The 144,179-nt window shown below is 45.3% G+C and overlaps 2 protein-coding genes, 1 long non-coding RNA gene and 1 pseudogene across 13 annotated transcripts; 2 read left to right on the top strand and 2 right to left on the bottom strand.

Annotated features, from left to right (window-relative positions):
- Positions 1-28,184: 28,184 nt before the first annotated feature.
- On the bottom strand, positions 28,185-80,423 carry LOC142854551 (uncharacterized). Of its 7 annotated transcripts, XR_012911349.1 has the most exons (8): positions 78,536-78,689; positions 65,268-65,417; positions 51,433-51,591; positions 49,754-49,853; positions 31,611-33,010; positions 31,181-31,382; positions 29,677-30,088; positions 28,185-28,697 (listed from the first exon to the last, which is right to left on the bottom strand). It is a non-coding gene; the product is annotated as an uncharacterized LOC142854551 (long non-coding RNA). The 7 variants fall into 7 exon arrangements; XR_012911345.1 differs by lacking the exon at positions 49,754-49,853 and having other exon boundaries at positions 28,187-28,697; positions 78,536-78,688; XR_012911346.1 differs by lacking the exons at positions 28,185-28,697; positions 29,677-30,088 and adding an exon at positions 44,249-44,519 and having other exon boundaries at positions 31,027-31,788; positions 32,197-33,010; positions 78,536-78,682.
- Positions 80,424-80,549: 126 nt separating this feature from the next.
- Positions 80,550-85,825, top strand: Pou3f3 (POU class 3 homeobox 3). 5 transcript variants are annotated; one of them, XM_075980281.1, is made up of 4 exons: positions 80,550-80,738; positions 80,934-80,993; positions 81,682-81,731; positions 81,871-85,825. In XM_075980281.1, exon 4 carries the CDS (start codon positions 82,740-82,742, stop codon positions 84,228-84,230), a length of 1,491 nt encoding a protein of 496 aa, XP_075836396.1. In that variant the 5' UTR covers positions 80,550-80,738; positions 80,934-80,993; positions 81,682-81,731; positions 81,871-82,739; the 3' UTR covers positions 84,231-85,825. The 5 variants fall into 5 exon arrangements, with proteins under 5 accessions (XP_075836396.1, XP_075836392.1, XP_075836397.1 ...); XM_075980277.1 differs by having other exon boundaries at positions 81,810-85,825; XM_075980282.1 differs by lacking the exon at positions 80,934-80,993.
- Positions 85,826-92,506: 6,681 nt separating this feature from the next.
- On the bottom strand, positions 92,507-100,643 carry LOC142853982 (uncharacterized). The gene is made up of 6 exons (XM_075979132.1): positions 100,527-100,643; positions 98,956-99,347; positions 97,949-98,025; positions 94,976-95,077; positions 93,757-93,837; positions 92,507-92,662 (listed from the first exon to the last, which is right to left on the bottom strand). Exons 1-5 carry the CDS (start codon positions 100,641-100,643, stop codon positions 93,758-93,760), a joined length of 768 nt encoding a protein of 255 aa, XP_075835247.1. The 3' UTR covers positions 92,507-92,662; position 93,757.
- A 17,449-nt stretch (positions 100,644-118,092) lies between these two features.
- On the top strand, positions 118,093-118,692 carry LOC142853981 (ran guanine nucleotide release factor pseudogene; annotated as a pseudogene).
- Positions 118,693-144,179: the final 25,487 nt, after the last annotated feature.

Here is a 144,179-nt window from a genome sequence, read left to right as displayed (position 1 = left end):
CACCCTGTGCTCCAGCAGAAGACAGATGGGATAGATATTGGGGTGGTCTGGGCCTGGGTAGTTGCAGGGTTAGTCAGACCACCAGAGCTCCCCTGTCTTCACCACCAGGGTGGGCTCTCCAGCATTGCCCTAGCTTGTTCACCCCAGCAGCTATGAGCAAGGGGCGGGTATGGCCCAGTTACTTATTAAAGTAAGAGCTAGTTAGTAATAAGCCTGAGCAATATACCAACCAGTTTATAATTAATATAAGCCTCTGTGTATTTATTTAGGACTGAATGGCTGTGGCACCGGGTGGGACAGAAACTTCCGTCTATAGAGAAGAGATTTAAAAAGGCAAATAACAACAACAAAAAAAAAGATAAAGGGGAAAAGTTTTGTTAAAGAAAGGCTAGGTGATTATAAAAGAACAGAACTGTAGTCTCTTGAGGCTTATGATCGTGAACGAGACAACAACCAAATGGCTTTGAAAATTATTATATCACAACTTGTAACATATTGATTAAAGAAGACCTAGCCTACAGTTTTACTGGAGGCTGAAGGTATTTTCAAGGAGATGAATTCCAGGGATTTTTAATGGGATCCAAAAATGATAAAACAACCGGCAGAACATTATCAGAGTGAGGGGCTAGAGGAATACCCGATTCCTCATTTTTTCAAGACATAAAGTTCTCAACAAATAAAAATAGATGCAAACTATGCCCCCCATCATAAAGAATATAAAGTCCCACAACCAACATGATACTCAATGAGAAAATGTAGAAACATCTTCTACTAAGATAGGGAAGACAGCTCTGGCCATCTTTATATAAGACCCTGCTGCACCTCCAGCCAATGCGATTAAGCAAGTAAGTACATTAAAGCATTCAAGTTAAAAACAAGAAATGGAAAATGTTGGTGTTTGTAGGTGACATTATCTTACATAAAGAAGTAACCTAAATTTCCATCACGTTCCTGTACAGTATAGCAATAAACAACCCTAAAACAGAAATGAAAAAGTTAGTCCTGTTTGCAATGATATCAAAAGATAAAATACTTTGGAATAATCAAAGCACAGAAATTTCTGTATACTGATCTGCATAAGCCATCAGTGAAGGACACTGGACAAAAATAATTGGAAAGACATTTTATATTCACAGCTTGGAGAACTCAACATGTCAATAACATGCAGCTAAATCTACAGATTCAGTATAATGTCTATAAAAACCCAAGTGTAATTTTTAAGAAATAGAAAAATAATCAACCTAAGATTCATATAGATTGACAATGGACCCCCAAATAAACAAAATGCTTCTAGGAAAGGAAGAACAAAATTGGTTCATGTTACCTTATATCAAGACATACTGTCAAAATACAAAAATTAAAACAATGTGGCACTTTTATGAAGATACAGACCAATGAAATAAGACATAAAGCACAGAGACAGCCCTTCATCAGTAATATTAAATGACCTTCTATATGAATAGGTGAATTCAATGAGAAAAAGACTTTCTGTTCATCAGATGGTAGTAAGAAGACTGAGTATTTACCATATATATATATATATATATTAACTTATGTTTATATATGGGGGGGAATAACTAAAATATACACAAACACACACCTGCTGGCACATACCCCAACACACACACAGAGAGAGAGAGAGAAAGAGAGAGAGAGAGAAAGAAGATGCTAATGATCACTTCATCACTACATATAAATCAAAACCACAAGGAGCTATAACTTCACACCTACTAAGATGGCCATACCAAAACTCACAGAATGACAGTAAGGTTGAAATCACCTGTGTTGACAAGGATTCCTGGAGGACTCTTATTGAGATTGTAAAACAGAACCTCCACCATGGAAAACCATATGTCAGTTCCTCGTAGAAAAAGAATTTCCATATGACACACAATCCCATTTCTGGGTACACCTCCAGACTTCAGAGTGGGGTTCACTAGACAGCTGTGCATAACAGCCAAAAGAACGGAGGTGTCATCTCTAAATATCCATCCAAAGATGTGAGAACAGAGACAATGTGGTTCATTCACACAATGAAACATTGCGTGCTATTTAAAAAATGTGTGAATCTTTAAGTCAGGCCACTAAGTGAAATAAGAAGTCGCCAAAAGACACTACCATACGATTCCACTTAGTCAAGGGTTGTCAAACCCTTAGGAACACAATATACAATGGAGGCTATTAGAGGCTGGGGAAGGAAAGAGAGGGAGAGCATCAGATGTTTGACCTGAAAAATTCTGGAGGACTTCCCCGACACTGTTGGATTATCATTCATAGTCCAAAATGGTTTCAGTTTTATGCTGTGTGTGTGTAATCACAACAATACATTAATCTTTGAATTTTCTTTTTTATGTTTTATTTAGAGTGTGTGTGTATGTGTGTGTGCATGTGTATATGTGTATGTATCTGTGTGTGTATGTGTGTATCTATGTATGTGTGTGTGTGTATGTGTGTGTGTGTGTGCGTGCATGTGTGTGGAGGCCAGAGGACAATTTGTGGAGCTGGTTCTCTCTTTCCATCTTTACACAGATCCTAGGGATTGAACTCAAGTCAAGGGACTGGCATGACAAGTATCTTCACTCACTGAGCCATCTCCCCAGTTCCACATTCCCTCTTCTTAAGAGGGGAAAAAATCAAAGCATGGGAAAGTTCCGTTGTGGTAGAAAAAGGGGGACTGGGGATAAAAGAGATTTAGAGGTTATGAGAAAAACAATCAAGAAGAAGCGTGTCTGGCAACGAAAACGCACAAAGATCAAGCTGGATCTCAAGAAAACAAGTCCTGACTTGGGATATAGGCCAGTGGAACAATACTTTCTTAGTGCATAAAGGCCCTAGCCTTAGTCCCTAGCACCAGGATTAGCAGGGCCCCAAGCCCATCTTGGAAGAAACTGCTGGAGATGACATAAGCTTGTCTCTTGTCCAGTAGTCCAGCTTTAAACCAAGTCAAGTAATGAGTTTTCCCACAAAAACTGACCCTTGGCTTCCCTGGATGGTGTCCCACTTGGAAGGAAACCAACCCAGTGCTTGACCAGATCCCACACCAAAGCAAACCAAAGTGACATCTTGCCCAATCCACCCTAGGTCTTATGTCATTCATCCATTCAGTGGGCTGTCCCTCTGTGCTCACTGTTGTAGGAACCTCGCCTAAGGGACTTGGTACAAATTGACCCTGAGAAATTGGCATCTCCCAGACACCCACCAAGTGTGCTTTGTTCCTCGCGTGTTTTTAGTGTGTACATACATCCCAGCTTGTGATCCTCCAGTACCCTTGTTTTTCTGTGAGGAGTTAGTAAATGGCTTGGTATGCGGTTTTTCTTTCATTAGCAACAAGCAAGCAGTTTGCATATTTGTGGATAAGAAGACCAAACTAAAAATAACAGAGGATGCCATGGAGGCCATTCAGCACTTAGTCAGCCATGACTAAATTCTCACACACCAAGAAACATGGAGTACATAAGGGCAAACACAAGGGTAGACTGTGGCAAGAGAGAGGAGAAAGAGAAGAGGACAGAGCACAGAAGAAAAAGCAATAAAAAACCTGCTAAGGTATTCACAGCAATATCACACGCCCCAAGAACCCATGGAATATTTTAGGAACCCATGGAAACAGTTAGACTAGGGAAGATTACTCCAATAAAAACCTGGCTCTTGAGAAGAGACAAAGACCTTGAAGACCTTGATGTCCACCTCTAGTTTACTAGTCATGAGAAAGGACCCACACAAGGTACAGGAGAATCATAAGAACACAAAGCAAGCAGTAAGTTTTTGAGAGGGCTGGAAAGTGGCTGCAGCCTCAGCTGGTGTTAAGAGCTCCAGAAGCCTTAAACTATAGTTCACACACAGACATACAAACACATGCATACACACACACACACACACACACACACACACACACACACACACAATCAAGCACGGAGTATGATAACTTCAAGCCTAGTCCTATAACTATAGTATCTCCTGCTAGTAAAAATAAGCAAGTTTTTATTACTACTCAATTAATTAAATATCATTACCTCATTTCCATCATGAACTTTCCTCCCTGTAACCTTACCCATCACCCCATTCTCAGCTCTCTCTCTCTCAAATTCATGGCCTTTTTATAATTTTCATTATTACACATACGTAAATATATATATATACATGTATATATATATATATATATATATATATATATATATATGTGAAACCTGCTGAGTTCGTTTAGTGTTGCTCCTATGTGTATGCTTTAAGGATTGACTATTTGATATTGGACAACCATTTAGGGTTCTCATCCCTGTAGAACAATAATTCTTTCTTTCTCAGCAGTTGATAATTGCCCATAATTCTTCATCTAGGGATGGGGCCTCATGAGATTTCCCCCACCCACATTGGCATGTCAAACGGTGTTGTCATTGTTTGGGTCTTGTTTAAGCAGTCACATTGTTGGGGTTTCATAGTGTAACTTCTAGAAAACACAATCTGAAGCAAGCATTCTTTTTGTTTCTTTTTTAAATTCAAAATGGATTCTTTTCTCATACAATATAATCCAAATACAGTTTCCCCTCCCTCTACTCCTCCTAGTTCCTTCCCACCCCCTCTTCTCTCCAGATCCATTCCATTTCTGTCTCTCAGCAGAATAAAACAGGCTTATTAGAGATAGCAATCAAACATGACAAAATAGAATATAACTAGACAAGCAAAAACTACCAATCATATCGAAGTTGTGATGTGGAATGTCCTTTTGTATGTGTTGCTCTTATTGGTTAATGAATAAAGCTGCTTTGGCCTATGGTAGGGCAGAATATAGCCAAGGTCAAAGAGATATATAGAGAGAAAAGGAAGAGTCAAGGAGATGCCACGTAGCTGCCAAAGGAAAAGGACACGTTGGAAACTTACCAGATAGTCACAGCCTCATAGTGATACATAGCTTAATAGAAATGGGTTAAGATATGAGAGTTAGTTAATAAGAAGCCTGAGATAATAGGTCAAACAGTGTTGTAATTTATTTAGTTTCTGTGTGATTATTTGGGTTAGGGAAGCCAGGAAATGAAAGAGCAGTCTTTTTTGTAAGTTCACTTACAAAATGGTGCCCACTGTCTGGAAGCATGGATCCACATCAGACCTAAAAAAAATCTTAAAAAAAAAAAGAGGGCTTCTAGACCCACAAAAGAAAAACGGGAGCCAAGCACAGCTTGGTAGTCACATTTTTTTCAGATAGGTTCTGTTTGCTGACCACAAGTAGAGGTATGGCTTCTTTAAGAGAAGGCTTTCTGATTCAGCATTAGCGGCAAAAATTGTACTGCTTCTTGGAAAGACAGCTTCCTTTGTGTTGGGAGGTCCTGCACTTAAATGGAGCTTGTGAACAGTGTGCTACAAGTTGCTTAATGGCAACATAGACCCGCTGTATCCCTGGAGCTGGGGTGGTGAGTGTGGCTCACCAAGGTGGTGGAACATACCTCTGCCATGTTGGATGGTGTGGAGCCAACAGACAGGGCTGCAGAGTTGGTCCTAGCCACACCTGCTTAGCATAAAAAAGGCACTCCTGGTCAGAAAATTATTACAAGTATACATTAAAGACAGATTTAAACAAAAATAAACCTCTGAACGAGTCATAGTGTGTTTAAAAAATGTACATAGGCTTGGGGGAGAAAGGAAAAAGTTAAGAGACAATAAAAGTAACATTAAAAAGTACAGACAGTCATAAATAAAAGATAATAAAATAAATATTAAGAATTAACAAATTAAAAAATAAGTCATGTAAAGATGAAAAATATACAGAGAGTCTGGATTATGCATATTACTATATTTTCTTTGAATTTTTTTCACTGTGAATGAACTAACTACAGAGAAAATTTTCATTGTATAGGCTGTTAAACTAAACTAAAATATATATTTTAAAGGTAGCCTGGCTTCAAAACTTGAGTCTAAGGATATGTTACTCTGGAAAAGAAATTCTGATTTTGTTTCCACAGAAGATGAGAACGTGTAGGTTCCTTCCAGCCTAATGTGGTTTGATGGAACAAGACCCGTGAAAGGTCTCCGGGAACCCTAACAATACTTCATCCAACAAACAGCAGGAATTGGTCTCGAGAAAACAATGCCCAAATTCCCAAAACAATTGTTTATAAATGTTTGTTTTAATTTAAAGGGGGTTTATCATGAGTGATTAATGGTCACAGTCAATTTCAAAAACATAAGTAAGGGAGATATTATATATAAAAATGAATATATTGGTGTGGGCTTGATTTATTGATACAAATTTAAGGTCAATTTTGTTATACATATATTTCTACTCTTGTTTAAGGTATTATGTTTCTACAGCTCATTTAAAAATGTAATGTGTAATTAAGAAATGTAGGTTAATAGAGTCATCTGCATTAATCAAACTTTTAATCACTTTAGTTAGATTTTCTAACTACAAAAAGATATATTTTAGCTAGATAATCTTCAACACTTCAAAGACCTACAGTACATGGTATTTAAAATGTTTTAAGAACTTAGGTTTTTATCGACAGTAAGGCATGTCCGCTTCTGGCAACACCAATTATTTTAGAGAGATTGATGGGCATCGAAGAAACTCATTATAGAATTTGTCTTCAAATGTGACAAGGCTAGCCATTTGGGCATGAAAAGTGCTCTTGTCTGGACTTCTTGATGGCATGCTGTATGAACTTCTGCATATGCTGCAATCCAGAAGAAGCAGGCTCCAATGCCAGTGCAGGGATGGATGTGCTGCTGGCAAGGTGAGAGCAAGCAGAAGAATGAAAGGACCCTACCTTTTTCCATTGTTCTCATACAGACTTCCAGCAGGAGGTGTGACCTTCCCACCTTAAATGTGTGCCTTCCTGTCCCAGGATCTGAATTAAAGGCCTGGAGAAAGGGCTCGACAATAAAGAGCATGGGCTGCTCTTCCAGAAGTCCTGAGTTCAATTCCCAGCAACTACATGATGGCTCACAACCATCTGGAGTATGATCTGATGCCCTTTTCTGGTGTGCAGGTATACATGCAGATAGAGTACTCATAATGAAATAAATGAATTAAAGACATGTGTCTTCCAGTTTCAAGATCCGGATTACAAGTGTGCCCTCCATTTCTGGATTGTAGTTCATTTCAGATTCAGTCAAACTGACAGTCAAGAATATTCCTCACACGTGTGAAGTCTCTGTTTTACAAGCATCATGAAAAATTAAACAAATTAGCAAGCAAATACCAGGATGCATCAGTTAGAAGAGGCTAGATTGAGTAACAAAGGCCCCGGTTTTGAAGAATCCACACAAAGGAATTTGGTTCTTGTTCATCTTACAGTACTGCACAGGAATTCATATTTCAGGAAGCCAAATCTTTCCATTGGGAAACTAACTCCAACATCGCCTATTTCAAATTTTATGTTGAATATTTTTATAAAGGCATAACATTACTCAAAAGGTCTGCATGGGACCTGAGACTGTACATCTCTGACCAGAAGCATTCAGTATCAATGGCTTTGGTCTGAGGACAATTCCTTGAGTGACCAGCTAGCTAAGAAAGTATTAGGTACAGAAGAAGGCAAGGAGTAGGCACATCTGCTGCTCTTTGAAGCACAGCCTTGTGATACTGGCATTCCTTCTACATTCACTATGCCCATCTTCATGGTCTTCTTAATAGAAGAAAAATGGCTAAATGGCTCTACTATAGGAAGGAAGAACCAACTGGGGTACACAGTTAAAGTCTTTACTATATATATTCCAAATTCAGCTGCTACTCACCATTCAAGAGAAAGTTGATATCAGGATCACCACTTTCCTCTACAAATATAAAAACTCAAACTTGCTTTGGCCCCTTACATAAAAGGGAATGGCATGGAACCTCTATACATCCTCCTGAATACTTGAATCATTTCTAGATGACTTACGATGCTCAGTACAAATAAACATTGTGCAAATGATGGGTGAGACATGTTACCTAAGGGAAGGTGATGTGGGAAAGTCTGTTACCAAGGAAACAGTGATGTGGGAAAGACTACATGTGTTTTGCACTGACACAGTTTTTCTCAAATAATTTTACTTTTGGCTGTTGAATTGAAAGCCAGAGAGCCCATGTATGCAGAAGGCAGACCACACATTCAAAGATAACAGTGAGACAAGCAGGTTTTTTGGATATCCTATCAAAATATGACCTTTTCAGACTTACGAGATCCTAAAGAAGTGCAAATTAGACCTTTTACTATGCAAAAATATAAATAAAATTACATGGTGAAGCTACATATTATAATAAATGAAGGACTTTAGAATATTTTTGTTGCTTTGTTTGACTTGTTTATAAAAAAAATTGTTTAAGTAAGACAAGGCAAGTTGATCCATAGACAGTTTTTTTAAAGCAGGATTTCAAGGGAAGACCCAAAGATGAGGAAATAGCAACTGAGTACCATGTAAGAAACTGAAGAGAAATGGATCTAAGGATTCTGTGGGTGGAATCCAGAAGACACTAGCCAAAGGGGCTAGTGATCCATGGGAGGGTAAGGATGTTCCTTCAGCAACAAAGAAAATGAATTTTTGATTCAAACAAGAAGAGACCATGATCAGCAACGGTGTCAAGACCACACAATGGGAGCAAGGACAGCTTCATTCAAAGAAGGTGCCGCGGAAAGTAAACATCAAGATGCAACCATGTACAGACCTTTGCCTTCATGCATAAAATCTGACACAAAATGCATAAGAGGTCTAAACATGATACTCAGAACTAGGAAAATACAAGAGGAAATGTTGGGGAATTGAAATGAGCAACGATTTCTTGGCTATGGCCCCAAAAGCACAGACAATAAGAGCAAAAATAGCCAAGTGGGATCATACCATACAAAACTTCAGCACAACACAGAAAGTGGTCGAGAGAGCAAAGTGACAATATGTAGACTGGGGAAAAAAAGACCTTCTAGTCAGATATTTCATAAGAAGTCTTATCAAGAACATAAAAACTACAACTCAATAAATAACAAAGCTGAGAGGATAGCTCAGATTGCAGAGCGCTTTTCTTAAATTTCTGGAATTTCTCTGGGTTCAGTTCACAACACTACACAAATTCAAGCATGGTGGCACAAGCTACTTAGGAAGGAGAAATGGGGAATTCAGAAGTCCAAGGTTATCTTCAGCTACATAATAAATTTGAGGCCAGCCTGGGCTACATGATGCCATGTCTTTAAAAAATGATATTAACAATCTGAAATGATATTAACAATCTGATTGAGAAACAGGCCAAAATCTTGGGTTGATAGTTCTCTCTATGCAGATGCTTAACGAACACATGAAAAGATATTCACGTCAGTAGTCATCACAGACATGCAAATAGAAACCAGAGTTGCGTATACACAATGACCCCATAAAGAAAAAAGAAAGCAGGAACTATCCAGTATTGACAAGGATGTGAAGAAACGGGGGGGGGGGGGGGCTTGGACCATCAATATGACTGTAAAATAGTTGACACCTCTGTAAAACAGGACAACATCTACTAAAAAGATTCAAAACTGAATCTCACTTCCAGATATACGTGCAAGAGCTGGAAGCATGACCTAAAGGGAATAATTTCATTCCCAAGGTCACTGGGTATTATTTTCAAGAACTCAGAGACAGAAGCACCCAATGTCACTTAGAAGGTGAAAGACGAAAGAAGAGAGGCAGATACCTGCAATGACATATTGCACAGGCTCTAAACAGAAGATCTCAGAGCACGGTACAATATGAATTAACTGCAATGGTAGATGAGCTTAGAAATCCTTAAATCAGACACTGGGTGTAAAAGTTGGGGATATAAATAATTCCAAAGCTACCATAAGTGAGGCAGGAAAGTGACAGCCAAAAGTCCATAATTCCTAGCACCCCAGAAATTCAGAGAGGGTCCATTTCGAGAAGGCAAAGGCTGCTCAGTGATTGTCAAACACAGAGCAGGAGCCAAGGGCTCTGAGCCTAAGACAGCCATGATTGCCTGGTACCAGGGCTTAACGGGGCCCAATGTTGAGAAAACACTCTCAAGAGATGAGTCCTCACTCAAAGAAAATGGCCAGAGGTAAAGAAGAGGGCCCTCACCAATCACCCTGCTGTTGAATGGAGGGGTCCAGGGATCCTTATCTGTTTCTTGGAGAAGCAAGGCTGTTCCATGTAGAACGAATTCCAGGAGTCTGCCATGCCTCAAACTGCTGACGGGCAGGAGGAAGCACCCGGAGAACCTTCCTGGCCAGGGAACCAATGTTGTAATTTAAAAAACGCCAGGAAGGGAAATCATGCCATGCAACAGGACTCACGTGGGAGGTTTATTGAAAGAGGAGAGAGAAGGGGCAGAGAAGAAGGCAGAGAGAGGAACAGAGACTGGTTCCCTAGGGACAAAAGTGGCAAAAAAGAAAAGGAGAGAGAAAGAGAGAGGGAGGAAGGGAAGGGAGGGAGGGAGGGAGGGAGGGAGGGAGGGAGGGAGGGAGGGGGAGAGAGAGAGAGAGAGAGAGAGAGAGAGAGAGAGAGAGAGAGAGAGAGAGAGAGAGAGGAGAAGTAGACAAGGCTCACCTTTTTTTTTAATTTATTTATTTATTAAGGATTTCTGCCTCCTCCCCGCAACCGCTTCCCATTTCCCTCCCCCTCCCCCGATCAAGTCACCCTCCCTCATCTGCTCGAAGAGCAATCAGGGTTCCCTGACCTGTGGGAAGCCCAAGGACCGCCCACCTCTATCCAGGTCTCCTAAGGTGAGCATCCAAACTGCCTAGGCTCCCCCAAAGCCAGTACGTGCAGTAGGATCAAAAACCCACTGCGATTGTTCTTGAGTTCTCAGTATTCCTCATTGTCCTCTATGTTCAGCTAGAGGGAATGTCGCAAATGAGCAGGGGGCGGTGCTCTTAGTGGTTGCAGCTGGGGATGTATCCTGTCAGGCAGATCAGCACAGATGCCAGAATACTAACAGCTGTGGCTACCTCCGTTTTGACAAGTGTTGAAATAAAACTGGAAAAGAAAATAATAAAAAGGCTAGCCTAGTCAATGGTGCTGGCAAAACTGGACACCTATCTGTACAAGAATGAGAACAGATCCACATCTCTCACCCTGCATAAAAATCAACTCAACGTGGATCAAAGACCTTAATTTAAAACCTGAACTCCAGGAACTTCTAAATGAAGCCTATAGGGATACACTTCAAGACATAGATATGGCAAGAACTTTCTGGCAAGACACTGACAGCGCAGGACAAAGCCTGGAGAATTAACAAATGGGTTGACAAGAAATGAAAAGCTTTCTAAACATCAAAGAACACGCTCAGCAGTGCAAACAGACAGCCCACAAAAATGGGGAAAACTTTCGCCAGCAATACTTCAGGCAGGCAACTAATATTCACAATTTATACAATTCCAACAAAATTAAGCACAAAAGAAGCCAATGGTTTATTGAAATGCTGAAATGAATAAATAGTTCTCAAAACGAGAAGGATTGGCTTGGTAGCACATGCTTTTAGTCTCAAGAAGCAGAGACAAGTCAGTATTTGTGAGTTTGAGACCAGCCTGGTCTACTAAGTGATTTTTAGACTAGCCAGGACTATATAGTGAGACAATGTTTCAAAAGAGAATGAAAGAGAGAATAAAGAACAAGTAAATATTTTTACAAGTATCCAACCTCCTTAGCCATCAAGGAAACACAAATTAAAGAGACTTTGCATTCTATATTTTCCTAGGCAGAAAGGCTGTCATCAAGAGAACTGACAACAACAGACACTTTCTAGAATATCAGGAAAGAGGATCCCACTCTCAAAGTTAGTGGGAGGATAAACTGATACAGCCATTGTGGAAATCAGGATGAAGGTTTCTAATAAAATTAAAAAGAGAAATGACTGTAAGTCATAGCTGTCCAACTTCTGGGCAAATACCAAAAGACGCTATACTCTACCACAGGTAAAGATAATTGTATACACATGTTCATTGCCTAGATGCAACTTGGACACAGGGACTTTGGAAAACTTCCTGGGTGGCCCTAAGAGCTTCTGAGCCAAGCAATGTACCCTCACACATCCCTGAAATCAGAATTGCCTGGAGTCTTTTGTAGGAGAGAAAGTAAAAGAGAGAAAGAGAAGGGTTTGAGGAAATTGGTTCAGGTCCCAGACCCACTGACTCAGAAAAAAAAAAAAGCACAAGCGCTCCACACTGTGAGGCTATGGCTCCAAGCTTGACAGTTTCGTGTGGGGTGCTGGGAGTTGACAGGGGTATACCTTATTCTTATTAGTAAGGACTGGGAAACCCCACATTGAAAATATTTAGCAGAGAAAGCAAGCATTTCTGAGAGGGAGGAGGGGAAGAGGGGGCAGAGAGAACAAGAAGGACTCTGTTCATATAGCAAGAGTGGGCAGTAGAAAAGATGCTTAAGACCCAGCCTCCAGGCTCCAAGGTATAGCAAGGACAAACCTCAAGGTCATGGTGCAGAGAGTGTCTACCAAAAATTCACCCTCTCGTGATAGGCTGGGTGAATATTTCTTTTCCCTTCTTAAAAAAAATATTTGTATTCGCTCTTTGAAATCTTGAGTTTGATAATATTGACCCACACAACACTTGATCATATCCACCCACTCCCCTAACTCTTCCCTGATATCCCATCCCTTCCCTACCTGCCCAACTTTAAGTCATTTTGTTTGTTTGTTTTTTGTTTTGAATCCTTCAAGATCAATTTGTACTGCCCAAATATTCTTGGATGTGTAGCCGTCCGCTGGAGAGTGGTTGATTTGCCATGGGTATACTGTTAAATTAAAATGCCTCCCCTCTCCCAGTGGCTAACATTCCTAACTGGCTGGATTCAGAGCATTTGCCTGGCTGGCGTCCACTCCCCAAGTCCGTGCCAGGTAAGGGCCATGCACTGAGCTCTTCCAACAAGCTTGCAGGTCTGCAGCCATAGTCACATGGTAAGGACTCAAACTGGTATTTGCGCAGAATATTTTTTGTCAGTTGAAATGGACATCACTGAGAGACTTAGAGTGGCGGGTCTCAGCTTGGGCAGCCTGTACTCTAGGGACGGGGCAGGAGCTACCACCCAGGACCAGAGTAAACAGGACAAACTACCTACCTTGTGGCTTCCTAAATCTCTGGCTTAATATCCTTCTGTAACCCAGAGCCCCATGACGTGGTACAAGGGCAAGGTGCTTCTAGAAGCTTCTCATTTGAGTGTCCACAGGAGAGAGGATAAGAGTGAGAGCTGACCATGGGATATGTGGTGATCGCTGCTCTTCTCAGTGAGTAGCCTTGGCCACTTCAAACACAGCAGAGCTGTGCTCTCTGAATCAGGCTAGGCTCCAACCGCAGTGAACCAGAGACCAGCCTGGAATCTCTGTACTAACAGTTTGATGTTTTCTCACCCTCCTCTAAGCCTAGCTCCGTCACCTGAGTTCTGTTGCCCTGTCCAGACAGAGGGAGCCAGGGTATGCATGGTGACAGTCGACAGAGCTGCTCAGACACATGGGATTCGGATGAGCATTGTTGTGGGTGAATATCAGCAGGAACAACACAGACAGGGTGTGGGCACACTGTCGGCCTCACCATCTCTAAGATATTTCATGAGAAAGGGCGTAACTTTGGCTATTAGATCTCCCGGGCATCTTCGAGTCACTCTGTTCGCCTCTCTCATTCCACCCGTGATGAACACGAAGCCCAGGAAGAAAGTATGATAGTAACTAAGCCATTACTATCCAGCTGAATGTACCTGCTTCCTGCAAATATTCCTGCAGACCTCAAAGGGCTCCCGAAGACCAAGGAGGCTGAGTAGCAGCATCTGTAACAGAAAAATAAAACGACAAGAAAGAAGAGATTGTTTGACCATGCCATACATCTGCAGACTCAGAATGGGGGCTAGTCATTTCTAAAACCCATTCAAATTCAAACCAGTGTGTGTGTGTGTGTGTGTGTGTGTGTGTCCTTTAACTTCTCATCTTAAATGTGTGTGTTCTTAACCAAGTATGGTTTTACACATCTGAGTCACCACCAGGAATGGGAGGATTGAAAGGCTAAGGTCAGTCCTTTCTGGGACACAAACAGGAAGATGATTTAGGATACCCGAAAGAAAGAAAGGCCTATGATAAGGTTTGTTCCGTGGCTAGATCACTAATATCATGTGTGTGTGAGTGACAGCGTGGATAGTGGAGCGAAGCCACTCAACGGATCCTACCCACCATAAAACTATGTCTCAGCTACTGAACAAAGACTGTCAAGGAATCTGACAGTTCTTACCACCACCCCTCTACTTCTCTCGTTTTAAGAATTCTGCACTGGCCGTCTGCTTTAAAAATCCAAACCTAGATCAACTTGAAAGAGTCTTTTCCCAAACCAGCACATTTTATAACAAACTAGAGATTAAAACAGTTCTAATTCCATGCACCCGCAATACCTCAAGTAATGTCAGAAGACAGTTTCCTGGGCCCAGTCTGACAGATCTGGGCCCAGAATGCATGATGGGCCAGTTATTTCCTTCTCTTGTCACCTGGGTAAGAAATAATCAGTTTGAGAGTGTCGATAGAAAGAGTAAAAAGCCAGCATGATGCATGCATGAGGAGTTTTCTGAGGCTTCTTAAGAATTATGCCTTGGCTGTTTTATTTTTCCAATCATGTTAGAAGTGGCAGAGAATGCCCTCACTCTCAGGTGTGTGATTAAAAGGGCTGCACACGATTAGAACTGCCCCTCCCCCAAAAAAAATCACAGAGAAAAATGGCCTGACAGGTTAACAAAATTTTATATTGTTTCCAGTTGAGAGAGAGAATAGCCCAAGGCAGAAACATTTTGTTTCTGGTTAAATTCTCATAAAAAGAACCCTGCGAAATGTCTAACATGAACACAAAGCATCCTTTCTATTTTTTTTTAACCTTCCCTCAGATGTGGAAATTTTGGAATGACACTCCATTCCGTGCTTTACAGCCATGGTGACTTAAGTAGAAGTGTCTCTCAGCTCCATGAACTTCTGTTTCTCCTGAAGCAAAGGGATGAAGGATATGCTAGCTGGTCTAATGGCAATGACTTTTCGATAGACATGCCCAGAATCATTGATCACTGTGTCCTCTTCTTGCTTGCATTGGAACACTGTTCAATTTACACCAATTAAAGAATGCTTGGCTTGGATATTGAAGAATAATTAAGGCATGCAAATTCCCCAAAGGCTTCTAAAAGTGGCATCTGACTAGAATGTTGATCGCGGCATGAAGGCCGTATTCGTATTTAAATAGTCTGACTGATACACAAAATCATTACAACATCTCTCCAGGAAGAGTGACATTGGGTCAATGTAGGTACTTTGCCTGGCCGCCCTAAACAAATTTGACAAGTCTAATTTTAAGTAATTGCTCCGAGTTTAGTGGCAGGCTCCGTCCCCATAAGGGCAGCTGTCTAGACCACATCTTGTAATTGAGATGTATCTTTAGGCTCTATGAGTCAGCCCAGTGCGCCTGTGCACTCTCAGGAAAGGTCAAGGACTGGTGACATGATGTGTCCTCTTCAAATTTCATCGGGAGGGTTGCACTGTCTCTGCTGGACAACCTTGCTCCATCGCATCCACTCTAGGAAAATACTGAGTCATCCCGCCAGATGCGGCTCTAGAGTTCCCAGACAAAACAGCTCACAGTGTGCTTCTGCGCCCTCAGCGGTCATGCAGACTGGTTAGGTAGGCAGCGTCTCGGGTCCCTCTACCCAGTACGCCTGTATCGGCATCTTTGGGCTAAGACTGTGCAGTGAGGTTGAGAAAGTGCTTGCCATCACTCCGAGACCTTCCATGTCTAGCAGCCACTACGGTAAGCCCACAGACAGACCCACCTTCCCCGTGATAGTACTGGGGATACCTGACAGCCATTTGCCTAACTGAGGGCACAAAGCTCAGATGAGAGTGGACACTGAGGTTGATGGTTCATTTTTTTTTTAATTTTCTTAAAGTAGGTGTAACTTTAATCTGTGGTGTGTGTGTGTGTGTGTGTGTGTGTGTGTGTGTGTGTGTGTGTCACAAGCATGTAAGTGCGCCTGTGTGTATGCCAATATGCACACATATAGAGGCCCAAGCAGGATGTCTGGTGTCGCCTTCAGTCAGCATCTGCCTCTGAACCAGAAGCTCGCCATGCCTGACTTTTTAAGTGGGTGCTAGGCATCGAACTCAGGTACTCACGCTTGCCAACCAAGTGCTCTTTTTCACTGCGCCATCTCCCAGGTCCCCGCAGCTTAAAACCTTAAATGCTAACTTTAAATTCACAGTTTAGTGAAAATTCGGCCAACTCTGAGAGCTGGTGATGTTCTTCAGCTGGAGTTTCGAGCCCGTGTTGATCTCCAATTTGTCATTCTGCCTACTGCTTATCCATGGCAAGCAGATACGGCACAGGACCTGTGGTGGTGGCTGCTTCTTGTCCTCTCTGGGACATCAGAGCTGAGCATCTAAGTTCCAGGTAAGCGGGAAGCCACCGGAGCAGCTGTAAAGGAAATTGCATGACTAAGGGGAAAGCCCTCAGAGGCCCCTCTTCAGTTCAGAAGTTCCTTTGTCTGTCGTTCCTGCACGAGATGATGGACCGGACACCTGCAGCTCCTGGTCATGGGGGACAAAGGACAGATGTCATTAAACCACTGATTGGGGGATATTTGTGACCACCGGTATACCCTGGTATCTTTCAAGACCCCCAGATAGTCCCTCCCCATTTTCTTAAAAGTACTTGGCCTGGATGGAAGACAGGTGGAAGAGAAGAAACTTTTAGGATAAAATCAGATAGGATGAGGTTTCCAAGGAGATGGGAGGGTACGTACACAATCTGCGTACTAACCAAATGACAGGTTTGAGATTTAATTTTCCTTCTAATCTTTTTTCCTTTAAAATAATTATTGTATCTTTTACCGTTTGTTCCAGCCTGCCAATCCTCGAGCTACACATCGTCTGTACTCGTCTAACTATGAGTGGGTGGATAAAACCAAAGCGGAGAGATTAAGGGCACTATCCCATGAGGGCTAGGCCAGGATGCCCTGCCTCACTAGCCCCCCAGCTCAGCTGGGTAGCTCAAGCCCCTTCCCTGCCACCAGCCAACACTCCCATTTCCACCTTGGCTCCCCTCATAGACTGCTAGCCCTCTTTCTCCTGCTGAGCGCCCTCACCCCCAGGTAAGCCCCCGCAGCCTGCATCCCCAAGTGGCCCTCTTCCTTCCTTCTTTCTTTCCGAGTTGTTCTCAGCAGCAATGCAGACAGCCTAGGCCTCCTTATCCCTGCTCTGTGTGGGACGGGCAGTGAAAGGTGCCTCTGAATGGAGAGGAGTAGACAGGGTGAATTAATGGCAGAGGCAGAAGAGTAACACAGCCCAAGCAGAACAAAACGAGGGTGACCCGCACAAAACAAAGCGCCACAATAGATCATTTCTGAAAAGTCATCCGGCAGCTTTGAAACCATGGGCTGCGGGCTCCAGGGCAGCGTCTCATCCACGGCTTTCAGGAGGCATGAATGGACGGGAACAGTAACTCTTTTTCATGCCTCTTTCAGGGGGACTTGTCGGCCGAGAAGGATTTACCATTCAATTCCCATACTTTTATGTGGGAAATTAGGAATTTGTCCCTTTAAAAGAAATTGCCTTTTAAACTCTCATAAATTGTTGCGATTTTATAGATTCACCAAAACTTCTTCTTCCTTCCACTTATATATCATTTTTAAAAACACTCATAAATACACACTCAAATGCACACGCTCGCACGCGTGCACACACACCCAGATCCGTCTTCTCCTCTTTGCTCAGAGGTCTTCCATTCAAGACATGTCCAGCGACAGAAACATTTTGTCTTTCCGTTTCATGCCCTGTTGGATTTTGTCTCCCCTATAACGATGTTATTTTATCATTTTTTTGTCAAACTCTCAAATTCCTTTCTGAATAGAGAAGACTAAAAATAATAATAATAATAATAATAACACTGCCGAGCTGCGCAGGTGCCAAGTGCCAGGCAGAGCTGGCGAGATGCAAAACTGACCAGGGCATTCAATTCATTTTCAGCAACCATGTAGAGGTCTGTCTGACTCCCTCCACCAGCCCTGGGCACAGCACTTTCTGAACTGTGCAGTAAAAACAATCAAGTTTTACTAGGGGCCATCTCCAATCAGTGCTCCCAGCCACCACGGACTGACCGTTGGTCCAACACTGGGCCTTACTACCTGCCTGTTTGCTTCCCAGAAGTCCACTGTGTTTGGCCATATTAATCTCATTAACCTTCCCTATCAGTTTCAACAGCAGCGAAGACTTGAGAACGTGGAGTTCCTGGCAAAGGAGTCAAGCTTTGGCTCCCTGCCAGTACATTTGAACATTTGATCTGGCTCCCCAGGCCCCTTCCAGAGGCTGGCTTTTTTTTTCCTTAGGAAGAAAGCACAAACAAGGGAGCCTTGCCATACAAAATGCAGCCATGTGTGACTCCAGGCTACCTCCCCTCCCTCCTCTTGCCAGTGTTTCCCAGTCTCCAGTCCTTAGAGTAGAGGGAGCTGAGCTGATGATGCTTGCCTTTCTCTGGGGTCGGTCAAGCATGCGGCACCTTAGGCAGAGTAACCCCCCCCCCAGAAGGCTTTAGGCAAAGAGGGAGGACTGGGGGGAACAGAAGGCCTTCCTCCTCAGCAGGCCTATAAGGCCAGACTGGGGGCTTCTAAACACTTTCTTCTCTGGTGCAAATGCTGACACTAGACATAGATCGAGAGAGAGAGAGAGAGAGAGAGAGAGAGAGAGAGAGAGAGAGAGAGAGAGAGAGATTTCTTAGCAGGAAAAAATCTAACCCCATAGAAGTCTCTAATTCAGTGATTCTCAACCTGTGGGTCACAACCCCTTTGGGAGGGTCAACAACTCTTTCACAGGGGTAGCCTAAGACCATCAGAAAACACGGATATTTACCTCACGATTCATAACAGTAGCAAAATTACAGTTATGAAGTAGCAACAACAATAATTGTATGGTTAGGGGGCCAGCACAGCATGAGGAACTGTATTAAAAGGGTCGCAGCATCGGGGAGGTTGAGAAGCACTGCTTTAAACAGACTCAACTTGGATGGAGTCAGACCCTGATATCACTTTCTGTAGTTTTTTTTTTAATCAATTTGTTTTATTTCTGAAAGTGTTAAAAAAAAAACCTGAGAAAGAAAGTCCTAGCGCTGACTTTATCGAACTATGAGCCTGAACACTCAGCCCTTTTCTTTCTTGCTCGTAATCATGTCAAGAGATACACTGTTGCTTTTTAAATGCAATTTATATGTATGTGTGTGCACCTGTCTGGGTGAGTGTATGCACACATGTGTGTGAAGGTCCCCACAGATGCCAGAAGAGGCCATTGGATCCCTTAGAACTGTGGTTATACACGTTTGGAAGCTACTTGATGTGGCTGCAGGGATCTGAACTCTGTCTCCGTGATTTAGCAAGTGTTCATAATTCTGAGCCATATTTCCAACCCCAATACTGCCCTTTTAAGAGGGAAATATGCCTTAAAATTAATATTTGGGGTTGAAGATATAACTCAATGGTAAACTTCCTGACTACCATGAGTAAGACCTAGGTTCCATCCGTAGCATTGAAAAAAAACTTCAATTAATATTTGAAAAAAATGGGAGCTCTTAAATACAGGTATCATTTGCTTGTAAAAATAGGTAGCTTTAATGATCTGGGAAGATTTAATTTGTAATTTAAAGTATTTGTTTTGATTATGTTTAATTTAAATATATGTTGCCATTAGGTACATGTTGCAATATACTTAAGTATCTAATTTCAAATTACAATATTTATACTTCTTTACTGTCTTCTGAACCTGTAAAACTTCCAAAGTCCAGGCCTTTCTAATCCTCCTGGCAACAGCTCTCACATCCTTCAGAAACAGCAGCACTCAGCACCTCTGGGGAAGTCTTTTCATCAAACTCACCCACACCACTGAAGTAGGCACATTGACAAGCTGACATCACCACCCAGTTCCCAAGCAGCTACGCCAGCCATTTGGAATAGGACAGCATGCTGCTTAAGAAATCCTTCTTCCAATTTAACCCATGAGAAAAACAAAACCAGCTTCTGCTTATTTTTTAATTAAACTATATGGTTAGAAAACTTTTTCCATGATTTTGCCTACAACCCTTGCAGCCTGCAGCGCTCTATGAATTTCCTCTCCGTAGCTGTGACAAAGCAGTTTAAGGAAGAAAGGGTTTATGGGGGCTTCCAGTTCCAGAGAAGACACTAGTTCATCATGGCAGCCAGAGCTCGAGGTCATTGCCTCACAGTGCATTATCAGTCCAGCAACAGAGAACAAAAAAGAGGTGGGGACCTGTATTCAACCCTCACTCCACTTCTTGAATGTCCTCACCTTCCCAAACAGCACCACCAGATGAAGACCCAATTGTTCAAACTACAGGGGCCAACGCACCATGGTCAGTGCAACTGCAGACATGTAGCTTGCCATGATGCTTTGTCCACAAAGCAGTTAACACCGTAAGATATTCATGAAGTGACTTACCCTTCTTCCACCCCATGTCTTGCTTAAAACTTTTCAGTAGCTTCATATCTAGTGAAGAATAAATACTGTCTCCCGTACAGTGTCCCTCTACCTTCTTTCTTCTTGTTTTCCATTCCTTGTATCCAAGAATTTTTCCTTACCCCAGAGATTCTGCATGTATTGCTCTGGACTTGGAATGGCACGCCACCCCTTGCATACTTAGCTTCTTCTCTTTGTTTTAGACTCAACTAAAACATCCACTCCTCACAGTGACTTTATCTGATCATGCCATTGGAAGGTTAGGTCAAGTTTCTTTTGTTGGCATCATATGTAACATGTAACACATACCATGTAACAGCCACAGAATCTATAATCTAAATCTTTGGAATGATGGAAAGAAGAAAGAATTGAGGAAAACAAAATATTAACTTGAGGCCAACAGTAACTGAGTATCATTCAAACTACATATATTCAGTACAAGTAATTGAAGGCAATGTCAACTTGTCAGTCTAGGAATGATCTGCATTATTCAAGGTCAATTCTAAGGTCACATATTAACAAGGACTTGAAATTCATCAACTCATAGGATGAAATCAATTCTCCTTTTACACAGCAGTATGATATTATTGAACCGTCCAGGCTAGCAAGATGCTCTGTTTCAGGCGGTAATAATGAGATCTAGGCTCTGGGGCAGCTCCCAAAGGCACAGAACATTGTTTGGTCCAGTGGAGATGCCAGCATAGTGAGGGAGAAAGCAATAGTCTAGTACACAGTGACATCCATTGAAGTCGTGCAGAGTTGTTTGTACCACTTGGGCTCATGTTTCCCAGTTGAGAAGCTGATCTCATGTGATGTGTAGGAGGCTGGTAAAGATCATCTCCAGCTGTGTGACTGTATGCCCAGGAATAAAGGAAGGACAGATTGGACAGCTAATCTGCCACCTTTTCCTTTGGCTGGAAAAGAAAGATCTCAAACTCAGCCCTGCCACCACCCTATAAACCTAATGGCAATTGAGGAGGCAACTCAACATAAGGAAATACAAATAATCTCTACTTCCCTGTAAAGACTCCAATATACCCAATCCTCTCCCTCTCTTGCCTCTGAAGCTAACAATATAGCCAGATGTATTGCTATTTCAACAGCTACATTCTCCCACTCAGACTTTCTTTATTTGTTTAAGAAGGACTCGGGAAAGGCAATTGAGTGTCGTGAGGGAGACAGAAAGACAATATCCTTCCATGTTCCCAAGAGAGTCCCAAGAAAGAAGGCTTAAGAGCCTTCTTTCTATGAGTTCTTGACCAAAGTACTTAACATTCCTAAGACCCAATTTGATCACCTCCCAAGCAGAAGCTGCCATTCCTGTCTTAGGATTTCTATTCCTGGGAAGAGACATAGACACCATGACCATGGCTGCTCTTATAAAGGGAAGCATTTAATTGGGGTGGCACACTTGTAGTTTCAGAGGTTCAGTTTATCGCCATGGAGGGGAGCATGGGGGCATACAGGCGGATGTGGTGCTAACTGCATCTTGATCAGAAGGCAACAGGAAGTCAACTCAGACACTGGATGATATCTTGAGCATAGGAAACCTCAAAACCCACCACCACAGTGTCCACAAGACCAACAAAGCCACACCTAATAGTGTCACTTGCTATAAGCTTATGGGGACCAATTACATTCAAAGTACCACAATATCTAGTTATATTATAGATAGTCTAATTACATTCACAACTTCATGTGAAGTTCTAAGTTTGGGGGTTTGTTGGTTTTTTTTTTAAGATTTATTATGTATACAGTGTTCTGCCTACACACCAGAAGAAGGCATCAGATCTCATTATAGATGGTTGTGAGCCACCGTGTGGGTGCTGGGAATTGAATTCAGGAACTCTGAAAGAGCAGCCAGTGCTCTTAACCTCTAAGTCGTCTCTCCAGCCCTTTTGTTTGTTTCTTAGGAAAAAAACATTTAACCATATTCTCTAAATTATTTTTGTTTCACTCAATGCCCTTTTTGTGCTGAGCAATCCACCTATTTCCTCATCCTGAGGACTTGGTTCTCTGGACTATCTTCAACTCCATGGCTACCTACAGCCTTCTTCCAAACACATCCACAATCTGTCTCCATTCTTATCCTACACATGATTGTCTTTGTTTATGATGTTGTGTGGTTGTTCATGAGTGTTGGGAGCAGTGAGATCCCAGATTCTGAATTTCTTGTAATCCCCTAATCTGAGTGCCTACAGCTGCTCTGAGCACGAGACCTTCAGGAGTTCCTGATGGCAGGAGAGTGGTTTCTGGTGGGTTTGGCTGGGGCATGGCTATCTCTATATAATCTGCCCCTGAACACAACAAAGGGACATTCTTGGGGAATTCAAGGATGGCCTGTGTCGCTGTCTCTCTGTCCTTGTGTGTGTCTGTGTATTTTAACCTCCAGCCCCCTTGTCCGAAGCTCGCGAACTGGGTGCCAGCGCACAGAACACGTGAGCACTTTCCCTACTGATTAGACTACAAGCCCTTCCCATACATAGCAGATAGTTCTGGCAGCCGCAATGTCTCACACAATGGAACTTCACAATATCCACTCAACAAACACTCTGATTTATTGAAACGGATTAAAGTAAGCTCTACATGACCATAGAAGCACAAATAAATTCAGAAGACTAGTTCCAAACATTGGCGGATTCCACATTTTTTTTTTGCTAGTAAAATATTATGCTTACAGGTTTGTCATTCATGGCTCACTTGCCCCTCTCTGTAGAAAAAGCTGAAGTGTGGCTAAAATTATATAACACCCTGGAACTTCTGGTAACTCGGGCTATTTCCTTCTGGGCGGTGTTTATTCTATGCCGCAAACACCTGAATTACTGAAACTGGAGTCCTTCCAGGTTCCCTGGTTGGGGTTCTAGTACCTTGTGGATTGGCAAGTATGTCTGACCAAAAAGAAAAAAAAAATGTAGGGAATGCTTGGCCTTTCGTTCATCTGAGAATTACACCTTTTCCAAGAAAAGCTAAATGGCTCATTCATGCTTTCGTTTCTCTTCCTCCAGGCTGGTTTCCTGAGGATATTTCTTCTCTAGGCCGGCGTGTTTTCTTTCTTTCTTCTTTCTTTTTAAATAGGTTGCAGTAAGATGAGAATTTTAAACTTCAATTGGATGAATCTTGGTTTTGAGTCTGTTATGAAAACGGGCACTATTCCCATCATCTCGTCTGTTACAGAGGGAAAACAGCTTGCACATGAATAGCGTCCACTCAGTGGCCTCTGCTGACCAGCTCCCCCACGGTGGGACTCGGATCCACATGGGGTTCCTCAGCGCCGTCTCTGAGCAGGACTCACTAATAGGCACCATCCGGGAACTGAGCTGTTATTTTTTCCTTTCTTTCTGCATCACTTTTATCATCAAGAGAGGTGGAGACTTTCACATGTCAAGGGCTTTCTGCACAGGAAACTCTAGTACGGCCTTCACACACCCTGAATTCTCCAGAGGGGAAGTCATGGAGTGACCCGGAAAACTTGAGCAGAGGAACAAAGCTCCTTGGCCGGAAGGCATCCATCTGGGGCTTCCAGCGGGAAACTGGGAAATATATATATATACCACCCGCAAACCTGGGGCTTGCTCCAGACCACCTCCATCCTTGAAACCTATTTTCAAAATAGAAGATGTCATGAACTGCAGACCTCTGGTCTAAGATCTCCTGCCCTGAACCATGCAATAAAGTTAAACACAGGGAAGAAAAATACTTTGTTTGGCTCACCTGGAAGACTTAGGCCACGGAGAACTCGGCAGGCCAAAGTAAAAGTCTCTTAGAAAACCAAAGGGGCTCGTCAACAAAGGCAACCTTGCCGTGCAAGTAAATGTACCATTTCCAAAACGGCAACGAAATTGGTACCCGTTTTCTCAAATTGGTAAACCAGGCAGGGTTGCGGAAAGGGTATTTTGACCTTTATTCACAAAGGAATAAAAGTTCCTGGTGGGTGAGGAGCATGCAAGTGAAAGCCGTGTGGGATGTGGAGGGCCTCAGGAGGAACAGACTCCAGGCTGTCGGGAGCTTGTCGACCTGGGCTGTGGACAGGGAGGTCATTGTTCTCTAGGAGCCTCCATGCAGCTGAGGATTAGGCAATCTGCACAAACCATGGGCATCCTTTTACCAGAGTGTGTGGTAAAGGTTCCCTTACCTGAAAATATATGATGATGAACTACGTGACTTATCAAAGAGCCGTTAGTTGGTCCTAGTGTGTGGTACACACCTATAACCCCTCCTAGAGATGCTGAGGCAAGAAGACCATGAATTCAAGAGAGCCTAGGATATATGAGAATCTGTCTTTAAAAACAAACAAGACAAGTCATTGGAGAGCACAGTGGCTTGACGGCACATGAAAAGAGGTGTAGGGCTAGCAAGAACCATTACAAAAGCATCCAGTGGGTTACAGGATGGGAGGACGGGTTCTTTGCCTAGCATGGAATCCTCTGACCAACTGCTGCAGTCAGGGTCCCAGGGGGACACTGAGAGCCTACTCCAGAAAGTAACTAGGAGAAGTCAAGAATCAGTTTCTGGAAATAAAGTCAGCATTAAGAAAATCAAAACAGTGTTAAAGAGCTGTCAACACACACACACACACACACACACACCAAGACTGAGGCAGTACTAGGGAACTCTGAATCCTTCACTGGAAATGATGGGCTTCCTCCAGCTGATTCCTACCCCTAATGATGGTTACCTTTCCCAACTGAAAGGATTGATTCCCATCATTGAGAAGACATGACTCTTACCGTTGAGAAGACTGACCCCAGTCCCATTAGAAGAACTGACTTCCACCATTGGAAGGACTCCCTACACTGCAGACTGTGGATTCTTCCTTTGGGAGGGCTCTGAACCTACCTCATCCCCCCCCCAAATCCATAAAAGCAAGAGTGTCACGTTCTGGCCATCAGGAAAGCAGGGACTGGCCATCAGTATCTGGGACTCACCGTCTTGCTATCTATTCTTCTAACCCAGCTGAAGCTTGAAAACAAGAAAGTCATTGATGCCACAGAGTTCTCCACAAAAGCAGGAAGTGCAAATGGAAAGGGTCCAGTTCACAGCCTCCACACTCCCATCCAAACTTTCATTTCATTGCCTAAGCATAAGTTCCTGGAAAACCCCAGCCAACTCAGCCTTAATGGTGTCCCAAAGATCTCAGTCCCTGTACACTGTTTGCAAGAATAGATTTGTTAAGGATTGACCATGTTCATTAAAAATAAGGAACTGCATATTTAACAGCAACTGTGAAATAAAAGGCAACATTTTTTTTTACAATGTAAAACTATTCCTTAACAGGGTGTTTCCCTATGGTAGACTAATTCTTAATTTGTCCATCCTGCCTAAAGCCAGATAGCCAAGATACATACAAAATAAAACAGAGGCTGGGCAGTGGTGGTGCACATTTTTAATTCCAGTACTCAGGAAGCAGAGACAGGTGGATCTCTGTGAGTTCGAGGCCAGCCTGGTCTACGGAGTGAGTTCCAGGACAGGCTCCAAAGCTGCAGACAAACGCTGTCCCGAAACCACATATACACCCCAAAAAATAAAAATAAGAATATAAATAAATAGAAATAGAATAGGCTAAAACCAATGCACTGAGAGTCTATGTATGCTTAGCTGGAACGAAGAAAAGTCAGGGGACTACAGCATTTTGAATTGCCTTTAATGCAAGAATACACTAACTGCGGCATTCTCCAAACTTCCCAGACCCCAGAACTAAGAGAGTAAGGCAACTGTTGCCAGGATTGCTCAGCAAGCTGTGCTCAACCACGGAAAGATGGCAGCAGTGGAAAGATGTGAGCCTTTTTTACCATGGGAGCTTTTTGGAGACCAGTGCTGTCTGGATTTGATGACAGGTAATGACATTAACTAATTAGAAAACTAATCACATTTTGGAGCAGTGGAAGCTGAGATCATGATAAGCATAATCAAATCCCTGACTTCAGGGCTTCGGGAATTGGAGGATAAGTTTCCTCCCTGCACAAAGCTTGAACAGATGCCCTTCGGGGTCCTTTGTCTGGATTTTTAGGAGCTAGGGAGCAGCGTTCGAACCTGTTGTGAACAGCAGCACCCAGTGTCTGGATGTGAGCTCAGCAAGCCAACTGTGCTCCAGGGTCTTCCTAATGAGTCCCAACTGACGGAGGATGTACCTTGCCTTTCTGCTCTCAGGAGCCCCCGTCAAGGTAAGCTTGTGACTCTACAACCCCTATTTCTTCCTCTACGCCTCTGAAGACCTGTAACCCCGACCCCCACCTCTGGCCCAGCCGCACTGGATAATCTACAGCCCACTGGAGCCTCCCTTAATTGCTGTCCAATTCTTGCAAAGGTGAACACATCTATCCCATTTGCCTTGGCACATCGATGGGAGAATGCCGTGAATTCGTGTTTAATTGGTGTTGTAAACAGTCGTCAATATAAAGAGTATTGCTAGTATGGAGCCAAATTAAAGGCCCGTGTGTCTGACATATGAATATCAGTCGCTAGAAGGGAATTAGACACAATATTAAGATGAGAAGCTGGGTACTTTCCAGTGGTCTGGCAGCGGCCCCTCTGCCCATTCTGTATTTCCTTCTAAGGCCTCTGGCCTCCTGGGAAGAAAGGGGCCAGGCCTACTGCTTTCAGAGCCTCATCAGTCTTTATGGAGACAACAGAGCAGGGAGCTGTGCTGTAGAAATGCCCTGGTGGTTCTTCTCATCTGCTGATGTTTCCTAAGCACCAATGTAAGACTTAAAAGGAACTGAAATTCTGATGTAAACACTGTCCCTGTCCCCTGGAAAATGACGTACCTCCACTCTCGCACGCATGCCCATCCACTCGCCCTACAATTAAAGCTGTTCTATGAGTTTACCCTCACTGTTCAGAAACCGAGCCATCACTTACAAAAAAGAGAAGCATTCAGAGACGCGGGTTTCAATTAACTTTGCCATTGATTTTTGTGTAATTCTGGGGAGGCATGACTCTTTTGACAAAATGGGAACAGGGAACTCAACAGTTAATAGAGGTTCTGATGAGAGCAGCCAACCAGTGTTGAGACATTTGCAATCCTGACCCTGCAAACAAGGCAAAACCAGGAGGCAAGAGGATTGGAGGTGAGGCCTGTTGAACTGCCCCCAGCCTGAAAGTCTGTCATTCAGACAGAATGATATTGAAAAGTAAAGTGTGCCCGTGATTTATTTGTTTGTTTGGGTTGTTTAGTTTGGTTTGATTTGGCTTCATCTTTCTGCCTTTTGAGACAGGATTTTACAGTGTAGCCAGTGCTAGCTAGCCTCAAGCTCAAGATTTCCCTGCCTCTGTCTCCCCCGTGGTAGGATCACTGCTATGCACAGCCTTTTGTAGCTATACTTTTTCATCTTTAGGCAGTTCCTACTTTTGGTGATTTACATAACTGGGTTTTCTGGAAAACTGGTAAAGAAGATATATGCCCAACCTTGCTTTTCTAAACACTACAATTGTTTCATAATTGTGAAATATCTATTAGTCACATGAGGTAGTACACACATGCACACATGTGTGAGCACACACACACACACACCATGCCCAGAAGCACAGCAGAGGAAGTTTCGGATATGGATATAATGTTTAATGTGGTATGTCATGAGATGTCTACCAGAGGAAGAAGTCTCTATGAAATAGATTTAAACTAACAGTTTAATCAGATAAGTATGCAACATTCATCTCTATCCCCAGCAATATGATTGGGGGATAATGAATGAAGGGAAGGAGTTCTTTGGGATACATCTCTAAATGAGTAAATCCAGCTATCATCAGAGGTCTTTCCTCAGAGAGTGTTGTAGGACGTCTATTGCTGTGATAAAACACTATGACCAAAAACTTGTGGGGGAAAGACTTTATTTCATCTTACAGCATGCAGTCCATCATTCGGGGAGATCAGGGCAGAAAGTAAGGCAGGAACTAGGAGGCAGGAGTTGATACAGAGGCAAGTAAAGCTGGCCCACCAGGCCTTGATCTGCCTGCTTTCTTATAGTACCAAGGACCACCCATCCAGGGATGGCAGGCACAACCCACAAGGGGATGGACTCTCCCATGGTGATCATCTATCCAAAAAATGCAACACAGGCTTGTCCCCTCGGTGAGGGCATTTTCCTCAACTAAAATTTCTTCTTCCAAAATGACTCCAGCTTGTGTCTAGTTGACATAAAACTAGCCAGCACAGGGAGGCAGGGGTGGGGGATGGAACAGGACCCACCTCAGGCTTCATCTTCATAGACAGGTAAACCTTTAGAGACAAAAAAAGAAGGGGGAAATGTGGGACAAGGAACTATTCAAAGTTTACTGAACTTTCCAATGAGGAATTCTGCCCTGGCACACACTTATCAAGTTTTGGAAGACCTGATGGTGGAGCAGGGGTTCTCTTCTCTAGGGGAGGGAGAAAGGAGTGATAAATAACCTTTCAAAGAAGTATAAGGAGAAAGAGTTAGAACCAAGATCCTCCTCAAACACAAATGCAAAATGTGAATCCACTCAGTTTCAGGACTGCTCAAGTAAACCACACAAGGCAACCTGTTCCTAGCTGAATACCTTGAAATTATTCCTGGTAATGGAGCTCTGTCATGGGGATGCCGATATCACCTGTTGTCTCCAAGGAAACAGTAGGATTACTGAGGGGACTTCCTAGAAGTACCATTGCCCACAGTAGTACTTAGGAAACTGCTGTTTATACCTTTGTCTACTCATAAATCAGTCCTGATACAAGGGCTTTTTCCCTCACCACCATGTGGCATGGGTCCTGATTTTCCAGTCCTTCCAGAGAGGTATGGGAAGATATGAAGTGACTTTCCTAGGATCTCATGGTGACTAGGTGTGGTGATTTGAATGGTATGAACTATCATCTTTACTTTCTGTCCTTATAGAAACATAATGATTTAAATATGGAAAACAAAGACTTTTGCTATTTTCCTACTGTCATTCTTCAGCATGAGCCAAATTAGTTTATCTTTAGATTGCAATTTGGTAGAGTTTCATTAAAATCACTAAATGAGTGCAGGTTTAGGGACAGAATTTGCAACAATCTCTGAAATGACCCTACGTGTACTTCTTTCATTTTGTGCCACATATTTATGTTCTGCGGCATTCTGGGCATTGGCAATCATAAAATAAAAATATCAGTCAATATTGAGAAACACTGGGAGTGTAAAATTATATTTCTTTATGACCTATTGTCAGTAAATGTTTAGTTTCTACACAATATATAAATAGATAGAAAGATAGATGATAGAAAGATAGACTGACAGACAGACAGACAAGAAGCTGGATGCTTTCCTATGTCAGCAGAAAATGTGTTTTGACTCCATGCTACATCCAGGAAATCCAGCACAGTCTCAGGCTCCTTCCATCATATCTTCAAAGTCTATGCCCTATGGCATCAGTTCCTCTCATTCTAGGGGCCAGTGACAAATGATCCAGCAGCCAGTTACTGCTGAGGCTGAAGCTTAGTGGCCTCCAAAGGCTTATGTATTATAGGCTTGACTCTTAGGGTGGTACTATTGGAGACTTAGGAGATGGGCCTAGTAGAAGATCGGTAGGTCTTTAAGGATGTGACCTTGAAAGAGGTTGGGAGTTGTGAGACTCCAGCACCCTTCCTTTCTTCCCCTTGGCATCCTGGCTATGAGGCAAGGGCTCTGCTCTGCTGCACACTCCCACCATGCTCTGCTGGAATAAAATCATCACCCAACATGAATATTTTTCTCTTTTTAAGTTGATTATCACACATGTTTATTACAGTAACAGAAAACTAAGACAGTTATGCCCTGATGCCGGGTCAGGGCTACATCAATAAAACACCCTTTGTTTGCTTCTCTTCTTCCAGCCACAACCATTGTGCCCCAAACCCTTCCTACTCTGGGACCAACTTCTCCATCAGAGAGGCAGCACATGAGGTTTTCCTCAAGCTCTACTTTTTTGGCAAACTCAAACTAATATGTCTGAATCAGGAGGACCAGTGCACATGCTAACAATGGGTGTGATGATAAGAGCCATGATACAAGAATTCTCTGAGTTTACAGGGAGGAATTGTAAAAAGAGAGGCTGATACACCAAGAAAAATGTATGCCTTTTAAAAAACATGCATCTTCAGTAGTGGGATTTACACTGTGTCAAAACGTTTATTTCCATCCTGAAAAACATTTCCAATGGGGCAAAAATAGAATATCAAGGTGGACAAGATTAGGAAGTAAACAGAAAGTGTGGTAGTCTAAATGAGAATGACCTCTACAAGCTCCTAAGTTTGGATATTTGGTCACCAGTTGGTAGAATTGTTTTGAAGGGTTAGGAGTCATGGCTTCTTGGAACGTATGTCACTGGAGACAACTTTGGGGTTTCAAAAACCCACTCCACTCACAGTTAGCTCTCCCTGCCTGGTGCTTGAGGATCAGACTGAGCTCTCAGCTACTGCGGCAGCACCGTGCCTATGTGCCTGCTGCCACGCTCCTTGCCACAATGGTCATAGACTCTACTATCCTGTGGAACCATGAGTCCCAAATTAAATGCTTTCTAAGTTGCCTTTGGTCATGATATTTTACAACTGCAGTAAAGAAAGTAACCAAGACAGAAGGGAATTCACTCTGCTGAAAGGGACTTACGTGGGCTGATGAACATGCCCCAGTTCCCTGCGGAGGGGTGAGTGCTATCTGCCACAACACTGGGTGTGACTTTGCATATGCTCTCGATGTGTGAAGCAACCTGCATTCCTCCAATGGGCAACGTGTCTTATGTCCTGGGCGGGTCTAGGAAGCAATATAGCACATCAGCAAATCTGTGCAGGCTGTGGGGCTGTGCCTGCCTAACCTAGGTGGGGAGAAGAGCCAATGGAGGAGCAGGGTAGAACTTTCTACTACAGCCCTCAGAGGTGACACGCGTGCAATTTTTCCATCAGGCAATTTTGTTGGTTCCTTTGTTTCAGAGACTCATGTTCCTTTGTTTCAGAGACTCATGTAACTTTTAGGTTCTGCAAAGAACAGGCAGACAATCACACTGAACATGAGGGAAATCAAAGGATAAATACCAAAAACAGAAGCTATCAATTACACGCCTGTCTTCTACCAACACAAGGAAAGTATAAAGTACACACTTTAGTGGAGTTTTTTTTTTTTTGAGTACTCTACTACTGTCTCCAAACTGGCAAGACAGAGGCGTGTAACCGAATGTGTATAGCCGCACAGCTGGGAGCACCTACCTCTGGCACAGCCATATTTAACAGGTGTTTATTGAGCGGCACAGCTGGATCATTTCTCTCGGAAAGATTCCCCTGGGCCGTGTATATTCAACCTCCCAAGCCTATGTTGTCTCTATCCGTTCGTAGCTACAGTGATCAGCTCCCCACATTCCAGTGTTCTTTCTCTTTCCTCCTTTGGCTTGAGCACACACAAAAGGGTGAAGACACACACACAAAATGAACAAAGTGTCAGGACAACATTTTTCACAATGGCAATGCATTGGGCCAGCATTTGTTACTGTGGCAAAGCACTTGAGATGGTCAACTTTAAAAGAGGGAAGGAAGGTTTGTGGTTTGGGAGTTTTCAGTCTATGACTGGCCAATCCTGCTGCTTTGGGCCTGCAACCTTATCCCTCAGATGACAGAAAGGATAGCATGATTTTATCTTTATAGATAACGTCAACCACCAATACAATAGCTTAAGCTGGCCAACGGCTTGGTACCCTGGCACCTCAGCACCCGGAATGCTGGGGTTTCAGATGTACACCACCACACTCAGCAAGGATAGCTACTGCTTGGCCCAGAAGCATAGCCGTACAATACTGACCTTAGAGCACTGACATCTTGATAAAGATGCCACCCATCCACAAGTTCCTGTCATGTCCAGCTCTCCTTGGGTTGCAGACAGAGCAAATGTCTGGCGTTATCTGTGTCTGCCACTGGGCTGAATAACCATGGCAGGACCTTCTCTCTAAATTGACTTCTTGCCCTAAATTTTTGTTTCCTTTTTTCTCCATGTCACTTCTACTCATAAAATTACTGAGTCACCAAGGTTTGGGAGTATTTTTTTAGTGAATACCTTTATAAAAAAAAAGTACGTATAAGAAGCAGGTAGCACAGAAACAGAACATTGCTTAGCGTGTGCTCAGTCCAGAATACCATCTCCAGAAAAACAACAAAGGACAAAAAGACAAAAATCTTGACACATCTATTTCTTCAGCTGTGTTTAATAGATACTGAACTAAAATGACCGATATTAGGAGCCAAAACTTTTTCTGTAAAGAGCCACTAAGTTTCTTAGGCCATACAGTCTCTGCCACAGCCACTTGGTGCTGTGTGAACAAGCACCATAAACCATACAGAAAACAACGGGCAGGTCTAGATCCAACAGAACTTCATTAATTGGAATCAGCAATGGGAAAGACACATCCCAGGGACCCTTCTTGCCAACCCCTGGATGAGCACCAACTTGGAGGAAAAATCCTATCGGATGCATCATTTCTTCATCTGAGCGCTTCCTGTTGGAGAAGGGTCTTCATAAGGCTTGATGAAGGCTCATATCTAGGCACTCTGTCCCTCTCCCTCAACGTCCTTTGATACGTGCCAGTTGGCAAGGGGACCGTCCTTCCACGGCAGTTATTCTGAAAGACAAAGCAGGGGTAGAGATTAAAGCCAGGCCCAGGTCTTTGTGCCGTGCTCATCATATCAAGTGGTCCTCTTCAGATCGGACTGTGCTGGCTATACACCTTCAGAAAGAGACAGAACCATTCTTTCGCTCAATAGTCTTCCGTGTGGGTGTGGGAGGGAAGGTTGACGAAAAGGCCCTTCTGAAAGGCCGGCTGAAAGGAAACCATTCTCCCTGGCACCACGGACGACTCTTTCTCATGTGAAGCTGCGTGATCACTTTTCATTTCACTCCTCAAGCACCCCATGGCACCCATCCACGTATTAGGCTAATAACTGCATGAAGCTAGTTAAAAGGAACCCGAGCAATTATTTTAATTAGAGGAGAACAAAAATAACACTCCTGGCTTCTGTTTTAAGGGGGCAAGAAGGAAGTAGTCAGGGTTCAAAAAGATCCCACAAAATATTTTTTTGTGAAAGGAAAAATAATTAAGGCCAAATTTAGAATGTACTCGCAATAAATGGGCCAAATAAAATGAATGGCCTCACTGTGCAGCCAGGACCCATTCACAGAGAAGAGCTCCAGAAAGCTCATTTCTATGTGATACCATCTTGAGGACACAGCCAATTTTACACAGTGAAAGTGAATGTCTAGTAGACTTTAATGATCCTTGTGAATCCCTCACGCACCCTCTTAAAGAGTTTCTGTGTAAACTCTTTTATTAATAAGAGACAGGGGCAGGATCTGGCTCAATTTGCCTTTTAAGCAGGATTTTTTTTTTGTTTGAATTTTTAAATTGCTCTGGAGAAATCTACCTTCACAGAAGATCCCTGTTGCTAATCTGTTCCATACAAGGTGGCCTCCGTCACAAGAGGACTTTAATCGCTGGACTGTGCTCCACAACACAGGGAGAGCTCGGAGCCACAGATTTCCCCAGCCTTGGCCTCAAGCCTCAGTGGAGAGACTCTGCCGCTTTGACCTCTTCCTCACATCTGCCTCTTCTAAAAAGAAACAAAATGAAACTCAGAGCCGTCAGCTGGTTGCTATTGTTTGTGCTCTGTGGCTCTACAAATGCTAGCTGAGCACCTACCCACTCCCCCCCCACACACACACACACACATACACAGGCGCGAAGTTCCAGATTCCCACAGATCACCAGGGCCTGAGCTCTGCCGCACACAGCTCCCTAGCCATTTACTCCTACAGACAAAACCATGGGCAGAAACAAGAGCCAGCCACCCTGGCTCGATTGGGTCAGGGTTATCTAGCCTGAGCTTAATATTAAAGAGTGGATTACCCGAGAGAAACACATGGATGTTTCAGGCCGAAAGATCAGCGCAAGCAGAAGCTGAGACACTCAGAACCCTGGTGCGCAGACAGAGCTAGCCCCACTACAGTGAGTGAGTGAGCCGACAAAACGAGAGGAGCCGAGAAAACAAGCTGCAAAGAGAAGCCCCAGCCAGGTGCTGTAGTTTGAAGACTGGTACCTTCTCCGGTTCCCACGCTATCCTAGGACAGTCGGTCTATTGTCACTTAGGATAGCCTGGGCTATGAGTAGGATAGCCTGGGCTATGCGTGGGACATCTGAATGCTAATCCATCCTTTCTCAGGCAGTCAACTGCTCACCCTTAGAAGGAAAATGGACCACCTCTTGTTTACCTCTTGTTGAAAAGCACGAGGTGAATTTTGAAGTTTGCTTGCTGTTGCTATAATTAACACCACGATCAAAAGCAGCTAAGGGGAGGAGAGGTTTTTATCTCACCTCACACATACAGGTCACAGTCCATCGCTGAGGAAAGCCAGAGCAGGAACGGAAGCAGAAACTCCAGAAGAATGCTCCGCGCTGGCCTCACTCTCATGCTCATGTTTGGCTTGTTTATATAGCCAAGGTCCACCTGCCTAGGGATGGGGCAGGCCATGGTGCGCTGGTCCCTCCCACAGCCATCAATTGAAATAATCCCTCACAGATCTGGTCACAGGCCAATGGGATTGCAGCAAGACTTCAGTTAACATTCCCTCTTCCCAGGTCACTCTAGGTTGTGTGAGTTGGCAATGGAAATTAATTAGGCTACTGTTTTTGCCCATAGTGAGTGTGATGCTGTAAAGAGGTGTGGCCTTTGGGTGGTGATGACATCATGGGCCCTCTACCTTCACGAAGGAGAATAGTGCCCTCATTTTACAGCAAGGCACAAACTGGCTCCCTGCACCTTCCACCATGTAAGAATTCCACCACAAGACACCATTTCTACAGTCCAAATGGGACATTGTTACTGTTGGCACCTCAATCTTGGGCTTCCCCCTCTCCCAGAACTATGAGCAATACATTTCTTCTGTTTATTAATTATCTAGGCCAGGGCCAAGAGCGTAGCTTAGAGGCCAAACACTTGCCTGGCAGGCAGAAGATCCCGAGTTCCATCCTCATCAGCACAGAACAACAGATCATCCCATCTAAGGTCCGGGGTGGAGCAGCCCACACAGACGGCAATAACAGGTCACAGGTGAGCCTATGCCAAGCCTACATTTGCTCTGTGAAACGATACAAACCACCTCACAGCTGGCAGCAAGGGGCTGAGACGGTCAACTGTTCAGTTCAGAGGCCAGGCTGTCAGTGAAAACAGGGTTGGCCTAGGAAGAGAGGAGGTGAGAAAGGGGAGCTACGTGCCATAGGACTGGAGCAGGTTTTAAAAATAAGAAATCTCTCTCAGGAGCAATGCCTGATGGGGTCAAAAGCCAGAGTTAAAGCCAACTTTGAAGACTCACCCTGAGGACCACGGGCTTTAGCTGAGTGTCATCACTTGTCCCCGGAGGCTTTTTCTGTCATAGGTTTTCTTTTAAACCCAAATGGCCATTGATCGTGGCTTCCAAAATCAAAATGGAGTAACTAATTCCAACCTAGGCTACATGAATATACTGTTGAGTGCCATTCAGAAACTCAGCCAACAGTCCAATTCTATTTATTTTTTTTAAATGTATTCATTTTTATTTTGTGTGCATTGGTGTTTTACCTACAAGCATGTCTGTATGAGTGTGTCGGATCCCTTGGCAATGGTGTTACAGACAGTTGTGAGCCGCCATGTGGACGCTGGGACCGGAACCTGGGTCCTCTGGAAGAGCAGTCAATGCTCTTAACTGCTGAGCAGTCTCTCCAGCCCCCTATATACTTTTCTAAGCAAACCTTATGCAAAGCCAGAGCTTCCCGTTTCAAGTCTAAGCTAACACACACAGGAGATGAAAGGAGAGGAGGCTATGGTGAGTGTTCAGGCCACTGCAGACAAGTTTAATCGCTCTGTTAGATTATCAGCCTTCTCAGGGGGTTCCCTGTGAATGAAATCTGAGAGAAATCCATCTCGCGGTTTACGAGCTGAACCTGATGACACAGTGGAGGAGAACCTTACGGCAAATGGCAGGCACACTTCATTCACAAGCGTCGTAACAAAAGATCACATTGCACGAATGAGGAAAACACGTGCAACAGTATGTAAAGGAAAACGCCACAGCCAGGTTGGGTTCAGTCCAAAATACCAGGCGGGTTAGCATTCAAAAGTCCATTGGGAAAAAAAAGAATATGAGAGAGGCAGGGGCTGTGTTGAATACAAGATAAGATCTAGCAGGAGAGGGGCCGGAATAGGGCATAAAAATGACTACAAGTCATTGTCTCTGAGCATAAAATTGTCATGGAATTTAAAAATATGAGGGAAACCTACCGAATAATTTGTCACGCTGGTGGAAGGAAGAGAAAGGGGCATATCACTGCACACAAGAGAAGGGTTTCACTTAGGGTAAAGAGGTCGACATGAAGCGCTGGGGGAAAGGTCTTCCCAGTGAATGGAGCATAAGCGGATACTGATAACAGAAGTCAACTTGACTGGTGTCATGGGCCAGGAATACAGCTGTGTGGTATGGAACATTTTGGCAGTCACAGAACCCTTGGGTTCAATCTCGGTTATAAGAAGAAAAAAAAAAAGATGGGAGAACAAAAGGGAGAACGAAGAGGTAGGAAAGAATGGCGGCAGAGGGGGAAAATGAAGGTCATGTAGACTGTGGATTTATTTTTTTTTTAATTTATTTATTTATTAAGGATTTCTGCCTCCTCCCCGCCACCGCCTCCCATTTCCCTCCCCCTCCCCCGATGTGGATTTAAACATAAAACATGAAACAGCAAACTTACTGGAAATTACCATTAGGGTGTTTTCATGGCCTTGGGATAAGAAAAGCTCTCTCGAGATAACAAAAGTGCCAACCAGAAGGAAATTAACCATCCACAGGAACCACAAAGAAAATGATAAGTACAGAAGACTGGTTCCCAACACCTGAACACGTAAAAGATTCATATATAAAACGTATGCATATCTCCTACAAATCAGCAAGAAAAGATTATAAAAATAAGCAGTCTGGGTTGGAGCAGTGGCTCGGTAGGTGAGAGTGCTTGCCCCACAAGCATAAAAACCTGAATTTGAATCCCTAGCACCCACTAACATAAAAGCTGAGCACTATCTTCCATGTCTCAGTACAGCAGGGACTAAGGCAAGTTGTTCCTGGAGACATGACCACACAACCAAGCCAAAACAGTGAGCTTGGGGTTTGGTGAGACACCCTGTCTCAAGGGAACAAGGCAGACATGAATAGAAAGGGACACCCCATGTTCTCCTCTAGCTACCACATGCAGGTCCATGGGTACATGAACACGTGCACACACACACACACACACACGCCAAGCAGGCAACTCGAGAAGAATGTTCATAAAAGAAAATACTCAAATGCCCAGAACACCTAAAAATATGTCCAATTCTTTTAAGAATCCAGGATATTGCCTATCTGTGGTGGTGCCCACCTTTAGTCCCAGGACTCAGGAGGTAGAAGCAGGCTGATCTCTGTGAGTCGGTCTACAGAGCAAGTTCCAGTATAGCCAAGGCTACACAAAGAAACCCTGTCTGGAAGAAAGAATCAGGAAATTGAACTAAGCTCACAAGGCCAGTCGACTGCGTGCCAGCAGAATGCCTAGTAAGTATGAGCTGGGCTGTGGAGGGAGCAGTTACAGTCTCCTTGGAAAGGTACTCATATTCAGCATCATATATTAACATATCATATATTATCATATTCAGCATCATATATTAACATCGAGCAGTTCTGCCCTGCAATTTAGCGATTTCCCATCCGGTGTAAATACAGACTAAGCATAATGCGTGCGCACACTCAGCAAGACGCGCTCAGGAAAAACGCACAGCCGAGCTCCCTGAAACCATCTAAAACTCAAAACCGTCAAAATATTCATAAAGGGGAAGAAGGATACACTGTGCAGTATGTGATATTTTATGAAGAAAATATACTACAGTTATAGCCAAAGAAATATTGAGAGAAGAAAGCCAAACACAGATGAGGACCTATCCCGTGTTAAATTCTGTACCACAGCAAAATAACTTTAAAAGAAAAAAAACAAAACTATATATCTGCTGTGTGACTCCACTTATATGAAGTTCAAAAAAATGAATAAATAAAGCAAAATAAATCCCTGGGGTCAAAAAACAGGGTGTGGGTACCTTTGGGAAAGAAGATAGAATTGCATCATAGGAGCAATTGGGAATATCAGCCATGTGATCTTTCTTGTCCTGCCATGAGTGGGTGTGGCTATGGGATGTGTTAGATCCAGATCAATGCTCTGAGGCCCACATTCATGCTCTTCCCACCCTCCCCATGTGAACATGTGAAGCTCCAGCGAAACCCTCCCTTGAACATTCCAAATGTTCTTCTTGCTTCGTGATGTCACTCAACATGGGCGTGAAATAGGTGGGGAACAGGAAGAATGGATTCATGCCAGATGCAGAAGGAGAGGATGCTTTTCAGTGTGCTAAGAAGTAATACATTAAGAAGAAGGAGGGAGAGAGAAAGAAATATCCAATGTGAAAAGAGGACTATTAACAATAAGGACAATAGAGAGGAAGTGGACACAGAAACTCACAGCTGGCCAAAGTCAGTGGAGTGTCCAGCCACAGATGGAACCTCTTGCAAGGAGGGAAAGGAAGGCTTTAAGGGTTAGAGGTGAGAAAAGCCAACAGTGTTTGTGGACATGACAGGACCAGGGCCACTGCACACACAAACTCACAGCACCATGGTTGCCTGCCCAAGACCACGCTAATTTGCTTTTCAGCATGGAGCTATTGACTGCTGACAGCTGCTAGGGAAAGGAGAGTCAGTTTCTCTTAAGGGTGTGATCCAGGTAGGTGTACCATGCTCCAGTGGATGGCAACAAACCTAGGAATACATAAATAGCACGAATTGCAACCGGTGGTTATTAAAAACAAAAATTAAAAAGAGGACTTGAAGTTGGGAAGGGTGGGCCGAAGTGGGAGAAGTTGGGGCAAGAGTATGGGGCAAATACAATCAAAATATATTGTATGTATATATAAAATTATCAAAGAATTAATAAAAATTATTACACTTAAATACAAACTTGTGTACGCACGCGCATGCGCACGCAGGTGCATATGTGTATCTGTGTATAAAATAGAATGTTATACTTAAACAAAAATACAGAACTAGAGGCTCCTGTGTTTCAGTATGGAAAATGGGATTTTAAAAAGTAATAAATATATACTACATACAAAGCAGTTTCTTATTCAATGTGTGTAATGTACGTGTCAACAACTCACAGCGTGGGGAACAATACAGTAATAGTAAAATCCAGCTCCTCCCCCAAAAGCTGGCTCCAGCAGCGGGGGCTGCATCTGCAGAGTGGTAGCGTTGCATCACAAAGCCTCCTATGCAGACAGGTAGAAGCCCACCCCCGAGTCAGGGGTCAAGGAGAAAGATCCCCCCCGTGGGATAGTGGTTTTGCAGTGCTGTGACCTAATCCTGAACAGCTCTCCAGTCTGCGCGGGCGTACCTGCCTCCGCTCCAGGCACCTGGCTGGAAGCAGGATGCTGGGGTGAAGCAGGCTATTGTTTCTAACCTTGGAAGGCGGCACCTGGAGGCCTGTGTTTAGGCTACACCGTGTGTTTCCAGAAGGTAAATGCAACAAGGAATATAATCAACATTGTTCCTAACACTACTGTTTGTACATCAACAAGCTATAAATGTATGGAAGAACTGAACATACACGTGAAACAAACAGAAGGGAGGGACTATGCCGAGCTACCTGAAACACAGCTCTGGAATTTAGAGCCTGGCTTTCAATTGCTGTGTTTTTTTAGATAGGAAACAGCGTGAAAAACACAGCCGTTATTCATCAGAGTGATTGTCCTGTGCACCTGTATACCTTCTATAATTTTTTTTTCCCTGGGCTTCAAGGCAATAGCTCACTAATGACATTTCAGACTTTGGAGATTTTTCCCAATAGCACACTGGAGTTCCCTCGGGGAGGAAACTGTGAGTGCATGGATCCCCCCCCCAGATCATTAACAGATATTACAAACCAATTCAAACTGCGCATTTTCTTTGCAAATTACCTTTAACTTTTAGAGCCATTGAAGGAAGTGGGGAGGGGGAGAAGAACGTGAGTGATTTGATTTACTTAACTTGTCGACAAATTGCAGCTTTGCGCTCCATCGGTGACTGCATTTCCAACCCCCCAAAAAACAGATCTCTAACTATCTCTAATAGATATATTTTTCTAAATTACCACTTTGAATGAGTGATATTTTCAGAGAGTAACATTGTCTTTTTTTTTTCCATTTAGCAAGTTGCCCTGGATTTGGGGTGTTTATCCTATTGGTATGTTTAAGGTAAAAAAAAAAAAAAACCAAGCCCACACTGTCTATCTGAGGCCTAATTAGGTCTTTTCAGTAATTAGTTGATTTATCCTCTCCTGGGTGTACGCATGGTGATGCTTTGGTTGTTGGTGTTCTGTGCCTTTCAGAGGAGAAGGAAGAATTCTTTTATCTCATGATCAAAACCTAGTTTCCGGGCTAAAAAGCTAATATTTGGGTGAGCAGTCCCTCATTCCAAGATTACATCAGGCCTGATTCTGATTTGCATGTTTTCCACTCAAAGGACCCCCGTGGACTTCACGAGGAGTCTCCTACAAGGACCAGCAACGCGGGAGTCCTGACAGGTTCCAGAGCAAAAACTACACCAAGCACTGTTCGAGTTGGAGCCCAAAAGCGAGACACAAAACTTAAGGGTCTTCCCTGCCTATGGCATCCCATGGTGCACATGGGAAATGTCCCCAGGCCTGCTAACTGCTCTCCTGGCTTCTTGGGCTCCTAAAGTAAATATGTAATGAATGATGGTTAATTTATAAGAATTTGCATAAGAATATTCTTTGCATTTGGTGCCCAATAAGGCCTTTTGATCATTGTTTGAGGTGCTGGAAGTTTCTTTCCCCCCATTTTACAGTAACAAATCCCTACCCCTCAATTGACTGCGGTACTTGGGAGAGCCGGCCCCTCACCTCGTCTGGGCAGTGCAGAAGAGCTGGCCCCAGTGGCATGGACACAGTGGAGCCAGCGCCTGCCCAGGGCGTGAGAATGAGAAACCCAGCCCACCCCTGCTGGGCTTTGGCATTCAGGCGAGTTGGCCCCATCTTTGCCAGGGCAGTGTTAAGAGCTGGCCCTGATGGTGTGGGTACAGAAGAAGCACCTCGATAGCATGAGTGTGAGAAACCCAGTTCTGTCCCTTGCCAGCTACCACAGGCAGGAGAGCTGGCCCAGCCTCTCACCTGAGCAAATCAGGAGAGCCAGCCCTGGTGGTCTGGGTATAGAAGAACAACAGGGCTCACCAGCTCAACTTCCACCTAGGCCCAAATCCAGTGCTTTGAGTCAAGCCATCCAAACATCTACTGCTGGAGCATGTGAAGAGGTCACTCCTGCAGAACCAAAGCTGCAGGATCTCCATGACACAGGGCATCAACAGGGTATCTGCAAAGGACCCCCGTTAAGGATCCAGCATTTTTAGTTTAGCAGACTATGAGGCATCCAACCAGACGGATGACTCATTACAACGAACATTGGCAAGTAAAGCTGTTTGGGCAAAAGGATAGGCAGGGTGACACACCATATCATAGGTGACATACAGCAAGATGGGTGTTGTTGTTGTTGTTATTTAATTTTCATTTTTTTATTTTTTATCATTTTTATTTTTTGTTTTCTTTGCAGGGAGGTTGCAAGAGGAGGGTGAATATAGAGGGAGATGAGTAGGATTGGGGACATTAGGCTTATAATGCATGTTCCTAGAGAAGCGAAATAAGAAGGTGAACCCAAAGACAAACACATAGGCATCCTCATAAATATTAACCTTCATCAGGCGATGAAAGGAGACAGAGACAGAGGAGCACGGGACAGAAATCTCAAGGTCCAAATCTGGAGCAGAAGGAGACGGAGCACGAGCAAGGAACTCAGGACCGCGAGGGGTGCTCCCACACACTGAGACAATGGGGATGTTCTATCGGGAACTCACCAAGGCCAGCTGGCCTGGGTCTGAAAAAGCATGGGATAAATCCGGACTGGCTGAATATAGAGGACAATGAGGAATACTGAGAACTCAAGAACAATCGCAGAGGGTTTTTGATCCTACTGCACGTACTGGCTTTGGGGGAGCCTAGGCAGTTTGGATGCTCACCTTAGGAGACCTGGATAGAGGTGGGCAGTCCTTGGGCTTCCCACAGGTCAGGGAACCCTGATTGCTCTTCGAGCAGATTAGGGAGGGTGACTTGATCGGGGGAGGGGGAGGGAAATGGGAGGCGGTTGCGGGGAGGAGGCAGAAATCCTTAATAAATAAATAAATAAAAATAAAAAAAAAAAAATAAAAAAAATAAAAAAAAAAAAAGAAATTCACCAAGAACCTATAAAAAGTTTTTAAAAAAATAATGTAAGAAGCCAACTTAAGATGAATCAAACCGAAGAATTTCATATGTCTCCATATGTCCTGCTAATAGGAAGTGGGCAAGACACCATCTGAAGAGTGTTCTACTTGGGGAAGGAGCCATTCTGTTATCAAGAGTAAAGGAACCGGCCCCGTGGTGGTGCATGCCCTTAATCCCAGCACTTGAGAGGCGGAAGCAGGAGACTCTCTGTGAGTTCAAGGCCAGCCTGGTCTACACAAGCTAGTATCAAGACAGTCAGGGCTGTTACACAGAGAAACCCTGTCTCAAAAACGACAAAGCAAAAGGAGTAAAGGAGCTTTTGGAACCTTCTACTATGTTACAGGGTAGATAATATCACCCCCACCTATGTGACAGACAGTGGTGTGGGCTTCAGAGATCTCTATTCCAAAGTCCTATGGTCCGAGTGTAGAGAGAGACTGAGGAACCCAAATCTATCCAATGCCCTAGCCAACATTTGTCTGTCTCAAACTCACCGATGATTTCAAATGCCAAGTTCATAGCTCAGCATCTGACAGAGAAGCAGACCCTTGGACTGTGGTCCTCTAATTTGAAATCAGACAAAGGGTAGGTACTATATTCTACATTTGCATGATTAAACTGCAAGGAGTTGGTTGCCCCACAGGTTTCCCAGTGGGGCCCTGTCGGGAAAGGCAGACATGGTTGGATGTCTAAACTAACTGGCCTGAATGGTACATGGGTATCACAAAATGCTGACACACTTCAGAACTTCAGAAAATAAGACACAATCCTAGCATGAAGGAAGGCTGACGGTCCCGAGAGGATGTTTATCTGTGGGCAGGTACCTCAATCAAAATCATCACAGCTTCAGATGTGTGTTGGAACAGGGGTGGGCTGAAACTCCCATCGATCCGTTTGGCCTGTGCCCCACCATGAGAACTTTAGAGCTCTGGTCAAGTCTGCTGGGCATATTCAGGCCATGGAGGAAAATGAGAAGGTGGTTTCCTGTCTGCCCAGGGAGCACATCCTGCCCCAAACTGGCTGCCTCCAAGTGACATTGGGAGAGGATGTAGCTATTTCTAAATGCCTTCCTGTTCACTAGACTTTCACAGCTAGGTCTTCTGAAGCCAATGGAAGAAGCCCAAACAATTCCTCGTGTGGCCACTGGGACCCTTCCCCCCCAGGAACTCAACTCTGAGAAAGTTTGCCAGGAGTGCTCACAAAGATGTATCCCAGCTGATTCTTCTATCCTTTAACAAACATCCCGAAGAAACGTGAATACCCACCTAGACTAGTATGCTGGGTAAGAAGGGCATGAGACAGGTGCCATTTGGGAAAATATTCCACGAAGGGCCATGGGGAGAGGCCTTCTCATGCCTCTTCCCTCCACCTTCAGCTACAGGGCTGAACACCACACTGTTTCCCACCACTCGACCCCTCCGTGTGACATTCAGATCCAACGCTTACTCCACCCCTTACCTGGATATCCCTGTGTCCTGCTGGTCCCTTCCTCTTCCACCCTGACTCAGAAAGACCTGCCATGATTTCTAGATGTGGATCTTCCCAAGCACAACCCAAGGGACTTGCTTCGGGACTGTCATGACCAAGATGGAGATGCTTTCTCTCTTGGTCCCTGGTGAACCGTCCATCTCCTCGATTCGGGAGAAGAGCAGTCATCTCAGCATCTCTTCTTGTTGGTCTTTAGGCTCCTGCCCCGTGTGAATGACTCAGGAGATGAGTTGTGCCTTACCTGAGTAACAAACACTAGTATTACAGCTGCTGCAGATGCTGAGGCAAAAGGATCGCCAGTCCCAGGCTAGCCTAGATCCCAGAGCAAGACCCTGTCTCTAATTAAAACAAAAACAAAGGCAAACACCAAGAGCATTTAAACCTCCCATCTGCAATAAAAAAAAAATACAAACCTATCACTTGGTTTCATTCATTACTCTTGGCCACCTTGAAGCAGATCAGAAGATAGTTCTCACCTGTTTCTCTCCTCCAGTTAACCCCCTGCCGTGCCCACCCACACCTGGTCTAAAGGGATTGTTGCCTGCTAAGGACATACAACTTCCCGGGTCATCTAAGGTCCCCATGCCACCAATGTGCAGGATAGCTATGAGTGCAGTGCTCTGTGGGCCCCAGTGTGACTCTTGGGTTGTCCTGTGTGACTCCATTGACAGCTAGCAGGGGTTTCGTGGCAGCTCAGAACTTTGCTCCATCCCCTGATGAATTTCCACTTGGGAGTAGAAGGCTTTTGAGAGAAATCTTTTTTATTCCTTAATTTTTTAAAATTTGCCCTTATTTTTGAATTAGAAAAGCACCACATATTGTAACAATACTTTCAATGGTGGAGAAAAAAGCAGAGATGAACATGTCTCTCTGCCCTACCCATTACCATGGTCTTGAGACAACCAGTACATGCATAGCACATAGCTACATTCAAGTCTAGTACACACAATATGTTGCACATAGATGTCCTGTGCTGTAACAGTCTGTATACCTTTCATCACTGAATAACGTCATGAGGATAGGAGAATCTGAGCACATAGCTGTGTCTTTCATTACCTACCTATTTTCCACACCTTTCCCAGGTACGTTACTCTAAGCACTTTTGAGAAAACACAGATTTGCTTTGGCCAGAGAGTCATGGCCGTCTTTAGTGACCTCCATTTCCTGTTATGATTCTGCTGCTGTGGCTGCCGCTGCTACTGCTGTTATTGTGGGGTTTGATGAGATGTTTGTTTGTTTGTATGCTGGGATGCAACCCAGGACCTCATTCCTGCTAAGTATTATTCTTTATCACAGAGCTCTAGCCCAACCTCACATTTTTGCCCATGAACATTCTTACTGCCCTGGGCATGCTGGGATTGGGTAGATATTGAAAGAAGCTGTGTGGGTTCCTTAACTTCTCATTTGGTTCTGAGGGATAACCTGTCTTACACACCTGTTGGCTTCTTATCTTCCTTCCCCTCCTGATGGATCTACTGTCCAATTGCATCTAACCTCATTCTTTCCCTTGATGCTCCCAAAGTCATCAATATTTCTTCTGCGTACCCATTTCCCTTTCTCCATCTACTGTCTGACAAAGAGGACCCTGGTCCTTAGTTGGTACCTCCTATTTGTCCTTCTGCTTCTCACCCTACCAGGTCACACATTTGAGCCACATTCTTATGCCTTGTGTTGTAGGTTTCAAATAGAATGAATCTTTACTCTAGCCTTTAAAGCAGAGGCTAAATATAAAGTGTACTGTACACAATACACTTTGCTAGGTGAGAGGGGCACTATTACTAATTTTTTGTAATTGTTTTTATAGCCAGATGTGGTGTTGTACATCCAGGGTATCAGCTTGTAGGGAGGCAGAGGGTGAGATGAGAAACTCTTTAGAGTAGAATAGTAGGAGGAACTCAAGGATACACTCAACAGCCTCATCTCAAAATGAAGACAGACTTAGGAAGACCCCTCAATGAAAAGCCACTGGGAAGGTTTAGTGAGGGAAGGAAGTCTCTTGAACCTCAGAGAATAGCAATGCATCCAGTCACAACTGGGTGAGAGTTATCCTTGGAACAGGACCGAAAAGATGATACCTGAAGTGCAGAAGGAAGTGAAAAATGGAAAGAATCTATAAATGAGAGCTTCTTATTCCTGCAGGCTAGACATAAATGGTAAGGGGAGCCTGACTGGGAGAGAGACCATCCCATGGGCTGCATGAGTGCGTATAACAAATGAAAGATCTGGTGATCCATCTTTTGCATAAGTGACCACTGACAACGCAACCTGTTCTCCTAAAGATCCTTCTGAGTGAGTACGCAGCTTAAACAAACCCCCCACCTCCAGCCCCTAGATGGCTCCTCCTCCAATGGCCATCAATCAATTTCCCCAGCAAGAAACAGACACCCTGGCACTGTCCTGTAAGAAGTCTTTGCAGCTACCGGAGTACCATTTTGTTACCCTAAAGGATGGCTGAAATATTTCAAATTAATTAAATGCATCAACTTTGAATTATTTCTTCCCACAAAAGACAAACACATACAAAAAAATAAAATAAAATTGTGCTGATTCTTCCCCAGAAACCCTCTTGTCCACTTGGAGACCAGGCTGTGGTTCAGAAGGGAGACCAGAGTGAGGTGAATTTGTCTCCTGGGGACTGAACCTGTGACCTCATTAGCGCAGGGTTCTAATCAACTAAGCCACCAGGCGCATCCCTCACTGAAGGCACCATGGCAGTAATTTGCTCAATGTTAATTCTAAGATTAACTACAGATGAGAAGCATTCCTAGGGGGCAAAAATGAGAGATTTGCTAATTCTTGGGAAAAGATGTAGGTCATCAGTTTTTGAACCCTTCAGTTTTAAAATATAATTCTGTAATCTTGAAACGATGCTCACCATCGTCTATACCTTCATGATGTTTTTTAATCGCTGTCTACATCAGAAGGGCAAAGCAAATGGTTTCGCCATTGCAACCGCAAGATACAAATCAAGTACTTATTTAGAGATTTCTCTACATTTTCTGTGCTTTACACACAACACAGAAAGAACAGGTCCCATGTTGAGCCAAAGATGGTTTTCCAAAATCTCGAGGGCGGCACACCACCACTGCCACCAAGATGCTAAAGTCCCAAAGAGGCAATCCTCTCTCCCCCAAGAAAAAGGGAAGGTTAGTGTTATAGAACTGTCTCAAGACGGAGGAAGTTTAATCCACTCCCCTCTCTTCCTTTTCCTTTAACCAGTCTTGAAAAGTTAATGTTTAAAAACAGTAAATATGGCTGCAATATTGTTTTGACGCTGGCTTCGTATCCTGTACTCAAATTCCTATGAATATTCTGCCTGTTTCCCATCTCTGAGAACAATTTCCGCTCCGAGGCTACATTAAACATTCAGGCCATTTCAGCTTCAGCTGCCCCCACCCTTACTGTGACTTTGAACTTGATATGGCTGAGGAAGAAACCAAAGCAACGATTTAAAAATATTAATAAAGATGGGCTCTATCCCAGACTTTGTAATTTTGTGCAGGAACCTCTGTGAGGCGTCCTGGGAAGGGCTTGGGAATGTGCCCATACTAGCTTTTCTATGGGAAGCTGACTGGAATCCCACTGCTTTCTGGAAGGATTTTCCCCATGGAGAAACTCAAGCCTCACACTCGCACATTGAACCTTCTTTCCTATGAGTTTAAAGCAATGATTTAATACCTTCACCTGACTGAGGATGGAGTTCAATGGTCAAGCGAGCCTTGGCTTTGAGCACTGACTTACAAACACCGTGACAGGCATGTACATATACATATACATCTAGGCTACTGTCAGTTGTAAGAGGCACCTCCCACACTTGTTGGTAACTCCCAGCCTGGCATCAGTGGAGCATCCTGGGTCATGCCTTGACCATTAGAGGGTCATAGGAAAGTTAAGTCTCCTGTGTCGACTGTCAATTTTTTCATCTGTAAAATGATGGCAATTATAATTACTACTAAATAGGACTGCTGCTGTGCACTAGAAAAGCACATAAAATTATTCAGATCAAGGTTGAAACATAGCACCAAGGAACTCATTCAAATGTAAGCATTCGGGCTGGGGGTGTAACTAGGGTAGAGCACTCCTTCAGTTTGTCCCATGTATGGGACCCTGTGTTTGAGCTCCAGCACCACAAAAACGAATGGCTAAACTGTGACAAGCCAGCTACTGTGTGCCTCTCTCGAGCAAAGCGTCCCCATCTGGCTGTAATACGTTGCATCCCAAATATCCCTCGCTTTACAAAGTTGCAGCAGAAGTTAAATATGTACTACGGCTCTACATCCACAAGGAAAACACTAACGATTCAACTGAACACAACATGCTTAAATAGCAGGCTCTGATTCACATAGCTAAGAGGCAGAAGCCTAAAATGAAAATAGCTAGCCCTGATTTCCAAATTAATGCCTATAAAAATGTTTTCTCCTGAAATTCACTCTAAAACAGAGCAGTGGAACTTTCCAAATTAGCATGACTGAAATAGATGATCTTGCTGTCTACAGCGTATCCAATTCTTAACCAACCTAAAGGTTTGAAGGAATTTCAAAAAAAGGAGGGTATAAAAATATTATCTGCCTATTCAAATAATCAGGCTAAGTACGTTTTTATCTGAAAATACAATCTGAGACAGTCTCATTTTATAGTCAAGAAACTCTCTTAACATATTCAGGGAGCTGCTGTTTTAAACAACTCAAGTTGAGGCTGCCAGTCAGAAACTAAATAAACAAAACCTAACCTGCTGGGTAGTATCTATCCGTACAGTCCTGGACACAGTTGCTGTAATCTGCAGGGGATGGGTGGTTCAGTAAAATAAATAGTTCTCATTTCCTCTCTCTATTTTCTCAAACCACACCAATGCACTTGTCTGTGGCTCACTTGAAGGGCTCGGCAAGCACTCTCCCCGCCTCGCTTAGAAGACTATGTTTTATTTTTATTTCATAACGAAATGGGAGAAAGGATGTGGGTGTCTATTGTCCCAATGCACTGAGTCCTAATCGTTTCCCATTCTCACTTGTCAGCAAGGTAGTGTTCCTAAGAGACTCGGGAGCTTTTTAGCCATTAAATATTGCCTTTTGCTTTGTGATATTTGTTTCTTTCCATAAAATGATGCTGTGTATTCCCCCTAATGGTGAAGGATGAAAGAGAGAGAGAATTCTATTTGGTGATATTGGACCACAAAGAGGTGAACTTCAGAGATCAAATCGCCAATAGAAGAATAAAATGTGTGATGTGAGATGGAAACATGGGATTCCTCACAAATAGCCAACATGATTGGTAATTCAATAACACTGTTGTTTTGTTAATATTTGAAGGGGGAAGGATATAGCTCTTAGGCATTCGCCTTCAGCCAGACTCTCTCTGCTTGTCTCCATTCCCCAAGTGAGCCGGGATGTTTATAGGCACCAAAGTCTGAGAGCCTTGCAAAGGGCTGTTAAAGCCACAAAGGTCATAGGCAAGAGTTGAAGAAGCCATTGGACTTACCTCGACCAAGACTACAGCTGCATCTTGGTCTCTGTGACTCAGTAGCCAGTGGGAATCATCTGCCTTCAACAGTGCAGAATATCTACAGCATCACTGCAATCTGAGCAAGAAAGACACGCAAAGTTCTACAGTGAAGCCAAATGTGGTGGTGTATGCTTATAACCCCAACTACTTGGTAGTCTGATGCAAAAGGATCAAGATCCTAAGAGTTCAAGGCCAACCTGGGCAACATAGTGTTGCAAGGCTACTCAGTCCCTTTCTGAATATTTAGGTAATCAGGTATCATTTTGAGCTTTGGCTTCTTTATCCAGGGTACTCTTATGGCGGTGGTGGTGATAATGTATTGGAAGCTGTGCTGGAGGTGATGGTGACGGTGTTGATGGTGATCGTAATTATACTGAAGGTTGTGGTGGTGGTGGTAGTAATGGAGATGATGGCAAGACATTGGGATTAATGGAAGTGGTGCTGGTGGTAAGGGTAATGGTGAGGGTGAAATGGTAGTGGTATTGGAGGTATTAGTGTTGGAGTTGATGGGGGTGGTGATGGTAACAGTATTGGAGTCAGTGGTAATGGCGGTGGTTAAGGTAGTAATGGTAGTTGTGATGGTAATAATGGTATTGGTGGTGGTCATGGTGGAAATGGTGTGGGAGGGAGGTAGTGATAATACGATAATGGTCATGGTGAGCATGGTGATGTTGGAGAATCAGAACACCAGCACTTTACCAGTGGAGTGAGCACGATCTTGACCTTAAATCTCAAAAGATGAACTGAAGACTTCAGCTTCGGAAAGCCACTCTTTCTATGTTTTCTAAGTCTTCATTTCTAGTAATCAGATGCTAAAGTAATCATACTTACGCTGTTTTATAAAGTTTATTCTACTTTTAGAGTTATGTTTGTCTCTGTGTATCTGTTTCTGTATTTGTGTGTGTGTGTGTGTTGTGTCTATTTCCGTGTCTGTGTATGTGTCTATCTGTGTGTGTGTCTGTCTGTGTCTGTCTGTTTGTGTCTATGTCTGTTTCTGTGTGTGTGTATCTGTGTGTGTGTGTCTGTCTGTCTGTCTGTGTCTGTGTGTCTATCTGTCTGTGTCTAGTTGTGTCTGTGTGTCTATGTCTACATCTGAGTCTCTGAACATGAACATAGATGTCCATGGAGGCCAGAAGAGAGAGTGGGAGTTACAGACAGTTGTGAGCCACCGAATGTTGGTGCTGGGAACCATGCTTGGATCCGGTGCAGGAGTATGTGCTCTTAACCTCCGAGCCTTCTCTCCAACCTCAACAATATTATTATTGATTATGACTTGAAAGACACTTTTAAAACAAGGGGGAAACAAAGCAGAAATCAAGCCACTGCTTCGGGGACATATGGTGAGCTTGACTAATCTTCATGCATATTTGTTGTTGTTGTTATTCTTAGCTATTACTTTCATCATAACCATTGTCACTGAAAGCATTTCAAAGTCCCAGGAGTCCTTGAAGATGCTACACTGTGAAATCCCAAGGACAGACGAGTTCAGTTCATGGAGATTTGTGTAGACCCATGGGACAACACTCTTCTAGCAATGTCTGGACTGTCTGGGAGTGGAAATTCATGCTTACAGCACTTGCCATGATAATGAAGAGACACCCTCACAGAGTAGAGTAATTTAGAAGATAAGGAGAGTCGTGGCGCAGGTCACTTACATTTCTCTTCTTTCTTTTAGTCTCACTGTAACATAGAATGCCTACAGTCACTTCAAAGTTAGGCGTGGTCATGTTGACTCAGGAAATATGAGCAGAAGGGGCAGGTGTCACCAGTGAGTAGAAGCGTCAGGATCCTGGAGAATATCCACCAAGTTCTCCCTGTAGTGAAAGAGGAAACAGGAAAAGAAGGAGCCTCCATCCCTCCAGAATCCTAAATGGCATTGACAAACAGACCTCATTCTGACCCACAATAGACTTACATGGGAGAGTGAGAAATAAATTCCTGATATCTTAAGCCACTGAAATTTGGATAGTAAACCACAGCCTAATGTGTCCTAACAGACACCAATGTCCCAAATAGGAGTGTTTAAAGGGCCTTGTGGTCACACAGCAAAGAAGTCTACATTTCTCCTGCAGTAAACAAAGCCTTCTGAGACTTCAACTCTGTTCCATGTCAGAGTGAACGTGCCTACAAAAGGGAAGGGCTGGCTATCACAACCCAGATGGGATGGAAAGTCATTCTTCCCCATGGCAATCCCATCTGAATATAGGGAACTCGTATAGCTGCACTTGACTTTAAAGAATCAAGTATCCCCTCCCCATGAGGCAAGCGGACAGGTTCAGCGCCACCCCCATCCCTGCCACCCATGGTCACTTTCAGAGCTGCTCCTTTAAACACGTTAAAGTGTCAGCCACCTTAACCGACTGTTTTTCAGAAAACCAGACCTCATCAACGTTAGTACCACGCTGCATGCTAAGTGGGGCAGTAGATGAGAGAATTCCATCTGTGCCTGCCCTCCAGCCACCCAAGCTCCACCCCCAACAGAACTGGGACTGGGTTTGAAAACCCTAGAGCACACAAAGCCCAGGCGCTCTTTGAAGACCTGGCCCGGCATTATTTGTAAGTTAAAGACTTGCTGGGTCTTGCCAAAAACAACAGGGAGGGAAGAAAAGCAACGGTTGTGGGGTTTGTTTTGTTTTTGCTTTGCTTTTTTTTTTCTGAACTTGGGAACTAAGCATAAACCTCCTCTTTTCTGAAAGACTGGAGGGCTCCAATCTTTCACGGTGGAGCTGACCTCTCAGTGGCCATTGGCCCCATCAGATCCAAGTGGCTTCTTAATGGTCAGCCCTTTCCTTCCCAAATGAATCTCATGCTTGCCATAGCCAAAATAGATGTCCTGGTTTCTTATAAAGAGGCATCAGGTCTTGTACAGTGTCCAGGGACATTGTCAAAACATAAGATGAGTGGGGTGTGTGTGCTTTGATATGTTACAAGTGGCATTGTTTCTTTCATTCCCAGCCTCTCCTGTGTCTAGCTTGCTCTGCCCTAGCAAAAACAGAAGAAATACACACTTGCTAGACATACATCCAATGCAAAATCCTGACAAAATCCTTTGAGTTGGGTTCTATTGTGTCTGCGAATGCAGTGTAAGGCAGAGAGTTCTGTGGTTCACCCAAGGCATATATACAGGGCTGACTGTAGAGCCTGAGTTAAAGACACAGTATACACACAGGAGCAACTCTGATCTATAATGACCTGCTACCAGGCAAGTTTTGTAGTGGGATAATCTTTTTGTATACTGTGACGATGTGCCTCTGCCAAAACATCTTCTGATTGGTTTAATAAAGAGCTGAATGAGGGGGCTGGAGAGATGGCTCAGTGGTTAAGAGCATTGCCTGCTCTTCCAAAGGTTCTGAGTTCAATTCCCAGCAACCACATGGTGGCTCACAACCATCTGTAATGAGGTCTGGTGCCCTCTTCTGGCTGGCAGACATACACACAGACAGAATATTGTATACATAATAAATAAATAAATATTTTTTTAAAAAAGTGCTGAATGATAGGTGGGACTTCTAGGCAGAGATAGGAACTCTGGGTTAGAATCTGGTGTGGGGAATTTGCCAACAAGACACAGAGGAAGTTGGACATACTATATGGAGGGGAGGTAACGAGCCATGTGACAGAATGTAAATGAATATGAACAGTTAATTTAATATTTAAGAGCAAGTTGGGAACAAGCCTAAGCTAAGGCCAAGCTTCATACTTAATAAGAAGTCTCCATATTATTACTTGGGAGCTGGTGATCCAAAGAAAGTCCAACAACAAAGTTGTTTGCTTGTTTGTTTGTTAATGACTATGGACATATTATTCTGTTAGCGTTCATCATTATGATGGAATACCGAAATAAATAAGGGAGCAAACAATTACTTGGCTCATAATTTCAGAGGTTTCAATCCACAGTCAGTGAGCCCCATTGCTTTGGCCTGTGTCAAGCCAGAAAGATCATGGTAGAAGAACAAAACAAAACACAAAGCTTCTTGGCACAGAGTAGGTGGGATGCAGGGGAAGAAGAAGAGGGAAAGAAGGATGAAGAAGAAGGGAAGGTGCCAAAGACAATATATATCCTTCAAAGGGCCCCCAAAGAGAATGGCACTATTAGGGGGTGTGGCTTTGTTGGAGTAGGTGTGGTCTTGCTGGAGTAGGTTTGTTGGAGTAGGTATGTCACTGTGGAGGTGGACTTTGAAGTCTTGCATACGCTCGAGCCATGCCCAGTGTCTCATTTCACTTCGTGTTGCTGCACAAGATGGAGAACTCTCAGTTACCTGTCCAGCACCTTGTCTGCCTGCATGGTGCCCTGACCCATCATGATGATAATGGACTGAACCTCAGAACTGTAAGACACTCAATTCGATGTGTTCTTTTATAAGAGTTGCTGTGGTCAGTTGAACAGGTGTGGTTACTCCCCAAGGCCATCAAAACAACCCCCTGAAAGGACAAATAAGGGGAAACAATCCTTAGAATTCACCCGTGGCTGGGCCAGTCACCTTTATAATTCATAGGCTATGGGAAATGCTCAGACCAGTACTGCCCCAACAGCAAAGGCTGTTGTCCTAACAACTGCTTTACAAAGTTTAAACAAGCTTGCAAAAAAAAAAGAAGTCATTTGGATATTTTTGATCATGTTATTTAATTGTATGCTGTTTCATATCTTGGCTATTAGGAATCAGAGCTGTAATAATAGCCCAAGGTGCACTTCTCTCTTTGCTGGAGCGGTTTCATGGCTTTGGGATGTGTACCAGAAGGGCTCAACTTCATTAGCCAAAAGAGACACACAGATCAGAACAAAATAAAATACTATCTCCCTCACTAGAATGGCTATTACTAAACAGAAAACAAAATAACCAATGCCAACTAGGATGGGCAATAGAGAGCCTGTATATACTACTGATGGGAGTAAAATTCCTAAGTCCAGTCTGGAGAAAAGTGTGCAAATTGGGGCTTGCTCACTTTGCTTGACAATGTCTCCATTTTCAATAGTCTCTTGTGAGATTTACACTGCTGTGGTGATTTAAATGAGATGTCTAATGTCATTCTGGCATTTAAACACTTGGTCCCAAGTTGATGGCTGTTTGGGAAGCGTAGGAGGTATGGGCTTGCGGGAGGAAGTGTGTCACTGGGGCTTCAAAAGACTGGTATTGAGTTCTCCAATTCCCCCTGGAAGTATGAGTCTTCATTTCTGTAAGCTGACTGGACCGCGGTGCTTTATCCTGGCAGTAGAACAGAGTCTAATACAGCTATCTACTATGGTTAGGCTTGACCACCTTCACCTCATTAAAATAACTGTGATTACTGATGGAACAGAAGAAAAACAAAGCGTTGTTGTAGTCATGGTGTCTCTTCACAGCAATGGAAACCCTAGCGAGGATACCCTCTCCCTACAAGCTACCCCCTCTCACCAGGCCTCATCCACTAATAGAACATTCAGCACAGTGACATCTGAGCCCTCATGATTTCATGACCTCTCGAGAGTGCTACCAACTTGAGACCAAGTCTTCAGCACTTGATGTATATTTTACACACAACCCTCCACAAGCGTGCACATAGCTGCTATGAAGAAAATACGCTAAGCCCTCTATCACTATCAGAAATGCAGAAATCTCAACCTAGGGTCCCAGAGCACAAGCTCAAAGCCTGCTGAATAAAGTGGGATTTGAAGCAGCAAGGTAGAAAGGTGTCTATGGCCATGGGAAGAGAGCCCCATCTGGGCAACTACAGAAAAGACATCTTGAACTGAATCCATTTGATAAGTTCATAAAAAAAACTGCATAAAAAGGTAACTTTCCATTGTTGTATATTGGTTTGAATTTATCGGTAGCTTAGGATTTTTAAAATAAACCACTATGAAAAAACACAATGTATTGTGTCCATAAAAACAAAGAGAACAGAGAGACGAGAAAATCACAGACACGGTATCGTCAAAAGATGCTTAAGGAATATGGAGAGGGGAGAGGGATGATGCGGCAGAGAAGAAATTCCAGCAAAATCACTGAGAAGAAGGGAAACAGAGTAATACAAGGAAGAAAAGTGTCAAAAAGTAGGTAGCTTTTAAGAGGAGAGAAGAATTTGATCAGGGTATTGGTTATGTCTCTACTGCTGTGTCAAAAAGCATGGCCAAAAGCAACAAATAAAGGAAGGGTTGATTTGGGGGCTTGCGGCTTAGGACCACCATCGCAGCAGAGAAGCGTGGTAGCAGGCACCAAAAACAGCTGAGAGTTCACAGCATGGACCAGAAACAGGAAACAGAGACAGCCAAATTGAAAAGGCACAAGCCTTATAAACCCCAAAGTGACATATGTCCTCCAGCAAGAATACACATCCTAAGCCTCCCCAAACATCCACCAACTGGGGACCAAGTAGTCAAATGCCCAAACTATAGGGAACTAGCATTCAAACTACTACAAAGGGTGGGTGGGGTGGGGGGTAAAGAGGTCCTTACCAAAAATAATTCTGCACAAAATACATAAGTACTGGCTGCTTAGAAAATACACAGAAATGGACATCACAGGCAAAGGAAGAAGCACTAAAGGCTGCCTCAATTGAGCCAGGTAAGAGTGCAGATAAATATATTAGCTACTTTCAACACCCAGCCAAACTCAGAAAGGAAAGCCTTTTATTATTCAAAACACATGTATATTTCTAAATAAATACATACATACATGGGGGGATTTTTTTTGTAAACCTCTAGATTTTGATTAAAGTCTTTCCATTTATTTTCCTACCCATAAAGCTCACATTCATCTCAAGTCCTTTCAAAAGATGCTCTCAATCTGTTCTGTGACTTTGCAAAAGGCATGGGGGCTGTGCCTGTATTTCTTCACGTTATTCTTTGATTCTGACGTCGTTGCTTGAACCCTGCAATTCATGTTTCAAACTTTAGCCCTGCTGAATCTGTGTCCTGAGTTGACTAGTTCCCCTGCCTCACTAGAATTTTTAGCTGACTGTATCCCTCACTCGCTTCAGCCCAAATGGACCAGCCATTTAAGCCTGTGCTCCACAGTGCACTTTTCTCTTAGTCAATTTGTAGTGCTTCCTCATAGGAGTTATTGATAACATGGCTGCTCTTCAGACTCGTATCTGCAATGCAAACCTTCGGTCCTCCACTCACCGACCCCTGAATCCTAAAGTTAAAGTTGGAGGGATAATTAATTTCACGGTCCACACCTTTCCTTGTACTGAATTACACCTCTGAGGGGAAAAAACTTCTTGTCTCCTTTAACAACCCTCAGCAGCAACAAACTCTTGCTGGCTCATAGCACCCAGAAAAGAGAAAATTTAGCACCTTGAACAATATTGTGAGAACAACTAGGGCTTTAAAAAAGGTTTTTCTTATAACAATGATAATGTTTTCCAACCCCAGAGTAAAAAATACTGACAACTGACACCATCCTGGTTTATCTTTGTAACGCTGTGAACATATTTTCTCAATGTCACCTATAGAAGAATCTAGAATTCTTGTCTTGGGGTTCTCGCTGCAGAAGAACGCGATGGTAAAACATCTGTGGATGAACTGCTTCCTATTTACTTTGCAAAACTGCTCAAGAATTCACATAAGTAATTAAGGAAATACCCATCTTTTGTGAGATTCAAAAAAAAATACTCCTTGATATTTTTGCCAGCTAGATGACCAATCTGAAGGATCTGCTTCCTTCTATGAAAACATATAACCTCCCTGAGCTGGGGTTCCACAACCAAGTTCTGAAGAGTAATAATGGTAATATCCAATCTGAGTGACATGACCATGATTACCTGCTGTGGGACAATGATCTGTACCCTGTCAATTATATTTTAATAAAATGCTGATTAGCCAGTAGCCAGGCAGGAAGTAGAGAAGTATAGGCGGAGCAACGAGAATGCTGGGAAGAGAGAAGCACATTCTGCAATCGTGACCCAACCACAAAGGAAGCAAGATGTGACTGCCTCGCCAAAAAAGGTACCAAGCCACGTGCCTAACATAGACAAGAATTATGGGCTAATATAAGTTATAAGAGTGAATAAGAAGCCTGAGCTACTAGGGCAATCAGTTTATATTTAATGTAGACCTTTGTGTGTTTATTTGGGACTAAATGACTGTGAGACCTGGTGCAACAGAAACCTCGGTTGACCCTTATTTCAAAACCAAAATGGTAATGCAAAATGGGAAACGCAGACTAAGGGCCAGGGAGCCAGGGAGCGTTTCCCAAGGCATCACAGAAGTCCATCGGCTGCCTTTTCCATGTTGTCAGAAGCACCAGGATCTCTGACTTCAGAGCAGCGCTGAGTCGCTGCAATTGTTGCCTAATTTTGACTTACAAAGCAGTTTTCCTAAGGAGCTTCTCACTTATGCTACCTCTCCAAAGTCCTTATGATCCTAGTCTACACATCAATCCTGAAATATCATTTTCTCTCTCTCTTTCCCTCTCTCCCTCTCTGTCTGTGTGTCTATGTGCATGTGTTTGTGTGTGTGTGTGCATGTGTGTTTGTGTGTGTGTGCGTGTTTATTAATTGGTCATGAAAAGTTGTCAAATGTTAGAAATGTATTAGTAATAAATAAATCAACTACTACTAAGCCCCCAGGTTCTCTGGTCTCTAAGGATTGTTAATGTGTGTATCACATAAGCCAGACATCATACAAGGTTCATCAGTACAGATACACGGCTCTGTAAGACCCTTTCAAACTTTATCCTCCCCCACAAGCCGTCTTCCCAAAAGTCTTAACCCAGAAGCCAATCCCCCCATCTGCAATAGGAGACAGAGGTTTAGAGAAAGAGAAAAGAACAGGAAGGTTAAGGTTTGGGAACTCTGAGGTTGGGATCTGGAATGCAGCCTGCATGGAAGGCTGGGCCACACACTCAGCTGAAACACAGATATGATGATTATCACGAGGGCTCTGAAAAAAACCTGGGGGGGAGGGCCTTTCAAACGAATGCTTCTCAAGAACTGCCCCGCAATGGGGGGTCGCACTATCTCTGAAAGTTGGGTCTACGTGACAACACAATAGCTAAATGCAAGGTGAGAAACTTCCAGAGCCTTTGAGAAACTGGAGCTGTGCCATCCCAAATCCGTGGAAATGCCGTATAGCCTCTAGACCAAGGCTGCTGATGTCCACTGGAAGAATTCTCTGCATGAGAAGTGTGGGTGGTAGGGGCTGACAACGTCACCAAAGTCTGCAGAGGCGCACGTTCTCTCGGAGAAATAACAAAACTCCACGGCCACTTCTGTCATTCTCCTAGTGCTCCTCTGAGAAATCCTATCTGACCTCTGAGGTTGAAATCCCATGGGGAATCTTCGGGAATCTATCAAAAGCCTGGCGTCCCTGCGCAGTCTCAGAGCCTCTGAATACAAAACAGGACCATTTCCTGGCTCAGAACTCCATCACCAAATTCCTTAGCCTGAGAACTGATGGGAAAACAGATCCCCAAGTTCTTCTGATTTAGACATCATGCAGGCTGACAACAGATAGGAAATTGACAAGGAGATTTGAAATCTTCCATTACCCAGCCAGTTTGGTTTTTTTTTTTCTTTTATGTGGTAGAGAACACAGCATCCTTGATTTTTCTCACTTTTCTCAGTTGAAAGCAAAACCATGATATGAATTAAAGCGTGAGTATGAGTGTGTGTGTGTGTGTGTGAGGGGGGGGGGCGCTCTGTGTCTCATATGCTGTACCACCAGGCATCCTAAAAGAGCTGTACAGTTTTAGGGGTCTTTTCTCCCAGTCCCATCTCTACTGTATTCGTACACTCTTCAGCCAAACAACATCACCTGGTTTTTACACAGAACCCTCCCAGGAACGGCCTGAGAAGGAGTACAGACTCACAGAACAAAAGTAGATGATCAAGGGTACAGGAAAAAGGGAGTACACTTCCTTCCAAGCTGAACTCCGGAATCTCCAGTCGGACAAGGGCAAGGCATCTGAGGCCATCAAGCTACCTTTTCTTCTATTACGGAGGCCCACAGAGACCAGGGTGGGCTTGCATAATCCTTATAAACTGCAGCTCTTGGGATTTCCTAGAGGTAAAGTTTTTCCACTAGCAAAGGGTCATAAACCCCTTCTAGTTACTGCTAAGAATTAAGCATTCTCTACAAAATAATAAAACACACACACATACACACACGCACGCACGCGCACACACACACACATGTACCAACTCAGGGGTTTCTCAGAGGCCCTAAACCTCATCCCTTAATGATTAACAGATTCATGGCCCCGAAGTTAAGAAGTTCTGCCCCAGAGAAAGCAGTTTTTCTTTTTCAAAACTTACCAGCTCGGGCATATACACACTCATCCGAATGGTGCAATCTATAAAATTCAGAGAGAAAGCGATTCCAACAATTCAAAAAGATGATTTAATCCCTAATCAATATTTCCATATTTCTAACATGTGTCAAGGAAAGAAAATGTGCAGGAGAAATTGAAACCTATACATATTTCACTAGCGATTTCACATATGGACCTGGAATATCTTTTCTCCTAATATGGAGATGGCTCAGCAGTATTTAAATGACTCCTTATTCCAAGTCATATAAATATGCACCAGATGTATCTTTTGTAAATGTTATGTTTTTCAAGTTCTCAGCATTTGCAAGTAGTTGAAAGCTATGTCAAGCACGCTTTAATGGGGCATAAAAGTGTATTGTATTCAAAGAGATGGTACCGCTTTGTAATAGGGAGAAATACAAATGCTGTCGATGGCTACATTTCCACTTATTGATTTATGCTGCACAGCGGAGTGGTCTGTATTCTTTACACACGAGTTCCCTATCAGTTCGAATCTTACCACAGACAAGAAGTCTTGCCTCCATTAATGGATTCTCTAGACGACAGAAAATTCCCAACACTCCTAGAATCTCGGTCGACAGAGACTGAAAAGGTCAGGTCAATCCCACACCCAGATTGAACAGATGAGCACAGCTGAACCCCAAAAATGTTACCCTGAAGTCACCTCAGCACTGAGCGGCTGGGGGAGAGGGTGCTGGAACTCCCAGTCCCTGGGCATGAGGAACTTCCCTGTGCTCTCTCTCCACAGCACCTGTGGCCTGCACAAAAGCATGAACAGTCAGAAGTGGAGCACAGGTCACGTGTTGATTTCCTGGAGGGACTGTCATCTATGTTTTTTTTTAAACTGTCGAAGTAGCTTATGGGAAGTAAACACAGGGAGTAAAATGCCATGCGATGGTCAGCACTAATGATTTTCAAGGAAGATCGTAATGCCTTTCTCTGATATGAAATTTATATGACTCAAGATGAGCTTTCTCACTGAGACACCCAATAAAAGGCACCCAATAAGTTCTCCTCTCAATATTTTTTATGATATACATTATATACATTACATATATTATATATATATATATATATATATATATATATATATATATATATATATATATAATGGCTACGAAATGTTTTCAAGTCCCACAGCAACCAAGTTGAAAGCGTTTTGCGTTATTTGGGGTGGGGGGTGTTTTGCTTTGGTTTTTGTTTCTGAAGTTTTGCTGTTGTTGTTGCTCTTTGTTGTTTTTTTTTCCTGTTTTTTGTGTTTGTAAATGCCCAAGAATAAGTCCTCATTGCACAACTTTTTGTCTTTTTTTAAGGAGAAAGAAGATCCTTTTCTTCCAGAATTCCGTGTGGCTGGAGCCTCTCGAAGGAGAAGGAAGGCGTTCGCTGCCACACCTTAGCCACCCCTGACTCTCGCCTACTTCATCTCCTACCATGTACTGCCTCAAATCGTTCCTGGGAATGAGACAGACTATTAAATAATGAACCAGCTAGGTAAGAGGCATTCTCTGAAAGGCAAGCAACTTTTCACTTTGACCTTCACAAATAGCATCTTGCCCTCCCGGGCCCAGGGGCAGCAGTGAATAATCTCAGGTAAAAATGAAGTCATAATTGAAGTTTTCACAGACTGTGCGTCCCCGTCCCCATGAGTGGAGTTCCCCTGCTTCACAGAGTTCCACAGCTGAACATATGTCCTCTCTGGCTTCAGACGAAAGCACATCTTTTCTTTCTCGAGCCAGGAACCAGGTTTTGCACACCAGGTCAGTGCATGAACCAGCAGCTCACAGTCCAGAGAAGAAATGCAGGCAAGGCCAGCTCAGAATCCGCCCTCCACGGGCAATGCCGGATGCTTATGAAACACTGCCACTGTTTCCCAAGCAATATCATGACTCCTAGAAGCTTGGGCAGTGGTCCTACCTATGTGCCATAGGCACTCACTAGTCAAGCTGGTGTTAAAGGCATGTCCATCACCACTGGCCCAGGTTCCCTCACAAGAAGATCAAAGGTTCCTATGCCAGCCGTCAATGCCATGGTTAGGGGTGTTGCTCTCCACCACTAAGTGATTTTTTTTCCCAGGGTGCTGGGAGACGCAAAAGCCAATACTTTTCTGTCCAGACGGGGAGCACAAGAGGGAGTGTAGATACACCCACGTTCTTGCCAAGAGGCTTAGTCTAACTTGCCATGCTTCTGTGTGAACGCAGCATCCACAGCCGAGTTGTGCCAAGTTAAGATGGAAACCTTCTTCTGTTCTTGTTATCACAAAGGGCAGGGATAGGGGGAGGACACAATTACAAAGGGTCAGGTGGCCTTAGGAACGGTTGCCACCTTTGATCTACTACAAAATGGGGCGAAGGGGCTGAATTCACCAAATGTCACAGAAGCACTTAGCAAACTAACATAGAGATGTCCTGAAGGGGCAATGTCCGGGGAACTCCAAGATGAAGAAGCAAGGACAGAAAGCAGAGGCGCGCATGTCTCCTCACCTACCCACAAATTCAGAAAACAGTAAACCATTGCTACTGGAAGACGGTGTCTTTAGCAGACAAGCTACAACTTGGAAACGCAGCATCCCCATACCATGACCTTGACAGGTGGCACAGGCCTGTGTCACTCAGCTGGTGTGCCTGCCAGTCCTCAATACAGAGTCCACCTTGAAGAGAATTAAAGTAGGAGAATACAGATAAGGTTCAAGCTTCAATGCCTGGTTCATTATCATTTTTAGTAAACTCTAGTGATATTATTAGTGCCACTGTCCGTGTGGGTTTTATGATGGTGGAAAGTCCTGCATCACCCTGCTCCTAAATGAGGTGTTTTCTCAGAAGAGTTCACCCTTTCTCACACCCCTGAAAGAACTTGAGCACATAGAACTGGATTCTGGTCCCCCCAACCCAGGCCGAGGAATTCAACACACAAGAGAAGGGATTGGAAAGGGGACAGGACCCAAGACCCACACAATTGCCTTCCGTAGCATGGCTTTAGCATGTGTTCGCAGGCACAGTAATCCTGACCACATGGACAACGTCACCTGCCCCTTTTGATAAAGTTTCCGACTGAGGGTAACAAGGACGGTTCTAGAGAAGGACAAAGGAATATCGCCTACGTTGACAGATCCCAGGCTCCCCTCTCTGTCCATTGCGCAAACAATGGCCTTAACTTGTTTTTCATTCCCAGAGAGCACAAAGGGAAAATCTTACCCAATTTAAAGTGACACTAACGAGATATCTATTGGAAGCCCAAATGGGACAATCTCGCATCCAGCAGGTTGGTACTCCTTCTACCAAGGACTCTCCCTAAGAACACAATCATGCTGAATTGATAGCCAACAACCGTAGTCAGGAGAGAGGTTGCCCTTCACAACATGGCTTCCCCAATCCCACCAAGGCCAGCCCTTGCCTTTTCTGAGTTACCCGAAAGACAATACCCTGAGAGACCAATCCAATGCCTTCTCAAGGCCTGCTACTCAGAACTGTACCACCTTTAAGGCATAAAGCTCAGAGGAGCATTTAGAAATGAAAAACGAACCTAACATCACTGATTAATACACTGGTTAATACACTGATTCTTTATGGGGATATATAGTGTGTGTGTGTGTGTGTGTGTGTGTGTGTGTGTGTGTGTGTGTGTGTGTGTGTGTGTAGAGATATATACATAAATATATATATCAAAATATATATAAAGATATACATATATACATATCATCTTTTAATATCCACAAAAATCAGTTTGGCTGTTACCCACTGTCATTGAACTACAAGCAAAGAACAGATCATGTGTGCAATTGGTCCTGCATTGATGTCTAAAACCTGGAGTGTGGAGCAGATCCACAGCCCAGGCCCCGTGAAGAGATTTCTGTAAGTTCCACTTCAGCTACCCCAACCCACACAAGAGTTAGAGAAACCTGGTAGGCAGGCTGTGTTTAGTAGATGGGGGGTAGAAGGGTGGGAGGGCAGGAACTTTGGTGTGGCCTGGGCAAGGAGAAGAGATGCAGCCCTGGTCTCAGCCGTGCTCCTCTGAGGGATTTCTTCCTTGATCCAACTCACTTCCTATTCACAATTGATTTTACTCGAAGAACCCTCATCACTGAAGGCCTGAGAGTTTCACAAATGAGACTTTTGCTACCACATAGCACAATGGTCGCTGCTGTCTCCAGCTCCCCAACGTCAGGAATGGGCGGCAGCATTATCTCAATACGTCTTTTTGTTTATAATAAAGGGAGGTTTTGAAAAATCACAACACAACCGTTTTTAGTGTCTGAGTTTAGGGGGTTTGCTTTTTCTTTTCTTTCTTTAAGGCTGAGGCTAAAGGCAGCTGATAGTGGCCAGTCCTGATTGGCCAACATCTGCTTCTTTACAGGGACCTTACTTGCCAAGTAGCTGGACAGCAACACCCATTTGGTATTCATGGGAAGTGCTTGCCGAACAATAATGACAATAATTGCCTCTGATTCTTGTGTTTACAACACTGCCAAAGTATCATTAGGGCCTTATTTATAGATAATAATGCTTATTAATCACAAGTATTTGAATTTTGGAATGTATTAGATTAATATTCTTTTGTACCTCGGCTCTGTACTAATGTTGTGAAAGGCGCTCACTGAATGCGACTCATTGGGAATGCTTATTTCGAGCTGCAGAATAATGTGCGCAACTTGCAGGTGAAAGAGAGAGAAATTCCATGGCTACCTCTCCACAGCCTCCACGGAGGCCGGTGGCCAATGGGGAGAACCAGCCCGGCCTCTTAAACGAGAAGGAAAAGAAAGCAAAGTAAATAGCCCCATAGGTATTTTTTTTTTTAAGAAAATCTTGTAAATACTGAGCTTGAGAGACATTGCTGACAGGACATGTGTTGTTCTGTTTTGCCTCAAATCTGTGGATAGGTCGTTTTATTGGGAAGGGTCTGGCACGAGGAACAGTCATTGATAGCTTCATAGTGCATACGTTTTTAAAAACTCCATGGAAGGAAAAAACCATTGAGTGGTTCATAAAGCTGGTAGACACACTACTTTAATGTCTAAACACCTACTCGTTACAGGATCCACCGTATACTTATTTGCTAATCTCTTTCTACACATTTAATTTCTGTGCAGACTTATATGTCACCTAGTATTTCTCTACGTTTGTGTACAACTGAAAATAGGAATCATTAAAATTTTCAGAAGAGTATCATCATTTTTCCAGGTTAATGCAATCTCCATTAGTATAATAAAAAAAACAACTTTATAAATAAACAGACAGCATTACCAGTTCATAGTCCACTCGGCCTCCTCTCTCCAGAGATCACAACAGAAATGAATTCTGCAGGGTTTTCTTCTCCTCTAGCACAGTTTTATTTACCTTGCAGTGTTCACGCTGTGTGTGGCGGAACAGTGTTCAGCTTGTTTAATTAGAGGCCTGCAAAGTAACGAAGGGACATGATTCTCCAGGAATTTTTTTTTCAGAATAAAAGCAAAGTTTATCAACAAAAAGTCCAGGTGCCCTTTCCCTCAACAATATTTGCAGCTAGATAAGACTTTTAAAGGCACCTGTAATTAATGTCTACTAATGTTCCTTAGCTAAACCCGAATCGGTTCAACACCATGCTGTTCTACATACCACTTTAAATTGTCCCCAGCCCCATTGCCACCCACAATAATTAACCTTCTCTTTTCTCCTCCTCTCAACTTTGGCCTCCATAAAAAGTAAGAGGGCTACATCTTTAAATCACCAGATTACACTACGAGAACTGCCCACCCCCCCAAAACCGGAAAAGCCTGGAAGGCTTGTTCAACAAATGTTTCCTAGTCTGATCATCCAAAGAGACTAAGACCCTAATCCATTACAAGTAAAATGGAAAAAAATAATTCACAGCTTAATATAAACAATTCTAGTGTTCCCAGTTGGGGTTCTTTACTATCAAAGCATGCTATGATATGTGCGTGTGAACTCTCATGAGTCAAAGCAGGAAGGTGGACAGCTACCCAACAATTCAATGAGTATTCATGGCAAGGTCTGGTAAGTTGGGCCCCTCAACCCTCTTTATAGAAGTCTTGGCAGGCACACTGCTCTCAGCTCTGTGCAGAGGTGCATGCCCATATATGCAGGGGTATATACCCATCTGTGCAAGGGTGCAATGCCCATCTTTGTGGGCATTGCTAGAAGGACGCGTCATCACTCGATAGCTGACAGACTTAGTCCAGATCGTCCCAATTCACTAGGACAGCAAATTTAGATTGCACAATTTTCACTCTTTTCTTAAGGGTGAGAAGAGAGGGAGAGCAGACGTACCTGAATTATACAAATAATTCACTCAATTCTCCCACTTATTTTTGCCTTCTTCAGACATGGCCTGAAGATGGCATTGTCTCGTTAAAAGATGCTGTTTCTTGGATGAGGAAGAAAAGTAAGGCTCTGAGAGGCCCCAGGTCCTAGGATAACTGACTTGCACCACTGAAGTGGAAGGATGGAGGTTGTTGAGGTGTTGCTGAGCCCCACTACATATCTCACCCAAATGCTTACAGACTTGGTGTGGGAGACACTAGAGACAGCTATGGGAGAGGAAAATAGGGAGGGAGAAAGGGGGGAGGAAAAGAGAGAGACTAGTCTATGAATTTGAGTTTAAATTTGAGGGTATTGAGAAGATAATTCTTTATGAAAAAAATGGTTTGACAGAATAACTTATATTCCACCAACACCCCGCAGTTTTCTACGAGCCTAGTTGGATATGAAACTTGAGATCTGTCAACATTTTATAGTTCCCTGATTTAATAAGCATTTTTCCTTCTTTTCTTTAACTGCCAAATTTTTTAATGAAATGGAATCTTGGATGCCTACGTTCTGGGTTTTTTTTTATTTGCTATATTATAGTTGCCTGCTTTTAGGCCATGAATGCCAAAGTCTTTATTCTTACAAATCTCTCTACATGTGTAATCTGAGCTTGCTAACTAGTTCTTTACCCACTTCATTAATTAAATTGACAGAAAAGGTTATTTTCCCATGTTGTGGTGAATGACTCTTCAGAGGAATGTTTGAATGAACATTTCAGTCTTAAGTTAGTACGTAGCCCCGTGTCCTCAGATCACACCACAGCAGCAGATAGGAAACTTGCTCAATTTTAGGAAAAAAAGTACGTTTTTGAAACTCATCTTAAACTGCTAACTAGAAAAAAATGTTCTGTTTTTAATTTTTGACATGTTATTGCCACCATTTTAATTTTGAACTTTTAAAGAGATTAAGGACAAAAGTTAAAAAAAAAATATTGTGATAAACTAATTTTTAGTTCGCATTTTTGTCACTAATATTTGAGAATCGTTGATGAGTCATAAACCCTTTAAGTGCTCTTCCAAACAAATAGTAACAAATCCAGTAGGGAATCACTGTCACCATGAACATATATATTTTGCAAGGCAAATGTACTTGTGTTCGAACATAAAAACTCAAGATTATTTTATAATATCAGTGTAAAAAAATCATTCATAAAAAATGTCCCTAATCACAAGATTCAGGAAACTTCAAAACTTTATCATTTTGATTTGTTCAACTAGGACCAATAGACCTCGAAAGAGAAAATTCAGGTCCGACATTTCTTTACATTTATTTAACACAAATGAACGCTTGGAGTCCTGCCAACGAATGTCAATATATTCATTTTGACGGTAATCCCTAACAGCAACAACAAAAATAAAGCTTCCAAAAAATCCGAAGATTCAAAATACCACTTAAAAGAAGCAAGTATGGAATACGTCACCCCACATCTATGCAAATTATACTTCAAGGGAAAATACATACTTCAAATTTGCTTCTTGAACAGAGTTCGCCTACAGATCCCCTCTTAGTGCACAGCGAGGCCTATAATAGTAACTACCTCAATGTGGTTTCTTTACAATGGGGAGAATAAAACAAAACTGTTGCTCTTTCTTTCATCGTATCCCGATTTGATTTTTGATCTAAGACAATAGCATTCAATGTATGAAAAAAGGACAAAAGGAAAAAAATATCTGACTTTAGATGGAATGTTGATGTTTTAAATGTACCTTTTTAAAATGCGCTACCATTTTTTTTATTCTACACCAAACACATTATTTAAGTGCAGAGTACTTTTCAATGGGCTTAACATAGTGCTAGGAATCTCTTCTTCTTTTCTGGGGTGTCAGCTACCAAAAGCCCCATTCGCATTTGAAAAGGAATTTTGACTTGTTTCAGTATCAGATACACCCAGTTCCTCTTGCTTTCAGTTGCTGCTATTTAATGCATTGTTAATCATAGAACTGCGGTATATTGCACATGGATGGGCATGTTCTATGCAAATATATTCAGTTGGGGTATGTATATATTTTGTTATGTTCTGTACATAAACATCTACCCTTGTGCATATGTATATTTACATCATGTGTAACTATGTGGAGTATATTACCAAACTGTACTATACTTAAGAGGAGGAGGAGTTTCGAAGGGGTGCCAGGCAATATTTTAGTTAACTGTTAACTGAGTCCTTTTTTTTTTTTATGAAAGCCATTAAGTTGTATTTTGGGTTTTGTTTATCACAGTCCCAAAGGTGGGTGTTGACAGACACGATTATTTCCTGTTTTCCAAAAAGGCCAGTTTTAAAATATTATGTTAACATCTGCTTTAAATAATTAAAAGTGGAACCATCCCCTTTGCATCTACCTTCTCCTAGCAAAGCCTGTGGGCAGAGATCCTGATAAATAATTCAAAGAAAAACTTAACTTTGATTTCACAAACAAAAGCTCATCCCCTGAAACACTAACATCCCACCATTAACATGCTTTGTGAAAATGTGGTTGTTTCTAAATGATCTCAGGAAAAGGACTGGCTGACACTGTATCAAGATGCTGGCTGCAATGGCCTCTTGGGGTAGGTTAGTGTGTGCCACAGTTACTCAGAGGTTTTTCTGCTGAACAGAAGGTCTCCAAGAACTACACCCCTAGCAAAGTCCTCTAATATTAGTAGATCCAAGAAACTGATGTCTACCATATTTACACGTGATGTAAATATACATATGCACAAGCATCCATGTTTATGTACAGAACAAGATCTACACACATCCCAGCTGAATACATTTGCATAGTAGTACATGCTCACGTGCAGCAGACCAAACTTCTAGGGCTAACAGCAGCAGCTCAAAACAGAAGAAAAAAACTATTGAAAAAAATGCCATTGTTATTTCTTAATTATTAGAAAACCTTGGGTGCAAACTGTTGTGCAACAGAGGGCAAGCGCCATGAAGTTTCTTTTCTATGGTCTTCAGAAAGCTCGTAGTACAAAAATGCAATGTAGCTTCACAGCCCAGAAGAGAAGAAAATCTTTAATGTGTTTATAAAGGTCCCTGTCCTGTCTCCCCTTGAGGAGTGAACAAACTGGATGGGACACAGAAAGGAGAGTGAACAATTCCTGGTTAATGATTTAAGAGAGAGGAATTTATTTTGCCTCAACTTTCCTTTAACTAGTTCACTTTTTTTCCCATGAAGAGAAATTTGATAGCCCCTGTTCTTTATGAAATTATGGAAACCACAGACTAGAAGAATGGGGAGTCATTATTTCAGAACTGAAAAGAGGTAGGTGTCCTTACTTCCTCCTTAAATTGCCCATTACTGGAAAGAAGCCAGGAAGTCGAAAAGGTGCACAGCAGACCATGGTTATGGGCTGAAGCCCATGTTCTTCCTCCTCCGTATTCCACAGAAAACAAAACAAAACAAAACAAACAAACAAAAAACACTGCTATCCAAAATCCTTAAGACCAACACAGAGAGAAAGTAGCTACCCTAAGGACTCCCTAAAACATGGCTTTTGGATGCATGAACCCCAGTGTAAAGCAAGAAAGAACAAGCTGTATGAGTCTGTTACATGTCCAGCTAGTATTGTCCCTGTTGGCTTTACCTTGGCTCACGTGGGGCCGGCTAGCCATAAAAGCCCCGGAACCACGAGGGACCACAAGGGACATCTCTGGGGATCTGCGCGATGACCTAATCGAAAGAGAGAGGATGCAAAATCGAAAGATAGAGAACCAGCCTGGGGCAGACGGAGGACTTTAGGCTCTGCGCCATAGGTACCCACACTGGAGGAAACAGACTAGTTAGCACGGAGCATCCTGCTGCGCCTCCTGTCCTGCCTTTCCACGCTTTGCCCTGCCCTGCCCGGAGCTTCCCTGCGCGCGCGCCTCACTCACACGCACACGCCTTAGCACACGCACACACGTGCGCACGCACACTGCTCCCAGCAGCGCCTCTCGCCAGACCGTGGGGCGACTTCCCCCCTCGGAGGGGAGGCGGCCCTGCCCCGCCTGGCACAGTCCCGCAAAGGGACAGAGAGGCACTGGGGGCTCTGGAGTGCGTGGGCCGTGACCGAAGACGCACGGCGGCAGGTGGCAGCAGGGGCTTCTCAATGGAGGGCGCATAGCGGCGGGAGGGAACAGCGTGGGTCTGGGGAGGGGGTCGTGCATCCTTGGTAGCTTTTTCCTGCGGCTGCGGGGAACTCGCCTTGGAGAGGGCACTGAGTGCCGGTTCGCATCGCCAGGTTGGGGTTGTGCGCGCGCGCTTGGAGATCCGGCTGGCACGAGGAGGGCAGTTGAGGGAACCCACGCGGCTGGGCATGAGCGAAGTCCCTCTCCGAGCCTGCCTGCAGAGGGCGCCCTCATGGTGGCGCCCCGCCGAGTCGGGCCGCCATCCCCTGAGCAACAAGGCTAGGTCCTTCTGGAGATATCCCGGTTGGTTTGGTTACACTAGTCACCATCTAAGGCCGCAATTCCAGGTAGCAATTTTTTCCTCGTCTTCCAGCTGGAAGACACCAGGGTTAGGAATGCAAAGGGAGATGACCTGCTGGGCAAGTAGCTCAGCTGTGCCAAATCACCACTGTGGGTTGTTTTTTGGTGGGTTTTTTTTTTTTTGGAGGTGGGGGGGGGGTGCTGTTTCTTTTCTCTCTTCGAAGAGCCACACAAGACGCCGAAAAGTTTTCTACCACTTGGGGGACACAGGAGGATAAAGTATAAACCTTACTTTCTAGCTGGTATGGCCCGACAGTACTAGAAATCTCGGCGGGCAAGCTGCCTGTCACCGAATAACACACACGCACTTTCACTAGCTGTGCTAAGTGACCTGAGGCTGCTTTAGAACCCGCGGGCCTCGCAAACAGCGCCAGCTGGGGAGAAGGCTCCCTGTAAAAGTCTTGCCCCCAACCACTGGGTGTTGCCCATCCTGAGGCCTCTATCACATGGAAAAGTGGGGGCCACATTCCCAAAGAAAGCTCAAGACCTCACAAGGACCGACACCGATTGGGGTTTGACCGAACCCTGGCCTTCTGCAAGTATGAGCCAGCAGAAAAGAGTCTTCTCAGTAAAAACTGACCAGATTTTGTGATACTCTACACCCGGGTGGCCCTGTCTGCTCCGCACTGCAGAAGTTCAACTGAGCTTGAAGTAGTGACAACCCTCCGCCCCGTCCCGTTTAGGTGCCTTTCCCACGTCTAGCAGTCAAGCCTTGGCCAGAGGTGTGCAGAAAAAAAAATTTAGAGGACCCCCCCCCCATTCTTATAAATTTGAGAATTTGATCAGGCCGCACAGATTACTCAAAGCTTCCGTTTTTCTGCGATCCAATTTTATTAGGATTTATTCTCATTTGTGCTCGGCTTCTCTGGGGAAATAATGCTTTGATTAATGCAATCCTGGCCCAGGATCCGCCTCACGCCCCTCGACCCTCTCCCAAGAGAAAGGGCCTGTTTGACAAACAATAACAGAGGCGCAACTCTTGCAATCTGCCTACACCTTTGGGGACGGCTGGGAAGAGGGTGACACCACTAGCTAAATGCAGTGTTGGGAAGGGGAGGGGGGCTCTGTGGTGGTGAACTTTCCGGACCCAGAGCCTTAGGTACAGAGGCGGGGTGGAGGTGAGAGTTCAATGGAAGGACCCGAGCCTCGGTGTGCGAATGGATGCGTGGATACCAGTGCGCGCCTGTCCTCTGCTTGCTCCCAATGTCTAGTTCTTTGTCCCTCGCCACAGGCCTCCACAACAGAGATCCGCGCACTATGGTTGTGCAGCTCCTTGACCCCAAGGTATATCCACAGCGCCCACCCGCGGCTCCAAAGCACCTGGAGAGCACGACCTTGGAGTTAACCAACCGAACCAACCTGAGACGCCCTGCAGCTGCCAAAACCCGGACTAGAAGCCCAGAACGTGGGACCCAATTCAGTGGTTTCCCTCATCCATCCAACCATGCATCCATCCATCCTTGCATGCTTGCATGCATGCATGCATACCATACAAATCGGTGAACAGAAGAGCGGAGAGTTCTCTGTCCTGCTATGGGCTAAGAGCGGGCGCCCCCTTTGCAGTTCTTTAGCCTCCTGCTCAACCAAGGCCCCCTCCGCGAGGGGAGAACAGCTCAATTACGAAAGGAGCAAAGAAACGAAATCCCGGGCTCCAACGCCCTGCCCACCGGAGCTTCTCCGGTCCCCCTTTCTCGTTCCCCACCCCCACTGTCGCAAGCTCAGGGGCGGGCGGGGAGGCGGCGGTGCGAGGGGTCCTGCCCGGCTCCGCGGGAACAAAGCCCGCCGCGGGAGCTCGCGGCCGCGCTCTGAGCGGGTGACAAAGGCAGGCAGGCGGTGCCAAGCTCCAAGGCAGCGCTCCTGTGGCCAGGCGGGGAAGGAGGCCCCGAAGATGGGTGCGATTTGCACCCAGATTTTTCTGGACTTCTGTGTTTCTCTACCGTGTCCAAAGACCTGTTTGGTGACTCAGCGTTTATGTCTCTGGTCCTGCAACCTCACCAGCCTCCCACTTCTTTACCGCCCGCCACAGCCTCTCCCGTCTCCCCCCAGCTTTTTTTTTTCCACCTCACTCCTTTTACCTTGGCCCTTTCTCGCTTTGAAGGTTAGGTTTTTCCCTTTTTCTTTTCCATGGTAAAGCAATGATAACTGGACCTCTGCAGACTTCTCTGTGTTCAAATAACATTCTGAAAGACGTTTCTGGGCATTTGCAGGCAGAAAGGGGGACGTAATGGGAGTCTTTTAATTTTATTATGCAAACTGAACCCTAAATAAAATAAAATGCCGTTAGAATACGATCTAAGAAAGACAGACTTAGCCCTGAGGCCGAACAGATTCCTGCTGAATTCGGCAAGTGTCCCTGTCGGTTCCCACAAATCACATAAATGGCTGCGGGGGTGGGGGGGGTACCCCTTCCTGTGGAATGGGGCTCCCAGTCCACATGGAAATGGAAGTTCAAGTCTCTGAAGCAACCCTTTCTGAAAAAAAAAAAAGTTCTAATCTTACCTTCCAACCCCGGGTGGGGATTGCTGCCAAGACCCTACCAATAAAATCGTACAGTTTTTTTTTAATTCAGAGTACTTTAATGGTGTTTACTCCAAGCAAAGTTTTACTCGATCGGTTTTGATGGGGGGGGGGACATAAACGGACACAGTCCTCGCCATTTGACAGCACAAGCTGTGACTTCCCGGTGAATTCTGTGCCCTGGTTTGATTTTAAATTAACGTTTAATGTTACCAAGTACCACTCTGAGACGGGGATTCTCCCCCTCGGGCTTTATTAACTAGAATTCCGGCAGAAAATTTAGGCAGAGAAGTGAGTATTAAAAGAAATCCTGGACCTACAACTTTTAAGTTGGATATAAGCCTGAGCTGCAGGAAGCCATTGTGAGCAAGGTCACTTCATTCTGCCACCTCAACTTCTATCAATCAGTTTATCAGCTGAAATTCTATTCTTGCACATTCTGGGATATTGGAAGCACCAGCTCTCAATAAACACATTTGCTACTGCATTCTTTTTATTTTTAAGTGAATAGCAACAACCCCACTTTCTTGGAAACACCAATAAAGAAGGACAGCCCCAGACAGGCACTGAGTTGGGTAGGATCCCAGAGAAGGAACAGAACTGTGACATGGAAGGAAGCTACAGCATCCTCGGATGGAAGAAGCCACGGAAGCAGTGCTTGGAGATGAAAAAAGAGGAAAAAAAGCACTAGACTTCAGTCTAAATACCCAGATCTACATCCACATCCAGCTCCTCAGACAGTAGTGAAGGTCAAATGTCGAGAGAGAGAGAGAGAGAGAGAGAGAGAGAGAGAGAGAGAGAGAGAGAGAGAGAACCACCTCTACTTTCATCCCAGCACTACTGGTTTGGTGCCAGAGAAGATGCTGTGAAACTAGATAGAATACTTGATGGAGGAGAGCCCCAGGCAAAGAGCAGCTCAAATCTTTCAGGGCTAATGTAAGAACACAAACTTCAGATCCCCCTCTAGTAAAGCTGAGTTCATATTTCTGGGCTTTGTTTTTGTATAAGACACCACACACACACACACACACACACACACACACACACACACACACACGCCTCGAAATATTTTTTCAAGCTAGAACATATCCACATTTGTTGCTAATGAATTGTATTTTCACCACCACCTCTAGTCAGTCAGCTGGGCTCTGGGCTACCTAATCCTAGGAGTTGAAATTTGAAAAAGTCCGTGATGTCAGAGAGCCCAGGAAGGGTGGTGAAGGGCAGGCCAGAATAATCCATTAGTTGCAGCTTCCCCAGCCATTGGAAGAAAGCATCACCAGCCTTGACAGATGCATGCACGCAGCTCCGGTGAGCAAGCAGTTGGAAATGGGTTGCTTCAAAAGCACATACAGGATCACCAACTAAGCTGCTGTGCCTTCTCAATTTATCTCACACAATCAGAAATGCCCTGTAGTTTAAGGCTGCTGCTGTTGCTGCTTTAGAGTAAAGCATCATAGTTTCTTTGGATTTATAATTACTCTTTCAAACCAACCTGAAGAATCTTAAGTGTTTGCTCCCTGCCTCCAGATCAGAGGAACCGGTTGCTTATCAAAGAGATGGGGGGGGGGGTGCATATTCCTAAACCTTAGCAATACCAAGAAGCAATTCATCTACTGCCCATCAAATAAAGTCTATCTTCTAACCAAAGTCACTATTGCAGAGCCCTCTCCCTCTGTATAGGCCACAGAGTACAGACTGTGGGTAAGCTGACTATTTCAGAGTGTGAACGGTAAGAGAAACTGCCTGCTTTGTACTGCTGCTTTCCTGGACCGCCTTATCATCGTGCAATGGAAACAAATGAGGAAAAATACCCATCTCATGTTGTGCACATTTGACCCAGGTAATGGTCTACATTCTCTCGTTTGGCGAAAACAATTTCACAGTCCCCAGTAATTAAGCCTGTAGATTTTGCCCAGAACTTTGAATCTTAATTCATACCCACCTTGATTATTTCCAGCCCCAAGTCATGACAGACCTCTATCATGGTCCCTGTAAAGGAACAGCTCATCTCAGATTAACTTGTTGCTTGTCCAAGAATTCTTATTTTCTTTCACTGCAAGGTATATCAGTCTCTAGAAACCAGGAGGGTTCCCTCCACCTCTCTGTTCTTTCAAGAACATTTTCAAGAAAGGGGAGGGGGAGCAGCTGCTTAGACCATCACAGCCCCCAAAGAACTGTAACACACAAATGTTCCCTTAAAAAAGAATCGTGAGGGTTTAACCAGTGTTTTACAATATGAATGAATTTTTAAAGTTTCTTTCCCTGTTTTTACAGCCTAACTTCCTTGAGCAACCCTGGGCTTGTAAAGCAAACTAAGTTTTGGGACTTGTCCCACTCTGTGGATCTCCCCTGGATGTCTTTTGTCCGCAATGCAGAGCTGAGGAAGAAAGCAGTGTTTGTGCTCAAATTACAATTTCCTCAATTCTTCACTTGCAATTCCTAGCACCAACCTGACAGTGCATTTCCTGACTCCGAATGTGGAAGGGGTCCAGGGTGAAAAATCGTATGCTTTTATCTGAGTGTCTCTCTTGCTTCTATGAAAGACTGTAGGAATATAGTCTTTCCAACCTAGACGAAGTCATAGTTTCTACCAAAATCAGTTTCAAAAAAAAAAAAAACCTTATAGTTGAAGCCTGGCTGACTTGGAGCTGAGTTGAAAAGAAGCCAGTGGTGACACCCCCCATCCCCCAGTAGCAGAGCTATCAGAGAGGTCAGGCTTTGTGACACTCGGATTCGCAGGTGCCTTCAGCTGCACTGTGGAAGCCCCCCCCCCCCCCCCAGTCACCCAGGCCTGTCTTAGTAACGCTCTAAATCTCCTTGGGAAAATTGTTGTTTGAGACAAGCTGACTAAATCCTCAGAACCAGCTAGGATCTGCCCTTCACTGGTTTAGGAAGTTTCCGACTTTGCTATAGGACTTTTTCATCCTTTGCTGCAGTTTTCGCTGGCAGCCCTCACCCCCTCAACCCCCCCAAAAAAAATCCTTGGTTCTAACACTCCTCTTTAACTGTCCTAAAAAGGTTCAAGTCCACAGTTACCTCTACCCTCTGTCTAGCTTGCATTTTCTTTTCTCTACAAAGTCTTTCAAGGCTGTTAAATCCTTCTAAAACCAGTAAGAGCTACTAGGTATCAACTGGAGTGAAAGATCCCAGGCACCTGCTCCATCCTCAAGCCCCTGAGTTCTACACAACTGTGAGACTGTGTCCTGCTGAAACAGTCATTATTCAACATATAACACCAGAATTCATTTTGTTTTCTAGTCCGATTCCAATAGGATAATCATCACCAGCCTGAAAGACAGTTTCTTAAGTTGCCTATAATATAACTAACAGTAATTCTTTAGCTGCTCTGTGTTTTTTGTTTTATTTTTACTTTTGTTTTTGTTTTTCTGCCTATTTTATATATATATATATATATATATATATATATATATATATATATATATATATATATATATATATATATATATATATAAAAAGCCCTAGTCACACTTCCCTGGAGCGAAAGGGGGAACAGTTTCTGCACTCTCTGTCTTCCTGGGCCATTTACAGGCATGGCTGGTGTGAGGAGAGATCATTGTCCTAGTATTTCAAAATCCTGTGTGGTGCAATCATTTCCCTTCTTCCCTTGAACATGCATAGAAAGGTAAGGGTGTTTGTTCTTCTGGCAAGTTCGTAAGGGCAGATTTGCTTTTGAACTGGCTACATTTTCCTGAGTGCCTGCTACGACGAGTCAGTGCGCCCCCTGCTGACTAGTCAACAGTATAGTGCTAAGCAAAGTTTATTTTGTTCAGTAAACCGTGTCATATAAAATTAACAACAACCAATAAAATTAGCTTATATGTTTCAACTGCAAAAGTCCAAAACAAAATAAAGCTAGTTTTAGTGGTCCTAGAAATCTCTAGCTTGCCTTCTCCTCTTTGGCTGAACCAAGGTCCTTTTATCTAAAGCCCAGTGCACAAACATATAGCTTAATGTGACTAGTGTTCTTCCTTTTATTTCTTTCTCTATGGCAACCAATATGCTCTGCTCAGAAATGTTCCCCATCAAGGAAACAAATGATCTTCAGGGAGCAGCTCTATATGGCATCTGGTCCAATGGAGCACACGGAGTTAACCCCAGTCAGATGCAAGGCTGTAAACAAGGGGAGGAAACCTAGTGATTCTCAGCCCCTCCCCAACTGACACCTCTGCCTCCCTCATTACAAACCACAGCATTGATTTAGCATCAACTGTTTCCAAATAAATTACCAATTCTAAATTGCAAGGTGTTCTGTATACAAAAGTGAGTATAATTCCAGACATTTGACTCCCCCACCCCCACCCCCCGCCACTCCCCGCCCAAATGTGGCTTCCTTCGAAAGATCAAACCCAGACCATTTTACTAAAGTCAGATAATCACACTGGCCTGAACTTGGCATAGCTATTTCTTTCGGCCACATTTATCTAAGTAAGTACACCCTTGAATTTTCCAAAACCCGGGGGTAGTGATAAGGAGGGTTAGGTCTGACTGTCACAAATAGAAAGCATATGAAATCTGGTACTTTAGATGCTGAAGCTCCAGCGTCCTTGGGGAGTGGAGAGCAGGGATGTCCTGGTTAGTTTTGATTGATCACCCTCTTTCTGATGGGCTTTTACTACTGAGCCAGGAGCTGCAGCTCACCGCCTGCTCCCCAGTTGCAGCGTTAACCAGGGATACACTGACTTACTCCCTCGGCTCCCTCATTGCTTACTCCTCTCTAGCCCGCAGTCAGTGGTTACCAGGCCCTCTTCCTCACTTGATCGTACTGCTCCCCGTCCTAACCTGGACAGACTCACAATTCAGTCACCCCACTAGCTACAGATCCCAGGCTTTTCCCTCTGCATCCTTGATTCTCTGGGGGAAATTCCAAACAAGAAATATTTATATACTCCATGCTTAGAAGGCACCTCTTTTCGAGGGGTTTACCCCTCCCATAATCAACAATTAAAATCAATAGCACTTTCTTGCTCTCACCCAGAAGAGTAAAGCTCTTGCTGTGAGGGCCTCTGGAACCAGTCCACCTTTTTAGGTATTATTTTAGCAACGTCAGATTCCTTTTGCTCACTCCCTCCGACACACTTTCCCTTCCTCTCTCCTCCCAAGCAATGAAAATAAAGCTTCCAAACCTACAAGAACATAAATAAATACACCAGAAAGGACGGAAAGGGAAAGGAGAAAGCAAAGGAAGAAAATGGGAGGGGGGAAAACCACTTACCCAGCAAACTCCCAAGGTTAGACTTTTAAATAAAAGGTTGTTGTTGTTTTTTTTTTAAAAAAAATAAGGTGCCTGGAGGGGTAAAGGAGAAGGCGTTTTTCTCCACTCTCCAGAACCGGCGCATCCTTAGCCTTCCCTTTACACTGACTCCTCTAAGCCCAGTTCTCACTAGTCTATTATTTTCACCAAAATATATGAAAATGTATGCAAATGAAAATCAGCACTAACTGTTCTCCCCTTGTTATATACTTTGGATTTTTTTTTCCAGACAAAACAATCACACTTGGCAGAGGGAGGGGGCGGATGGGGTGGGGCGGGAGTGGGGGGAAGCTGGGGAGCGATTTGAGAACTAAGTATATGGAAGGGAGGGGAAAGGGACAGACCTGGGAACAGAAGTGCGTTTCTGTTATTGAGGAGCACAGCGTTTGGGGGGCTTCCCGAAAGCGCACACCCTCCGCGCAAAGGAAGAGTGGCTCTGTTTGCAGAGGCGCTATCCCGTTTCATCAGGCCACCTGAGACGGCTTTTGAAAGCGTGTACTGTGAAACTCATAGCAGTAATTTAGACAAAATCCTCACTGTATATTAATGAAAGGCGGCCCCATGGCTCTGTTCCTATCCTCCCCATTCAGTGTAAACAAAACCACGAGACTCTTTCGGTTTTTGAGCCGGATCCAAGCAAAATCGGCAGGAAAGGAAAACACGGGGTGCTGGCACCGACCATTCAAACGTCTGCACCTGGAGATCTCAGATTTATTCAATGAAATCTGTGTTCCATCTTTTATATATACATATACGCATACATAAATATAAAAAGGAACCTTTTGGGGAGGAGTGGGGGGAATCCGTTCTGTTTGGGGCTTTGGTTACTGCTGCCTTTTAGATCTGTTCCTAAGATGGTATCTTTTCACCCGGCAAGCAGGAGCTGGACCCAATCCTACATAAATGCATCGCGTCTACGGTTAATCTCGAGATCACGCAGAGGCTGCGTGGCTGCTGCTGAGCTGGAGAGCTCCTACTGTAACTGAGTTCACCTAAGTGAGCTCGGCAGAGGAATTATGCATGGGGGAGAAGGCAGGCCAGTTCTTTATATTCGAAGCACACTGGCCACCAGGTTACGTTCTCGGCTGCAGCTCGGGCTGGGACTGCAGGCTGCAGGGTGCAGGCTGCAGGCCGGTGCCCTGCAGCTGGAGGGTGCGGGTGCAAACACAGGCACCCTCATTAAGAGTCGTGTATTTATTGAATGTCCGAATTGGGTTAGTTCATTGGAAATCCCCAAGGAGGGTTTAATTTGCCCTTGTTTTCGTTGCCACTTTCTCTTTTTTCTTGGTTCGCTGAGGTTCCTCTGTGCAGCGTTTCCGCTTGGCCGCGTCCCCCCCACACACACCCCGCTTCTCCCGCCTACCGGGCCCACTCCTCCTCCCGGCCCCCTTAACTCTTTCAGCTGGGTTGCAGCTGAGAAAGCACTTGTCGCCAGCGGTCACAGCCACCGTGCAAACCTGAGACCCAAAGAAAGAGAAAAATAAAGCGTCCCCAAGCCCAAGAATAGCAAGCGGGTAATAACCCCACCGACACACACACACACACACACACACCCCACACACACACACACACCACCACCACCACCACCACCACCACCACCACCATCAGCGGTGGAGCGGCGGGGGAGGGCGCGGCTAGCGGACCCGAGCCCTCTGGGCAGGCTGTGGCAGTCACAGCATTCTAAAGGCACTGGGGTCGAATACACTTACGATGAATCTAGGGGAACGGTCGGGCTGATTGCCTTTCAAATACCTCGAGTGGCTTCGTTGACCAGCACCCTCCAAACTCACAAGGGCACGCACGCTACTTGCAAGAATCCCAGAGGAGGGTGGGAGGGAGGGAGGAAAGGAGGGAGAAGGAGAGGGAGAGGGGTGGGGGAGAGCGAGCAGCCGCAGCAAGCGGTCCGTCTCGCACGCGCGGGCCCCGCGCTGGTACAGGGCTGCAGGTTTCCCAGATGATGGCATCCGAGAACTTAAACAAAGAGGGTCGCCGCCGGCGCGCGACTGCTGCACAAAGTTGCAGTGGCGGATTTCCAAGAAGCTTGGCCACCGGAGCTCTGGGCGAAGCAAGCCTTCCTTTCCCACCTCCGGCAAGACGGAGATGGGGGCTCGCGCGGGAAGGGAAGAGGAAACTTTGAAACCATTGGGGACACATCTGTCTATAGGTATTATTTTGAACCGTACATCCGTGGCGCGCGCTTTACAAATCTCTGGCGTGGGGTGGGGGTGCAACACAACGCAGTCTAGGTAGAATGGGTAGACTGCTATTTTTCGTGATTTTTTTCCCCTCTTCATTTTCCTTCAAACCCCCTTCTTCCCCGCCTCCTCCTTTTCTCTTCCCTTTTTCCCCAACCTCCCAGACCAATCACGAAGGCAGGGAGCCGCGGAGGGAACGCAGACGTTTGGGCCGGACACTAAGAGTTAAGACGTGGTGGAGGGGCGGAGGGGCGGAGGGGCGGAGGGGGGGCGGGGGCGGCGGGGGAGGGGCGGGGAGGGGAAAGTGGCGCGGGGGAGGGAGGCTGGGAGACGACAGATTTCCAGCTTCTACGACGCTCTGCCTAAATTAAAAAGCAACCAATCGGAACGGCCGGAAGGGGGGCCGCGCGTCCTAAGCCAGTCATTCCAGGCCTGCCAATCACCCAGCGGGTAGCCAATCAGCGGGGGCCCTGGTGCTCGACTTCCTTGTATTTGGGAAAGTGTGGTGGTGGGTGCGCGCTTGCGGCGGAGGGTAAACATTCGACAGTCCCTGCTCTGAGAGGGAGGGACAGGGAGCGAACTGTCAGATCCTAGCGAGAGCGGGCGCTCGTGAGAGAGAAAGAGAGAGAGAGGGAGAGAGGGAGAGGGAGAGAGAGAGGAAAAGAGAGAGAGAGGGGAAGAGAGAGAGAGAGAGGGAGAGGCAAAGTGAGACAGGGAGAAAGAGAGAACCCGGGCGCAGAGCTAGCTCTGGCTGCAACTCTGCCCCGGCACGCCCGCGCCCGAGCCCGCCGTCGGGCACTCTAGGAGCGGTACAACGTGCCCACAGGAGTTGGTTGTGTATCAAGGATCCCCTGTATGCACACACACATCTCCATCTCCACCAATGCACTCTTCTTCTTCCTCCTTCTCCAGACAACTGCCGGGGAAAAAATAAAACACCAACCCCAACCTTCAGCAACAAGGTAACAGAACAATTCGACATTTTTTTTCCTGTTCAATTTTTGCCTTGTTATATTTGTTTCCTAATTTCTGCCCAAAAGGAAAGATGTCGCACCAGACCGTGACTGTTGCGAGGAAAATGAAAAGGGACTCTTGTTTCAGAGACATCCAAGAGCTCCGGCAATAGCAACTTCAGAGAAATGCACCATCGCAAGAAGTTTTTCTAGGACAGAACAAAACTTGAAAGGAGAGGACCAGAGGGGGAGAACAGGAGCCAGTCTCCCCACTCAGCAAACGCAAGCCGCCAATATCACCACGCCAGTAAGGACCGGAAAAGTTTTACTATGCTAAGGGGGAAACAGTGAAATGTCTTGCTGAAGAGGAGAGAAGCCAGCGGACCAGCAAGGAGCGGCCCGATTGCTGGCCACCCACAATTTGGCCGAGGAAGAAAGGAACCGTTTCGTCCTTTGTTGTCTCGCGTGAAACCTTTGCTTAGCAGGTGGACAGAGCCCCGCGCCGGGGCAGAGTCCGCACCCGCCCGAGGACGAGGACAGGAGGAGCAACCCGAGCCCCTGCGCCCGGAGAGAGCGCCCGAAGTACGGGTCCCAGCCCCATAGGGCGAGCCTCGCTGGAGCGAGTCTATTGCTCCCGGCCAGGGGGGAGACCACGACCCCCCCTGAAGGGGCTGGCCACGGAGCTCACCCCGAGAAGCGATCCCCCCTCCCCAGGGCGCTGCTCCTGCTGCGGCTGCTGCAGCGTCTGCTGCTGACCGAGGCCGGCCCGCGACCCCCGCGCCCTGCCGAGCGGCCTTGCAGCTGCAGCCCCGGGCCGCGGCGGCGGCGGCGGCGGGGGCGGAGGCGGCGGAGGAGGAGGAGGCGGCGAAGGCGGCGGGGACCCGGGGCGGGGGAGGAGGAGCGGGGGGAGGAGGCGGGAGGCGGGGGGGCGCGGCGGCGGCGGCGGCGGCGGCGGCCGCGGCTGCTGCTGCGGCGGCGGCGGTGGTGGCGGCGGTGGGGTGGCGGGAGCGGAGCGGCATGGCCACAGCGGCTTCTAACCCCTACCTGCCGGGGAACAGCCTGCTCACGGCCGGCTCCATTGTGCACTCGGACGCGGCCGGGGCGGGCGGTGGCGGAGGGGGCGGTGGCGGCGGCGGCGGGGCGGGGGGCGGCGGCGGTGGCATGCAGCCCGGGAGCGCCGCTGTGACCTCCGGCGCCTACCGGGGGGACCCGTCCTCGGTCAAGATGGTCCAGAGCGACTTCATGCAGGGGGCCATGGCCGCCAGCAACGGCGGCCATATGCTGAGCCACGCGCACCAGTGGGTCACCGCCCTGCCCCACGCTGCCGCCGCCGCCGCCGCTGCCGCCGCCGCCGCCGTGGAAGCCAGCTCGCCGTGGTCGGGCAGCGCGGTGGGCATGGCCGGCAGCCCACAGCAGCCTCCACAGCCACCACCGCCGCCGCCACAGGGCCCCGACGTGAAGGGTGGCGCTGGACGCGAAGACCTGCACGCCGGCACCGCGCTGCACCACCGCGGGCCTCCGCACCTCGGACCCCCGCCGCCGCCCCCTCACCAGGGCCACCCTGGGGGCTGGGGGGCCGCCGCCGCCGCCGCCGCTGCCGCCGCGGCAGCAGCAGCAGCCGCTCACCTCCCGTCCATGGCGGGCGGCCAGCAGCCGCCGCCGCAGAGTCTACTCTACTCCCAGCCTGGAGGCTTCACGGTGAACGGCATGCTGAGCGCGCCCCCGGGTCCCGGCGGCGGCGGCGGAGGCGCGGGTGGTGGAGCCCAGAGTCTGGTTCACCCGGGGCTTGTGCGCGGGGACACGCCCGAGCTGGCGGAGCATCACCACCATCATCACCACCACGCTCACCCGCACCCGCCGCATCCGCACCACGCGCAGGGACCCCCGCATCACGGCGGCGGCGGCGCGGGGCCGGGACTCAATAGCCACGACCCGCACTCGGACGAGGACACGCCGACGTCTGACGACCTGGAGCAGTTCGCCAAGCAGTTCAAGCAGCGGCGCATCAAGCTGGGCTTCACCCAGGCCGACGTGGGGCTGGCTCTGGGCACGCTCTACGGCAACGTGTTCTCGCAGACCACCATCTGCCGCTTCGAGGCCCTGCAGCTCAGTTTCAAGAACATGTGCAAGCTCAAGCCACTGCTGAACAAGTGGCTGGAGGAGGCGGACTCGAGCACCGGCAGCCCCACGAGCATCGACAAGATCGCGGCCCAGGGCCGCAAGCGCAAGAAGCGGACCTCTATCGAGGTGAGCGTCAAAGGCGCGCTCGAGAGCCACTTCCTCAAGTGCCCTAAACCCTCGGCACAGGAAATCACTAACCTGGCCGATAGCCTGCAGCTGGAAAAGGAGGTCGTGCGGGTCTGGTTCTGCAACCGGCGCCAAAAAGAGAAACGCATGACGCCCCCGGGCATCCAGCAGCAGACGCCGGACGATGTCTACTCGCAGGTGGGTACCGTGAGCGCTGATACACCGCCACCGCACCACGGGCTGCAGACCAGCGTGCAGTGAAGGCCGGGGGCGCAGCGCGAAGAGGGCCGCCGCCGCCGCCACCTCCGCAGCCGCTGTCAGCACCGCCGCCACGGTCGCCGCCGCCGCCGTCTCCGAGCCGCCGCCAAGAACCGCCGCTGCTGCTGCTGCTGCCGCCGCTGCCGCCGCCGCCGCCGCTGCCGCTGCCGCCGCACAGACCCAGCACCTGGCCTGGGCCAGTGTGTCTCGGCCGCCTCCCCTCTGCCCAAAGACAGGCGTGCCAGGGCTCTAGGAGGAGGGGAGAACGACTGGGGAGACACCGACCGAGGAGACTCTTTTTGAAGTCCAAGGAAGGAGGGACCAAAAAAAAAATTAAAGCATAATAAATACCGAGACTGTTTTATATGCATATATAACAAACAAAACCGGAAGAGGAAAAGGGGGCAACCGGGACATCTCGTTTATACTCTGGTGGTGTTTTGTTCTATTTTGAAAGAAGGTTGAAGATGCCTAACGCACCGAAACTGCACTCTTGAGGTACTGTACACCCCGAGATGTCCTTCATGGCATCAGTGGAGAACACCTGCTTCGTCCTCCCCTCTGAGACAAGAGAGACACTCCCCTCCCTTTCTTCCACTTCTTCCTAAAGGGCTGCCTAAAAGATCCATGGAAACTTTATTGGGAGCGACCTGAAAAGAAAGATGCACCAGGTTTCATGCAGGTCTGACTCTACTCCAGAACAGTGTTTTTCTTGGCCATATTAAAGTCTTTGGGGGAAAAAAATAAATCAACTATGAAATGGGAAGGAAGGAGAAACAGAATCTGGGACAGGGGAGAAGATTCACAATTTCTGAAGTTCACAGACTGAATAAAAAAAAGCCAAAAGAAAGCATCCTCGCGGTAACCTTGGAAATAAAAGCAGCGCGAAAGAGCCCGGGCTGGGCGAGGCTGAAGGCCAGGCACGTCCAGCCGCCAGCGGGGAGGGCACAGCAGCGGGGGGCCAAGGCCCAGCCTTTGAGACCGCCCAGAGAGGCCAGGCCACTGCCACCGAACCCGGGCTTTGCCGACTGCCACTCGGGGTGGACCATGCCTAAAGATTCCACCGCTAATATTTTTTTTATTAACATTTTTTTATTTTTTATTTCTGGACTGACTCCGATTTAAAAAAAAAAAAAAAGAGTGTGGAAAGAGAGCACCAGCCGCCGCACTTCCCTTGACTTCTACCCTCAATCCGTTGCCAACTTTGATTGAATGGGTGCTGCGGATGTGATTATGTAATACTGCCATTTCCAAGCAGTGTTTTTGGTAGGTTTTAATAAACAGACTTTTCAAATGACGGCAATATAGAATCGTTAGATCCGTTGTTGATCTAAAAATATTTGCTTTATATTTTCATTAAATGACTTCTTTTAATATTTTATTCAGAATACTTATGAACTGCTGCAAAACGGTAATTTATTTTTCCCCAGATCTTGTATTACGTGTTTTTTTCAGACGAGCACAAATCAAAATGAAATGAAAATATGGACAGTTGTTAGGTAATAAGGGTATCTTTTGATGTGATCCTTTGATTGTAATTTAATTTGAGTAGTGATTCCGTAAGAGCTGATTGAGAAAATAAATTTGTTAGAATGAAATAGTCTGTGTCTGATGCATCAACACTGTGTGGGAAGAAGAGTTCTCTAGAAAATATTTTTTTACTAATGGAGATCCTTAAGTCGTAGAGCATCAAGGGAGCAGAGCTTCCCCCACGCAAAGAGCAGGCTAGGATTGCTGAAAACATCTGTGCTTTAGCAATAGAGGTTGTTCACTCCTTGTTGATCCATACATTTCACAGTATTTTCCTTACCCTCAGCTTCAGTGTCTCTAGTGTTTTTTGCTGAGCGATCTATAACTACTAGCCATTTTCTTGAAGGTACCTGTTTTGAATCGCATGATTGAGCTACATCACCACTGAAAATAAACCCACCTGGTCAATCATGGTAAATACAACCCCTCATAGTTCAGTCTCTCTTTTTTTCTCTCTCTCTATCTTCTTATCTTCCAATATATCCCTGTTTCTTTTTTTTCCCTAAAGATCAATAGTTGCAAAGGATAGCTTATAAACCATTGAAGTATTTTAATATCAATTACTCCCCATTGCTACCTATATGTGATTAAATTTCGGTTATTAAGCTTATGGTAAGCTTTTCTTATTGCTTTCATGAAAGAAGACCTTGCAGAGAGCCCTGCTTGACTCTGTACTTGGATGGTCACCAGCTCAGACTGGAGGCTGCCCATTTCTGTGGTTTGGTCCTCTGGAAACTTGGTTCTTCACCTTTTCCAGTGCTGAGGGCCTTAGCTTTTTGGGTCACTTTTTAGATCAGCCCCTGCAGAGTGGTCACATTAATCAAGTTAATGTATCAATATTTACAGCGTGGAAAGATGAAAACCTAGTGCCTCGGGTTGTGAGTGCTAAAGATGAGAAAGGCTCTGGTTGGTTGACTCCCTGTATGATTTTTTTTCTTTAAAAACTGAGGGAGAAAGCAGTGGTTTTTACACAAGATTTTTCCCCATCTCACTTAGCTACCACTCACTTTTTGCCTAATTTTGTCGCCTTCACTGGCTCAACCTTCCCACCCCCATAATTTAGATTCAGGGGTCTAAAAATCCTGGGAAACTATAAGAGTAAGGAACAATTATTTCTCCCAGAGAGACCCTATAGCACAAACCAAGCCCCAGCCAGAGGGCCATGTATTGAGTGGCATTATTTTTGACACTAAATTGCACTAAAACTCACAATCATTCTGATTTGTGAAATCTGAAAGAGTCCATATTTATTTAACAGAAGGGATTTGTAGATTAGAAACTACATTTTACTTTTCTCTGGGTTGCTGTTTTCTGTTTCTCCTGCTATTGTTATTGCCCTTCCCTGGGAACAACTTGGTGTGGGGGTGGGGTGAGGCTCACCATCATTTTTCTTTTGGTGTTGTTACTCTTGTTGTTTGAGGGACTTTAAGAGTAAGCCAAAAAGACCTGTCTGGAAACCCAGGAAAGGGCAGGTTGGTTGTGAGTGGAGCACACCACTGGCATATGAGAAGAATCATGAGTTGGTTTTTTTGGATAGGGGTGCTTTTTGTTTTGTTTTGTTTGATTGTTTTCCTCCTGGAATAGTGGTGCTTGACTAGAAGGGGGAATGGGTCTATTTAAATTTTTAGGAGGTCTCTACTTACTTGATTTAGCTGAGGACAAGGGAGCTAACAATTAGATTTTTTTTACACTGTTTTCCATTAAAAAGAACCTTTGCTGATTATTTCGGAAGAAGCCTTGATTTAGAAGTGAAGAATCTGGGCACGCAAGGCGATTTGTTTGTCATTTTGCATTTTGTAAAGGAAGCTGATGCTTGCACTATTTTTTTTTTAAAGTCAACCCTTTGAATGTATTTACAAAATGAAATTCCTGGTTGAAACACTACAGAAAAGATATAAAGCAAGAGGTTTTGTGCTAAGGCTCATATTGTTACACATGTAAATAATGAAAATATTGTTATATATCCCCAGATCTTTTTAATGAATTTGGTTATTGTGTTCCGTTGTGGCACAAATGTCTTGTGCTTCCTAAGCCTCCCATTTGTTTCCTCCATTGCAGCTGTCTCCTCCTCCCATTTCAACCCAAAGGAAAGTGGCAAAGTTCTGTCCCATCAACCTGGTTAGTTACAAACTAGGCCCATTTATAGTTCTCAGTAGACTGTGGCTCCTGGGCTCTAGACCACCTCGTCCGCCCGGTCACCATCCCCTGACAATTCTCTCCAATAAGTAATTCAAGGTGTATTTAAAAATATAAGTAAATTTGCTGTTATTGCTCTGCATTTTCCCTCCTTAGTATTACCCAAGGATTCTCTCTCTCTCTCTCTCTCTCTCTCTCTCTCTCTCTCTCTCTCTCTCTCTCTCTTTCTCTCTTAGAGATTCCCTCTGCTTCCCAGTGGCCTCCGGTGTTTGCTCATCCCATGCTGATGATCTGTTTTGTATGAATGGTTTTCAACCTTCAGAGAATAATTGGTTCTTATATCAAATGCAGTATATACTCTTCATAATTTTATCACTGAGTGTAATATTTTAAATAATTTTAACAATTAAATTTGCTTTTTAAATTATATATTTGTAAAGTATTTATCCTGTTGGAAGCAACAATATATTGTTGTATTTATTCGTTTATTTTTGTAATAAATGATCAACGTCTTCAAGCTAAATCAAAAATGACACTTTTATATATCTATACAAAATGCATTTAAAGAGATGGGCACATTTGCACCAATTTGTATGTAAATAGAGTAAGAGCCACCAATAACTTGTAGCTTTCAGAACTAAATTGAAGGAAGAAACATTCTTTCCACATGGAGTTTAGTTTGCCCAAGTTCCAGGGTAATTAATCAACTCTGAAATAAATGCAACAGGTATTGGCAGTACATATAGGCTTGAAATTAGATATTTAGGATGCGGGCCTGCTTTTTTCCCCCACCCTCTTAAAATGGAAAGATATTAAAGAACTTTGTTCTTTCCCCGAAGTGCACGAGATTGGCTGTACCGATCAGATGCTGAGTTTCGGTGACAAACCCCCAAACACCTGGCTGTGCTTGACTTCTGTGTTGGGGGAAAGGAGAAAGGCAGCTGAGAGTTCCAGTGTTTCAGCGATCCAGAGCAGGTGACGGACTGAACAGAGTAATGCCAGGCTTAACAGCAACAACCAAAATGTTTAGACCCTTTTAAAACGACCGAGGGTCGAGCCCCTCCTTCTCCGGTCCCGCTACAGACAGAAGTAATCAGTGCAGGTGTTGTTGTTAGCAGTGGTGCGTGAGAGAGTGGGGAGAGGGGGGCTTGCTTCGCTGGACCAGCCAGAGCTCTTTGCTTTGCTTGGCTGGCCATTTCAATTCCTCGGGGTTCCTAGTCCCTGGGCCTGAAGGTCGCCCATGTGACCTCCTGGCTGCGGGGAGCCCCAGGATAGGCTTGATCTTGATTTCAGTAAGGAAATCAGAGGGCTCTGTGTTTACCTCCTGAACTTTCCAGCCTAGGGAAGGAAATAGAGAGGAGTCTGGAAGAGCAGGGGGTGGGGGGAGGCGGAGATAGCAAGAGGGGTACTTGTGTAATCAGATTCTTTGATTTTGTTAGCCTGGCTCATGGCCTATTAATTAGATTACTCTCTCTTTCATTCTTGATTTCACATCCGTGTTTGTTCCTGTATCCTAAAATGTGGGCGCGAACTTGGCGAGCAGGAGCCTATGATGTCACTGCCGGCCAGTGGCGGCGGCCTGGCCTTCTGGTGGGCTGTGGGCTGCTTTCTTGATGAGCCCGCTTTTCCTCGAGGAAGAGTGGGGCTCTGGCAGTGACCTCAGAGGGGTCTGGGAAGAGGGCAACAGGCATTCTCCTGGCCGCTCCTGTGGTGTGTGTGTGTGTGTGTGTGTGTGTGTGTGTGTGTGTGTGTGTGTGTATGTGTGTGTGTATACGCGCACAAAGGGAAGGAATGGGAAAATTCAGTCAGGTCTGGACTGGGAAGCCCTAGGGACACTGGCGACTTAGTCAGGTGAAGGTTGGCCTCAGGTGAAAACCAGTGAGCACCGGAGGCGAGTGGGAGGGGTCTAGGCAGTTGGCAGCCAAAAGTCCGCTTCCCTCCCTGAGGGAGGGCCGTGCTGGGAGCCGAGGTAGGGTGGTGGCAGTGGCCGCCGCGGGGGCGCCCGGTTCAGGCTCGGCCCAGCAAGGCCCCGGTAGTCGAATGGTGGCAGCTGCTGCGGGTCGCACAAGTTGTTTTCCTCGTGGAGACCATTCAGCAAAAACGCAGGATCCTTTCTCAAAGATTTAAATTTCGCGGATGAATTACCATACACCGGTTGCTTAGCAACTAAATTCAAGCCGGGCTAAGAATATGCAAGCTTTTTGTATTCTCATTAATAAAAATGCCACTCTGACACAGCAACCCGACTTTGGATCACTGCAACTTCTGTAAAAGCCGTAGGAGAATACAAACCGATCCTGCCATTTAATTACAGATCAAAATGGCTTGAAACGTGATGTTTTGTTCATCTATCTTCCTAAAAGCGATGTAAAAAATAACGGCTTTCAAGAACAGTAGTAAATTTTCTTCTTCTTTTTAAATGGAGTTGTCTGTCGAGGTTACTGATAATTGTCAAGTGAAACCTCTTGAAATGTCCCTTTTCATCAACGTTTCTACTCTTTTCCCGAGTTCTTCCCCCAACTCAGTATTATTATTGTTATTGTGGAGAGCCTCAGGCCTTGGACACCTTCGAGACTGTGGCTGTTGAGAAAGTAGTCCACATGCCCACATTGGCTAGAGGAAGCCTGAGAAAAAAAGAGAGTACAGACAGAAAAGGTTGTGGAAGTTTTCTTGAAAGGCTGGAGGAGTTATTGAAGGCTCTGACGGCCTAAGTTTGGAGGTCCGGTCTGTCACTTTCTGTCAGGCAGGTGGGAAGTAAAAGAGAAACGCCTGTTGTTCTTAGATTTTCTGTTCTGGGGTCGTGAGTCTGCCTCCTGCTTACTGAGAGTTGAATTTAGGGCCTTGCTGACCAGGACTTTCCCAGAAATTCTCCTCCCAGCTTCTCTCGGCCCAGGAGCTTGGGGCCCCGGACAAAGTAAAGACTCTTGACCCCCTGGGTCTTCAAAGAACATGGCCCAGGCCTAGAGCCAGAGATTTATTGTATTCAAGGGGCAAACTTCGCGCCTCTCCCAAAGGATGCGGCCCGTGAAGGGTGATGCGTCGCTTTAGAAGAGGGTTCCGAACGACTCCTTTTGAAACATTCCAAAAGTTGAGGGTGAGGCAGTCAGGGCAGACTGACCTTGTGCAGGCAGGCCTTGTTGTTTGGGAGTGTATGCGAGTCTTGGCTGCTGGGACTGTGGAGCAGCGGGAGTCAGGGCTGTGTGCTTTGTGGAAGTTTTGGGCCCTTGCTGGCCTTTCCCAGCGTGGAGTTCTTGAATAGCCCTGAATGCTTGGACAGGCCTTGGCTTTTCTTGGCTTCTCTTGGGCCACAAGGATGCCGAGGTGGCCAGGCTGTTACCAGATCACCTAAAGCACGGGATCTTAGCCCGGACACTGGGGACCCCTAGGCCTACCATACCCAATGTCTTATGCAGCCTGAGCCCTGACAGTAGCCAATCGGCTTGGCTTGTGTGTACCCAATGTCCCACCAGGAAAGATTCATGCTGACTTTGCTTCGAAACTCACAAAATGTGGAGGAGCTTAGCTTTAGATAAAACCAAGTGGTAAAAATGTGAAGCCCTCAACACACACACACACACACACACACACACACACACACACACACACACAAAGGCTCCAGTAATATTCCCAGAGAACCAGCCCCCCCCCCCCCCCCCCCCCGCAGTCCGTAAAATTTTGCAAACGGGAAACCTGAGAGGAGATGTGCCCCCAGGTCATCCTGGCAAAGCAGAAATTGGGAACCTCACAACTGACTAGATGCAGCCGGACTTAAGGGGAGCAAAGGCTTACCCTCTTTTCTAGAGTGTTAACAAGGCAATACAGCTTCTTTTTTTCCTTTTGAATTAAAAAAGATACATAATAAACAGTGACCTGTTTACTTACAAATACAGTCGTGTCCCCCCCCCCCCAAGCCATATTCTGTATGTAAGTCACTAATGGACCCTGGTGATTTTTCCTTCTACTTTGGAAACATTGTTAGCTCTTTGAAAAGAAGGGGGCAGTCTTCCTGTTGCTTGAAAAAAAAAAAGTAGCAAGTACTTGGACAGTTTCTGTCTGTGGATACATTTAACACTATGAAATAACCTTCTAAAATACTTGAGAAGGGGTTTTCTCTTTGACTCTTCGGTTGTGTGTTGGGCATCGGTGAGTGGCCCAGTGGGGAATGTGAGGTATTGTGACCCTCTGCATGTGTGCTTTGCTTGGAGACACAACGACAGAAGGAAACTTTAAATAACTGGAGTTGGCTAAGAATATGAGGAGTAAAAGATCTCTGGTTTCCAGAGTTTAGGGACTGTCTATGGGATGCAGTGTGGTGCGTTACTCAGGCAGCCTCCTTCTTACAGGGATGGGGAAGCAAGTGTGGAGGTGTTACTTACTTGGGGCACAAGGCTCATCTTTTTAATTTGGACTTTCCTTCAAGTGTCGCCCCACCCTCTGGTAAGAACAGTTGAGGGGAAGGCAAGGGACACATCTAGACTGTGACTGTGGCTCTGTAAGTTCCTGATACTAGACGACTCACAAGAGACAAATGATGGGCCAGACACTGCATGAGGGAAGCACAAGCATCTTTTAATTCTTTTTCCTTCCTTCCTTCCTTCCTTCCTTCCTTCCTTCCTTCCTTTCTTTTTTTCTTTCTTTCTTTGTTTTCTTTTTAATGAACAAGAGATATTTTGTTGAAGCACGTCCAGGAGCTCAGGAATGATGTGCCCCCCCCAGGACAGGCTCTCAGCAGAAGGCGGATCCCGGATCATTGGCTTGAACTTTGCACACTGAAACAAAACAGATACTGGTTTCCAAAGGCTCCCAAGTCAGCACTAGAATGAAAAGTGTCAAATCTCATTCTACCCAGGTCAGACACAGCACCCACCTCTTTGAGCAGAAGCCAAGCTGGCAGGCTCTCAGGACCCCTGAAATGGGCTGGCAGGGAAGGGGTTAGCTTTTCATTTATATTTTCAAGTCTGAAAAACCCACCTGCACAGTTAAAGAAAAATTCAATAGATCTCATCAGAAAGTGGACCAGCACCCCAAAAATAGCAAAAGGAAAATAAAAGTCTTAGTGGTTTGGCCTCAAGACTCTCCTGACTTACAATGGTAAAAAGGCCAGTCAGTAAACAAAATAGAACCATTTGCAATGAACACTTTTAAGGAGAGAGGTCTTTCAAATTTTAAAATTGCACCAGCAAGTCTAATTTCTATGTTGTATCCCCTGAAGATTTCTACCCAGAAGGGCTTTTAAAAATTCTCAACCCCAAGAGAAAGACCTTTAACCTCTTCCAAGAGCTATTTAATAGCTGTCCCATGTGTTTTTTGTTTTCTGCAGTGATGAGAACACAGGGCCTTGCAAATGCTAGGTAAGATGGAGCCAGCTTCGAGGTGTGTGCGGGGAGGGGCTTCCTTTAAACACTCTCCCTCTGAGATGAATCACCAACCCTTGTCCTCAATGCTTTTAACAAGAGAGGTGTGCATAGCTGTCAGCCTCAACTGTGCAGTCTTGGGGGATTAGAAGTGTTAGGCACCCAAAGGCACAGAGCAGCTAGTATCTGAAATGGGCTTTCTGCTCCTCAAAGAGGGGGGGGCTGGCAAGGTCAGCAGTAGTGGGCCTGTTCCCCCAGGCTCTCCTGGGGGTCTCAAAGAAGAAGCCTGCAGAGGGGCGATGGAAGTGAGGAGCCAGGAGACCAAAAGAGAAATCACTTACCTCAACCCTTTGTTCTGGAGTGTGAGCTAGGGCATCAGAGGGAAACAAAAGCCCCCAGAGAACGAGGCTTCTACTTCATTTGTATCTCCCCAGACCCTTACCAGAAAACCAGGCTGGTTGGCTGGGGTCAAAAGTAAATAAAGAAAAGGCAACTTGAGGGATCTTTACCTTACAGATACACCATCGGCAGGGAGAAGTACATACACTTGATTTTCTCCAAGTGACTGTGTGGTGTGCAGGTAGAAAGGCCTGGAAAGGAAAACAAGTGGAATAGGAAGGCTTGGGGTGGGGGTGGGGTAGGGGGTAGCTGTATAGGACCAGTGTGCATGCAGAGCTGGTGTGTGTGCAAATAGTTGTATTTCTACCCTCTGTGTACCAGAGCACCCTTCGCGGATCCTGCTTAACCCTGTACCCTGACTCAGGGGGATTTATACTTATAACAACCGAGTGGAAAGCAATTGTACCCACAAATCCTGCAAGCTGACTGCCATTTGGCAAGTGCCAGCCAGGTAGTACAGAGCTTGGCATCCTCAATCAGCGAGCTCTTTCTGCCTTGAGCCTTACCAGGGGAGGACAGGTGTCTTCCTCTCTTTTGAACCCTGTGGGTGTCAAGCTCAGTTGTCCCTGCCATGCTAGGAACGCTTACTTCTTCATCAGGCTACTGGACTGGAATGTGTAGCAGCATGAGGAGGTCACTTTCAAAATGCTTAATTTGTAAGGATGGGGGTGGAGAGCCCATCCTTTAGGCCATACAAACCATGTTTATCTGCCCTGACCTGGGGAGAGATTTTAAGTAGGGGGCAAGCATCTGGTAGGATGCTATGGACCCCAGGAAGATTCTCCTCTGCAGCGGTAGGGAGGGAAGATAGTGAGGGGTCTGTAAGAGCTGCTGAAGGCTTGCTCTAACAAAGCTCTAACAAAGGCTTCCTGCAAGCTTACTCTCAAGGCACTTTCAAAAACCACACACCTAGCAGGCATGTCCCCAGGTCCCAGGGTATGGAGCAGATTGATCATTCAGACAGGGAGACGATGTCAATGGTGTGTGGCTGGCTGCCTGGGGATGGGGGGGCTCAGCCTAAGAGTCCTGTTAACCCACAAGCTTCTAGGGACCTGGGTGCATGATTGTGCCTGGGCCTTTGGGGACTTATTTCTAGCTCATCTCCCAGACAGTTCAGCAAGGCTGAGGCGGAAGCCCTGTGGAGGAACAAGACTTGCTCTTGGTTGTCTTGGTAAGGTTGAGGGTAGCTTTGACTCAAAGAAGCCTCCTTGCTGAGTAAGAGGAAGAAGGCTCACAAATGGAGAAGGCTCCTTGGGTTAGGTGGGTGTCTGAGTCAGGATGGCCTTTGCAGGAAAAGAGCAGGCTGCTGTGGAAAAGATGTTCCCGTACCATGAGCTGGACCACAGAGACGACGTAGGCATCTCCAAGCCATTAAGCCCATTACTTGGCTATTGCTTTCACAGTGCAGTGAGAGACTTGCAGGACTGAAATCTACATGGGGCAAGTGGGAGAAAAAGAGAAAGAAACCATCACAACAAACTACCTTAAAGACCATAGCTGTACATCCCCACAATGAAAAGTAAGGCCCAGGTGCAGCTTCCATACCCGCCTCCAAGTCGGTAGCTGCAGCATCTCTTTAGGAACCACAGAGCAGCTCAGCGCACAACAAGCAGATAATGAGGCCTTCAGAGCTGGAGTTCAAGGCCAGGAGCAGGTACAAAAACGCCACAGATGTTACTCCTTACACGACAAGGTAGGTGGTGAAGATACAACTGTAGGAAAAGATCTGACGTGTGTGTGTGTGTGTGTGTGTGTGTGTGTGTGTGTGTGTGTGTGTGTGTGAGTGTGTGTGTGAAATACAGTCAGTGATTGTTCCTTCCCTTTCTAGAAAAGGTGTTCCCTTTCCTAATTCAACCCAAACAGAAGCCCGAGAGACTGCCACAGACCTCCGGTCCAGCAGAGCCTCCTAACTCCCCTGAGGATCCCCATTCCCAAAGCTAACCCCCAGACTCCTCACCCTCTTTTTTTTCTCACAGGCCTGGGCAGTGCTGAGCCACCCCAGGAATGGCCTCAGCAGGATTTTCTAGATATTTCTGCCAGGGAGAAAGTCTTGGTGAGATTTCAGGAGGCAGTGACTGACGGGGACTCCACCCTTGGCTGTATCCAAATATAAATGAGACGTATTTTGGCTGATCAGTCCAATGTAGTTCATGAAACTGTCTTGTCAAATTTTCTAGTCAAAAATAATAGAAGAAGAAGAAGAAGAAGAAGAAGAAGAAGAAGAAGAAGAAGAAGAAGAAGAAGAAGAAGAACACTGTAAAGATCTTACATGTGGAGTTTCCATACAAAGAGCCAGGTGAGGGCAGGGCTGGGGAGCTAGCTGCAAACAGCATCCAACAAACCCTCCTAAAGTGCAACCTCATGCCACAAAGGAGAAAAAGAGGTGAAAATGATTCTGGTTGCCTGCAAGACACCCCGATAAAAGCAGATGGGCTCTAGCTAGGGAAATCTTTAAAGCTGTAGAATTTTGTTCTTAGAAAACATTTGTTTTCATAGACTTGGATAGGTCAGCCTCCCCCTAGCTTACCTGGCATTCTGAACCACCGCGCAAGAGCCACCTATGAGGATGGTATAGTGATGAATAGGTTTTCTGGCCTAACCTAATCCTAATCTGAAAGATGGGAGCTCGCCTCCTTTCTTGTCTATTTCCAAAGCTTATAAGTTCGAGAAACCCCAGATTCTCCCACCAGGTATTCTGAGAGGTAGGTCTTATCAGGCTCTGGTGCTGTGGACCTCTTTGGATTGGGGATGGGGGTGAGGACAAGTGTGAGGACCAGTTTTACTGGTCACTTTGGGAGAGCTCTGGTCTTTCCTCTACCCTGGAATCCTAGAATGCTCGAGACAGGTGGATTAGACCACAGACCCATCAGATCTAGGGTAACATCACTCCCATCTCCTTAGCCTCAGGACATTCCTAGTCTTCAATTTGCCCAAAACTACCGATTGTTTTATTTTCCTTCCCTGCCTCCAAGCCCTGCTCCACTCCACCATGGACTTGGTAGGGAGGCTCCAGAGCCCCCAGGAGCCCTGTTGTATCCTCCAGTTCACTCTCTCATGGCATCCGCAGGGAATTTGTTCTCAGGACACTTAGGGAAGAGGGAATTTGCTGCTGACCTGGACGCTCTGTTGTTGAGCTGTGCCCCTGGGGTGAGCTGCCCACTGAAAGCAGCATGGTTTTACCCCACTCAGGGTACTAACAGTCTAAGCTAGACCAAAAAAAAAAAAAAAGTATTGTCCCTGGGGAACCACTGAAGAGAAAATTCGAAGCATCATCCCATTCAAAGGAAGTTTAGGTTTCAGGACCCTTTAGATACCAAAGAAAAAAGAGAATTCCACCCCATCCTCTTACCTGTTGCCTGCTGAGGATACTGTCCTTGCCTGCAGTATTTTTTGGCCATCCCACCATGAGCGACACCCCACTGCCCGGCAATTAACTCTGACATAACAGAAGTGAGGAGGAGGTCCATGGGCTTCACTTAAGGGAAGAGGCCACCCAGAGCTCCAAAATAATCAAAAGCTTTAGTGCTGCTGAGAGAGGACCTGTTAATCCCAAGCAGGTCAAGGGTGGGCCACACAGCCTAGGCATCTATGCCCATATCGCCCTGGCAACCTGGCAGGTACATCGGAACCAGATGCACCCTGGTGTTATGGGCTTCCACCCAGGAGCTGAGGTGCTGGGCAGATGTCTTGAGCAAGACAGACTTCAGTTTCGTTGCACGAACACTCCCAATGCTCTAGAAAGCCAAGAGGGGGACACTATGAGCAGAGGCGACATACAAGATAAACTGCCCCCCCCCAACTGCTCCGCTCACCTGCTTCCGAGAGGTAGAAGGACCTGTGTTAAGTTGTCCCCCCCCCTTTCTAACTGTGGACTTGAAGAGCAATTTAATTCCCTCCTTTGCTCCATGCCTCCCCTGCACACACACAACTGAGCGTGGTTCTCCACTTGGGGATAACAAGAGGCTGGCAAAGAGACAGAGAGAAGTGGCAGATGGCCTCCTGGAAAAAGCAGGCCCAGCCACACAGTAGCCCTGAAACTGATCAACTCCTCTGATACTTGCCCCTCTTCAGACAGCCACTCTGTTCCTTTCATCGGACTCACTCACCAGCTAAAACCACTAAAAACATAGCACCAGTTCTTCATTTTCTCCTAGGTTCCGTCTCTTTCACGCTCTCGTTCTCCCCACCCCCACCCAGGCAGGCCTCGCCCCATCTGAAGTAAGAAGTTAAAACAACTTGTTCTTTTAAATGACCTCCGGGTCTTCGCCACTACCAGAACACTGGAAGAGCATGTACCCTCACCTTGCCCCAAGTCCACTTCCAAATCAATTCGGTTGTAACCACCATCGTCAATGACACTCTGCAGAACTTGACAGGATCTGAAATCAAGGTTCCATTACTTACCAGAAGTAGCAACAAACTTTACTGAAAGAAACAAATTCAGCATTGACAAGGAATACACACACACACACACACACACACACACACACACACACACACTCCTTAAAACATCATGTAGTTTTCTAACTTCCTGCGGGTTTAGGGGAGGGATGATGTAAAAAATCTTAGGCAGCCGATTTTAAAAATCACTTGATTGTATTGTCCTAGTTTGAAGTTCTCGACTATAATCGTAAGTAATAAAGTCGTTAATAGGCATAATTGGTATCTTGTTGATCCATGTACCTGGTGCTTTATTAGTGACCCAACTTAGTTTTGTGGGAAAATACAGGTGGTTTAGGATCCGTAAAAGGAAGCTAGTCATTTTCAGGCAACTTTCCCCAGCAGAAGGCAAAGTGCAGATAGACATCTGTCTCACACATTCGCTCCTCTGCTTTTCTGTACACTTAAGAATAAACAGTACAGATCTGGGTTTTGATTTCTCTAGATGAGGTCATAAAGTACCGTGTGTGTGTGTGTGTGTGTGTGTGTGTGTGTGTGTGTGTGTGTGTGTGTGGTGTGTGACTGAAGATTCATGGCTATCGTGGCTGTCATCATGCGCGTTAAAAACAGCGAAGAACTCGGTGTAAACAGAAAAGGAACGGGCTCGCTAGTGAGATCAAGTGTCTGACCAAGTTCACTTTCCACCCCTTCGCAGGAAGAGGGTAGGTCACCCGCTGAAAGCGAAAGCTCTGGGGATTTGGAAGAGCACCCCGCAGACATCCTGGGTTCTGGGGCTTTCTCCCAGCACTCCCACCCATACCCCGCTTCAAAGTCCTTCTGCAGGACTTGGTGATTCAGGGTGCCCAGTGCGGGCTAGCTTCCCGGAGCTCTCCTTGCCCCGTGCTGGCTCAGCAACGCCCCGGACTCACCCGGTGCGGTAGGTCCACTCCCTCCAGACTAGAAACGGATCCCCAGTCGGGCAGTGCGGGAAGCCACGTCTCAGCAACGTCAACCCCCACCGCGGCGCTTGCCTGAATCTGGGCTCCAGAGGAGCCGAAGTCGGGCAGCCACCGGCGGTGGGGGCAGGGAGGCCCGGGAGAGCCTCAGCCTCCAGCTGGGTTGCGGCTTTCTTATGGAAATGACCCGAGCCCGCCTGCTGGACCCGAGCGAGTCCCCTGGTCCCCAGTCTTCTCTCTGCTAAGCTTTTCCTCCCCGCAAACCCTTGTCCTCCGCGTCTTACCCTAGCGGGACGGGTGGCGATGAGCGAGCTGTGCGCCCCGGCCGCAGAGCCGGTGCCGGGTCTCCCCCTCGGCCCGACGGGCTTCAGTTCCACATTAAATATTCATAGCAATCGCTACTTTCTTAAAGGGGAACCCACCGCGCGGGAAAGTTCCCAGCCAAGGGAACTCACAAAGGAAGGTGTCCCGCTCCCTCTAGTCCTGGGGGTGGCTCGGCGCACAGCACCAAGCGCTCCGCTCTGACAGACAGAGAAGGGAAGGGCCAAAGTACCCGCTCTCCTACTGTCACGATATTTCTTGTAGAGTGTGAGAGAAGAGGTGAGCTTGGAAAGCTGATCATTGTTTACATAATTACTTGAACATGAGGGGTCACATAGAACGCTTTTGGAGTTTCCAAAACATTTCGTTATTTTCTTTCATTTCATGTTTTAAAAGGAAGGTGGTTTAACTTCATTCGGGCGTCATCGGCCCCGAAGACCAGAAAGTAAGTTTGCCCTGTATTGTTTGTTGGAAAGAGGCACTCAGCAAATTTATAAAAACTCACACGGAGAAACCGTTTCACTGGAGAGCACCTGCCCCAAGTTCTAAAAGTGATCCTGGGCTGCCGTGCAGAGCTGGGGCTTGAGGGCTCAGAACCTGTGTGGGGTGTGCTTGGGGAGAATTGATTCGAACCCCAGCTCCACTGCTCAGTGCCCGGCCTCTTTCTTCCAGGAGCTCAGAGGGCCTGCGTGGTGTGCGGTCCCCGGGCTTCCCAAGGCCGAAACTCATCTGCTTGACTCCTCAACCGGGCCCAGGAGAAAACCGAGGCGGGAAATGGAGAAGAAGCAGTGAAAGTTCTGGGCCCACTGCGGAGGCCAGGCCTGGGATGCACCCCGCCTGGGGCCAGCTGACCCGTGACTGCTCCTCGCGGTGCCAGGCGACGCCCGCGCCTTGTGTCCCGTCCACCGTCCCCCCCCCTCCCGCCCCGCCACCACCCCCTTCCCTGCGCACGCCCACTCCACACACTCTCACTCCCAACGGCTTTTTGTTCCAGGCCAGGAGCACTTTCACAAATGGTTAGAAAGTCTTGAGCGCCATCTAACGGGAGCAGCAAAAAGTTGAAAGTGGGTGGAGGTTAAGAACCCAGGCTGGGCGTGGGAGAGTCCCATCTATAACTCTATGGGCACTCTGGGGCCTTGACACCTCTCCTCTTCCTCCTACGACGCGTAACTCTGTCGGACTCTGGAACTCCAGGCTTGTCCTCCCCGATCCCCGAAGCTCACCTTCTCAGGGTCCTGGGGCAGGTGTGGGCTCCTTGCTTGCGTCCTTTTCCACTCCAGGTTGGACTGCTTGCCTGGTTTCCCTTGGACACGTCTGCCTGAATAGGACCCCTGTATCATTTAAAGTCTTCAGAGCTTTGATTTTGGCCTGGGATAGACAGTTTCACGAATTTGGATAAGGTGCACCAGTTTTGTGAAATGAAAGTCCCAAGCCGAAGCTTCTGCAGAAGACAGGACGAAGCAGAAGGCAGGTGAATAAAGTTAACTGCAGCCAATACAAAGGAACGTGTGCAGCCTGACACTGAGAGATGTCAGCGGCTCTACAAGAGCTGAAGCCCGTCTCCAGGAAAGAAGGTGGATCCTGAAAAGCTGCCCAGGGGTTTGAAAGCAGCCAGACTGGTGGCTCACAAGGGATGCAAGTCAGGAAGGATGCTGCCCCTGGGGGTGTAGCTGAAGGAGTGTTGTGTGATAGACTTTTCCTGGGGAGCTGCAACAGGTGCTGCTCACCCCAGAAAGGGACCCCACGACAGACCAAGGAAATGACTGCCCCAATGTCCAATTTGGTGAATCAACGAGTTTCTTTTTTAAGTTAGGGTTACTTAATGGGATTACAAATGAGGGGTTAGTTAAGGGTGGGAGGGGGTAAGTAAAAGGCAGTGAAGCGACCTCACAGCAAGTCAACACCATAACAGGACACAGATGAACGCTGCAACCTTGCAGCTCTCTGCACAGTGGGGACATCTCTTTCTCTGAAGTGTGGCTGGTTAGAGCCCCGCACAACCCCCACCTCCGCTGCCCCAGCAACTGCTTAGCTCCCTTTTTATTGTTTTAGGGGAACCTCAAAGATCCTCCAAGTTTTTTTTTTTTATCTCCTCCACATGTGACCTCTGGTTTACCTACTGATGCCTGTGAGCCTTACCTTCTCTTCTGAAGCGAAAGCTTCAGTTTGGAGGGAACATACGCTATGAAAAGGTCATCTAGACATCCCCTTCCACCCCCACCTCACCAAGGATTCCTAGCCAATGTGAGAGTGGAGCATCATGGGAAGTTCAAAATGGGGTCCTTCTAGTCAGGGCAGAGTGCACTGGAAGGTATCCTGAAGACCGTGTAGGTGGGTGACAGAAAGGCTTGACCAGCTGAGAAACCAGGGAGAGAAGAGGTGACCACCAGGCCCACACCATCCTCCAGTCACAAGACTCCAAGACTTTAAAAAAAACCAAACCAAACCAAAACAACCACAACAACAAAACCCAAGACACAATAAAAACCAAAAAGCTACATATATGGGCAGTATAGAGGTTCTCTGACCACCTTCTGGGGTCTCCAGAGGTCATTAGAAAATCTGTTTCTCCTCCTTGCTGGGTGTTATGAAGGCAGTAAATGTTATGGTGATAAAATATGTGCGGTATAAAAACTTGGCATCTTTTTTTTCTAAGCGCATGTACGGCGGTCCAGTTGGAACACACACATTCATATTGCTGAGCAACGCCACCAATTACCCATTTCCAGAAGTCCTCACCTTGGTCTTTATCATTGTACTTCCCATAGCCCCTCCACCCAGCCCCTGGCGAGGTCTACAAATTCGACTTCATCTCCACAGAACCCAGACAACATTCATCTTTTTCTATGATTTATTTGACTTTGTGTAATGTCGACCTTTTATCCGTATTATACCATATCCCAGCATTTTCTACCCATTTAAAGACCATCTCGCTTCTTTATCCATCTATGGATGGATTCTTGGTTTTCCTCTCGTGTTTTATGAATAGTGATGCTGCTGTGTGCATAGGTGAGGAGAAACCTCAAGTTCCTGCTTTCAACTTTTGGGTCTATACCCTGAAACAAAATTGCTAGGTACTATGACAATCGTCTTCAGAACTCTTTGAGGGGCCTCATGGTGTTTTCCACAACTGCTGCATCCTCATTTTACCTCATCCACAGTCCACAGAGATTCTGGTTTTTCCACAGCTGTGCAACGCTTGCCAGTTTCTGTCCTTTCAAATAGTAGCCATTGTAACTGCTATAAAGTAATAGCATGCACAGATTCTAAAACATTTCTCTCCACCACCCCACCCCACCCCCCACCTTTTCTTTTGAGATAAACTGACTTCAAGCTTCTCTCTCTCCTATCATTATCTCCTAAGTCCTGGGATGGCCATCTTGAAATATTTTTAGATGTAAATACAAAAGCATAACGGATACTGGGCATGGTGGCAAAGGCCTGTAATCTTTGCACCTCTGGAAGCAGAAGCAGGAAATCCAAGCCAGCCAGAGCCACAGAGAGACCCTGTATCAAGCAAACAAACAAGCAAAAATCAAACTGAAACCAAATTCACAAAGGAACCTGAAACCAAATGAGATGACATCACCAAAGCAGTTAATGTATCGATAGATAGATAGATAGATAGATAGATAGATAGATAGATAGATAGATAGATAGATAATCACATTCAGTACTAGAGAATGAACACACGAGCTCACACGTACTAGGAAAACACTGTCATTGAGCTTTATCCCCAAGACAGGCTCTTACTATATTGACCAGGGTGGCCTGAAATGTATAGCCTCCCAAATGTCTGGGATTCCAGGTCTCTAGCAAAAGCCTTTCTAAAAATACAAAGTATCCGTAGGTTAAGCCAGCAAAAATATCTCAGTAATGATAAGGATTTTCAGTCTCTGGCCTTTGGAATTTATGTCTAGGAACAACAAGAAGAGAAACAATTAAGACAGAGGAGCAAATAGAATGGATTTTTTTTTGATGATCACATTTTGATCCATTCTTCCAATCGGAAGCCAGAGAATTGTGGGGGCGTATTATTAGTAAGCCCTATTCATTTCTTTGTTCCTAGAAGGAGACCTTCCTGAGATAGAGAGAATGGGGGGGGGGAGTACTTGTCTTCCTAGATTCTTTGATGTATTCAAATTGAAAATGAGAGAGACTGCAAGTGGCCCAGACTTTGGCTGTGTGGGTACCTGGTGGAAATCTTTGAAGTGCCCTTTCCTAGAAAAGAGCTGAGAAATGGCAAGGTAGCCACTTCAGGAGACACGATGGTGTTCTGTGGCAGGATCCCCTGTGAGGAGTCCCTCAGCACAGTTCTCGGGACTGTGCTTGTGGTACCCTCATGCCAGCCTTGTTTAGTATTTGTGTGAGGCATACCAACAAAGTGCCCTATTATTCTTTTATTTCCCCCTTTTTTTATATTAGCCATTTCTTTTTACAGCCTGGGGAGCCAGGTTAGTGTTTTTATTTCCCACGTGTAAAAGAAAGTGTCAAGAGTGGGCACAAGATAAGAAATGGAACGGGTTGTGATGACAGGGTCATGACTGGGGGCTCCCAGCCGGGGCTGCAGCTTAGCATGCTGAACTACACTCTTCTGTTACTGCACAGGGTGCTTGACTCAGGGCAGAGATGAAAGAAACAGGAGCAGCAAGCCTTGGCAGTGACCACCACCTCCTCTCTGCTACCAGGCTGACTGCAGCACTAGAAGGCTGGGGGGGGGGGAGTGAGGGTTCTGGGACAGGGTGCAGGAAGCTTGAAGGGGGTTGGGAGCCCCCTTGGGGCAGGAGGCTGTGGAAGCAGTCCCTGGTACCTCAGCTCTGAGCACTTGTCTGGCCCTCCCCTTTAATTGCTGTGTCTGCTCTCCAGAGAGAAGGATGATACTTTGCCTCAGGAGGCTCGGTGACTAAAAACAAAAGAGGAAGCCTTGACTGTAGCAGCTCACAGGAGTCATTTCCTCTCCCTCATTAAAGCTACTTCCAGGAGAAAGAGAAGCTTCTGGTGGCCCTGGGACCCAGAGACCTCTCAGCATCCTAAAAAGCTCTTTGCCGTTCTTGGATCTAAGCCGTTTGTTTCCGGAGAGAATCATGTCGGGTGGGAGCTCAGTTTTTTCCATTTGCAATGGCTTATTAGGTACAAGCATTGCTCTTCTCTCTGTTTACTGAGTGATTAGGTCTCCCTCCAACTGACCCTGCCGAAGGAGATCGCCAAAGTGGATCCTTAACACACAGTTACCCCGCAAAATGCCCTTCTCATAAACCCAGGGACCTCAGCCTGGACTGTAGGCTTCCTTGTGGTATCTTGTTTGTGTGGCCAGCAACGGAAATGTCCATTGATAGTAAATGACACCCATGTTTCCAGACTCCATTCAAGCAACAGTGCAGAGAGACTGGAACCTGCTGAGACAGAGGCCAGTGAAGGGTGTGCCCTCAAATGAGCCTGGCTGGAAGACCTCAGCCTCTGGGTCCCATCACCCCATCATCCCATCACTGTCACTGAACCTTTTCCAAGTTGTACCGTTGCCCTGCCCACAGAAGAGTGACCTTTCTGTCCTGGTGAGACAGAACAGAGGCAGAAACTGGTAGTTCTCTATGTCCCCACCTGGCAGGCAGCGAAAACCATCTAGGAACAGGGAAGATTCACCAGGTACCAGCTAGTTAGTCATTGGTCACCTGGCCAGGCTGGCTGATATAAAGACAGCCAGCTGAATTAACAGCCCCAGCCTCCACCAGCCAGGCTCAAAGGCCACAGTGAAAACAAAACCATGCCATTTACCCAAATTTCAGAGGATGAATTCAATTGTCGGGCTTGGTCTGGAAATGAGAATGAATTAGTCCCAGCTAAGTGGATTCTCCCTCCTTGCTGCCAGTTTCTTTCCTGTGACCCAGGGAACACGTAAGGCACGCCACTGATACTGCTAGATAGCAGGGCCTGTCTTCATATACCAGGGCCTGGGTGACATGACTCAATCAACTCCCACCTCGCGCATATTCTCAATGGGAGCCCAGTGCTCTGACTCTGCACTGTGTTTTCATGATAAGGGTGCACTGTGACTGCCAGACACTTAGACATACTGTTTATTGTATGACTCTAATATGATCTGAGCCCTGGTAGAATATAGGGCTGGGAAGACCCTGCTCATCGGAGCTATGAGTGTGCCAAAGGGTAAATAAACTAGTAGATTTCCTGAACCATCTCAAGATTCACTACACTTTATCCTGAGATTTGTATGAGTGCACACACATATCACACAGACCATACACAGCACACTTGATACAGTATACCTCCTTCCCACATGACACACATGATACACTATAATATGGTATGCACACAACACATGAATATCATATACTATATGCATAGAGCACAACATATACTATATACTCAAACAACACATACATAACATACAATACACAGAGACTAAAAAAATACATAGCACACACATGGCATACATACAATATATAACATATGCATAGTCCATATATAACACAGTGCAACAATGTAGGCACACACAAAACATATATAACACATGATACAAAGCCAACATACAGGAAATACATGAAGCGCACATATAGCACACCATCAATTCAGCACAGCTCACAATACACAGAGCACTTCACACACAGAGAGACAAACAGATATACAGACAGACACACACACACACACACACACACACACACACACACAATGTATGCAGAGGAGAGACAGGAATGTGGAAAGGGCCTGTGCCTTGGGTATCCTGGGCTCTGGCCAGAGCTTCCTCCCCTGAAGGTATCTAAGAGACCAGAGCTGATAAGGGACATGGCTGCCAAGCATCACCAGTCTTCAGATCAAGTGTGGTGACCTCTGCTGAGAGCTTGTGGAAGATGCCAGAAATTTTGCTTTTCATATTTCTTGTACTTAGAATTTGTTCTTGTTAGTTTTTGTTGTCATTTGGTTGGTCGATTGGTTGTTTCATGTGTATGCATTTTGTTTTGGTTTTTGGCTTTTTTTTTTCCAAGATAAGGTTTCTCTATGTAGCCCCGGCTGTGTTGAAACTCACTTTGTAGGTCAGGCTGGCCTTGAACTCAGAGATCTGCCTACCTCTGCCTCCAATCCTAAGTGCTGAGATTAAAGGCATGTGCCACCCCACCATATCTGGCTCTTTTTTTTCTTTTCTAATAGTTTCCAGCCAAATATGTCTATTTATACCTGTTTCAACTAGGTTAAGAGAAATCACCAGAAGCCAGATTACACCATGTTGAAAGGGCTGAGTGGCTGCTTTGTCTTCTGCAAGTGGAGTTATGAGCGGTCGTAGTGAGAGCCGTTGAAGCACAGAGGCTCAGAGCAGCTGCCATGCTCCTTCCCCGCCAAGAGGACAAGGTGTGCGAGGTGGTGTCCAGTTCGGGTAGGGAGGAAGTGGGGCAGGAAGAGGACGGAGAAACTGTTCCACAGGCAACTCAGAGCATCTTCCCAGAGCGGCACTCCCTGCAGGCACTCCTGGGAGGAAGGTAAGAAACTCAGCTGAGAATGTCAGGCTCTGCATTTACATGGAAACAATTACAGGTCTATTATACAATAGAATACAAAATCATCATACAATTGGAAAAAGAGAAACCAGGTTCTGGATGTGCTTCGTGACTGTTCAGGGTGGCTCGGGGCCAATACCTGTCCCTTCTCCTCCAAGCACATGCGGTTTCTTCGCACATTAGTGATATTTCCGTGGAGAATTTTGGGAATGCTACCTTATAGTTTATTCCTCCTCCTTTCTGTGGTTCGGATTTACGTTTCGGGACATTATATTTTCAGATTCATCCTCCCTCTTGCCTCCAGCCCCTCCCCACACAGACAGATTTAGGGCCACCTGTTCTCTTCAGAGCCAGGAGAATTGAAAAGATACCTCATGCCAGACTCCCCTCCATCCTGCCATCATCACGCACCCTCTCCAATGTTGCAGATGAAGGCTCCCCCGGGCTTCACGTCCAGGCTCTGTGCTCAGGTAGAAGGCTACTGTACAGATATTCTCACTTGGCCAGGCTGAATGGAATGGGAACCATGGGAAACCCAGTGTCTCAGGGGAGTCCCCAAGGCACCAGCCATCCAGATTTCCTACCCAGCATTCTACCTGCCTGTTTCCACCGGGCTGGTAGGTTGCGACATTTGTACTTATTGCTGGGGACTGTGTCCCTGGAATGAGCATAGTCTTATTTATTTTCAGGCGGTGCCATCCAAACCATTCCGATCTATTTGTCTCTCCATACCAAGAAATCGGGGTCAGAGCACAAAAGAGAGGATCTCTGTTCTGTTCTCTGAGCTGTCCTTAAAGAAACTGTGTGCTGCTGGCCTAGTTCTGAGTGAATGGCGTGGCTGCATTCTCTTAGCAATGCTTCTCAGTACCTGTCACCTCTTCTGGGGTTAACGGCTAGGGTTAAGATGTGTCTAATCTGGGCAGGGTTTGGGTAAAATCCTATGGGATAAACTCACACGCAGCTGCCCTTTCCCCTGAGGTAGAGGTCTCAGAATTAGACTTTATTTATCACTGACTTGACACTGAAGAGTCGAGGAGGTAAAGATGTGTATCAAAAACAACGATTTCATTAATCAGGTGGAAATATAATTTCCATGGATTTTAGATTGTTTAAATGAGGGAAACCTAGTTTATTTCTCACATAACCTTCCTTTAACCACGCAGCATCTTCTCGTGTAAAATAGTTACACATGTACACACATAACACTCATACACACTGCTTTCCCTTCAAGCTGGCATTTCAGCTGGTTGCCGGGCCTGTCTTCGGGTATAACCTTATATGTGTCCATTAAAAAAAAAGAACAAACAAATAAAATGGACAAACAAACCCAGTAGATTTCCTTGAACTTAGCAAAATAATCTGGAATGTTTTAAACCTGGTAGTTTGTTGGGACAGGTAAAAGTGGCTCCCAGGAATCTCTGTGCTTTCCTGTGACTCTTGGTTTGGCTGGATGTCACTTGGGAGGACAACTCCACACCCAGGGTGTGTGTCACCACAGCCCATCATTTCCTACGGCTCTTCCTTCCTTCCTCCTTTGGAAGTTGGAGAAGAAAAGTCCACACCCAGGAGGAAGACAGTGGACAGGCTGAGATCCTGTGTGTGGGCTAATTGACAATTGCGACCTACAGGGTTATCAGAACACATAAAGTCTCCTGTGGAAAAAGAATGAGTTTCCAAGAAATCTGCTGTTTCCAAATGAAAGGCTGTTTATCTGTATGCTTTCCAAGTCTGATTTAACATTTCAAATATTGACCTGACTTGATCAATCCATACTCTGTCATTCCTGATTAGAATACCTCAGTATGCTTGCTTGCTTTCTTTCTTTCTTTCTTTCTTTCTTTCTTTCTTTCTTTCTTTCCTTCCTTCCTTCCTTCCTTCCTTCCTTCCTTCCTTCTTCCCTTCTTTTTTTCTTTTTCCAGTATGCTTTCTTGTTCTTTCCTTCAGCCTGACCCTGTCATTCCATCAAGTCTACATTGGAACAAAATGCATTTATAAAAACGGTTCATCCTTTTAATACCCCAGACCTTGCTAGTTGAAGCAATACCACGAATTCGGCCATTTTCCTCTGACACCATGTGATTGAAGTGTTGGAAATCCCAGTTCAGAAGCACGCTCGTTCCAAGCGCTTCTGGAGTTGTGTGCGCATTCCTGTGTAGCTCTCCTCCTCTTCTTTGATCTCAGTGCAACTTTCTCAAGAGGGAAAAAAAGCCACAGAATAACCTGGACACTTTGCCGATTATACAGGACTAGAAAGTGAATGCCGGAAGAGCAGGGGAAAATGACAGGGAGGTTGTACAGATGCTATCGGATGGTAATAACCCAACTGAGAGTAATTCTGTACCGAAGTCCTAGGAGAAGGCGGCTCTCACATCAGGTGCAAGGCAAGCTCTTGGCAGGAAAGAAGGCTGAGAGCTTGGCTTCCTTGGGGGAAAACAGGTCTTTCCTGGGGAGAATTGTAGGCTTTACCCCTGAAATAAATTAAGGAGAAATGTTAGCGAGAAGGACTCTGCATTTTCTGATCTGTGCTCAGTGAGACGTCCTCAGTGCTCAGGACCATTAGAAGAACAGAATTGCTTCACCAGAAACACAGTATCGTGAGAGCACCCCCACCCCCAGTCTGGCAGCTCCCGTCCCCAGGCCTGTGGCTGCCTTGGAGGTTTTTGAAACAGTTTAAGATTTTTGGATTAGTTTTGGGTAACAGAAGCTGCACACTGATGGTCGTTTTTTTTCTTCTTCGTCAAATTGCGCAAGATTACACGCTGGTCTATCATTAGGCCTGCTGAAACGGGCAGACCCTCCCTCTACGGGAGCCGTATGTACAACGTGCTATGTCGTGTCGAGGTTTCGGCAAAGGAGGGTCGGAGGGATGACACACCAGAGCTGGGCTCTGTCCAGCTCACCATCCCCAGTCCATCTCTCTGCTTTTGGCATCTGGGGACTCTAACAAATGTAATTCCCTCCTCCCCATCTGGGGATGGTGTGTTTCCAGAAACTTCTCAGCGAGTCAGCAGGCTGTATCTCCAAGTTGCAAACAGGCAGGAGTGAATATCACCGTTGTTCTGACTGTTAGGAGGACAGGAGGGGCAGGAGAAGATGGGGGGGGGTTGCAGGAAGCTCTTCTGGTAGAAGTCAGCATATATAGTTGGCCCTCTATAGCTCGGAGTCCTCCATTTGCAGATTTAACCAACTGTTGAATACATCTTAAAACACTATGCCTGTACTGGGGGTACAGAATTTTTTCTCTTGTCACAATTCCCTAAATAATTGATAACACATTCCCATTGTGTTATCTACTACAAGTAATTTAGAAAAAAAATTGAAAATATGGAGGGTCATGTGCCCAGGTTCCATTCAGAAACATTTTAGACAAAAGGCCTGAGCACTCATGGATGTTAGAATCAGTAGCTTTGGACGCCATTCCCTGTGGATAACTAGGGGTGACTTTCCTCAGTGAACTGGGTAGCCTGGTGCTAGGCAGAGTCCTTCTCAGACGGGCTCAGCTGACAGCAAGAACAGGGAAAGGGCCGGAAACAGGAAGAGGGAGAAAGAGCATACTCTGCAGCCTTCCCCCTTCCCAGGTAACCCTGAAATTGCTGCACATGGCAAGGATCTGCTTTTAGTTGTAGGGATTAATTGGAGCAGAGGTCACGCTCATTACGGAACAGATGATGACTATCTAGCAGGACTATGGAGCAGGGACAGAGACGGAGTCTACTGGATAGAAGACTAGAAGGCAGAAATATAGAAGAAGGGTGAAAATCAAAGCCCAGAATCTGGTATTATAGAGAGAAACCCATTGGGGCCCAATACAAGATGTCTGGTAAGGAGGGCACAAAAACTTCCAGAATTTCTTCTAAACCATGAACCTGCCTGAAAGGATGCCCTTTTTGTTCTGTTCTCAAAGGTGGTAGGACTGTCATGCCACACCAGGGAATCAATTGCAGCTCCTCACGGGTGCGGCTAAGGACTGTCCATCAACTCAAGAAATGCCACTCGGCCTCCAGCCCATGCAGGAGGTATGTGCTGGGAGCCAGTTTTCTCAGGAAGACACACACAGTGCTCAGTTGCCACGTATCCATCACACAGGCCCTTCACTGAATTCTGCAAAGCCCCTTCTCCTATAGAAACTCATGATGTCTATCATAAGCTTAAGACGACTCTTCTCACCATGCACAGAGGCACATGCACCGTAGCACACAGGAGAGGTGGCTCTCTCCGAGTCCGAGGCCAGCCTTGTCTACAAATGAAATTGCAGGACAGCTATGCAGAAAGACCCTGTCTTGAAGAAGGTGGTGGTGGTGGTAGGCAAGGGAACTCATCTGCATTTCAGCACTGCTGAATGAGGGCCACTCAGCTTGGCTGGGTCAGGGGAGGTCAAACGAACTGCAAAGGAAAAGTACTGCTGGTTTCCTTACTATGCAGGAGGCCTTCTAATTTTAGAAAAGAAGAAAGGCGGAGTGGATGGTTTAGTGGGGAACAAGGTAGGTAGATAGGTAGGAACCATTGAAAATGGAACTGCTGGGCCAAAGTTTCACTGGGTGGAAGGTTGGCAAAGATAGAAGTCCCATCCCAGGCTGGTGCAAGGAAAAGCAGACTTCCTTTAATTAGAACAGGGAAGGGAAAGCTGACTTAAGGCACAAGGGACTCAACTTAAACTCTGCTACTGAGAAGCACCTGTCCAATGACCTTCATAGTAAAATATCCTCAGCTAAATAACAGAGCCAGCTACTTAAAAATATTTTACTGGGTGAGCACGGCTGTGGATTTGACTTAAGGAAGTCCTTAGTGTTTCCTTCCTGAGGTTTGGGCCAGAAAATCTCATTGTTCATAACCCAAACAGGGCTTCAGAGCTTGCCAGCACATACTGGGTCCCTGCTAAGTGTGCAGAAGTTGAACAGCATGACTCTGGGTGTCCCAGAGTGCAGCCTTGCAGGCTGCGTGGAGCACGGGGGGGGGGGGGGGGAGCGGGAATCCCACAGGGAGGGGCACCCCACAAGTTTACAGCAAGCCATTCACATGCAAACGTGTTTTATTTTCGGGTTTTAAATGGAGATACTAAAAACAGGGTTCAAAGGAGGATTCGAGGAACACTTAAGAAGTTCAGCCTCTATTCTGAATAGCAATTAGGAGCAGCTAGGTATTTAAAAACATCTACAAATTTTTCTTTTGTAGGCTTGCCGCAAATGGAGTACAGCAGGCACTTTCAGAAGGGGAAAGGAGGTTAGGACATCTCCAAAAACGCTATTGCTCTTTGTCTTCCGAAAGTGCACCCATTCCAGATATAACCCTGCCCTGATAACAACACTGCACCTAACAAAGACACTACCTGATAAAGCACAAGCCTAGCTCTTCCTGCAAGCAGCTTTGGTACTTGAAGAAATGGGCATATTTCTTACGGCTCTTTAGGAGGCAAATAATAAATACTTCGGGATGGGTGTTGCAGGGGACAAGCCCAAAGGCTCCACAAATGTGAGGGAAAATTTTATACATCTGTAAGACTGAGCCGATTTGGAAATGGTTAAGATTATGTAGGCAGATGCAGTAGGTTTCTGTGCGGGGGCAGGGAGGGATTCAGGTGCTAGCCCGGGCTTGATCAGTGATGTTGGCTGTGAGGTGAGACTGGCAACCGCCATGATTGACTGGGGCAGCTGGGATGCTTACCTGGTGACTGGCACCTCCTCGGTACCCTTACTCTTTCTTCTCCCAGAAGATCTTGCCGTTGATCAAGGGTCTGCATCCTGGAAGGTTGACTGACTTGGATCATGGGGGAAAAAAAAGAAAACGAAAAGGTTTTCCAGGTTTGGTTTTGATATCTGGCCTAAAGAAAACACACACGGATCCCACCCTCAGGAGAAAGAAGGAACTTGGAGGGAGTAGCTGCTAAGATGCGTCATCTGAAGTCTCGGGTTTCCGGCTCGATTTTACCAGCTCCTAGCCCACCATCCACCCACCCATCCATTTCCTTCCCAATCTCAGGAGAGGCAGTCGCCAGTTTGGGGTTTATATTTAACTCCTGCAAATCTTGGCGAAGGAGATCTCCGTTCCATTCTCCTCCGCCATGGCACCCTCCCTCTCACCGTCTAAACACATTGGATCAGTGCTTCTAAGCCATCCACGGAAAAGAGGCGACTCTTATGGCTGCCACAGAGACCTCACATTTTCACCTCCAGTTTCTCTTACCAGCCACCTCCAATCAAGTCAGATTAGACTTCATACAGTAAGTTGAACCCGGCTTCTCACAAACTGGCAGCAGCCCCGCTTCATTTGAAGAGGGTGGAACATGGTATAAGACAGTCTCTCACCTTGTGGAGTGCAGGGGTGGCTCAGAGGCTAAGGGCACCACTATTCCTTCAGACAATGGATATTTCATTCCCAGCCCTCACATGGTGGCTCACAACAATCTGTAACTCCAGTTCCAGGGAGTCTAACACCTTCTTCTAGTCTCCAAGGGCACCAGGCAGGTACGTGGTATACAGACATATATTCAGGCAAAACACCCATACCCATAAGAGACAGAGACAGAGAGAGAGAGAGAGACAGAGAGACAGAGAGACAGACAGAGACAGAGAGAGACAGACAGAGAGAGAGAGACAGAGAGAGAAATTCTCTCTCAATTAGAATCTCAATTAGACTCTCAATAAAAGAAATGAGAGATTCTCTCGTTTTCTCTCTCAATCTAAAATAAAAGAAGGTGGGGTGGGGATGGAATAACATTTCATAGTCCATATAGCTCAGTAGGGCAACTGTGAATGGCAATAATAAAGAGGATTTTAATGATAAATATGCAATTTGACCTGATTTGATCATCATTGCACATCGCATACATGTGTAGAAACACAACATATGTAAACAAAGAAGTACATTTTTAATTTAAATAGTAAGGATGCCTATTGGGAAGCAGAGACTATGCTACTGAATAATTTCCATGGTCTGATTTGATCCTCACGTGTGTACCTTTAAAGAGTTCATATTCGATGTATTATAAACGAGATTATTTCAGGCTGGAGAAATCACAGCCCTGGGCCAGTGTCGGGAGATCAAGACTTTTCCCTTATGTAGATTTCTCCCTTTGATAAGGGCCGTGATTTTAGGACAGCATAGAATTCTCAACCCGGAAACCACACTAGAAAGGGTGTCATTGTAGTTCAGTTGCCCATTAGGTAAGCAGTCTTCAGCATTGCATAGCTTCTTGGCTCTGTGCGGAAAGGTTCCTGGCAAGCTCCAGTAACAGAACAATTCTTGTGCCTGTTGCAGACATTGCTGAATGGGGTAGAAGGAAGAAGTTTGACACATGTTGAATATATAGCAAATGAATTATTAATAGTCTTTCCTTATATGTTTTTCATGTCTGTCCACTGGTTTGTCTGAATCCAAGGGGCAAGTAACTGGACCTTGGTGGTCTTTCCAGATATGAGAAGGGCAGCTGATCTAGGTGTCTTTCCTTCTACCATTTTGGATATCTGCCCTGTTGGATGAAGGGTTCCTTAGGAATGCATCATACTGATGAGTGACCCTAAAGGGCTCTCTCAAGTTACATTTACCCTCTTCTCTTTTTCCATCAATGGCCTCAATAAAATACCCAGGACTGGATGATACCCAGCTCATTGCCTAAGGAACACCAGATCTGATGAGAGAGGAACATAACCCCAAGCATTCTTATGAACCTGACATTTGCTGCCCTCTGGATGTTGCTGAATACACGTGTTGGGTGCCAGCACGATCTTGCTATTTCTTCCTTCTCTCTTGTTGTCATGGGTCTCCTGGGCCCCAGTTCAATGCTTTTTCAGTTATGATGAGGATCCCATCACGCCAAACTGGAGCCTTGCCAAACCTGTAGGATGTTACCTACTTAGCAGGCATTTTAGGAACCATGGCTGCTTGAACAGGGAAAAACTACTGCCCTTTAAATGAAGGTTAATGGAACCTTCAAGGTTCCGTTGTTCTTGCTGATTTTGTGCTTGCTTGTTTCTAATAAAGCCCCACCACCTCCCCAGCCCAGCGAAACTTACGAGGAACCAGTATCCAGTTCAAGTCACCGACTCGCTCTTTGGGGGTGACCTGGAATAAGCTTTCCTCATTTTAATATTAAACTCTCTACCTAATGGTGCTCCATTTGTTTTCTGACCATGTGATGGATGACCTCAAATTGAGCATGCGCAGTCTTTCCCGAGTAAGTAAAAGCTTCCGGCTTAGCATGTGGGGAGGCAGTGCCTTGAGAATCCTCTCCAGCATTCTGTTTGTCTGCAGCAAGTAATTCTTCCTTCATTATTTCATCTCTTGCTGGTGGGCTTTGCTCTTATCAGGGGGTGAGCCCTTGCATTTTTAGAAGACAGTCAATCCATTCCTAAGTTCCTCTACAGCCCCATCTAGAGGCACAGATAAACCCACCCATCTACTGGTGGGTGCCTCCCACTGGTATGCCTTCATCATGAATAGAATTCCACATTTTCCCCCCAACCATGTTAGTCTAGCAGCATAGTCCAAGCAGACAGAAATGCTCTGGGGAGACTCATAAGAGAGACAGCTCAAGGGAGGCGGATCGGTAGCACAATGGCCTTCCAAACAAAACTAGCCCAGGTTAGCCTTCGGTTTCTCTGGCTGCTGGTTAAGCACTCCTCACCTCTCAGAGCCTTAACTGTCCGCACCTACAAGCCGTGGGAACTGTGAGATCACGTATATGGTCTCGAGCCCTGGTCTTCACATCCGTGACAAAGTCAATGTACATTGGTTCTTTTCCAGTCAGGGCTTCATAAAGCATTTGAGCCATTTCTTTTACCCGAATGTGTTACCATGAGAGATAACATTCAGTTCAGTTTAATACACTTTATATTAGCAATAATATATTAATTTATATCAATATTTTATTACTACATAACAGTAATGATGTGTTAATATTTCAGTATGTTAAACATTAATGACTATTTAATGTTGATTGAATATCTACCTGATGAATATTTAGAAGGTGTCTACTATGTGCCCAACTCGAAGGTCATTGCCTGTGTTTTTATTTTTGTTTTGTTTTTGTTTTTTTTTGTTTTTTGTTGTTGTTGTTTTGTATCTAGAGGCTTAAACAGGTTGACCAAACGTCTAGCCTTATTTGTTCAACACATACACAGCAACAAGTCCCAAACCGGAAGGCCACTTCTGATATGTGACACAGGGGCCTAGAGAAAACAACAGGCTGCGCTCGAAAGCTGAGATGAGCAGGTTCACAAGTGGGGACAGTGGCCAGGACTTTGGATACTGTGGTGGAGGAAATCAGAATCCTTTCTTCGGCTGCCACGTTTCTCCTCACAGCCATTTCATGAAATATAAAATAGCTATGGGAAAAAAAACTTTTATATAAATCTTTTTTTCTCCCCCTCAGAGGACTCTGACAGTGCAGTCTCCCTAACATCAAACATTCCCATGAAAAATTAAAAATCCAGTCAATCAAGCAGCTGTTTCTAAATATACAAAAATATGGTACAAACCATCTGAGTTTTCACTCTCGGGTTGAAGAAATACATCATTTAGACAGAGCCTAAAGCACATCTTGTTCATCACTCACTGAAAAAAAAATAGCATTTCTTTGGTACTCAGGAAAAAAAAAATATTAACAGCAAAATTCTTCCATTAGACCACTCAAGGACACACCTGTGCTCAAAGCAGACCCTCTGGTGCTGTGAGGCCAACCCAGAATCTGAGCGAGAGAACTGGGTGGGAAGGGCCGCTGTGCAAGGGGCTTCGCTGCGCTCTAGACCACAGCCCCCTCACTCGTCATGTGATGGGGTGACACATTTTGTCATGTTTTCTGGAATGGAAATGGTCCCCACCTGGAGGTAAGGGGGGACTTGGGAAAACCTGCCTCCTCGACCCGGAACAAGCAAATGCAGCTGTGTCGGGGCTCAAGGTGACTTCTCAAGCTTACTCATTTACTTACCGGCGGAATTAGTGAGGGACTCTGGCTCCTGCCCCGTTCAAGTCTCTTTAATGATCTCCGTTGTAAAAAGCTTTCCACTTCAGAGATTTATGCTTCAGGTTATGTGTTCATCAGCTTGCTGTCACTGTGACAAAATATTTGAGACAGGCAACTCAACAGAGGAGAGATTTATATAGCTCGTGGCCGCTTACGTTCAGTCCGTGGTTGCCTTGGGCCTGTCCTGAGACAGGACACTCTAGCAGGGAGCATGGCGGAGCCAAGCAGTTAAGCCCACGGAGGCGGGAAGGAGGGAGAGAAGGAGAATATTTCAAAGCCTGTGAGAGCTAGTTTTTGTCAACTTGACACACATCTAGGTGTCCCCAGGAAGAGGTTATTTCAATTGGGGAGTTGCCTTTCTCAGATTGGCCTGTAGGCATGTCTGCGGGGTGTTTTTCTTGATTAATAATTGATGTTGGAGGACCCATCCCATTGTGAGCTGTACCATCCCTGAGCAGATGGGCCTGGACCATATAACAAAGGTATTGAGCAAGCCAGGGGAAGCAAGCCAGTAAGCAGCATTCCTCTGTGGTCTCTCCCAAGGTGTTTTTTTTTTTTTTTTTTATCACAGCAACAGAAAGCAAGCTAGACCAGGTTTCGATATTTCCTTTAAGAGAACACCCCCAATGATCGAACTTCCCTCCCCTAGGGGTCTACCCCTCAAAGGTTCCACTGTCTCCCAGCACCGCCACACATTGGCAAGCCAGCCTTTATTTAGCCCATGAAGCTTTAGGGGACAATTGAGATCCAAATTGTAACATGTTGAGGAGAGAAGCGATAGAGATTGGTGAAGACAGCTTTCTCTGAGAGGTTTATTTGCCCTGAAGACTGTACTGTTGAAATCTGGATAGTGGTCATCACCATTAATGTTATTTCTTGAATTCAAGTTGCACAGATTATCAAATCGGCTAAGATGTCCGTAAATGGATGGATGAATAGTGACAGTGTGGAACCCATCCTTGAGAAAGTTTTGTGCTGCCGTAAGGAAGGAAATGAGACCAGGCATGCTGGTACGCCTTTAATTCCAGCACTTAGGAAGCAGAGGCAGCGCATCTCTGTGAGTTCAAGGTCAGCCTGGTGTCTACATAGTGAGCTCCAGGACAGTCAGGTCTTAAAGAGAAACCCTGTCTAAAAAAAAACAAAAAAAACAAAAAAAAAAACAAAAAAACAAAACAAAACAAAAAAAAAACGCTTAGTAGGCCAGGAGGAGATGGTGAGGTGGTGGCTGCTCCAGCTGTTCTGGGAACCCCAGGAGAATTGATGCCTTGAAGGCCTATGTACATTTCTCTAAAACCTTGCTTATATCCAGACTCAACTCCCAGGTCCATGGAGCCCACCAGAAGCTGTCCACTGTCCAGAGATGCCTTCCCTGCCATCCTTCCGATCTAGGGCCATTGGTGTCAGTGACCTCCAACAAGTACAGGATAACCAAGAAGTTTTCTGCCGTGCTGTGTGACCCAGAGTCTCATCGTGGAAAGTTCTGGAACTATAAGCCATGTGTGGGACAAAGCATCTGAGCAGAACCATTTTGAGGATGTTGGCAGGGCGCAGGAGGCTAGGACCGTGCATGTGATATCTGTGTAACCTCTCTGTTTGGAGAACTTATCTTTGAGGTGCTGGCTGTCAAGAAACCTGGTTCTTTTCTGGCAAGCAGCCGGTAGCTAAAGAAAACCAGCAGGTAGCAAAGGATGTTACATCACATCCAGCCTGACTTCGACTGCCAGGACCAGGCTAATTTCTTGCTCACCTTCACTCTAACCTCCCTCTGACAGCAGGTCTCTTGGCCCAGAAAATCTGTCATGTCCACCTTGGAGCCTGGGTAACTCTGAACAACTGGTGACTACTTTGACCCTTCATCATTCCCACATCTTCCGTGGGGAAACACAACATACTGCTGCCTCGGGCACCCAGTTCTTAGAGGTATAGTTTTTTTCTATTTCTTCACTGGCCATAAACATAAGACACCTCCTCTGTAGACATCAACTTGCTTTATAAACAACATTTTAAAAAAAGAACGAAATTATGTTATCTGTAGAAAAATGTATGGAACTGGAAAAATTATAAATATTTCATTTCTTCCCACATAAAGAATCTAGAATATATATATTCATATATGAATATATCTGTATCTTTATCTATGGCATAAAAATAGAAGGAGTATAAAGCTCGAGTTTATGTTCTTCAGTCAATTGGTTGGAGGTACTTGGGGCCTTACATACTGTTTAAGAGAGGAAGGTAAACACAGGTGGCCATGGTGAGATGGAGGCACCCCCTACAATTATGAAGAGCCCAGCCGTGCCCCCATCCCTAGTAAATACCTTCTGCTGATCACCTTAGAGCTAGATTTTATTTTGAAAACCTCTGTCCCACTGCATCAAGGCAGGAACTGTTCCTATTAGGAGTTTGAAGGACAGAGAATAGACTTTTGCTTTATGTGACACAGCCCCACAGAAGAAAGGGGCAGTCTCTGAGTCCTCTGCAGAGGGCGAGGGTTGGTCCCCTACTCAAGGAAAAGAAATACTTAGGATTAGAACCATCCGCATAGACCTTGAGTGGTTTTCAATGAAGACGGTTATTGCACTGATATCACTGAAATGGGCCAGGGTTAAGACAGAGTGCGTGCAAAAGGGACTTATACCTGGCAGGTGCTTAAGTAATAACAACTACGGAGGCACAGCTACATATGCATTAAATTATGCCGAAATTCTATAGATATGGGTATGATCACATGAATTATGTTAAGTGTTTGCTGGAGATGACAGCTGGCCAGCTGTCAGCATTTCGCTGTGCCAGTAGAGATCTTGGATTTATCTATGATCTGCATGGCCCTTTGCCTCTCTGTGCCTCGGTGTCCTTGTATATCCCGTGGATTTTTGTGAAAATCTTTAAGGGTGATTAAGAAAGACCAAACACATCTAGCACGAGAGTCACATCTGGCCACAGAAAGTGTGCCACTGAAAGTTAGGCGTAGCTAGTGCTGAGTAAACAACTCCGGGCAGATCTGCCCTTCACTGTATCAGCTTTAGTGACACCACACTTCAATATAAAGATCTAGTGTGTGTGTGTGTGAGAGAGAGAGAGAGAGAGACAGACAGAGACAGACAGACAGACAGATAGACAGACATAGAGACAGAGACACAGAGATGGAGACATGGCAGATAGCAGTTAGCACTTGGAATCTACTCAGCATGAAGTAGAACTTGACATGGGATCAGAGCCTAGCACCTAAGTGGAAGGCAGAAGCAAGTAATAAGATGCTGGACTACAGTTTCCTCCCCATCCCAAGGCAACCACATGACTAAGAGTTTTTCAGCTCATATTTCTCATCCTCCTGACTCTTACAAACTCTTTCTAGTTAGAGCTAACCTGGCTGCAAGGGTTTCTGTGTTTTTTCTGCTGCCTTCAACCCCATGTCTGACGGAGATGATAGTCTCAGCCATCTGAACACATCCCAAGCCTGTCACAGTGCAAAGAGTGTGGAAGCAAGAACCCGAAGGACCCAGAAACTTTGGATGGAGATCATGCGAAACAGTGCCCTGTCTGTCAGAAGTCAGTCTGTGATGAACATCCCACGCTTTAATATTCACTTTGTTTTCTTTGGTTTGTTTAATCTCCTCACTCATCCATGGTACACAGAACATGCCTTAGGACATTTGAGACGTCATCAGCAAACCATCAGTCTCAGAGCCTGAATCAGGGATCCAGACTGCCCCCTCCTTTTAATTACTCAGGTGCCCTATGCTCTGTTGCTCCTTGAACATATCACTCCTTGAACCTGGAGAAAACCTCATGGCAGGCTCTGTGCCCATCTCTGGAGTGGCCCATTCTGACATGGGCTTCTATGGCATATAACACACTCGTAACTGACTGAAGGCATTGCCTTTGCCTTTGGGATCTGGATGCCTTAGGTCAGGCCCTGGATTTAGACACAGAGCAGATCGTCTCTCTGAGCATCAAGGACCTTGGGTTCTGACTCTAGTGTACCCTTCTGCAGAACCACTTGCGCACATTACACGGCAGTTTTGAACTCTGTTTTTGATGATTAATATTGATTGCCATCTTGGTGGGATCCAGAATCCCATTTCAGACAAGTCTCCAGGCCTGTGTGCTAGGGAGTGCGTAGATGAGATTAACTGAGGTGGGTAGAGCCACAGCGTTCATCTGACTCTCCTCCCTGATTGGGCAGATGTGATGTGACCAGCCACGTCAAGCATCTACCACTGTGACTTCCCTGCCATGAAGGACTGCACCCTGGTACGGTGAGCCAAAATAAACCCTTCATTTTTTTGAAGTTAATTTTGTCGCAGCAAAAAGTAGCTAGTGCAGTACCCTAAATAACCCTGTCTGAATCTTTCTTCGTATAAGCTTACTATTAAAACCCAAGCGTGGGGCCAAGGAGATGGCTCACTGCTGAAAGCACCAATGGTACAAGCCTGATGGCCTGAATTCGAGTCCCCAGACCCATGTAAAAGCTGGATGCAGTTGTCTACATGTCTGTAATCCTTGCTCTCCCATGGAGAGATGGGAGATGGCAACAGAGGATTTTCAGATCCAGTGACCATGGTGTCCACTCAGCAGTGAACAAGAGCCCCTGTCTCAAGTAAGGAATGATCCCTAAGGTTGTCCTCTGACCTCCGCAGGTACAGCGCGGCATTGTTTCTCCCTCTGCTCTCCTTCTCACATCCAAAAGCACATCTCTGTGTTGATAACACCCAACAATCCTGCAGTGGAAGTAAACCAGGGTTGTAGATATAGTGGGAGTGTGTGTGCATGTGTGTGCGTGCATGTGTGTGTGCATATGTGTGTGTGTGTGATATGTAGATGCCAATGCAGGAAGACCACCATAGGGAGAGCCATGTTGGAAAGTGAGCTTTCCGAGGTTATGTGTTAGTCAGGTTTGAAAACAAAAGCCGCAAACAGTTCCCTAGCTCACGCTAAGTCTTTATTTCTAGAGAAGTTCCTACTAGTTCCTCTACCTGGAATTGGGGGCATCTGTACCCCAAACCTGGCAAGTACATAAACATTGTGCATCTTAGTAAAGCCACACTTGTGAGAGAAGCAAAAAGGAGCTTCCCATTGCTCCTTGTTTTCTCCTCGCTCTTGGATCAGGGAGAAGAACTAGAAGCAGGGGACCCTACCACACAGCCACACAGTCCCCAGAAACACTGCCTCCTGGCTCACCGAGGCTCACACTACACATTCCCCAGAAGGGCACAGAACAGAGCCAGAGCTAGAGCTCAGACAGGGCTGAGCTTGTCCACAAAGCAATGCGAATAAATACCCAGGCTGGAAAGAAACGGAGCATCGCGCAATGACGACCCCAAAGTCGGCTGTTTAATCTGCATGCTGTTGAAACATTTAGAGAAAACGTGAGACATAACTCCAAAGGAGGCGTTTCCTATGTACTCCCACCAAGTTGAGATATTTGGAAGCGTGTGCTGACTTCTCAGCATCTTTACAAAGACCACAACATGGAAGCCAATAAAGGCTTCTTTCTGGGGCCCGATGAAGACACAAGAGATAACAAACTTGCCTAAGTTTAAAACTACAGCATACGTGACTATGAAAACAGCTGAGAGAAAAAATATTGTCCTAAATGTTATAGACTGTTCGTGTCCCTTCATATTCATCTGCCGGAAGCTAAAGCCCTGAATGATGAGTTTTACAGGCTCGGTTTGGGAGAGGCACGCAGTGTCAAGGCGGAGCCTTCAGGAACGGGATTCATGTGGTTCTAAGAGGTCAGAGAACTGGGAGGGATCTCATCTGATCAAATGAGAAGGCAGGAGGTTTGCAGCCCTGCAAAGGGCAGTTCCTGGAGCTCAGCCACACTGACACTCGGAGCTCAGTGTCTAACCTCTAGAGCTATGAGTGATAAATTCTCTTTACGCAGAGGCTGCTTAGCCCCGTGGTCGTTTGAGGTAGTCGCCCAAGAAGACCAACATTGCTATTATTTAAATGGAAATGTCTGCACCGGGCTCATGTTTCCGATACCTGCCTGCCAGCTGGAGGTGCTATTTCTGGAAGCCGTGGAGCCTCCAGGAGGAGCAGCCGGTCTGGAGGAAATGTGTCACTGGGGACAGGTGTTTGAAGGTTTTACCCTGCTTGGTCCTCTCTCTAGTCTCTACTTCTTAGCTCACCATGATGTGAACTAGCTGCCTTCCCTGCCTCCATCGGCTGAAGTGCTCTGTACCCATAAGCTAAACGGAAGGCTCTCCTCCCCTCAGTGACATCAGGTATTTAGGTTACAATGATGAAAAGTGACGAATATTATCTTTCCCTGTGCAGATTAGAGAGAAATATGGCTATAGAATGAAATAAAATAAGTCTTCAAATCAATGATGACTTGTGTCATCAGAGTTTTACTGTTCTTGAGACAGAGTCTAACAATGTAGTCCAGGCTGGCCTCGAATTTTGATCCTTCTGCCTCAGGCTTCTGAGTGCTAGGATCACATTAACCTAACTTCCATGCCATCAATGTAAAAAGCAACGACTGTCAAGTAAAATTACAACATATAATAGAATTGTTAATATAAAAAATGTAAAATATGGAGCGCTAGGATTTCTGGTATAATGCAGTATACTATATGCCTTTTGTATATGTTGTGATTGAGGAGTAAAATATACCATGGTGTCCCTTTTTGATCTTATGGATAAAATCTATGGAGAAAAATATTTTGATAGGGCTGGAGAGACAGAGAGACGGTTTAGTGGTCAAGAGCACTTGTTCTCACAAAGGATCCAGGCTTCTCTTCCCAGCACCTTCAGGGTGGCCCACAACCTTCTGTTACTCCCGTTCTAGAAAATCTGACACCCTCTTCACAGGCACCAGGCATGCGCATGGGGCACAGACATGCATACAGGCAAAACACACGTTCACGTAATACAAAAATTTTAAATACATATTGTAAAACTTGCTTTTTAAAAATTTATATTTAAACATGTACACTGTAAAATACAAATATTTTCATTTAACTTAGTGGTTAAGACTACTTACTGCTCTTTCAGATGCTCCAAGTTCAGTTCCCAGCACCCATCAGGCAGCTCACAACTGTCTGTAACTCCAGCTTCAGGGGATCTGATACCCCCTTCTGGCCTCTGCAGGTACCTGCACACTCATGTATATAGCCACATACATATGCACGCACACACACACACACACACACACACAAATAATATAAATAAATCTTTTTGTTTGCTTGGTTTTGTTTTGTTTTGTTTTTGCAACAGGGTTTTCCTGTGTAGCGCTGACTGTCCAAGAACTCACTCAGTAGACCAGCCTGGCCTTGAACTCGGAGATCTGCCTGCTTCTGACTCCCAAGTTCTGGGATTATATGCATGCTCAGCCACAAATAAATCTTTTACAAATCTTTATAAACTAGATTTGCTCTTTTTATTTTATGTGTGTTTTGTGTGTACCAAGTCATGAGTGCTTGGTGCCCCAAAGGTCAGAAGAGGGCACCAAATTCCCTGCAGTTGGCGTTATAGGTGGTTATGAATCACCATGTGGGTGTTGGGATTTGAACCTGGGTCCTCTACAAGAGCAGCAAGTATTCTTAACTGCTGAGCAATCTTTCCAGCCCCTACAAATAAATCTATTAAAAAAAATAAGGAATTCTGGATATTGTTTGGTTTTGCTTTTGTTTTCCTTAGATGCTAAATTTGGAGTAAGACATCTCCTACCCCTGTACCTTTTTTTTTTACCTGAACTAAAATGTTTACTGAAAGATGAGCATTTTGAAAATTAATAGGCACAGAATAGGAGATACTATATTCCATCTGTCCGCTTGGGGGAATCCTTACATTTTCCCCTCTATTAAATTTATCATGGAATTTCTGATAACAATATGACCCGCAGCTGAGAGCAGAGCCAGAAGACAGTAGACATAGAAAGCTATTGGATGCGTGATTGGAAAGAGGGGCAAGCGTGTTTTCTGTGAGTCCCGGGACTCTCCCTAGGAAGTGAATGCACACACACACACACACACACACACACACACACACACACCCGTCTGTGCTCTATGCGCTAGAATCCAGTTCGCGAGCTTCGGGCAAGGGGCTGGAGGTTGAGGAAACACACAAAGAGAGACCAACACATGGACCTCCAATTGCTGGTACAAAAGCCCCTCTTTAATAGCACCATGGAGGCTAAAATACCCTGCAGTCAATGGCCAACAGGTGAAAATCCCATCCTCTGATCCTCTAGGCTAGGCACAGCTTCTAGTAACTTCAATTAGAAGGCTCTAAACAGGAAAGAGCAACTGGTCCCAACAAATGCTGGAGACTGAAACAGGTGCACTGTGACCAGGTGAGGAGAGCTGGGCTCTAACATGACTGGGAGGATGGGTGTGTGGTACTCATGAGACACTGAGACACTGCAAAGGAGAGGGAAACCGTCAGAACCAGCACACAGCGAGTCTGCAATTTGCCTGTGTGGTCTCTGTCTGTGTTTGTATCACACACCTGCTACTTAAGGGAATGAGCGCTGAGCACAGCCTCAGGTGAGTTTGAATCTGCGATTAAGGACCAGGATTACTAATGTACAGCAAGATGGTTTTCCAACAATGAAGAAAACACTTCTGCTTCCTTTCCTTATACACTCCTTATGCTTCTGGAATCATTAGGAGTAGTACAATATTTGCATCCAGAACCTTCTTTGTTCCTCCCTTCTCTGCCATTCAGGGTTCTCATGCACTCCCTTCACTGATGGTGTGGGTGGTGGCACACTTTCTCCAGGCAGTCCCACCTCCTAAAGCCTCACAGACATAAACTCTAGCAGGAGTCTCAAGACAAGCTCCCAGCTCATCCAGCCTGTGGGGAACAAGGACCTCTTGTGGTGCAATAAGAAGCGGGCAGGTGGGGGTAGGGATGGGGGAAGGACAGATGTGGCAGAGGCTGCGGTGGTGGGTCAAGAAAAGGGAACAATTGGAAAGCAGCCCATGCCTTCCCTCTGCACATGGGCACGGAGCATGCTGGAGCAATGAGGAGAGGCAGACCCTTCTTCATGATGGGCAGCTCTCTAGAGACTATCTACACGGGATATGCCCCAGCCTATTGGCAGCTTGTGTGGGGGCTGGATCCAATGAAATGTTTCATGGTAAGATTTCATTCAGCGTAAGGAAACACTGCCAGCCTGTTGAAGACTTCTCAGAAAAGAATGTCCCCAAAGGGAGAAGACCCTGAGGCCAATCAAAGGAAGGGCAGATTTGAAAATGTCTTCTGCAGTTTGGGACTGTGATTCAGCTACAGTGGGGTGTTTGTGCTTTCTGAGTTCCCACATCGAAAAGGGCACCCTAGCTGGGCTGTAGACACTGAACAGGGGCATCATAGTGCCCTTCATAGCCAAGAGCTCCTGATAGTAGGCAGGGCTTATAACCTAGGCATATGCACAAGGGTGTATATAGAAGCAGAGAAACACAGATAGCCAGGAACCCAGTTAATTCATTCTTACCATTGAACAAGAAATCACAGAAAAGCCGTCATTCCAAGTAGAAGTGATGTTAGATTGAAAGTTCATGAGGTGAGGGAGACAAGGAGACAGCCTGGACTCCGCTCAGAAGTGATCAAAACCACAGATGTTTTATGGGTGTTTCTGGCGTACAGGGCTGGGTGACTTCCCAATCCTCTTCAACACTGTAGAACTGGAGCAAACGGAACTGCTGGGGATGGAGCAGACCTCAGACGAGGGCCCGCAACATATGTACACTGCAAATGGTTAGAGTCTGCATCACCCGACAACCTCACATCAGAGAAAGGTGTCCTCACCCTGCGCAGCAAGGAAGAAAACTACTCAACAGTAAAGGAAGAAGCGTGCACGAAACCATTTCATCGCATTCCTTATATGTACAAACATGAATAATTTGACATGATGTTTAGACAGCTTCCCCCTAACTTAAGTCTTTTAATTAAAATGAAAGGCAGAAAATATGCTTTAAATATGAATGCAAGAGGTGTGAGCTGGCACCCCCCAGCCTTCCTCCTCTCTCTCTCTCTTTCTCTCTCTCTGTTGTTAGCGAGCACAATAAAATCTCATTTCTCCTGCCGTCTTTTCATAATGTTTATGGTTGTTTTAGGTAACACATAAACCATGCTGAATGTGATATTCCCCTTATTACATGTCAGGGACACATATTAAACTGGAGCCTGTCCCTTTTTCTGCTATTTACTTTTGTGGCAAATCAGTCAATGTATTTTCCTCGACTCACCAGGCAATATTGCAGGGTTTGCCTTCAGCCCTGAAGGTAAATGCTAACTTTACAGCTTGTGCCAAGCGGCACGCCCTGGGCTCACCACCGAGTGAATGAGAGCAGTATATTCTGGGCCGAGAAATGGGCTCGGATGTTGCCCCTAATAAATTACGTGATTATTAAATTGCCGTGCAGTTCCAACCCACGTTATTTTATTTTACCTCTTGCCGGCTCCCTTGTCGCCTTCTCTGCTTTGCCTCCGTCTTCTGTGTGCTTAACTTGTAAAATGCTAAACAAGTTTTGATATTTACCTGTTTATGATTAAATTGCAAAATGATCTGCTTCGTTCTGTTCTAAATTAAGGGCTGCATTAAATGTCATAGCATTTATCTTTCATAAAATGAGACAGCAAGGACACTAATTTCCTAGGTATTCAATCACTGCCCCGTGCCACTGGAGAGACAGTCAAGGAACAAGCCTGCCCACAGTTCACAGCTCACTGACAGCCCTGGGATGGAATCATAAAAGTCAATTAATCATTAAAAGCTGTTACAAGCACATATCGAACCAGTCTGGCACAAAATGTTAATCAGTCCAATATCAATATAATAAATTCCTGCAAATTGGAGCGATCGATACGTTTAGGGCCTAATGAATCAATTTGAGGGCACCGGGCTGTTCCTTTGGGGTCCCCATGACATGGCAGCCGGGTGAATGCTACATCTCTAGGCTCACTGCCAACAGAGGTCACCTATCCTAACAGGCTGTTCACTTCAGCCGCAGTTACCACGGTGACAGCATGTCACCACTGCCCTAGTGTCCTTCTAGGTAAGGTGGAAGCCAATGCATCACTGCCCTTGATGGATTTGTCAATAATACTTAGCAGGGGAGGGGGGCTGCTCGCGTAACACGCGGAGGCCTCCTGTCCCCTAGCAGCTTGGTGTGATTTAATTGTCTGAAGAGGTGTGTGCGTCTGCATATATGCAGGAACTAAGCAGTGGTTACAGACAGAGGGAGTTGGCTATGGAGCCGGCTGCCTTTGGAAGGCTAGCAAAAAATAACCCTGAAAGGAAAGGCGCTCAGAGCAATGATCAGGGTGTTACATTAACTCAGTCCCCGTGTGAGTAAGAAATCACCCAGAGCCTCTAAGATTAACAATTTATTCCCTACAACATTTTAATACATCACTCATGAGTGGAAATGGAGTTGGGTATTAATACCCGAAGGCCCAAACTCACAGTGGCATTTCTAGATACCCGCTTGCAGCTCTGTATGTCCACAAGCCAAGTCCGTCAGGGTAAACCTGGGGGAGCAGAAATGATGGATGGATTTGTTGGCCTCCCTCTCCCCTCACCCCTATCACCGGCAGTCTACCCTTGCCCAAACAGACTGGGCATGCAGAAATAAGATTTTAACCTATCTTCTTCATCATCTGTTTTTAAAAAGCAGAGTTTTCATGTTTTGACACATTTTCTCTTTCGTCACGCCTATTAAAACTGACCAGCGAAGGGAAGCAAGAGCAGTTTTGGCATTGCAGAGTAGAATAAAACCTCTTTAGAGATAAAAAAAAAATCTCACCTACAGAGACTCTGGGGAATCACCACGTTCCAGAACCTTCACTGTCATTTAACATAAAACATAAAGGTTAATACTGAATAAAATAATACCCTGGGTGATTATTTTAATAGTCTCAAAGTACAACTTTCCCCCTGGATTCCTCTTCCGTAGGGCACGGAGTCCACAGACACCTGACTGTTCTGTATATCCCTGCTTTACCAACAGAATCATTTGATTCCTCTTAATCCCCAGAAGTTACTGTGTGTGTTTTCTTTGCGCCGTTTATTCCCTTCAAGGAAAAAAAAAAAGTGGAATCTATGCCAACTGAAAGAAATGTTAATTTCTACTGCCTAGTTATTTTAAAAGATTTTTTTCTTACCTGAAAAAAAATCATTTTTATTATAGTGGTCTGAATTATAGGAAACATCAAAATAAATTACGAATTCTCTGCTAAAGAAATAACGATTCAACACATTGAGACAGGGTGATGTTGCCGGTGTTCAGACAAAGGTAATGCAGGGTCTCGGCTTAATTGCCCTGACATTGTGCTCAAGCTCTCCAGCTCCACTCTTTGAGGGGGAAAAACACCTCTCATTGTTATTAATTGTATTCCTTTTAGAATGCAATGTCATATCGCTGCAGGCTGAGCTAATGAAACACACCCATATTACCAAAATAGGCATATTTCTTTTTGTTCAACACATTCTAGCAGAACTGTCTGCTAAAGACACTGTGTTAAGATCTTTTCATAGAGCAATATAAAGAACATCTCAACTACTTCAACATTTCTATTATCCGATTACTAAAATGCCCAGGAGGACTAAACAATATCGTGTGAATTCAGTTATCCTATAAGACTTTGGAAATATTGCTAATTCCTGCCTTGGATTTAGGTTAATATTAATGCTAGATTACACGCTATAGCTTCTGAATACCTTCTGCATACCAATTCCCACAAAGGCAGGATGCTCCCATGCACCGGAGCTATATGCCTCTATGATAATGAGAATCTGAATTATTTATCTCTATTTATCCTACAGGAGTTCACGCGACCCCAGTCCCATTTTCTGTCTCTGCTGCACATCAATGCCTGTAAACACGACTTCAGAGCCGCTGCCCACGTTCTGTGTTCGCCTTCTCTCTTTTTTTTTTTCCAGCATAGCAATAGGCAGTAGATGAGAGTGTTACACCACTAGGAGAATCCGTTTAAGCGTGTATTTGAGGTAAACCCTCCTAATTAAGTCAACTTTAACACAGACACGCAAATGGCACCATGCGTATGTGTCTGGCGCCTAATACCGTCTGCTGAGCCCAAAGGAAGTCGGGCAGCAGCGGGGCCAAGGAGACAGTTAATACATTCAGCCTCTCCTTCCTTCAACCTTTCTGCGGAGAACTGTTTGTGGGATGGGGGCGGGGTGGCCAGCTTCCCACTCTGGCTGGTGCTCGTGCCTAAATCAGCAACGTTAAGAGGCAGACATTCTGACTTTGCTCCGATGTTCGCAGTATTTCTGGGTCCCCTTTGCCCAAGGAAAGAATGTGATGAGTTTGAATGACTGAAAGTCGAAGGAAGGAGTCCGGTTTCAAGCTGGGTTCCGCCTCAGCTTTCCACAATGAGGAGCATACCGGAGAGCTTCAAGAACATTCCAGAAAGCTTTATCATACACAGAACGGGACTTGGCGGGGTACCATGGGGAGAGTAAAGCTTGTCATGCTTTGCCAAGCTGGCATTTTCATGAGACTATGTTGTTAGCAATTGGCACTATCAATGTTTTGGGTGGCCCCAAGTGACACATAAAAGGAACACCCTTTCCCTGCACAGCTGTGGAACAACTGCTAGAGGGCCGGTTGCTTAGGGCCAATCATCTAAGAAAAAACTGGAAAAATCCTGTTAGGTGATCCTGTTAGACATAGTTTGCTCATCCAGACCTATGGAGCATAGCAATCAGACATCTTGACAAGACCACCGGCAACCCATGTGTAGAGGGAGACTGAAGAAGCTAAAACGAAAACTTTCTAGAAGCCACATACAGTGGTTGCTCCTTACACACTTTCCAAGACCCTTGGATACTTGAACCCACAGATAACACTGAACCCTAAATAGGTTCTGTTTTTCTTTATCAACATACCCGTGAGGAAGCTAACTACAAGCTAGGCCCAGAAAGAGATTCATAGCGACTAACAATACAAAGGAGCATGAATATCAACATGTTGTAATACAATTTATGGGACCCTCCCCCACTATGCTCCCTCTATATTTTGACATGTTTCTCAAAGAGATTGTTTCTATTCATCTCATACAGAAAAGATGATAAAAGACCAAAGAAAATAATTCCATTTAATACCAGCTTATTGAGCTAGTGAATTTGGGGGGGGGGGTTACTTACAGGAACACAGGTGACCAAAAGCTCCATTATCCAAAAGCCTTCAGGATTGGTGACACTCTTGAAGCTGCATCCCTGGACTCTGCTGTACAACTTGTAGGCAGCTACACCACTGCCTTATCTCCTTCAGTAAGTGTTTACTGCTTATATAACCTCAGGGAGCAATCTCGTGAGCCTTGTAAACTTCATGAGCTTCCTAAGTCGTACAGGTTTCTTGTGAGATTCGAGATCCTCACAAACTTTTCTGTCCCTCAAGATGGAATGTTTCAATTGAAAGAAAACAGTGACACAATACTCCTAATATCTTAATATCTTATTGCAGCAAAGTCTTCTTTCTTGCCCTTCTTCTTCTTCTTCTTCTTCTTCTTCTTCTTCTTCTTCTTCTTCTTCTTCTTCTTCTGCTGCTGCTGCTGCTGCTGCTGCTGCTGCTGCTGCTGCTGCTGCTGATGATGATGATGATGAATGATGATGATGATGTAAGATGATGCAATTCCTAAGTGAAGAGATACAGCACAGTGAATGGTGAGGCCATTGTGAAACAGCCTCCCACAAGTTCCACTGTGACAGAGTAGTGTCCCTGGAATACCAACACGGCAAAAGCTCAACAGCTGACTTAATACCCCAGATAGCTACTAAGTGACTAGATAGTGAGTAGCCTATGTCCAGTGGATATGCTGGTCAAAAGGATGATTCACGGCCAGGTGAGATGGAGTGAGACCACACAAGATTTCATTAGACTATTCTTCAGATCAGCACACAAGTTAAAAACTAAGAATGATTTCTGGAATTTGCACTTTAGTATATTTAGGCCATAATAATTAAAACCATGGGTAGTGAGAACTAATATACAAAAACTGACCAAAAAGTATAAAATAGTAAAATATTAATGCCTGTATAAGGCAAATGGTGACACATTGGAGCTACTTCACTTGATAACCAATTGACCTACACAAAGTAATTCTAAAACAAGAATATACAGATATCAAAATTGTGAGATTTGAATAACATGGCACCTAATAACAATTCTTATTCTTTTATGATATAGCTTATCCATGGTGTGATATGTAATATGTGTCTTTAGCAACCCTAGAAGAAAAGCATACTAGAGTATTCACTGATCAGACCTGTTGGTGCCTGACCTTCATACATCCCATGTTCTTGCAAGATAAACTAGAACTGAGACTATGAATCTGTGGGTTTGAGAAGTGACACCCAAGGAATTGGCAGTCAGTAATTGGTGGTGTTACTTATCTTGTGTCTTCACTACTCTGGTTTCTACAATCCTCTTTGCATGGTCTTCTTCTCCTGTGTGTGTGTGTGTGTGTGTGTGTGTGTGTGTGTGTGTGTGTGTGTATGTGTGTGTGTGTGTTTCTCTTAGAAGGACACTCACCGGTGGATTTGTTCCTATCCCAATCCTGTATGGCCAAAACCCAACTTGATTATATCTCTGAAGGCCCTCTTCCATATATGGTCACATTTTCAGGGGCTGGGGTAGGATATAAACACCGCATCTGAAAGAACACAACCCAACCACTCAGATATTTGGCTGCAGTTACCCATGGGAAACTTAGAACAAATAGATGGGATTTAAACCCCCAGAATTTGATGAATTCAGTTAAATTTTAACTTTGAGGTTTTTGTTTGCTTGCTTGGTTCTTGGCATCCACACAGGTTTCTATATTTACATAGTTTGAGTTTGCATGTGAGTTTTCTCACGTGGTTTTTAATTTTTGTATTATGCATAGAATGTATTTCCTTACTCTGAGCTTATGAGGTTATCCATTTACTTTTGTCTTTGATATTTTTGAATGTGTTCTAAATTAAAATAGTGATGCTGTGCAATGCATTTTATTATTATTATTTTAAAGACTTATTTTATTCTATTTTGTTTTGCATTTGTCTGACACTTGTGTGCAGTGCAGGTCAGAAAAGGGTGCCAGATGCCCTGGATTACAGGAGGTTGAGACCAGCCTGACAGTGGTGCTGGAAACTGAACTACGGTTCTCTGGAAGAGCAGCAAATACTCTTAATGGCTGAGCCACTTTTCCAGTCCCTGCTATGTATTTAAAGGACTAGTCAAGCCACACAGCTTGCATATAGGAACACAAGTTTTCGGCTTGGGTTTGTATTTGGGTCTACCTCCGGACTGGCTGTTTGATCTGTTAACTCCTTTTGCCTGTCCCTACTTAGTGATTTTCTGCACCTTTATTGCAGCTTTGTTTGACATTTTAGTAGCTGATAGACTGTTTTCTGCTGCTTCTCTCTTTATTTTAGAATTATCCTTAGTCCCAAGTAAACGAGCCTTGGTAACATTTTTGTCATATTTAAGTTGTGGTGTAATTACACCACAAAGTTGGACTTCTTCAAACCAACTTTATTTGTCTGTGAGTACGAAGATGTCTCTATTACATACACTCTTTCTAGTTTTTTCTTTCTTCTTTCTTTTTCTTTAAACCCCTCAGGAAATATCTTGAGTTTTTGTTACATAGGCTTTGGGCATTTCCTGCATGATTTCTCCTTAGACATTTTGTGTTTTTGTTTGTTTTTCTATTGTGAATGGAATCTTTGAGTTACACCCCCATTTCTCCTCCTACTCATCCCTCACACCAATCTGTTAGCAAGTGCTGTTGGCTCTCTGTGCATCTGAATGCAGAGCAAACCTATGCCTGTTTCCCTAAAGTCACCTCAGGCCATCTCCTTACTCTGGGCCACAGACTGGTTTCCACCCACTTCCAGGGCCCAGTGCCCACACATCTCCCAGAGGTAGATTCTTACAACCTCTGACATCATACCAGAATATCCTTCAAAGTCCTTCAGTGATGTTATACAGCACCAAAACATGATCTAGATTCCCAAAGGCGAACTGCTTAGTCCCTAGCTCTTCTGAGCACATCAGTTCTTTCTTTTTCTCTTTCCCCCTTGCCTCCTTCTGTACGTCCTGCCCTTGGCTCTTCCTTGGCAGGCTTCATTAAGTCTTCACCAATTTCACCTCCCAAAGGAGGTCATCTCAGGCCCTCTAGATCATGCAGAGCTCCTACCACCACCTGACCAAGCCTTCCCCATCTCTTTGTCAAAGCACATCAGTCCCCTGCCTTCCTTCACAGCATTGCTCACTGCCCGAAGCCTTGCCTATTTGTGTTTGCTGTTTGTGCATTGCTCACGTCTTCTATTGCAAAGTAAGTTATCGGAAATGACTCCATCCTGGTTCAGCTACATTCCCGTTGCCATCACAGAGGAGCTTCTGAAAAATGCAGTGCAAGTGACTTGGGCTGCAGCATCCCTTTCTCTCCGGTCTGGTGTTTGCTGGGCAAAAGGCCATTGTTATTTGATTACCGTTTCAGTGACTGGCCACCTACTTCTTCCGCTTTTATCTAAAGCTTTATTTAATATTGTCTGTGCTTTTCCATCTCTGCAGTTCTTGCCTCAGCAGGTACTGAAAGCATTACCTTTGCCTCCACACTGCTGCCGCCTCCCAGTGATGAGAGGAAGGCTTGACTTGCTGCTTGTTTCAGTAGGAACACTTTTTGTTATGGTTTTACTGCAAAACACAGTATTATGATATACATAATGCAATACATGTGAGAGTTTGCATACACACGTGTGTGTGCCTGCGTATGTGTGTATGTGTGAGAGATAGTTTTATTATGTTAAGGAAGTAAGTCTCAAGGTCCATTATATAAATTTGTTCATTTATTTAGGTTTTTAGAGACAAGAGTTTTCTGTGTAGTCCTGTTTGTCCTGGAACTAGCTCTGTAGACCAGGCTGGCCTTGAACTCAGAGATCCACATGCCTCTGCCTCCTGAGTGCTGGATTAAAGGCATGCACCACCATGCCCGGTGTTAGGTAGGTTTTTAAAAATCAGGATTAAAGGGTTTGAAGAGGTTACTTAGGGTTAAGAGCATTTGCAGCTCTTGCAGAAGCCTTGGATTCAGTTCCCAGCACCCAAAGGGTGGCTCACAGCCATCTATAACTCCATTTGCAGAGAATCTGATATTCTCTTCTGGCCTTCAAGGATACCAGGAATGCACACAGTACACATACATAATGTGCAGGCAAACACACACACACAATACATAAAATAAAAATTAGTATTTTAAATTGGAATTGAATATGATTGGCTAGTGTTATGGCAGCTTGACACAAGGCAGAGTCATTTTGGAAGGGAGCAAGCTCGCTTGAGAGTAATGCCCCTACCAGACTGACCTGTGAGCAAGCCAGTTAGCAGCTCCTGCCTCCAGGATCCTGCCCTGCTTGAACTCCTATCCTGACTTCCCTCAGTGATAGAGAGTTACCTAGAAGTGTGAGATGAAATAAAAACCTCTCTTCCTCAAGTCACTTTTGGCCTTGATGTTTTATCATAGCAATGAAAACCCTAGAACAATTATCTTCTTAAACACACATTTTGGCATTTAGGCGTATCAAGACATGATTGACCATTAATCTCTGAAAGTGGTAAAGGGTATGAATAGGTTTTATTTCTTTTTCTTTTTCTTTTTTTTTTTTTGAGAAATCTCACTTTGTAGTCCAGGCTGGCCTGGAGTGGGTGAGTCTCCTAGGTGCTGGGATGCAGTGTGAACAGTCAGTCACATCTGACTTAGAGTCCTTAATACTGCTTCATTGTCACATTCTGGAGTGAAGCCCAGCTGGTCTTTCTAAACGCACTGTTAGGTTTTGTTCTGTTTCGTTTTTCTCTTTGCTAATCTTGCCTTTGGGTTGGCTCTTTCTGAGTGTGGATGGGCTGTAACCGCATGTCTGTTTGATGACTCACGCACTGCTGGCTCTCTGGATTGCCACTCTCATCTCAACAGGAGGCACTGCTAGAAGAGAAACTGAGGCACAGAGTGGGTAAAGAGAACAGTCTTCAGGACTCCTCTCAGCACACAAGTTTGCAGCGTAGTAACGTTTTGCTCACTCCGTGGAGCTGCCTGAAGATCTTCAGCCGCAGCTAAAACGCTCTCTGAAAGTGTGCTCGTTTGGAAATCGGCTCTGCATGACATGATGAAAGGGCATGCTGTATGTCAGCAAAGAAACCATGGGCCTGTAATAGAGGAGAGGGCTGGGGTGGGCTCCTTTTTATTTTTACTTTGTGTTCATTTGATTTATATTTTTGCTGTATTTTTTGTTTGTTAATGTTTTTGAGACAGTGTCTCACTACAATGACATGACTGGCTCAGAGCTTGCTATGTAGCCGAGGCTTTCAACTCACAGAGATCTACCTGTCACTGACACCCAAGTGTTTGAGTAAAGGCAGGCACTACCACGTACAGTTAACTTTTGTTTGTAAAGAAAGGGTCTTGCTATGTAGCCTTGGTTGGCCTCAAAATAGAAATTCTCCCTTTCCAGTGTACAAAATGTTGGAATGGCAGATGTGTGTCACCATGCCAGCATGAGTCCCCTTTCTTTTGTTTTCCTGGGTACCATGAATTAAATCTAGGGCCTGATGCATGCCAGTCAAGTACTGGAGCACTGACCCACATCCCCAAACCTTATTTTATTTTTCCACCTTGAGGCAACGTCTCAATAAGTTGTCCAGTCCACGATGGTCTTAAATTCACTCTGTAGCCATCCATGTTCACAAAGACAATGGAATTTCAGTTTTTCTGCCTTGCCACCTACCTGAGATTATAGGCCTGAACCTTGAGTATCCTCTTAAATGCTTGCGACCACATGCTCTGAGGACAAATGAGCATCGTGGGAATCTCCCACTAGCAGAACTGTACCCAGGGATGATGGAGTCCTCTGGGACTGTCCTATGGGAACTAATAATGGGGCACAAGCAACGCTGGAAGCCAAGATCAACTCTCAACAAGCACACGATGGGTCTCCTGTTCTCCATCTGTTTATGCATACAGGTTCGCTTCTATCTAGTTTAAACGTGGCTTCCCTAGAGTCTCCCTAGCAGTCTATGGTGAAGAATGGAAGAATTCAAAATATGATGCTTAGGTAATGATGGCCTGTGGATAATTCTATAAAGTAGATCTAGTAGACAACAGTCTATATTTTAAAACATTCTTTTAAAATGTTTTTTTTATTCCTTTTAAAAGTTATACTTTTTTAAAGATTCCTAGAGAGCCAGATGGGTGATGAAAAGTCTCAAAATACCAGGTTTCACATGTGACACTAATATTGGGAAGAAAAAAAAGTGACACTAGAAATTATTTAGTTATTCTGAAATCTGTCACTTCTGGAAAACAGAGTCAGAATTAGAAAAGAATTAACAGTGTAACGTTGTGTTCTCACATTCTCAATGCAGCTAGTGAATCATGAAGCAAAAATTCCTCAAAACTGTTGTCCCAGAGTCTTAGTCTGAGCCCATCCCCCTGCCTGAGAATTTCAAAGCTGCCTAGTAAAGGGAAAAAAAAACCTATGTCTGTGGTCCCAAACTGTCCCAAGGTTCCCTTCGAAAATCGGGGCAGAAGCAGAGTCGCTGGAGACCTATTGATGAAAGCCTGGGAACAAAGCAGACTCCTCGCACACAGGGGGAGTATCTATGCAAGAAGACATGTCTCGAGGGGACCTCTCAGGAGATCCCGACCCTGCAATCAGCTGAGTGTTTCCCCGCCCTCCTTGGCCCAGCTGGTTGTGGCTACTGGGTCCCCTTCTTGCTAGTGAACCCGTGCCCCCCGTTGGCTGTGCCCACTGCAGCTGCTTGCACTGGCTGCCCCGGCAGCAGGCTGAGCAGGGTCAGGCTACTTCTCAGATGGGCTTCCACAGCCACAGTGAACTCCCATTTTGACATGAAGCCATTTAAATGGAAATCCAGTTTTGCAAAGCTCAAGTGACTGGTAATGAAGACGTGAATGATGCTTATGAGATTTTTATTTAATTTTAAATCAATTGTGTATTCTAATTCATTAATAAAGGGGAAAAGAAAGAATACAGGAATGCCTGATTTCGTTGTCATTATTCAAATGGAAGAGACTACTTCTTCATAGGAACTTCTTAGGGAAATTGTCAATTTCCCATTTTCCCTGAAAATCTATTTTTATAGAACTTAGGTTCAATTTATTCTGTAAAAATTAGATTTGACTTTATTGGACATTACATAAAGAATTTTAAGAGGTCTAACCAAGTATTACTCTGAATTTATCAGAATTCAGTCATTTTTTTTTGTTGCAGTGGATGGTTTAAAAATAACGTCACATGCAACAAATAACTTGGGTTTGGTAATAACAAGCGTGTCTTGGGAGACCACACTGGTTGGTGGTACTTGTTCTAGAACCAAGCACTAAAAATGATCCATCCTAGATACTTAGGAATTGGGGTTTGTGGGGTGGGGTTATTCAGTCCAGGTCTTGTTTGAGTTGTTATGCTAAACACAGAAACCATAGACTGTCAGGCTTGGGCAAGGGCAGCTGTTCTAGCTTCTTATCAGCTCCCCTAAGACTTAGAAGAGCAAAGTATATACATGCAGGCTACCCCGCCCTAGGATCAAGCAGGAAAGGAAGAATAGGAAAACTTCCAGTTCTCTTTTCTTTTCCTGCATGTTCTCTGTGTCATGTGTAGCCACACAATTGTGGTCCTTAAGGTCTCAATACATGTCTGGTAGGAGTGTGGAGAGAATTAAATGAGAGATTATTATCCACTAACTGTGACTTTAAAACGCTTAGCAGCCCTCCAAAGGCACAGTAAGCACTTCAAAAGTGTTAGCTGATATTACCAGTGCGCCTGAAGTTTGAAGCTGCCGTCCAAGTCGAAGTTGTTCAGAGTCAGTGAATGGGTGATTTTGGGTTTCTTTCGTCCGGTTGTTTTGCTGGAAAATGGGATCTACCTCATTTAAAAAAGAATGGCTGTTTCCTCTTTCTTCTTTCCCAAGATGGGGATTGCGGTGGTTTAAGTGAGAAATATCCCTCCTCGTCCTGAGCATTTGAACACTTGGTCCCCACTGGGTGATGCTGTTTGGGGAGGGTCGGGAGATGCAGCCACCCTGGAAATAATACATCCCTGGGCCAGGCTTTGTGAGCTTACGACCTCCTCCTACTTGCCGTTCATGCTCTCTGCTTCCTGCTTTTGGTTCAAGATGTGATCTCTCAGCTGTATGTGCCTGCCTTGATATCTGTCACTTGTTGCCATGCCTCCCTGCTGTTACGGACTCTTATCCTGGGGAAACATAAGCCACACATTCCTTATAAGTTGCTTTGGTCATTTGGTATTTATATCACAACAATAGAAAAGAGACTAAGAAAGGGCTCAAACTCAACCTCTCCCCGTCGGGCAGAGGCTCTTCCATTGAGTGTCACATCAGCCTGACCTTAGATGTTTAAAGTGTGCTGTGTGATTGCTCACAAAAGCATAGGGAATCATAGGATGAAGGGAAAGGGGCTCTGCTGTGAGTGCAGAGAAGGCACAGCAACCTGAACTACGGAACCCTAGCCTGTCACGAGAAAAGCACTTCCCGGAAGCCTTGCGGTCAGGTTTGATGACTTGAGAGAGTGGAAGAGCTCATTATCAAGGGTTCCAGGGCTGGCTTCTCACGAAGATGAGGAGATTAGAGGAGGAAATGGAAGTGGAGAAAGTAACCACAAAAAGAGGAGCCATCCAAACCACACACACACACACACACACACACACGCTCATGCACACACATGCATGCACGCGCGCGCACACACACACACACACGTCCGCCTGAGAAATGGATTCAGGAAACTCTATCTCAGCAAAAACCAGAAGGCTGAGTCTCAGTCATGAGGTGGGAGAGATAATATTTCCTTCTACACTTGTGCAAGGCAGGGACAGACGGTGGAAGGCAAGGGGAAGGAGGGAAGGAGAGAGGATGAGTGAAGGAAAAGGAAACAGATATTCAAGCACAAGCTATTTCGTTACAATAAAAGGCAAAGAACCAACTTTTTTAGACATCTTCACCCTGCAACAACCAATACCAACGTCTCCGAGGAACTCCCTGGTTCAGCTTTGTGGATGTTTCTGCTCAAGTCCCTGGTCTCCCAAGGTCCTCTTCCTTTGCCCCAGTGTCAGCCCCTGAAGCTGGGAGACCCAAGGCTTGCTCTGTGCATGGAGAGGGATGAGAACCAAGCACCACGGATGCTCAATGTGTGCCTTTCGAATGAAGGACCACAAGTGTGCGTGGATGGAAAGCTCCTTGCTATAGTCCATTCACAGAGGTCACTCGCTGCTCCATCTCTCAGGAAAGGGTAGCCCTGTATTCTTCTGGGAAGTCCTTGCACCCCTACCCAGAACTGTGAGACGTCATTTAGAAGAACGCTTAAACGAAAGTGTACAATGGCTGCTGGAGGAGGGAAAGAATTTTCTTCAGAGTTGCGGGCCTTTAAAGACCACCCATGCTCTAGCAGATGCCAGCATCCAGGCCATCCAGGCATCACTAAATGGACTCGATGGGTTTGAAGAAGAACATATGATCTTGGGAAGGGAACATGGTAGGAAGGATGGAAGAGGCCTTATAGGGGGCAGAATGAGTGATGGGTTTGATCAAGACATACATGTATGAAGTTCCCAAGTAATAAAAAGCAGCAGAATATCTGGGGATAGGTCTGTGGGTCCTGCAGGAGTTGCTCACAGGTAGATGCAGGGGACCGACGCTGTTCAGTCTCAGTACATGGTGAGTTGACCCCATTTTCTCTTTCACAATTTCAAGGGACCGTTTCTCTCCTCATTCTTAAGGATTAGAAATGGAGGCTTAAAAGGAAAATCTAGTCTATTTTATAATTTTGTCTTCTCTTATCTTGATATAACGAAACAAGGTCTTTGAGTGCTGCTGTGTAGCTGGGGTCGTACCTCTACACAGCAGGACTGGGCATCAACAGGAAGCTGGGCACCCAGTATGTCAAGGATAATGCTTAGCAATCTGGCTGGGGACAAAGCTGTGGAGAGCCATCATCCTGCTGCCCAACGAGGACAAAGACACAATGATGTCAGCTTCTGCTTCTGGGGCGCGCGACGTTTACTGCTCCAGTGTCAGTGTCACCTTGCAAAATGGTCTGGGCTGGTTTGGGACAGAAGGTTTTGGAGCTCGTTCAAGCATTACTCATCTCCAGACTGTAGTTTTCATTCCATACATTTTCACACTTAAATTATTACTTCATTTACCTGGATGGGAGAGGGAAAAAATGTCACAGGGCTTCCTGAGCAGACTTCAAAAACTTCAAACAGTCCAAGCACTGGGCCACCACCATTGGACCCTAGGCAGCCATGCCCTCTGAGCCACGGGCTAGAGGTGAGCTTTGAGACTCATGGCTAGCAGCTGAGGATAGAGTGCTAGTTTCCTCAGGATGTCCGAGCTCAGAGTACGGGCTATCAGATTTGGGCCACCATATCCGACCCAGATGCAAGATGGAGCCTTCTGTAAGAATGTATGTGACTAATGTTGGCTTCCTCGGTCCCAGATGAGAACTGTAACCTTCCCCCATTGCATTTAAGCAACCCCACTAATGCACAGGACACACACAGGGAGACTATACATTACCCCCCCACACACACACACACATACACGAGCCCAGCATGCACACACAGATACCTCTTCTCATCAGTCTTACCTCAGAACATAGACAGAGGCTACACACATTTTTGTGACCTATCTTTAAATTTGAAAAGCATTTGCGTGAATGTGTACATAACCCATGTGTCCTTGAGAAGACGCTTGCTCACATAGTCCATTGGGGTTTAGGCCAGGAAGCCGTTACCCAGCACGGGAAAAGAGAGCAAGTTCTGCTATTGTCCCTCACATTTCTGCTTTCGTTCCAAGTCCTCTGTCAAAGCCACATTCTTATTTATCCTTCTGCATATGTTCCTGGGATATTTCTATTGAGTGGGAAAGCAATATCAGCGAGCGTCTCTGTTTTATTAAGTTTGTCAAACAACAGAATATCTGGTCTGTTGGCCAGAAGTTGTTAATCTGTTATCACGGCTCTGTCCCAATGTGTCTTGGAGAGGCTGTCTTCCAACACATTCTTGGGTTCATCCTTGTAAATGGTGTGACTCCGCTTGCTAACAGGGGGCCTGGCTAATTATTGATGTGGAGCCTTTTTCTGTGTGTGCTACGTTTCCACGTACCTCCCTCTACTCCTTGCTCCGCCGCTGGATTGATGGACCGCATAAACTAGCCATTCCATGCCAAGCTTCAAAAGTGAGAGTAGCAGAAGAAACCGAATAGAAAGATTTCTTTTTATTTATTTATTTAGGGAAAAGTGGGGTAAAGCACCTTATTACTGCTACCCAAGGGCTTTCCTGGACCTGATGCTTTCAACTTAGAGGCACTTCTCCATGTATGACAAAGTTGAAAACATAGTAAGTCGGGTAAACATTTAACGTATATTGCCTACAGGACATCACAGCTCAGCCTCCTCTACCTTAAATAGCGCTAAGGCAGTTGGACAAGACCATTTAACACAAAGCCTTTTATAAAGCGCTTGAATGACTCAACGCTCACATAGTGGCCTGAATACCATACTACAGTTTAAAAAAACAGAATCATTCCACAGTTGAGTTGAGAAATCACTATGAACTGGACAATTCTAAGTCCGGGACTGTGTGTTGTCGTGAAACCACATTGATTAGGCAGCAGAGCTTTTGGTGGAGGCACCGGATGCTGCCCGTGCCATGAGCATGAGTGTATGTATGTGTCTGTCTGAGAACAGCAGACAGCTTGAATCAGAATTGGGGGAGGTGGACTTGAGCCTCTATCAAAAGATTAAAAAGAGCCTTGTCCTATGACAGTTCCTGCAGAGGAGCAGGAAAAGGGAAAGGACTTTTGACCTTCAGATCCTCTCCCTGCTGAGGATGAATTCTGATCTCTGAAGGAGATTTGATATCAAAACAAGCTGCAGATGGATGAGAAGTCCGAAGATGACAGGAAGGGAGGATCATTCCAGAGTTTCAGTGACAGAGGGGGCCGAACCCCCTGCAGAGCCCCGTGGGTCGGTAAGATAGACGTCCGTGGTTGACATGTGCCACAGGTGGTAATAGCCACAACATACAGGTGTGGTGTGTGTGGTGGTTGTGAGCAGCAACAGAGTCACTCAGAGGTCAGGGGCCTACAGAGTAGGTTGCGGGAAGTTTAAAATGTAGTTTGTAAAATGGTGCGTTTGCTTTATATTAAGCTTTTAAATATTTTTTATGTACTTATGGCTTTTTGTTTGTTTGGTTTGGTTTAGTTTGGTTTGGTTTGGTTTTTCAAGACAGGGTTTCTCTGTGTAGCCCTGGCTGCCCTGGAACTCTCTCTATAGAAAAGGCTGGCCTTGAACTTGGGGATCTGCCTGTCTCTGCCTGCAGAGTGCTGGGATTAAAGGCATGCTCCAATGCATCCAGCTATTTATGTATTTTCTTAACACATATTACTCGCGCATGTTAATGGAATTCAATGTGATGTACATCGGTCAATTCCCAAGATCATTGCACTTTGTGATGGACTCTCAAGGGAGCTAATACACAAAAGGATTGTAATGTCCTTCCTGGATCTGATATGCAAAACGGTTGTAATGCGTCTCTTCAGTCTTTTGGAAGGAGGATGACGAGAGGGTCCCAGTGGTCACTCAATTCACCAACATTTTAAAGCTTCCTGTTCTCAGGTTCCACTTCCTGTCAGTGCCATTTCAGAGGCCTAGGGGTGACTTAAGGATTGAAATGGTCATAGGCGCTGCCAGGGCATAATCTAATTTCCCTCCAATACACTTCCATTAAAAGCTCACTTGTTTCTTTCAGCTCAGTGCTTTGTGTAAGAAGCTTCAGCCAATTGCTGAGGGTCTCAAGCCTGAAGCCTATGAGATTTCCAGTTTCTAGCCATGTGTTCTGTCCACTTCTTATCTCAAGCTCGTGACTACAACTGGAAACACAAATTAGCAAGAGACTTGGCAGGAAGGACACATTTACCTGGGTGTCCAATACTCACAAACTCGCTCTCACTGTCCCTTCCCTTCTCTTCTCTCCCCTTCCCTTCCCTTCCTTCTTCCTCTCCCCCTTCTCTTCAAATTCTTCTCTCTACCCTGTATCGCTTCTTCTCAGTTTGGTGGAAAAGAAGAAGGAGGAGGAGGAGAAGGAGGAGGAGGAGAACAGACAAAAAGAAAACAGCAACAAAACACCCTAAAACAAAAAGCAGAGTGCTTGAAAATGACTCTAGGTATTACCTATATCACTGCTAAGCCTAGCTTTACTTACAAAGGCTTCATTCCAGCCAGGAAGAGCACTCTTGGCCACCCAAATGGTGACCTCTGGCCTCTAGACCTATTCTTTTTCAGAAGAATCTCCCTTCTATCTCACAACTTGTCAGCTGGCTGTCTCTTGCCCGAGTCCAATAGTCTCTTTGATGGGTCTTTGCAAAAAA

This window comes from Microtus pennsylvanicus, chromosome 7 (assembly GCF_037038515.1).
Source record: "Microtus pennsylvanicus isolate mMicPen1 chromosome 7, mMicPen1.hap1, whole genome shotgun sequence".
Classification (NCBI taxonomy): Eukaryota; Metazoa; Chordata; class Mammalia; order Rodentia; family Cricetidae; genus Microtus; species Microtus pennsylvanicus.
Note: the sequence above shows the minus strand (reverse complement) of the source record. Positions and strands in the feature narration are given on the sequence as shown.

Excerpts from the sequence above, each read along its gene's own strand:
- Pou3f3 (XM_075980279.1), top strand. The coding sequence starts at position 82,740 with ATGGCCACAGCGGCTTCTAACCCCTACCTGCCGGGGAACAGCCTGCTC.
- LOC142853982 (XM_075979132.1), bottom strand. The coding sequence starts at position 100,643 with ATGATACAGGGGTCCTATTCAGGCAGACGTGTCCAAGGGAAACCAGGC. Across the intron at positions 99,348-100,526 it reads TGCCCCAGGACCCTGAGAAG|CCCGTCGGGCCGAGGGGGAG; the intron begins GTGAGCTTCGGG and ends GTGGAACTGAAG. Across the intron at positions 93,838-94,975 it reads TCTCTGTGGTCCAGCTCATG|GCCTTTCTACCTGCACACCA; the intron begins GTACGGGAACAT and ends TTTCCTTTCCAG.